This window comes from Dendrobates tinctorius, unplaced genomic scaffold (genome assembly GCF_039654945.1).
Source record: "Dendrobates tinctorius isolate UK_male_01 unplaced genomic scaffold, ASM3965494v1 ptg000028l, whole genome shotgun sequence".
Taxonomy (NCBI): Eukaryota; Metazoa; Chordata; class Amphibia; order Anura; family Dendrobatidae; genus Dendrobates; species Dendrobates tinctorius.
The window spans coordinates 7,904,468-8,048,646 of NW_027361696.1; the positions used below are offsets into that span (position 1 = coordinate 7,904,468).

A 144,179-nucleotide genomic window follows, 5' to 3' on the forward strand; every position below is an offset into this window, starting at 1 on the left:
CCCTCCATCATGTGCAGCTGCCCCCTCACCCACTATATTCATTTAAAAAAAAAAAAAAAAAAACAGTTTCCCACACTTACCTCACAACCGCTCCCCAGCAGCTCCTCTCTGCAGCCAGCATCCAGGTACATGTCGGCGTCTGTGCGATGACATCATTGCGCAGGCCCGACACCTGACCCGGAAGTAGAGGGAGCGGGAGCTGTGCAGCTGTCAGCTGTGTGACGGCCATGCACAGCTCCCTGCCCGATACGCGGGCGGCTGTATTTGCTGCCGGCCGCGTCACAGACAAGAGGGCACGGCCGCACACAGTTCCGGATCGCGGCTGTGAATCTCCCCGGTTCGGAGAACCGGCTGCTTTTTTAACAACCGGTTCCACCGAATCGGGGAGAACCGGCTGAATCCCACCCCTGCTTCTCTGTCCTCATCTACATCCATAGACCTTAATATGGAGAAAAGAATGTGCCCAGAATACCAGACTGCAAAGTTTAGATATTTCTGTAAGTTTCTCCCTTTATTTTTATAACTATTTTGCATATTTGTATGTCACTTGCTATTTTAATATTTTTTAGATCCTTTTATTGTAAGCACTGTACCGTTTCTATTAAAGCTTAAAATGTTAATAAGTTTGAAAATTGTATGCTCTAAAACAATCCATAGCCTCAAGGGGGTTTTACACATAGCGATATTGCTAGCAATATCACTAAAGCATCACCGATTTGGTGACGCAGCAGCGATATCGCTATGTGCGATACCTCCGACCGGCTCCCCCGCTGGTTATCGCTGATCGCACAGCTCCATTTCACGTCGGGTGCTTCCTGCTGGGCCTCCTGCTGGCGCCGACGAGCAACGCGTGGACGCGGACGGGAGGACGTCAGGATCGCCGCGTCTGAAAGGTAAGTAACAACCACTGTATTGCTGCTGCATCGCTGTGAGATCTTCATGTGTGGAAGCTCACTAGCGACCATTTAGCGATGCACCAGCGTTCTTGACCAGGTCGTATCGTTGTCGAGATCGCTGGTGCATCGCTAAATGTAAAGGGGCCTTAAGAGTGTGTGACCCTGCTGCTTGGCAGACAGTAGTAGTACTACCGGGACTCATCGCCCGTGTGTTCGGTGAGTGGTGGCAGCATGTATAAAGCAGGGTGCGTGGTCTGTGTGATTTATGCTCCCATTGCAGCATAGGACAGAGGTTGAATGCTGGATTGAGTGAGAGGAGATAGATTAACCCTTGCAGGCGTAACCCCAAGTAACGTGCTAAGTGGGTGCGTGACGGGGCACATATTTTTCCCCATATTAATGTTTATGGATGTAGTTGAGGACAGAGAAGTCCCCGGAGGTGGATGTGGGGGGGGGGGGGCACATACTTTCTCCATATTAATTGCTATGGATGTAGAGGAGGTTGGAGAAGCCCCCGGAGGTGGATGGGGGTGTGTGAAGACACAGAATTTAACCTTAATTATCCAGATGTAAATTCAGTAGACATAGTAGGCCAGGAGACATACGCTATTACCTTTATGTTGACTTTTGAGTTTTTTTTCTTTCGCTGGTCCAGAGTCTATGGTTACAAGAGCCTTTAACATTGACTTTTAAACTTATGGCCTATTACCTAGGATGACAGTGACGCAGGGTAATTGAAAAATGCAGCCTCAATGGATTGAATACCAGGCTGACACTTGAGCAAATTTAATCCAGGAACCATGGGGTTTGGAGGAAGCCATGTGTGAATGTAATGGATACAAGTTGGTTTTTCGTCAATTACGTGTGGACTTTATTCACAAGGAAGATATGGAATATGCTCTGAGGAAACTGTATGATACAAAGTTTAGTTGTCAAGAAGGTGAGTGTCATGTCCTCACTAAATGAACGGGATTCATATAGCTTTACAAACAGCTAAACCGCTATACCGGGGTCCAATAAGTAGTTGAATCTGTGGATTATTGAATGTAGGTATATAGATGTATGGTAAAACTACAACAGAAACAGATACATAGGATCAGTACTGGGTTCATGGAAATATACATAACATACAATCTGCACTACTAGCTGAGCAGGGGGTGTAACTAAGCTAGCTAATATAAGACAGAAATCATATACAGAGAGGGTGATTACATACCACCGATGCTGACACAAGGGGAGTAAAGCGATGAGGAGCTTCCAATATGCAGACTTAAAAGAAATGGCCGACTGAAGAGAGAAATGGGGCTGGGATAGACCATGATACCTTGCAAAGTTACCCACAATACGTTAGGAGTTGGAGGGAAATAATACAGGAAATACAATGCATAATATCATGCAGTTATAACTTTTGGCCACTAGATGGAGCTGGAAACAAACATTAAAACGTGTGGTAAACTGAGCATTATACTGAATTTATGTTATGAAATGAACAGTTAAGAGTCATTAATTGTGTCAGAGACAGAACAGTGAGATTTCTTACATTCGTGTCTGAGCTTAAAGACATGCTGTGGACTGTCCCCGGTAAGTGGAAAAGGATGATTGAAAGCCTCTAACATCTGACTAATTAAGATGGGGAGCAATGTAACGACAAAGCATTTAATCTTAATTATCCAGATGTAAATTCAGTAGGCCCAGAGGCTTACGCTATTATCAGCATGTTGACTTTTGAGTTTGTGTTTTTCTTGCCTTGGTCAAGAAACAGACTATTGTTACAAGCAGGGCTGTGGAGTCGGAGTCGGAGCTCATTTTGGTGGAGTCGGAGTCGGTATAAAATGGACCGACTCCTAAAATATATAATAAATTGGGTACAGTAATTCAATGCAGGATGTGCTGAATATTTTTTTATAGGAGTTTGGGAAAGTTATGAAATGTCCTATAAATGGCTGTTCTATTCCTGATCTAAGGCTACATTCACGCACAGCGTTTTTCCTGTGTTTTTTGAGGATACGTTTTTCAGCTGCAAAAGCTGATCATCTTTTTAAAAAACTGCATCACCTGAAAGGTTTTTGAGCTCATAGATAATGTTTTCAATAGCAAAAGCAGATTAGAAATCTGCTCTATATATCCATTTATCCATATCTGTCTATCCATATCGTATCTGTACCAAAAAGAATGAAAACCGGGTAGTACACCAATATATATTCTGTTCTATCTAAATATCTTGATTATTGGATCATAAAAATGATTAAATGTCTGAGGTTCACATTGTACTACAATAAATTTTTCACTTAAATATAAGCAATATGTGTGGGAGTCGGAGTCTGAGTCGTGGAGTCGGAGTTGGAGCCGGAGTAAGGGAAATTCAGGAGTCGGAGTCGCAGGTTTGGCTTACCGACTCCACAGCCCTGGTTACAAGACCCTTTAACACTGACTTTTGAGTTGATGCTTGTTGTAACTTATTGTCTTATCTTGGATGACAGGGACATAGGATAATTAGATGTTTCTTAATATGTTGATTACACATTATGCCAGGAAAGCTAGTTGGATGACCTGCAAAACAGAGGACAAATTATGCAGATTGATTAAATACTCAAACAATGAAAGTTAGACTCATCCCACCTTCCCCCTGACCTGAGCCACAGAAGTGGGTATAAAAGGGATTTTTTTATCCTTCTGAAATAATCAGAGACTCTTTACAAAACCACAGCCAGGAAGACTGCAGAACAGCAGCAAAGATATGATCGCACCATCACAAGGGACACACATTTGATATTCTACAGGATGCCTTCATAGGGGACAAAGGCCCTGGCTGAAAAAATACAGATCTAACATATAGTTTCATACCATTGCTGAACCATGGATACATTTGGGAAACCCAGGATTTGGACCCACCGGTCACCTGGCTCCATGGAGATGTTTGGCGAAGTCAGGTTGTGACCCTCTGGTCACCTGGCCTTGTACCTGGAATGGACTGTCATCTTCCTAAGCTTGGCGTTACCTCCTCTCTGTGTGCATGCCACAGGTGGAGTAGTCAACCCTGGAATCTCAGAAGTAACAGCTGCCATTTATCCCGGCAAGTCATCGAAAGGGTGAGACTATGTAATATGCAACATCTTGGGGTATTTTGCTGGGACTGTTCCAAGTGTTATTGTGCTTTGTGGTTCAATAAAGCATTGACACATTGTTTTACCCTCACCCTGTGTTGTCTGAGTAGTATTACACCCATGGTGAAAGGAAAGCAAACGTTTGGTGGGATGAGCCCTGGAACATGCAGTTTTGAGCCAGGAGAAGAGAGCATCCACTGACCCACGTGTCTCCACAGGAGGCACATACTTTTCTCCATATTAATGTCCATGGATGTACATGGAGGACAGAAAAGCCCCCGAAGGTGGATGTGGGGGGCACATAGTTTATCCATAAATTTGTCTATGGATGCAGATGGAGGACCGAAAAGGCCCCGGAGGTGGATGTGGGGGGCACATACTTTTCTCCATATGTCTATGGATGTAGATGAGGACAGCGAAGCCCCCAGAGGAGGATGTGTGGGGCTTCTATGTTCGGTATGTATAGAGTCGACAGGAAGTGAGGTCACTGCTCTTAGGAACCAATCACCTCACTACTTTATGCCACAGCCAGCTTACCTTCTTGGTGCTTGGGGTAACCGCTCTGTATACTAGATCGCCAAGGTACAGTCATACACACTTAGGGAACCGGCCCTGACAGTTTGTAGAGGCGTGCGTGGGGAATAATTACTGACAGATGGGAGAAAACTTTACAGTGTTTCCAAGAATTAGAGAAAAGTCACAAACCCTTTATAAACTCAGCGTCTTGAAACACCAAGCATGTGTCCAAGACCAAAGCTGGCTGATTAGATCACCCCCCCAGTTATATAATCCCCCTCCCCCACATCAGTCTGGGCTGGCAGTCATATAATCTCCCCCCTCCACCTCAGTCCGGGCCGACAGTTTTATAATCCTGCAGTTATAGGGTATGTGCACACGCTGCGGAATGCTCTGCAGATTTGGCCGCGCGGATTTTGTAAAATCCGCAGGTAAATCTGCAGGTCAAAAGCTTTTTGCTTCATTCTCTTTTGTTTTTTCATTTAAGACAAATTAAATGAAGATAATAATACCAAAGAATTTGTGTTTGCAATCATTTTCAGGAAGAAACTGAGTATTATCTGACAGAATTGCAGGGGTGTCAATACTTTTGGCCACAACTATAATATCCCCCCCTCCACCTCAGTCCAGGCCGGCAGTATATAATCCTGCAGTTATATAATCCCCCCTCAGTCTGGTCCGGCAGTTATATAATCCCCTACTCCACCTCATTCCGGCTGGCAGTTATATAATCCCCCCACCTCAGTATGGGCCGGCAGTATATAATCCTGCATTTATATAATCCCCCCTCAGTCTGGTCCGGCAGTTATATAATCCCCCCCTCCACCTCAGTCCGGGCCAGCAGTATATAATCCTGCAGTTATATAATCTTTCCTCAGTCTGGTCCAGCAGTTCTATAATTCCCCCTCCACCTCAGTCCGGGCCGACAGTTCTATAATCCCCCCCCACCCCTCAGTCCGGGCGGCAGTTATATAATCTTCCCCATCCACCTTAGCCCGGGCCTGCAGTTATATAATCCCCCCACCTCAGTCCAGGCCGGCAGTTATACAATCCCCCACACACACATCAGTTAGGGCCGGCAGTTATATAATCCTCCCCTCCACCTCAGTTCAGATTAGCAGTTTTATAATCCCCCCACATCAGTCCAGGCCGGCAGTTATATAATCCCCCCCCTCCACCTCAGTCCGGCGGCAGTTATATAATTCCCCTCTCCTCAGTCCGGCAGTTATATAATCCCCCCCCTCCACCTCAGTCCGGCGGCAGTTATATAATTCCCCTCTCCTCAGTCCAGGCCGGCAGTTGTATAACCCCCCCCACCACCACCTAGGCCGGCAGTTGTATAATCTCTCCCCTCCACTGCAGTCCGGGCCGGCAGTTATATAATCCCCTTGTGGCCCTCGGTTCCCCACCTGCAGCCTGTGACGATCTCTATGACGGGCAGACCTGCGCTACTGTAAATGCGGGGACCTCAAATATTTGATATAAAGAATAAGAGGAAGTGCTACTGAACAGGAAAATAATCCGCTGACTCCAATGTAGAGGAATCGGGGTCCCGGGAGAAGCGGATTTATACCGCTATTGAGCTATGGCAGGAAGACCCCTGCGGCCTGGACTTGAGCTCACTTTGCTGGAGAGGTGGCTTGTTGCCCAGACATGAAAGCCTAAATCAGAAGGGGCAGATATCCTGTTAGCATTACTGTATATGGGACCGCTGACCTAGTACAGCAGAGGCCAGAGGTGGTGGAGGTGTAGGAGGGCAGCAGCAGAGGCCAGAGGTGGTGGAGGTGTAGGAGGGCAGCAGCAGAGGCCAGAGGTGGTGGAGGTGTAGGAGGGCAGCAGCAGAGGCCAGAGGTGGTGGAGGTGTAGGAGGGCAGCAGCAGAGGCCAGAGGTGGTGGAGGTGTAGGAGGGCAGCAGCAGAGGCCAGAGGTGGTGGAGGTGTAGGAGGGCAGCAGCAGAGGCCAGAGGTGGTGGAGGTGTAGGAGGGCAGCAGCAGAGGCCAGAGGTGGTGGAGGTGTAGGAGGGCAGCAGCAGAGGCCAGAGGTGGTGGAGGTGTAGGAGGGCAGCAGCAGAGGCCAGAGGTGGTGGAGGTGTAGGAGGGCAGCAGCAGAGGCCAGATGTGGTGGTGGTGTAGGAGGGCAGCAGCAGAGGCCAGGGGTGGTGGTGGTGTAGGAGGGCAGCAGCAGAGGCCAGGGGTGGTGGTGTAGGAGGGCAGCAGCAGAGGCCAGCGGTAGAGGAGGTGTAGGAGGGCAGCAGCAGAGGCCAGCAGTGGTGGAGGTGTAGGAGGGCAGCAGCAGAGGCCTGTGGTGGTGAAGGAGGGCAAGATCAGAGGCCAGTGGTGGTGATAGGAGGAGGGTATGAGCAAAGACCAGTGGTGGTGGAGGAGGGCTGGAGGAGGAGGGCCAGAGCAGAGACCAGCAGTGTTGAAGGAGGAAAGCAGCAGCAGAGACCAGTGGTGGTGGAGAAGGGCAATAGCAGAGGCTAGCAGTGGTGGAGGAGGGCAGCAGGGGCCAGCTGTGGTGGAGGGTAGGAGCAGATGCCAGCGGTGGTGGTGAAGGAGGGTAGGAGCAGAGGCCAGCAGTGGTGGAGGAGGGCAGCAGGGGCCAGCTGTGGAGGAGGGTAGGAGCAGATGCCAGCGGTGGTGGTGGTGAAGGAGGGTAGGAGCAGATGCCAGCGGTGGTGGTGGTGAAGGAGGGTAGGAGCAGATGCCAGCAGTGGTGGTGGTGGTGAAGGAGACTAGGAGCAGATGCCAGCTGTGGTGGTGGTGGTGAAGGAGACTAGGAGCAGATGCCAGCTGTGGTGGAGGGTAGGAGCAGAGGCCAGCGGTGGTGGTGGTGGAGGGTAGTAGCAGAGGCCAGCTGTGGTGATGGAGGGTAGGAGCAGATGCCAGCTGTGGTGGTGGTGGAGGGTAGGAGCAGAGGCCAGCGGTGGTGGTGGTGGTGGGTAGTAGCAGAGGCCAGCTGTGGTGATGGAGGGTAGGAGCAGATGCCAGCAGTGGTGGTGGTGAAGGAGGGTAGGAGCAGATGCCAGCTGTGGTGGTGAAGGAGGGTAGGAGCAGATGCCAGCTGTGGTTGAGAGGTGCAAGGGCAGACAAATGATAAACGTTTAGCTTGTTCCATGTGTAATGGACTACTGTGATGTGCCAGCCTCCCTCCCACAACATTTATAATGAGTTTTGTGTAAATACCTGAAGCAGTCAGGCATCGCCTCTACATGAGCAGAATCCTTGTGCCTGGAGCTATGATCGGGGCCTACGAGAGCCGGACTGATCAGTCTGACATTCTACAACCAGGAATCATCACTTCTCAGCACATATCAAATGTAGAAACTTTCCGAAAACCCCTCGAAGTCCTGATGCAGGGGTGGTAACCGGTCCCTTAGGGTCATGCGTGTGTTCCAGGGCAGAACTCAAGAGTGCAGCTCTCTGAAGTGGTCAGCGACTATATACCGCAATACGAGCCGGTGTGGACCCGTGACAGTTGTGGTCTCCACACGTAATGTATGGATCAGGAGCACCACCTGCTGGTCACATCCCACCTCAGATTCCTGCCATTCTTGGCAATGATGTGAATGCACTGCCCCCCCCCGTGCACCATTTGGTGCTCAGACACGGCCTTGACAGTCACACACACGAGGCGCTGGCTTTATGGAAGTTAGTTTTTATTGACGTGTTTTCTCCAATTTTTACATTCCCACAGAACACACAAGGGATCTTGCAGGTAAAGTAGAATCTGTGCATAGTGCGATCGAAATAAAAACTCAAAGGAAAAAGATACAAAAAAATAAAAATCACAATAAAAGAGAACGAGAAAAAGACACAACCAGAGGTTACCAGAACCTTAGACTGAGATGATGCGCTGATTACAAGCCAAACAGACACGGAATGAGGAGAGCGGTAGCACGCCGGGCAAGAGGCGGCACGCCAAGCAAGAGGCGGCACATGCTAGGATGCACAGTGAATTATCCACTCTCGACCAAAACCATATGGCGGGATCAGGCGCCACATGCAAAACCTCCGCTGCCATCTTGTTCTCACTACCAATAAAGCTTTTACATAGAAAGGGGCGGAGTCAGTAAAGTGCAGCGGTTCCATGGTCGTGAGTGATCCCAAACAGATCCCCGCGCCCCGGGGAATGAAACAATCCACTTTACTGGTAAGTAGAACAAGAGCGAACACCGCAGCGGCCGCGCACCGGCCCGGAGTGCACATCAGTAGTATAAAGTCATCATGGCGGAGGGGTCGGTACAGGCCCCCCTCCCTTTAATTTACCTCCATAGCAGAGTGGTCGGTAGCCTTTGGCGTTACATCACAGACTGCACATAGCTTTCCAGCACCAACTGGGACTCGTAGTCCCACCGCTGCCGTCAATCCTACAGTAAAGTCCGCAGCGACATCCACGACTCCCGTCCTGATGATTTTTTGCAGTTTTTGTATATTTTTTTTTTTTTTTACATTTTTACATCTTTTAAATAAGCGAATAGAAAGAGGCGACAGAGTGGTGGCGAGAGCAGAGACCACCGGCCCGGCCGTATATATATATATATCTCTATCTATGTATATCGTATGCAGGAGACTCACAGCGATGGCGTCTGATTCATAAAAAAACAACACGACAAAGAAAAGATTCGGTGAAGACGCTGATTAACCCTATCCTGTCACCCGGCTAAAAACACACAAAAATAAAATATTGGAAGTGATCAGAGTCCAATCTATCAGCATTGGTCAGCAGTGACACCCAAATCAATGCCCCCCAGTATCTTTGGCCCCATCTCCAACTACATACCCCACCCCAGGCTTACATAGACCCCCCACCCCGTCCCATCCCCGGCTCTTAGATCTGCATCTGCTCCAGGTATTTGTAGGTGGGGTTCTCGTAGCCGTGATTCTGCATCTTGTTCAGGTGGCGCTCCTCAGGGGTTAACATGGGATCCACCTATGAGGAATGAGAGCAGATCAGTGCCGACATCACCACAGAGAGATCACACACCGGTAGTCCGACCGCCACAGGCTGGGCCATATAAACAATACAGATCCCACCATGGCCACCAGCTCAGAGCCCACTGTACATCACTAGCATGGTTGGCCCCTTTAACCCCTCGGGCATTCTTCATAGTCTTCTCCTTGGGCTCATCACTACTCCCCTCCTCAGACGTACGGGGGGGGGCTGGTCCTGTGTAGGACGGGTTGTACTTGATTTGTTTTACTGTATAATGTGCTGAAAAAGATAAGAATCCCCCACAGTTCAGCCAAGCTGGGTTTGTTGTCGCCACTTTCTGAGACGCCGATTTCTCCCTCTGATAATAGAAAAAAAATTGGAGTCCGGCTCATCAGGACTGGATTTTCCTTTTCTTTTTCAAAACAAATTATAGTGCATACAAAAGAAAAATGTACATGTTCGACATGACCCAGCCGACGCGTTTCGACTGCACTAAGCAGTCTTACTCATGACTACCATGTCATAAGTAAGACTGCTTAAGGAAGTCGAAACGCGTCGGCTGGGTCATGTCGACCATGTACATTCTTTTGTATGCACTATAATTTGTTTTGAAAAATAAAAAGAAAAGGAAAATCCAGGTCTGATGAGCCGGACTCCAATTTTTTTCTATTTTCCTTGATGTGAGGCCAGGGCGAGGCCGGTGTCTGAGCCCCAGGTGGATGAGCATAGAGCAACTCGGGGAGCTGGAATCAATACTCCCTCCGTGACCCTGATCTCTGAGGTGACAGCCGGTGACAACATTGTGACTGTGGCAAGAGAAAACAACCCCATAACTGTGGACTTCTGTGACGTCCCCTGCCCACGCCGGCGTTCAATGGCTCACACAAATACGCGTTTTGGTGGACGGGGATTTATTTTCCAAATATCAATATTTACAATTTGTAAAAAGTGTTTTTAAATGTTATTTTATTAATTCTCTTCTGGGACCTGACTGCGCCCCATGGATCTGCTGCACTGCGCTGCCACATCACACAATGCTCAGCCGCATAGGAGACGACCCATGGCCGACGCGCTCAGAATACCCCCGACTGCCAATGCAACCAACCGCCCCCGCGTCTATCAGTGGATCATCAGGGAACTCTTCATATAGGAACCCGGAAAGAGGATCCCATTAAACAGCGCTCACCTCCACAATGCCATGACTGATGGTGCCATACTGTCTCTTCCGCAGCAGGACCAGGCTGATGACAATGATGGTGGCAATGGCCACAGCGATGACCAAGAGGCCGATCAATGTACCGCTGCTGAAGCTGAAATCACTGCGGAGAGATCCGTCCGTGTCCTGGGGGAGATAAGAAGGCGGCAAGGTGAGGACCCCAGCAGCAAAGCACGAATGTACCATGCCGAGAGACGAGGAGCTGCCGCTGCCAGGGGAGGAGGAATGGCCGCCCGAAGAAGGAGGAGCCGCTGGGAGAAGTGGTGCCACCGCTGCCGGGAGACGAGGAGCCGCGAGTGTGACCCCCAAACTTGTACTGCCCTAAGAAAACTATCATCCAGTGATCGAGGTAATGGCCACCGTCACCAATAACAAATATATACATTCAAATCCATACTCCAGTCACAACCAGAGCTCCACTCACTATTCTGCATCTTGTTATCCTCCAGTCACCTCCAGAGCTGCAGTGACTATTCTGCTGTTACATCATAGCTTATCCTCCAAAGCTGCAGTCAGTATTCTGCTGTTACATCGTGTCTTATCCTCTAGTCCCCTCCAGAACTACAGTCACTATTCTGCTGTTACATCGTGTCTTATCCTCCAGTCACCTCCAGAGCTGCAGACACTATTCTGCGGTTACATCCTGTTTTATTTTCCAGTCACCTCCAGAGCTGCAGTCACTATTCTGCGGTTACATCCTGTTTTATTTTCCAGTCACCTCCAGGGCTGCAGTCACTATTCTGCTTTTACATCATGTTATCCTCCAGAGCTGCAGTCACTATTCTGCTGTTACATCGTGTCTTATCCTCCAGTCACCTCCAGAGCTGCAGTCACTATTCTGCGGATACATCCTGTTTTATTTTCCAGTCACCTCCAGGGCTGCAGTCACTATTCTGCTGTTACATCATGTTATCCTCCAGTCACCTCCAGAGCTGCAGTCACTATTCTGCTGTTACATTGTGACTTATCCTCCAGTCACCTCCAGAGCTGCCATGACTTCAGGATGTGTACGGATCTCAGCTGTATAGTGTGGACATTCTCCCGCAGGGTCAGCAGCAGCCATAAGCTCACACGCCTTGATCAGACACATTGTACGACACCGCTAAAAAGCCCTCACCTCTCTGGACATGTAACGGTTTCCTTGTTCTTATGGGAATGTGCACATTGTGGATTCAAAACCAGAAAGGAAAGAAAAAACAGATATGGAAACAAAAAGGGACACATTAATAAACCTAGATGTGGGGAACACAGGACACCACAGAACGAAACCTAATGGAGGGAGAGTGGGCGAGTGCCCAGCTAACGCTGTGTCGGGCACAACCATGAAGAAAAACCAGGATAAAGCCTACAGGAAATATTGGATCCAGAAACATGAAACGCGTTTAGTGTCTGTGCTGCTGGAGTACACAGATTCTTCTGCAATGTTAACAAGGGTTTTTGATTCACACCGCCTTACAACACCATACCAGCATCTATATCAAGTCCCCATCATTGTCCGACATTTGCTTCTTTTCACTTCATATAGATGTTGAAAGGCGTTGTGAAAAAAATAAAACATTGCCATCATTGTTGAATTATCGGTTTACTCCAGCAGCGTAGCCACCTAAATCCACAACGCAGAACGTGCGTTACCCCTCAGACTCCTCTTGGTGCCCCTGTTACTCTGACGGCTATACACCCCATTGTCTATCCATAGCTTCATCAAGTCGTCTCCTGGAGTGGCTCCAGTGATCAGGTCGCCTCATCCGGAGGTCATGTGTGGAATTACCTACATTCACAAAGTGCTTCACCGTCAGGAATGGGAAAATTGCTAGAATCTTAAATGGTATCTTGAAAATAATCAATTCTTATCATGAAACTGTCTCTCATGAAGTCCATCGCAAAAGAAAAATGACAAATGACATCTAGTGCAGAGGATAAGTTCATAAGCGTTACCAGCTTCAAAAACTGCAAAGTGGTAGCAACTCAGATCACAGTCCTCAAATGGTGCACAAGCAACAGACACATCTCAACATCAGCTGTCCAGAGAAGAGATAGTGGAGCTATTCAACCAAAATGACCCGATTCTCGAAAGAGCCGGCCACCGAGGGGGGCGCAAGCTAGGAGAAGCCGGCCACCGAGGGGGGCGCAAGCTAGGAGAAGCCGGCCACCGAGGGGGGCGCAAGCTAGGAGAAGCCGGCCACCGAGGGGGGCGCAAGCTAGGAGAAGCCGGCCACCGAGGGGGGCGCAAGCTAGGAGAAGCCGGCCACCGAGGGGGGCGCAAGCTAGGAGAAGCCGGCCACCGAGGGGGGCGCAAGCTAGGAGAAGCCGGCCACCGAGGGGGGCGCAAGCTAGGAGAAGCCGGCCACCGAGGGGGGCGCAAGCTAGGAGAAGCCGGCCACCGAGGGGGGCGCAAGCTAGGAGAAGCCGGCCACCGAGGGGGGCGCAAGCTAGGAGAAGCCGGCCACCGAGGGGGGCGCAAGCTAGGAGAAGCCGGCCACCGAGGGGGGCGCAAGCTAGGAGAAGCCGGCCACCGAGGGGGGCGCAAGCTAGGAGAAGCCGGCCACCGAGGGGGGCGCAAGCTAGGAGAAGCCGGCCACCGAGGGGGGCGCAAGCTAGGAGAAGCCGGCCACCGAGGGGGGCGCAAGCTACATAGTGATTTCCTGGATGTTGGCACAGATGAGTAGTATTATGTCCAATCATCAACTGTTAGATTTGTCCCATAAATGTGATTTACCCTCTAACACTGAGAACTGGATTTGATTCAAAGCTAAAAATCTCAAAAAAAAACAGCAAATTCTTCTGTAGAACGAGAGTTCGAACATTTTCTAGGTTGTAAAGGGCTGAGATTGATGATTTGCGGGATCTGCAGTGTTGAACGTCACCGACATCAGAAGCTTTTCCACCAGAAACCTCCTCAGGCAGAGTTCTCGTAACACCGGAGCTTCTGCGAGGAGAGTAAAGCCGCCATCAGGGTAACGGGACACATGAGGAATCTGAGCAGTAACACATGGGTGGTGTCACACATTTCTTTCCTTTCTTACTTCGTGGTTTTGCGGCCTTCAGTCTGAATCTATAACGTGCACACTCCAATAAGAACAAATACATTGCATGAACATGGGTCCGGACTTTTCAGCGACGCTGCATCACAGCGGATAATCTGCATATCACACATCATTCTGCGGGTACAACACTGAGCGGAGCGGATGAACGATGGGGACTTGGGATTTTTCATTAACAATGGGGGACGACATGGGATGACACATGAAGCCGCGGTGTCGTCTTGCAGACATACATACCGGCTCATCCACAAGTCCACTGACTCTTTCTGCATTGAAAATCATTTCCTTCACATCCAGGGTCTCATCAATGACCTGAAACAGTGGTGAGATTAACAGAAAATAGAAATGCAAAGAAAAAAAAAAAACACTAAGTATGAAGCGGTAATGAGGGTGCGGTGATGGTGCGGTGGGGGGAGTCAGGGTTGGCGGAGGGGCACACAGACAAGGCCAGGGACACACAACTCGTTCTCACCACTTTCTTGTCCGCTTTGCTGTTCAGGATTTCCTCCTCAGCGCCAATCAGCAGTTTGTTGTCGGCGATACCGGATCCTGAACGGAGAAGAAATCGTTATCAGAGAAGAGACGAACATAGCCGATATGGAGCTGCCGCCACCAGAAGCTTGAGAACAGAGCGTGACCGCAGCCAGGATGAGCAGGACCGCCACCAGGAGCTAGGACTAGCAGGACAGCCGCCACTAGGAGAAGCGGGACAGGAGCCGAGACGAGTGAGACACCCCCCAGGCCCAGCGAGATCCCCATCAAAGCCAGTGAGACCGCCTCCCCCCAGGTCAAGCGAGAGTGTCCCCACACCCAGGGCCAGTGAGAACCCCCCCACCCAGGACCAGCTAGACCGCACACCACCCCAAGGCCAGCAAGATCAGCACCCCAGTGAGACTGCTCACCCAGGAAAAGCGAAAGTGACCCCACATCCAGGGCCAGTGAGACCACCCCCACCCTAGCGAGACCGGTCCCCAAGACATGCCAGATAACGGACCAGCGAGACCGGCCCTCAGGACATGCCAGACCCCTTCCCCCCACCCAGGACCCGCGAGACCACACCCCACCCATGAACTGCGAGAGCACACCCGACCCCAGGGCCCGTGAGACCAGCACCCCACCCAGGGCCCATGAAACCGCAGGACAAGCAAGAGTGCCCCCACACCCAGCGAGACCGCCCCCACTTCAGGGCCAGCGAGACCACCCCCCAGGACAAGCGAGACCTCCACCACCCAGGGCCAGCAAGACCACCCCCCAGGACAAGCAAGACCTCCACCACCCAGGGCCAGCGAGACCAGCACCCCAACCCAGGGCCAGCGAGACCAGCACTCCCACCCAGGACCCGCGAGACCAGCACTCCCACCCAGGACCCGCGAGACCAGCACCCCCACCCAGGACCCGCGAGACCAGCACCCCCACCCAGGACCCGCGAGACCAGCACCCCCACCCAGGACCCGCGAGACCAGCACCCCCACCCAGGACCCGCGAGACCAGCACCCCCACCCAGGACCTGCGAGACCAGCACCCCCACCCAGGACCTGCGAGACCAGCACCCCCACCCAGGACCTGCGAGACCAGCACCCCCACCCACGACCTGCGAGGACAGCACCCCCACCCAGGACCTGCGAGACAGCACCCCCACCCAGGACCTGCGAGACAGCACCCCCACCCAGGACCTGCGAGACAGCACCCCCACCCAGGACCTGCGAGACAGCACCCCCACCCAGGACCTGCGAGACAGCACCCCCACCCAGGACCTGCGAGACAGCACCCCCACCCAGGACCTGCGAGACAGCACCCCCACCCAGGACCTGCGAGACAGCACCCCCACCCAGGACCTGCGAGACAGCCGCCACCCCCCCCCCCCCCCAACATGTGAGACCGACACCCCCCAGGACCCGCAAGACAGCACCCCACCCAGGGCTAGTCAGACCGCACCCCACCCAGGACAGGCGAGATCGCTCCCTAGGACCCACAAAACCCACTTTTCACCAGGAGGCAGGACGAGTGGCCCCTCACCTCACAGGAGCAGCTTAGATACACCACGTATTCAGCATGCCCCCAGATACATGTACCGTACAGATACATGACCGTATAGCACTGTGTATGATAAGCTGCCAAAGAGATGACATGTAGGGACTGTACTGGGGGGTCCAGTGTGACCGCAAACTAAGGGCATGCTCTGTACAAGAAGCTTCATAATGACAAGTTCTACAACTTTCCCTGACTGCTTCAAGCCTACATTTTAAAATCTCTGCTTGCTGTCAGTGATGGGACCTTTATCACAATCCTGGCAGCCCAGTAGCCACTGCTGTCTCTTTTGTGCTAAGGATTTGTTACAATGGATCATTTCTAGAAGGAATGGATGAAATGACCACTTGGAGCGATGCCATCATCTACGGCGATCACAGGTCAGGATGGGTTTACAGGAAGCAGAGATCGCAATGAGGAACGACAGACAGGCTCCGGGTGGCGGGGGCGCAGGGCACGCTCGTTCTAACCCACTGTGTGGTGACAGCACTGACCACCACGACAGCCTCCACCTATCTCTGCTACCCTCCACCAATTACACTGGATGAACACCAAGAGGTTAGGAGTAGTAGTGATTCCCATTCATCCGGATACACCAGCAGAGAAGCGTTTAGGATTCCAGCACCAGATGGATTTGCAGTCTTCAGCAAGCGACAGCACAGAATAATGTGAAGAGACAGATGGGAGTGGTGAGAGCAGAACCAACCTTTTCTCACTGGTGGGTAGGAGTCCCGTGACGATTCTACGCAGCAGATTGGGGGAGGTGTGGGGCAGGGGAGGAAAAACAAAAAGATAGAAAAAGCAGAAGACATTAAAAATAACTGAAAGGAATGTGAAGCGCCAGGACTGACGGGTGACATCACATGATCCAGCACAAGTCACATGACTCGTCCACGTAGGCTTGCAGGTGACAGCAGGCAATGCCACAACCTCACAGGTGCATTCTTGGAAGAAGGACAGTGCGACATACTGATGAGCGCCAACCCTGCACAGACCCCAAGTGGTGAGCACAACACTGCCACCGGGTACAGCCACAACATAGTACCAAATCCACTCCAGAGCTGCACTCACTATTCTGCTGGTGCAGTCACTGTGTGCATACATTACATTACTGATCCTGAGTTACATCCTGTATTATACCCCAGAGCTGCACTCACTATTCTGCTGGTGCAGTCACTGTGTGCATACATTACATTACTGATCCTGAGTTACCTCCTGTATTATACTCCAGAGCTGCTCTCTCTATTCTGCTGGTGCAGTCACTGTGTACATTACTGATCCTGAGTTACATCCTGTATTATACTCCAGAGCTGTTCTCTCTATTCTGCTGGTGCAGTGACTGTGTACATACATTACTGATCCTGAGTTATATCCTGTATTATACTCCAGAGCTGCACTCACTATTCTGCTGGTGCAGTCACTGTGTACATACATTACTGATCCTGAGTTACATCCTGTATTATACTCCAGAGCTGCTCTCTCTATTCTGCTGGTGAAGTGACTGTGTACATACATTACTGATCCGGAGTTACCTCCTGTATTATACCCCAGAGCTGCACTCACTATTCTGCTGGTGCGGTCACTGCGTACATACATTACTGATCCTGAGTTACATCCTGTATTATACTCCAGAGCTGCACTCACTATTCTGCTGGTGCAATCACTGTGTACATACATGACTGATCCTGAGTTACATCCTGTATTATACTCCAGAGCTACACTCACTATTCTGCTGGTGCAGTCACTGTGCACATACATTACATTACTGAACCTGAGTTACATCCTGTATTATACTCCAGAGCTGCTCTCTCTATTCTGCTGGTGAAGTGACTGTGTACATACATTACTGATCTGGAGTTACCTCCTGTATTATACCCCAGAGCTGCACTCACTATTCTGCTGGTGCAGTCACTGCGTACATACATGACTGATCCTGAGTTACATCCTGTATTATACTCCAGAGCTACACTCACTATTCTGCTGGTGCAGTCACTGTGCACATACATTACATTACTGATCCTGAGTTACATCCTGTATTATACCCAGAGCTGCACTCAGCATACCACAAAAAACATATGACCATAAGTCCTGCTGTAAAATTGTATATTTTGTTAATAATTTAATAAAAACAGTTTTTTTAAAAAAAGCAAAGCAGCAATGTCAACATCATGTTAGGCTAGTTTCACACTAGCGTTTATGAGCGCAGCGACGGCCTGCGCACGGCCGCCGCTAAGCCCCGCCCCCTGCCGCGCCCCGCCGGTAGCTCCGCCCACCGGCGCATGACGCTGCATGCGCCCTGCGTCCCCTATCTTTATCACAGGGGGCGCAGGCCGTGCGCAGTATGCGTTTGGCGGCGCAATGCGTCCTATTGACGGTGCGCCGACCTGCGCCAAACGCAACCTGCTGCAGTTTGGTTGCGTCGGCGCACCGTCAAAAAGGCGCATGCGCCGCCAAACGCATACTGCGCACGGCCTGCGCCCCCTGTGATAAAGATAGGGGACGCAGGGCGCATGCAGCGTCATGCGCCGGTGGGCGGAGCTACCGGCGGGGCGGGGCTTAGCGGCGGCCGTGCGCAGGCCGTCGCTGCGCTCATAAACGCTAGTGTGAAACTAGCCTTATAAATCACTAAATAAACCGAGGGGACAGTGCTGTCCACTTTTATGGGACCATACCTAATACAATGAACACTTTGCTGGAAATAAAGTGCACCACAAGTGTATAAAATATTAAGTGTAGAAAAAAATCAAATAATTATTGCCACAAAAAATATATATTTACCACCTATATATGCGAAGAAAACAGATTATTTACTTATAAAAAAGTGATAAAAATAGGTATTAGACCTACCGGTAATGATGTTTCCAGGAGTCCATCCTGACAGCACTATGGAGGACGTCCTCCTCCTCCTTACAGGGACAGGAAAGCACACGAGAGGTTAAAAGGCCATGTCCCACCCCCTTTCCCTCAGTGATTTGACAAGTACCACAAGGTGGATGATGCTAGTAACGGTTTAATGAAACAATCATATTACAGCATATGACATAACATAAAACAACATAGTATAACATAACAGGGAGGGAACTACCCGTGCTGTCAGGATGGTCTCCTGGAAACATCATTACCGGTAGGTCTAATACCTATTTTCCAGGACGTCCACCTGACAGCACTATGGAGAGTACCAAAGCACCTCCTCAGGGTGGGATTACTGCTTGGAGAACTTTTCTCCCGAATGCGGTTTGTTGGCCAGCTAACACATCTAGTTTGTAGTGTTTGCAGAATGTATTAAGACTAGCCCAGGTTGCCACTCGACAAATTTGATCAACTGACGCCCCCGCCCGCTCGGCCCATGAGGCCGATACCGCCCTTGTAGAGTGGGCTTTTAAGGAATCAGGCGGGCTGGCGCCTTCAGCCTGGTAAGCGTCCGAGATTACTGAGGTAATCCAACGCGCTATGGACGCCTTAGAGGCCTTTTTCCCTTTATTCCTACCACCAAAGAGAACGAACAGGTTCGGGTCGATACGCCAACTATTGGTGGCCTCTAGGTATTCTATAACTGCGTGCCTCACGTCTAGCGAGTGGAGCCGCCGCTCCTTCTCATTTCGGGGATTATCGCAGAAAGAAGGTAACACTACCTCCTGGTTCAGATTTCTTGTAGAGGCTACCTTCGGGGTAAATGCCGGGTCTAACCTTAGGATTATACTATCCTCTCTTATCTGGAGGTATGGCTCCTTAGTGGATAGGGCCTGGATCTCCCCTATTCTTTTGGCCGTGGTAATGGCTACTAGAAAGGCCGTTTTACGAGTGAGAGCAGGGATGGCTATCTTCTCACTAAGGGCGAAAGTGTCCGAGCAGAGGAACCGAAGTACCAGGCCCAGGTCCCATGGCGGGGTGAGCTGCCTAATCGTGGGGCGCAGGCGCTGCGTGGCTTTTATAAACCTTATCACCCAGGGATGTGCAGCTAACTGATAATCATAGAAGGCGCTCAAAGCTGAAACCTGGACTTTTAGAGTACTGGGCTTGAGGCCTTTATTAAAACCTGCCTGCAGGAACCCTAGTATGTTAGGGAGATCCGGGGTACCTGCCACGAGCCCGGACCTGCCACCCTCCAAACAGAATCTCTTCCATATCTTCCGATAAATTGCCGACGTCACCGGCTTCCTGCTGGCCTGTAGGGTGGATATGACCTGCTCCGACAATCCTTTTGCCTTCAGGATGTCCCTCTCAGGATCCAAGCCGATAGATGGAGTCTTGCTGGGTCCGGGTGGTGGATCGGGCCCTGGTGGATGATGTTCTCCCACAAGGGCAGCTCGACTGGATCTTCTACTGCCATGGCTCCCAGAAGGGAAAACCAGCTTCTCCTCGGCCAGTATGGCACTATCAATATCACTCTTGCGTGGTCCTCGAGTATCTTTCTGAGCACTGCCGGTATGAGGGCCAGTGGTGGGAACGCATAAGAGAGGGATTCTCCCCAAGTCTGACTCAGGGCGTCTACGCCCTCTGGATGGTCCATCGGATTTAGGGAGTAGAATCTGGGAACTTTCGAGTTCTTGCGGCTTGCGAAGAGATCTATACTGGGGTTCCCCCAGCGCTGACAAAGCTGGTTGAAGATCTCTATGTTCAATTCCCACTCTGTCGGGTGGATCTGTTGTCTGCTCAGGTAGTCCGCCACTTCGTTTTGGGAACCCTCTAGATGTACCGCGGTCACGGATCGAACTGTCCGTTCTGCCCACGTGAATATCTTTTCCGCCAGTGCCTGTAGTGGTTGATGCCTGGTTCCTCCTTGGTGTTTCAGGAATGCCACTGTCGTTGTATTGTCGGATAAAATGCGAACATGACGACTCTTTAGTACCGACCGGTTTCTCCGCAACGCTTCCCAGACCGCGAAGAGTTCCTTGAAATTGGAGGATCTGGCCTTGATGCTTGCTGGCCACTTCCCCTGGAAGATCTTCCCTTCTATGTGGGCTCCCCATCCCCACGCACTTGCGTCCGTGGTGACTACCACGTATGGAGAGGTTGTCCAATGCACGCCCACCTGAAGGTTCCTGGCCTGTAACCACCAGCGAAGGGACTCCTTTACTCGTCCTGAGAGTCTTAGGGGTTTGTCTAGCGACGCCTGACTCCTGTCCCACCTCGCGAGAATTTCTCTTTGTAACAACCGCGAGTGGAATTGGGCCCAACGGACACACTGGATGCAGGCCGTCATGAGGCCCAGGACCTCCATTGCTTCCCTTATGGAGCATTGACGCTTCAACAGACCTCTGGTTCTGGCCTGAATGGACTTCTGCTTCTGCTCGGGTAGCCAGGATATTCTGTCGGCTGAGTCTAGGAGGACTCCCAGGAATACCTTTCTGGTGTTTGGTGTGAGGTCTGACTTCTCCCAGTTGATCACCCAGCCCAGGAACTCCATCACAGTAGTTGTTCGGATCCTGTCTCGGATGAGCGCTTCTTTGGATCTTGCCACCAGTAAGAAGTCGTCCAGGTACGGCACAATCACAATACCCTGATCTCTCAGGTAGGCCACCACCTCTACCACCAGCTTTGTAAAGATCCTGGGAGCTGAGGCCAGCCCGAATGGAAGACCCTGGAACTGGAAATGGCAGGTCCGGGCTAGTGAACTGATCGCGAACCTTAGTAGGCTTTGGGATGAGGGATGAATAGGAACCTGATAATATGCCTTTTTTAGGTCTAGGGTGCACATAACTGCGTCCCTGTCTATCAGAGGAATTGCGGATCGGATTGATTCCATCCGGAACCTCCTGTATCTGACCCAAGCATTTAGTGGCTTCAGGTTTATGATGGTGCGGGCCTCGCCGGATTTCTTTGTAATTGCAAACAGGGAAGAGTAGTGACCTTTTCCTCTTTCTGATGGTGAAACTGGTATTATGACCCCTGAGTCTAACATGTCCTGAAGATCCGACCACATTGCGGAGTCCTCCTGGACGACAGTGGGGGCAATATATCTGTCGGGGGGAGGAGAATAGAGCTCTATCCTGTAACCTTCGCTGATGGTTCTGAGGACCCACTGATTGTTGGTGACTCGCGACCAGTTTGCTGCAAAGTGGCGAAGTCTCCCCCCAATGCCTATGGCGTCATTGTCTCCTCGACCTAGATGTCGATGCAAATGGGGGACCTCTGTTCTTCCCACTTTGGCTGAAGGAGCCTCTGTAGGAGCTTCTATTAGACCTCGCCCGGCCCCTAAACTCTGACTGTCCTCTGAAGAAGGAGCCTCTCCGAAAGGACTGGGACCGCCTGGGCTTTTCTTCCGGAAATCCCTTATTCTTATCAGACACCAGCTCAAGGATATTATCCAGGGCTGGACCAAACACCCTCAGACCCGAGAAAGGGATGGCACATAACTTGGCCTTAGAAGGGTTATCCCCCGACCAGGATCTAAGCCAGACTGCTCTCCGGGCCGCATTAGAGAGGGAGCTGTTTCTGGCCGCAAACCTAACTGATTCCGCCGACGTATCCGACAGGAACGCCGTGGCTGATTTCAAAAGAGGAAGAGATGCTAGTATCTCTGACCTCGGGGTCTTGTTGGTTAGGTTTTCCTCCAACTGCCCCAACCACAGGAACATAGACCTGGCCACCGAGGTGGCTGCTATGTTGGCTCTAATCAGGGCCGCCGACGTCTCCCATGTTCTTTTTAACAAGACGTCCGCCTTTCTATCCATTGGGTCTCGAAGACCGGATGAGTCCTCGGCTGGGATAGCCGATTTCTTCGTAACCTTGGCAACCGGGACGTCGATCTTAGGGACTTCTTCCCACGCCCGAGTTTCCTCGGGATCGAAGGGCAGTCTATTTTTAAAGCTTCGGGAGAGTGTCAACCGACGCTCTGCTTCCTTCCACTCCTCCTGGATCATTGCTTTGATGTGCTCGCTCACAGGGAACACCACCTGTTTGCGGGACACCAGTCCTCCAAACATTAAGTCCTGTCTGGACTGTGGCTTAGGGACTTCTTCCATCTGCATGGTATTTCTGACCGCGTGTACCAGCTCGTCCGTCTCCTCCAGTCTGAATAGGTACTTTCTGTTCTGTTCCTGACTATCCCCCAGGATCTCGCCTTCTTCCTCCTGATCTGAGTTCCGGAAATCGGATTCCTCGCTAGGGCTCGCCTCTGATACTGGGACTGGTTCCCACCTCGGACGCTTGCGACCTGGCCCAGGGCTGGGGGATCGACGCCGGGACGTAGAGGCCTGAATCTCTTCCCTTATCAGCTACCTCATTTCGGAAAGCAGAGATGGCTGTTCCTCGCCTATGACTCTGGAGGTACAGGGACCGCATAGGGTCTTGCTATAGGTGTCTGGCAGCTTTACTCTGCACACCGGACATCTGACTGATTTGGCGGTGGCTTTCGCCGGGTCCTTCCCCGAGGGGGACTCAGCTGGGATTCCCTTTTCCTGATAATATAAGGGGCACCTCATCAGATCTGGGCTGTGGGGACGGGTGGGGAGGGTGGTCTGCGCTATGCGCACTTACCCCTCCACCAGATGCAGTGTTGCCTTCCATTCCCTGGCGTCCGATGCAGTCACACAGCCTGGAACCACCTGTGACGACTCTGGAGAACGCTTTGGTCCAGGAGCGCGCGCGCCCTGGATTTGAAACCGGCATCTGACGTCACCGGATGTGACGCTGGTAAGCCGCGCCTCCACTTCCTGCCGGGCATCTGCGCGCGACCGCGCTCGGCGCGTGCAGGGAGCCGTTCCTGCTATGGTGCTCCGGCCTCCACTGCCCAGCGTCGGCGACGTCCTGCGGGTACTCGGCCCGCCGCCCCACTTCTGTCGGTGCCCGCATGGCCAGCCGCCTGCGGGGAGCCGACCCGTCCTGGAGCCGAGAGCCCCCCCACCGGGAGGAACGGCTCCCTCCAGGAGCGCCGTCCTGCTCCTGGCCTTTGGAGCCGAGGGACTCCCCACCGGGAAGTTTCGGCCCCGGGACCTCTTGACAGGGGAAGGATTGGACCGGCCGCACGATCCCCTGGGTCCCTCCGGTAAGCTCTCGCGTGTCCCTCCGTGCAGGGACAGGAAAAAACACTGAGGGAAAGGGGGTGGGACATGGCCTTTTAACCTCTCGTGTGCTTTCCTGTCCCTGTAAGGAGGAGGAGGACGTCCTCCATAGTGCTGTCAGGTGGACGTCCTGGAAAATGTGAGCTGATAAGGTGAAATTATAAGTGCAGTTATCTTCAAAAACCAGCAGGTGTCTCAGTATAGGGTATATCAAACAAACTACCCTCAAACAGCAATCCGTATAAATGTATAGGCAGTATTCTGCTGGTGCAGTCACTCTGTACATATATTACATTACTGATCCTGAGTTACATCCTGTATTATACCCCAGAGCTGCACTCACTATTCTGCTGGTGCAGTCACTGTGTACATACATTACTGATCCTGAGTTACACCCTATATTATACTCCAGAGCTGCACTCACTATTCTGCTGGTGCAGTCACTGTGTACATACATTACATTAGTGATCCTGAGTTACACCCTATATTATACACCAGAGCTGCACTCACTATTCTGCTGGTGCAGTCACTGTGTACATACATTACATTACTGATCCTGAGTTACATCCTGTATTCTACTCCAGAGCTGCACTCACTATTCTGCTGGTGCAGTCACTGTGTACATACATTACTGATCCTGAGTTACACCCTATATTATACTCCAGAGCTGCACTCACTATTCTGCTGGTGCAGTCACTGTGTACATACATTACTGATCCTGAGTTACCTCCTGTATTATACTCCAGAGCTGCACTCACTATTCTGCTGGTGCAGTAACTGTGTACATACATTACTGATCCTGAGTTACATCCTGTATTATACGCCAGAGCTGCACTCACTATTCTGCTGGTGCAGTCACTGTGTACATTACATTACTGATCCTGAGTTACATCCTGTAGATCTTTTATTATAAAAATGAAAAAAAATAACAGAATTAACAAGAATATCAGCCAGAAAATAATTTGTATACTGAACACTGGTCCAGCCGCTCATTCCCTCCTGTCACACATATTACATATACACAGAATAATAACTTACACCTTCCGGTCCGGTCACCAACATATTAATAACAAACAATAAAATAGACAAAGGCCGACAAATATATACATAAACATCTCTTTTTTTTTTTTTAACTATATATATGAAATAACCAAACTATACAAATATATACAAGACTAAACTAAAACACACCACACTCAAGCCCACCCTTCCCAACCCCCGCACTGACCTGAGAGCTGGTCCTGCGTCTCATGCCTCAGTCCATGTCCAACGTCCATAGGCCAGATCAGGCAGTGCCAGTGTTTCCCCCAAACACCCCAGTGTCCCATAGTCCCATGAGATAAACCCACCTCCCCCCTTTTCCCACCACCCAACCTAACACCTACACCCAAATCTATATCCCTATATACAAAATATACAGAAACAAACACTACAATACCACAAATCACAAAGCCCAAGTTCGGCGCCTGCAGCCCTACATCACTGTATACCGATCACAAAACAAAAATCTACACAGTGTCAGCGGCAGCCCACCACCAGAAAAGGGGATGACCAGACTAGGTCACACTAAAAGAAAAGCCTCTCCAGAGGAGAGCGGCCCTACGTGTGCCCAGTCTCTCATACTCCAGAGAGCGCACCTTCACCAGGTCACTGAGTATGGTCCCAAACACGTTGTCCACTGGGAGGATTTTCCGTTGCGTCGATACTAAGCACCGTGCGTTCCACGTGCGATACCTAACCACTGCGCTGACTAGAAATAAGGTGCAGCAGTCCCAACCACCAAGGTCTCTGAATGTTCCATAAGCCCACTCCGCATAGGAGAGACCGGCCAGCCGAGACCAGCCAATGGAGGCGCCCACCCTATTGTACACCTCTGTGTTGAAGGGACAATGAAGCAGGAAATGGTCCATGCTTTCCAGTACGGTACCACAATGCTCTCGAGGACAGTTCCTGTCCTCAGAGCTCCTACACTTCAGATTGTCCCTCACACACAGTTTCCCATGGAAGCAGCACCAAGCCAAGTCCCAAAACTTCGAGGGGATCCTGATAGAATTCAAAAGATGCAAACCCACCCCAAGATCCCGACTTGGGTAATGCCTGAGCACCAGAGGCCTCTAGAAATGGGTCAACAGAACCCTATTGTCAAGGAGTTTCCTTGGCAGAGTCCTAATCTCCCACATTCCCAGACCCCACCGGCGAATTACCTTCAGAACCAAGGTAGCATAAGCCGGAAGATGTCCATGTGGTGTGCGAAGATCCTTCACTTGCCCTCCTGTCTCCCATTCCTGGAAGAAAGGCTGAAACCATCCCCTACAGAAGAATACCCACAGAGGAGCCCTCTCTTTCCAGAGGTTTGCAATATTGATCTTAATGAAGGTATCCACAAGGAATACCACAGGGTTGACCATACCCAACCCTCCTAGTCTCATCGTACGGTAAGTAACCTCCCTCTTGACCAGGTTCAGTCTATTCCCCCATAATAGTTGGAAGAACAAACTGTAGACCCGAATCCAGAGAGACTCCGGCAAGAAGAACATACTGCCCAGATAAATCAGTAAAGGGAGCAGGTAAGTTTTGATCAGGTTTACCCTTTCCCTGAGAGTCAAAGACCAACCCTTCCATTGGTTCACCTTCTGAGTGGCGATCTCTAGCCTGCTGTCCCAATTTTGTTTGGGGTAATCCCCCTGGCCAAATTCGATGCCAAGGACTTTTGCAGAGACTTTGGGTCCTGGAAGGGTGTCCGGGAGATCAAAACCAGGATCTCCTCCTCCCAGCCAGAGACTCTCACACTTATCCCGGTTGATCTTGGACCCGGATGCCTCCAAGTAGCTATTTACCTCTGACATCAGCCACTCTGCCTCCTCGTGAGAGGAAACAAAAACATCGGCAGATGCCACCACCCTCAGAGTGGCTTCCGGTGCTGCCCGGTCCATCCCGATCCCGGCCAACGGTCCACGCGCCACCCTCCTAAGAAGTGGGTCAATCGCAAACACGTAGAGCAGCGGCCTCAATGGACAACCCTGGCAAACACCAGATCCAACCTCAAAGGAGCTGCCAATCCAATCGTTCACAAGCGGGAAACACTCTGCCCCACCGTACAAGGTTTTAAGCCAAACAAACCCCCCCCCCTTGGCAGGCCATATCTCAGAAGGACAGACCAGAGGTACTCATGATTAACCCGATCAAACGCTTTTGCCTGGTCCAGTGACAGCATGTACCCCTTCCAGTGACCAGCCCTACCCTGCTCCACCTCCTCCCGGACACAGAGCACAGCACTAAATGTGCTGCGACCTGGAACAGAGCAATGCTGGGCCTCCGAAAGGAGTCGGGGTGCAAATTTCACCAGCCGATTAAACAGCACCTTTGCCAGAACCTTCCTGTCTGCATTGAGAAGCGCTATGGGACGCCAATTCTCAATGCATGATGGGTCCTTACTCTTTGACAAGATGATCAGGGCAGACCTCCTCTGACTTTGGCAGAGTGCCCGAGGAAAGACACTCATTGAATACCTCAGAGGGGAACCAAAGCGTCCTTAAAGGTCTTATAGAACTCAGATGTTAAGCCATCTGGACAGGGTTATTTTTTTGGGGCAAGCCCTTCAATCGCCAACTTAACTTATTCCCTGATCATCTCTGTCTAAACGTCGAGAGGGGACTACCCCTGGTTCGGGAACGGCTTCAGCCAGAAAAGTCGACATCTCATCCCAATCAAGATCCCTCTTCCCCAAGAGGTGCGAGTAGAAGGATCAGACAACCTCCAGGATCCCGGACCTGTATCACCTCAGGGACCCCGTAGTGTCGACCAGTCCTGTAACCACTTTACTATTCACTGACATCTTGCAGTTTCTGTAAGGGTCGGATGAGCGGTACTTCCCGTAATCCCTCTCAAAAACCAAACATGCGTGTCTATCGTACTGACACCCCATGAGCAAAGATTTAACTCTGGAGATCTCCTCGCGGCTACCTCCAGTTGAGACAAGATGCTCGAGTTTCCTCCTCAGACCCTGATACAGGCGGTACCTGTTCAGACTCCTGAGCATCGAGAGCTGGCGGAAGAATCTCGCCACCCTTTTCTTGAACATCTCCCACCACTCTGACTTACTACTACAAAGATCCAGTAAGGGTACCTGGCTCTGAAGAAAATCCTCAAAGGACTGTCTTATAGCCGCTTCTTCCAAGAGAGATGAATTGAGCCTCCAAAAGCCTCTTCCCATCCAGAGGGTCTCTGAAACCTTCAGAGAAAACAAAATTAAACAGTGGTCGGAGAACTCCACCTCAACAACAGACACTGCTGAAGAGACAGCCTCCTCCTCTAAATAAAACCTAACTATTCTGGACCTACAGTTACCTCTATGATAGGTGAACCCCTCGTGGCCTGGGCTGTGCCGAATGTGGACATCCACCAGGCAAGCATCACTAGCTATACAATTATGATAGCGTCGCCCTTAAGTCAGCTTGTCTAAGGAACCTCCTCTATCTCGGGGCCTCGTGACAGTATTGAAGTCCCCTCCAAAGACAACCTGCCGACTTGTAAAAAGGTAGGGCTTGATCCTCATAAAGAGACACTTCCGGTCCCACTTAGATTGGGGACCATAAGTGTTAATGAGCCTGAGCTCTTGTCCCTTCATGAGGACATCTAAGATCAGGCACCTCCTCATTTCTAACTCAATAACCTGTCGGCATTCCACCGATGCGGTAAAAAGGACCGCCACTCCGCTATACGGCTCGGCCGCAAGAGACCAATAGAAGGGCCCGAGTCTCCACTCCCTTTTGGCTTTGCCATGTTTGGCAGTCTGGTCTCTTGCAAAAACAAAATGTCAGCTTCAACACGGCTGAGAAAATCAAAGGCCGCAAATCTGGCTGTATTTGACTTTATGCTGGTGACATTAATGGACGCCAGCGTCAACGGAGTGGGTACCGCCATCATTGGTGATTGAGTTAGATGGCTTTCTTCTTCCCACTCCCCTTATCCTCTGCCTCAGAGGAGGAATCCTTCCCCCCTCTTTAATGACACAGAGGTGACCATTCCCACGTGATTTTTGTTTTTGTCGTCCTCGTCTCCGGACCAGTCCCTCCCTCCAGGGACCTTACATTCCCATAAGAAGGAGACCCGGCACCCCCTGTAGGCTCCGCCGAAGCCTCACCCTCAGCTTCCTCCTCAGAGGAAGAGATGTTCTCAAGGGCTTGGAACCGGTTAGAAAGACCAACCAGAGGGGAGTCAGTTTTTCCTTCCTTAGGTACCTTGGTCAGAGTGGGAGAAGATGTTTTATCTCCCTTCTTTCTCTTTTTGGTGCCGAGGTTACACTTGTCCTCTAGCCACTGCCTATTATCCTCATCCATACTTTCATAATGGGAGGATTCGGAGGCAGTGGCAGTTTCCTCCCTGTGGATCCTCCTGACCTCCTCATCCAACTCAACATCCCTCGAGGCCTCAGCAACAAGACTGACATCAATGACAGGGGTCACCGCAGTAGCCCGGGGCTCGCCCAGCTCCCTCTCCTGTCTGCGCTTGTCTAGATGCCTCAGCTGGGCAGGCGTCTTTTTATTGCTTTTCCTCCTTGGCCCCAGGGCTGTGGAGTCGGTAAGCCAAACCTGCGACTCCGACTCCTCAATTTCCCTTACACCGACTCCAACTCCGACTCCGACTCCCACACATATTGCTTATATTTAAGTGAAAAATTTATTGTAGTACAATGTGAACCTCAGACATTTAATCATTTTTATGATCCAATAATCAAGATATTTAGATAGAACAGAATATATATTGGTGTACTACCCGGTTTTCATTCTTTTTGGTACAGATACGATATGGATAGACAGATATGGATATATAGATAGAGCAGATTTCTAATCTGCTTTTGCTATTGAAAACATTATCTATGAGCTCAAAAACCTTTCAGGTGATGCAGTTTTTTTAAAAAGATGATCAGCTTTTGCAGCTGAAAAACGTATCCTCAAAAAACACAGGAAAAATGCTGTGTGTGAATGTAGCCTTAGATCAGGAATATAACAGCCATTTATAGGACATTTCATAACTTTCCCAAACTCCTATGAAAAAATATTCAGCACATCCTGCATTGAACTACTGTACCCAATTTATTATATATTTTAGGAGTCGGAGTCGGTCCATTTTATACCGACTCCAACTCCACCAAAATGAGCACCGACTCCGACTCCGACTCCACGACTCCGACTCCACAGCCCTGCTTGGCCCCTCAGCTCCCTCACCCCTGCTAGTCCCTTCCCCAGCAGAATCAGCCTCACGGCTTTCTCCTACCAGGGTCACGACTGCATTAGCAAAGGAGCAAGGACAACGGCTGAATGGGTGACCTAAGTCACCACACAGGTGGCACCTAATCTCCACACAAGATGGCCGATATCCCCACACAATGCACATTTCTGCACAGTGCAGTTTGCACTGAAGTGTGTGGGGTCGCCGCACCTGTTACAGAGCTTCGGTTGCCCCTGGTAGAAGACCTGGATACGATCTCTACCCAGGAAGGCAGATGATGGAATGTGGGCAACCGTACCGCCTGAACGCTTAAGTTTTACCATAAACGTCCAGGCCCCTGACAAGATACCATAGTCATCGCAATTTTTCTTTGGCATTTCCACCATTTCTCCATATCTGCCAAGTCACGTCTTGATGTCATAACAAGACTCGTTACAAGTCATCACGGTCACTTTCTTGACTTGATTTTGGCGAGACACCGCCTGGATGGCAAAGTCTCGCCAGCCGGGCTCATTTTTTCCCCAACTCATAATTCGATCAGAAGAGCTCAAACCCCCCTTTGGCCGAACAAAGCTGACATCAAACTCAGGCGTGGAATAGGGATGTATCAAGGCGTAGATGTCAATAGCCTTGAAGCCCATCTTCAGCAGGCGCTCCACAACCTTAGACCTTGGAGGACACGCATCACTGCCCCTCCACCGAAGACGGACCACATTCCTACGCACACTACCTGGCCCGGCTGTCGGAAGAGACCATACTGTGTGTTTCCCCCATTTTGCTCTCGGAAGGCCCCGAGGCCATGCCTCTCTATCCAGAAGGATAGATCAACCTCTCGACCCTCTACCATTAGTGATCTCTCCCCCTTCTTTAGAGCCTCCAGGAGACACCGCTGCAACATGCCGTCCCCAAAGCCCGGAGACGAGGAGGACGTCCTATTTCCGCCAGAGGTGACAGCGGCATAACTACTAACGGGTACTGCTACCACCGGGGGGGCAACCGGACCAGTGACCACATCAACACCAACAGTATCATTATTACCCACCTCCATAACACCCTCACTCTCCACCAAACCAGCAACCACATCACTAGACAAAGAAATTTCCTCATTCACACCTCCCACCACATTCTCTCCTGCTGGACCAGTGACAACAGGGGGGTGACATTTTGACCTCTGCATCATCAGGCACAAGGGGCTCAGTCTCCTCCACAGAACTGGAGGTGACCTCACCCCTGGACTTACGGGTGCCCTCCGCATCATCAGTTGGTAATTTCCGTTGCTTCACTAGGCGCCGCTGATCTTTTGCCGCTGTGAGGCGCCGCTGATTCTTCACATCAAGATCTTGCTGACCAGCGGCGCCAACGCAGAACAGGATCTTGGGAGGATCGTAACCGCCCAGCCACGACAGCCCCCTCACACCGCAGCCGCTTCTCAACTAAGTGATCAGCGGCAACAGCATTCAGGGGGCACTCCCCCCTCCCACTGAGGAGCGCACCACAGTATCGTGGCCTGACCGTACACCCGCCGCCGGGCCGCCCTCACTGTCCAGCCTCTTGGCTGATGCACCTGCTGCTACGTCCCCACTACTACAAGCAGAGACGGAGCTCTGCGCCTCACTACCGTGCTCTGTACTCTCCCCGCTCCTTTGCACCGGATCCACAGCAGAACTCGGGCTGGGCTGGGCAACGGGGCTTATACAGCGAGCTGACCCTGCAGCTGACTCAGGGGGTACAGGGAGGGGGGCATATACAAAACTCACCGCTTCCTGGAGCTTTGGCTTTTTTCTTCTTTATCTTTTTCTTCGGGCCCCCAGGTGCCTCCTCTGGTAAATCACCACCAAGATTGAAGTTCTGAAGGCACACTGGGGACTCCAGGAGCTTTATCTCCGCCATTAGTGCCCCTCCCTGGCCACTGTCCTCCACAGAGCCAGCAGAACTGCGACCAGATGCCAATGTCGCTTGTCCAGCAGGGAGCTCGCTGCACGTGGCCTGCGGGTGACTTTGCAGGCTGCCAGGAGGTGCTTTCTGCTGGTCATCATCATCGTCGTCATCATCATCATCCACCTGGCTTTCAGGCTGCAGCCCCATATGCCTTTGCTCTATGTTAACAGCCATTTCTCTAAATCTGTCCTCATTCATTAGTTTTTCTTTAAATGGTCCACTTTTTTCTCTTATGAACGCTTTCCTCACCTCCAGCTCATTAATTTCAAGCTTCAGTTGCTTTACCTCCACCTGGAGTTGGGTCTTCCTGGGTCTGGAGGAACCTGCAGCTTTGGTGCTTGTTCAGCATAGCTCCTCCTGATGGTCTTACTTGCCTCTTCATACTCACGGAGGTGGCTCATGACCCGGGAGGCATAGGTGGACACAGGCTCCTTTGGTCTCTGCAGCCCCCAACTTTCCTCAGCGAGGTCGGCCTGTGAGCACTCCGCTTTCCTCCTGAAGGACCGCCATCTTGCACGCTGCTAGCAGGCTTCTCCTCCATGTTGGAAGCCTTACGGCTTCTCTGGGTCTCTACAGGCCTGGGGGGAGTAGGAGCCACATTGCTGCGACTCCTGCTGGAGCGTCTCACCCCCAAGTCCTCTGATGTGCAGGCCGGTTGCTGGTTTCTTCTGTTCCCCGCCGGCCTGGACTGGGAAACAGAAGCCTGGGACTTGGCTCCTTCACTCATCCAAGGAAACCCACTCCTCCCCGGGTAGGAGAGAGAGCAGGTCCCTGGGTGGAGGGGTGTTGGTTCTCTGGAGCTCAGGAGCACACAGCAGGATTAGCAGCAAACACAACCACAATCACCAATGAGCAGCAGCTGAACAGAGCTGCACTCACTGTTCTGCTGGTGCTGTCACTGTGTACATACATTATATTACTGATCCTGAGTTACATCCTGTATTATACCACAGAGCTGCACTCACTATTCTGCTGGTGGAGTCACTGTGTACACACATTACTGATCTTGAGTTACCTCCTGTATTATACCCCAGAGCTGCACTCACTATTTTTAAGCCTTCAACCTGATATCTCCCTGGTAAGCTCTTGGGAGAAAAGTCTGGCAATAAACTTGCTTACAGTTTCCATTAAGATCCAGTAGAATTCTATATAAGCACCATCAGAATGGTGATTGCAGCTCTGGAGTAATGTAATGTGTTGCTCAGGACCAGCTGCAGTTTATAATCTGACTTTCTGTTGCTTGGGGTCCTGTGCTCCATGGAAGTCTACAGTTATTCCCAAAAATAGCATTTTCGGACAGCAAGTAAAAGCAGAGTCTGTTTTAATGGAGCATTTTTAAGCCCCGCTCCACGGGGTGATCGGACCCTCACCATTCAGATGGCCCTTTAAATGCAGCATGGTGAAACATGCCTTTCATGGGCTGATAGGGGTACTGGGGTCCCGGGACCTCACATCTCGTAGAAGGGGATGTTTGTCTTGAGGGCTAAACTTTAAAATGATACATCTGACAAGATAAAGTTTTCAGTTTAGGAGTATAATAATCAGATCGAGGACCGGTCACCTGTGACCTGCAGACGACATGGACCCTCTAACACAGTGACCGGTTGGGGCCATCCCTGCCTGAGACCTGTAGCATGCAGCCACTGTGGGAACAGACTGGGCACTAGAGGGCAGGGCCTGCTCACAGACGGGGGAATTACCTTCAGAGTCCGTGATAGCCGGGAAGGAATTGGGCTGCAGTGGTCTTTTTGGGGTCTCATCACTCTCCTCAGAGCTGACCTGTACGTCCCCCTGGGACTCGGAGAAGGAAGAGGTGAACTGGTCCATGTCCCAGCGCTGCTCCTGGAATAACTCATCTGTACAGGAGGAAGGGAACGGGCGTGAGACCCCCGACCATACTGGACAACCCTGGGCAGAAGCGACTGCGGACTTACCAATTTCATCCTGAATTTGATCGGCTACGTATGGCACCTTGTAGAGGAGAGACAGGCTCTGGTTCATGCGCTCCTCGATCACACGGAGATGGGTCATCACCTGCAGAGAGGATAGACATGGTCAGCCGGAGGACAAGCAGGGGGAAAATAGCTAGAGTACAAGAAAAGGGGGGGCACAGATGGAGGAAGAGAAGGGGTGCAGACGACATTGGTAGGCATTGGTAGACATTGGAAGGCAGCCGGAGGACAAGCTGGGGGAGGGGGGCACAGCTGGAGGAAGAGAAGAGGGTCAGAAGGAGGACGAGCAGGGGCAGGGGGGGGGGGGTTTCAGGCAGCCAGAGGACCAGTGAGGGGGGGTTGGGGGGGGCAGCCGGAGGACGAGCAGGGGTAGGGTGGGCAGCCGGAGGATGAGTGAGGGGAGGCGGAGGACCAGCGAGAGGGGGTGGGGGTGGGGGGGGGGGGGGGGGGAGAGGAGCTGGACGTTTTAGCCGGAGAGCGAGCAGCATGGTCATGGTGGGCAGACGGAGGCCGAGCTGGGGGGGCAGTTGGAAGATAAACATGTTGGCTGCTCGTCATCAGGCCTGCAGAGTGCACTCAGTGCAACATTTCCCAGCACCCCAGATTGCAACGTCCTATCCCGAAGTTTTATTTGTCTCTGGAGAAGAGGCGCTGTTTCTAATATTTGGCCAGGTTGGGCCCTGGCACGAAAGAGGCCTGCTTAACTGGTTCACGTTGACAAATGGAGACCCCCCTGGTAAAGCACAATTTCCCATGAGCAAAAAATTTTCTTCAGAATTAGCCGCTTCTCAGACATTGACCACCAGGGGGCGGTGCTGATCTATGAAGCCTGAGCACAAAGCCAACATGGCCACTTACCCTGCGGCTCATCCTCCTCTGTTCTGTTACAGAAGGAAAGATCAATGAAGCTGAGAGGCCAACATCTTATCTGCATTCTGGGGGAACGGAGAAGGTGCGGCTGGGGAATAAGAGCAGGAGGACATAGCACTGACCCCCTCCCATAAGGTGACCTTGAATGGTAGAGGAGCAGGAGAAAAAGGGCCCCTGGGAGGACACGTACAGCTGTCCAATCACAGCTCAGTTTATCTGTGACGAAGGGGATGAGGATACATAACATGAATACAGCAAATGAGCCCCAGCCTGAGGAGGCGGCTGCAGCAGCAACTGATGCAACAGTCTGTAAGAGCGTACAGGACTGCAGTAATTATCGGGGATCGGACACGTCCCTACAGTCACCGACCAAGTCACACCATGTGATAAGATCTAGAAATACTGCACCTGCCATGCTGCCGTCCACTCCAAGAGCCCGGGCAGAGGCCGTGACACCGGCTGAACTCACCTGGGATTTCATCTGCGCAGCTTTCTCGGGGTCCACAGTCAGCACATGCTGGTAGTGGCGGATGGTGTGCAGCCGGTCCTTGTTTTCCGCCCGCACGTATCGCTTCAAGGCCTGAAGAATGCGATGAGGCTGGAAGACAACGAGATGGTAAACCCAGAGCCAAGGCCACACACGGTACAAAGATGGCAGCCGGCCTACAAAGAGACACTGCTCGGGGACAGCTGCATCACACGTGGAGGACGGGCAGATCTACAACAGCACGTACACGAGGGGAGTCGGCCTGCAGGGCGGACAGGTAGTTCTCCAGAGCGATGCGCCGTTTGTCGTTCAGCATGGCCTCCACTCGCTCCAGGTGAGTCTCCACCAACTGCTGCTTCTCGTGGGCAGCCTCCTTCTCCAGAGCCTTGACCGTGGCCTGATAATGCTGCAAGACAAGGGACGACTGATGAAACGGGAGACACCATAGGCCGGAGCCACGAGCCAAAACGGGAGTCGTAACCCCACCCTTTACGTAACATTCTAGGAGTTCAAGGGGTTTCACCACAAAGTTAAATTTAACGTTTATTTTAATCAGCAGATCTTGGAATAATAATAATTTCCACAGTTGCATGGCAAATAAAATGTTCCTGAGCCGAGATAACATTATATCTGTGAACCTGATGTGTACTGTGTAATGGTCATGTCTGACCGTGCAGGGACATGGTCTGATCATACCACAGTTCCTGGCAAGGGGAGGACGCAGGAGAGTACGCAGACAATACAGCACGGAAACAGAAATTATTCTTTGGGGAAAAACATTGATTATAAACAGGCAGTGAAATGCTTTATCTCACAAAAATAGCTGTGATCCATGGTGTAATGTCAGTTCTCTTTTGCTTCCCCCGCTGCCCAGTAGCTGTGCTATGATCAGACCATGTCCCTGCATGGTCAGACACGACCATTACACGGTACACAGCAGGGGCACATTATAAGATTATCTCAGCACAAGGACATATTTATTATCCAGTTGTGTAAATTATTATTCCAAGATCTATTCATTAAAATTAACTTTAAGATTACGCTTGTTTGTGGTAAAACCACTTTAAGCTTTAATTGAATTACCCTCTGAGCGATTCTCGCCTCCATTTGTGAGGATCACATAGTACGTTACCTGCATTAGCGTCTGTTTCTCAGTCTTGGGCAGGTTCTTCGCCTGGCGCTCAGCATCCTCCCATTCACTCTTGGCCTGAATGACAAATACAGAGCTGTGAAGTGTCAGCTCCGGAGCCAGCAGTGTGTGAGGACCTCACAGGAGCAGCTGGGAAGTGTCAGCTCCAGAGCCAGAAGAGTGCGAGGACCTCACAGGATCAGTTGGGAAGTGTTAGCTCCAGAGCCGGCAGTGTGTGAGGACCTCACAGGAGCAGCTGGGAAGTGTCAGCTCCAGAGCCAGCAGAGTGCAAGGACCTCACAGGATCAGTTGGGAAGTGTTAGCTCCAGAGCCAGTGTGTGAGGACCTCACAGGAGCAGCTGGGAAGTGTCAGCTCCAGAGCCAGCAGAGTGCGAGGACCTCACAGGAGGAGTTGGGAAGTGTCGGCTCCGGAGGCGGCAGTGTGTGAGGAGATCACAGGAGCAGCTGGGAAGAGTCAGCTCCGGAGCCAGCAGAATGTGAAGACCTCACAGGAACAGCTGGGAAAAGTCAGCTCCAGAGCCAGCAAAGTGCGAGAACCTCACAGGAGCAGCTGGGAAGTGTCAGCTCCAGAGGCGGCAGCGTGTGAGGACCTTACAGAAGTGGCTGTGAAGTGTCAGCTCCAGAGCCACCAGCGAGCAAGGACCTCACAGGTGCAGCTGGGAAGTGTCAGCTCCAGAGCCAGCAGAGTGCTAGGACCTCACAGGAAAAGCTATTAAGTGTCATATGCTGAGCAGGCAGTGTGCGAGGACCTCAGAGGAGCAGCTGGGAGGTGTCAGCTCTAGAGCCAGCAGTGTGCGAGGACCTCACAGGAGCAGCTGGGAAGTGTCAGCTCTGGAGTCAGCAGCACATGAAGAACTCACAGGAGCGGCTGCTAAGCGTCAGCTTCTGAGCAGGCAGCGTGCAAGGACCTCACAGGAGCAGCTGTGAAGTGTCAGCTCTAGAGGTGGCAGTGTGCGAGAACCTCACAGGAGCACTCACCCGATCCATGCGGTTACGATGTCGCACTTCCAGCTGTTCCTTCGCTTTCTGGAAGCGTGCATGCTCATTGTCATCTGCCGGGGTCTCCAGGTAAATGTCCACATCATCCACCGGGGCTGGGGTTGTAGGGACTGAAAACAGGGACAGAGTCAAACCTCACCATTAATACAGTCTGGATCCACCATCAAACGGAGGCTGGGAAAGGAGGCAATGAATGCAGGAAAGTGGCAGATGAGTACACAGCGCAGTGAAAGAGCAAGGAGTCCCCCTGCCCACAGCGTATAGCAAAACTCACTGTATGTACTGACCTAGAGCTACATCACAACCTGCAACTCCCAGTCACTTTCAGAGCCGCAGTCACTACTGTTACATAATGTCTTATCCTCCAGTCACCTCCAAAGCTGCAGTCACTATTCTGTTACATTGTGTCTTATCCTCCAGCCACCTAATAAAAACTGACAGGACTGCCCCCTGGACTCTTAGGTCCAGAACACAGGTATTATGAGCACATTGCTGTACGTCACACTCAACTAATGCCACAGGGTCACTTCATAAAGAAGAAACACAGAGAAACATCAGAAGCCTCAGAAACATGAAAAATCAGGTACAGAATCCTCCGTGTGCAGTGCAACTACCCCTGTGCTCCAGAAGAGGAATGTCACAGTGCAGTACCAGAGAGGAACGCAGAGACCGAGAGAGGGAAGCAGGGAAACGCAGAGACCGAGAGAGGGAAGCAGGGAAACGCAGAGACCGAGAGAGGGAAGCAGGGAAACGCAGAGACCGAGAGAGGGGAGCAGGGAAACGCAGAGACCGAGAGAGGGGAGCAGGGAAACGCAGAGACCGAGAGAGGGGAGCAGGGAAACGCAGAGACCGAGAGAGGGGAGCAGGGAAACGCAGAGACCGAGAGAGGGGAGCAGGGAAACGCAGAGACCGAGAGAGGGGAGCAGGGAAACGCAGAGACCGAGAGAGGGGAGCAGGGAAACGCAGAGACCGAGAGAGGGGAGCAGGGAAACGCAGAGACCGAGAGAGGGGAGCAGGGAAACGCAGAGACCGAGAGAGGGGAGCAGGGAAACGCAGAGACCGAGAGAGGGGAGCAGGGAAACGCAGAGACCGAGAGAGGGGAGCAGGGAAACGCAGAGACCGAGAGAGGGGAGCAGGGAAACGCAGAGACCGAGAGAGGGGAGCAGGGAAACGCAGAGACCGAGAGAGGGGAGCAGGGAAACGCAGAGACCGAGAGAGGGGAGCAGGGAAACGCAGAGACCGAGAGAGGGGAGCAGGGAAACGCAGAGACCGAGAGAGGGGAGCAGGGAAACGCAGAGACCGAGAGAGGGGAGCAGGGAAACGCAGAGACCGAGAGAGGGGAGCAGGGAAACGCAGAGACCGAGAGAGGGGAGCAGGGAAACGCAGAGACCGAGAGAGGGGAGCAGGGAAACGCAGAGACCGAGAGAGGGGAGCAGGGAAACGCAGAGACCGAGAGAGGGGAGCAGGGAAACGCAGAGACCGAGAGAGGGGAGCAGGGAAACGCAGAGACCGAGAGAGGGGAGCAGGGAAACGCAGAGACCGAGAGAGGGGAGCAGGGAAACGCAGAGACCGAGAGAGGGGAGCAGGGAAACGCAGAGACCGAGAGAGGGGAGCAGGGAAACGCAGAGACCGAGAGAGGGGAGCAGGGAAACGCAGAGACCGAGAGAGGGGAGCAGGGAAACGCAGAGACCGAGAGAGGGGAGCAGGGAAACGCAGAGACCGAGAGAGGGGAGCAGGGAAACGCAGAGACCGAGAGAGGGGAGCAGGGAAACGCAGAGACCGAGAGAGGGGAGCAGGGAAACGCAGAGACCGAGAGAGGGGAGCAGGGAAACGCAGAGACCGAGAGAGGGGAGCAGGGAAACGCAGAGACCGAGAGAGGGGAGCAGGGAAACGCAGAGACCGAGAGAGGGGAGCAGGGAAACGCAGAGACCGAGAGAGGGGAGCAGGGAAACGCAGAGACCGAGAGAGGGGAGCAGGGAAACGCAGAGACCGAGAGAGGGGAGCAGGGAAACGCAGAGACCGAGAGAGGGGAGCAGGGAAACGCAGAGACCGAGAGAGGGGAGCAGGGAAACGCAGAGACCGAGAGAGGGGAGCAGGGAAACGCAGAGACCGAGAGAGGGGAGCAGGGAAACGCAGAGACCGAGAGAGGGGAGCAGGGAAACGCAGAGACCGAGAGAGGGGAGCAGGGAAACGCAGAGACCGAGAGAGGGGAGCAGGGAAACGCAGAGACCGAGAGAGGGGAGCAGGGAAACGCAGAGACCGAGAGAGGGGAGCAGGGAAACGCAGAGACCGAGAGAGGGGAGCAGGGAAACGCAGAGACCGAGAGAGGGGAGCAGGGAAACGCAGAGACCGAGAGAGGGGAGCAGGGAAACGCAGAGACCGAGAGAGGGGAGCAGGGAAACGCAGAGACCGAGAGAGGGGAGCAGGGAAACGCAGAGACCGAGAGAGGGGAGCAGGGAAACGCAGAGACCGAGAGAGGGGAGCAGGGAAACGCAGAGACCGAGAGAGGGGAGCAGGGAAACGCAGAGACCGAGAGAGGGGAGCAGGGAAACGCAGAGACCGAGAGAGGGGAGCAGGGAAACGCAGAGACCGAGAGAGGGGAGCAGGGAAACGCAGAGACCGAGAGAGGGGAGCAGGGAAACGCAGAGACCGAGAGAGGGGAGCAGGGAAACGCAGAGACCGAGAGAGGGGAGCAGGGAAACGCAGAGACCGAGAGAGGGGAGCAGGGAAACGCAGAGACCGAGAGAGGGGAGCAGGGAAACGCAGAGACCGAGAGAGGGGAGCAGGGAAACGCAGAGACCGAGAGAGGGGAGCAGGGAAACGCAGAGACCGAGAGAGGGGAGCAGGGAAACGCAGAGACCGAGAGAGGGGAGCAGGGAAACGCAGAGACCGAGAGAGGGGAGCAGGGAAACGCAGAGACCGAGAGAGGGGAGCAGGGAAACGCAGAGACCGAGAGAGGGGAGCAGGGAAACGCAGAGACCGAGAGAGGGGAGCAGGGAAACGCAGAGACCGAGAGAGGGGAGCAGGGAAACGCAGAGACCGAGAGAGGGGAGCAGGGAAACGCAGAGACCGAGAGAGGGGAGCAGGGAAACGCAGAGACCGAGAGAGGGGAGCAGGGAAACGCAGAGACCGAGAGAGGGGAGCAGGGAAACGCAGAGACCGAGAGAGGGGAGCAGGGAAACGCAGAGACCGAGAGAGGGGAGCAGGGAAACGCAGAGACCGAGAGAGGGGAGCAGGGAAACGCAGAGACCGAGAGAGGGGAGCAGGGAAACATTACTCATCCTGCACTGATCCTGAGTTTACATCCGGAATTATATTCCAAAGCTGTACTCACTATTCTGCTGGTGCAATCACTGTGTACATAAATAACATTACTGATCCTGAGTACTGTATTATACTTCAGAGCTGCACTCACTATTCTGCTGGAGCAGTCACTGTGTACATACATTACTGATCCTGAGTTACCTCCTGTATTATACCCTAGACCTGCACTCACTATTCTGCTTGTGCAGTCACTGCGTACATACATTACATTACTGATCCCGAGTTACATCCTGTATTATCCCCCTGAGCTGCATTCACTATTCTGCTGGTGCAGTCACTGTGTACATACATTACTGATCCTGAGTTACCTCCTGTATTATACTCCAGAGCTGCACTCACTATTCGGCACTGATGTCGGGGTGCACATCACCCTCCAACACTGATGCAGAGGTCAGCAGATACAGGATTATGTGCAGACACCACAAGATAAATCTGAGTCCAGGGTGAAGATCGGTGTTACATGTGATTGGTGCAGGGATTAGTAAAGGTCTTGATAATAATGTGACAGACAAGAGGCGGCGTCACCACAATCGTCCTGGTGGGCCGGAGGGAGCAGAGTGTGGCCCCACTTACTAGTCATTTTACAGACTGCCATACAAAAGTCCTCAGACTGAAAATTGTTCCTGTTGCCGTAACAGCCGCCAAATATAAAACGAACGCACTTTCTCTGGCGGATGTCGAAGTACCAGCGAGGAAACATGCCGCGGCAGGGACCGGTGACGGCATCCTGGGAGCAGACCGCTGTGAGAAGACGGGTGACAGTGAGCAGAGCGGTCCCGTCTCCGTTCCTCCCAGATCACAGCTGCATGAACAGGGGAGCGGCGATATCCCAGATAGCCCAGACCATTGGCCAGAAAGTGGTGCCCCACACAACGGACATCGCACCCCTCCACCCCCAAAACATTTTCACTCTATTATGAGCGACATTGGCCGGATCTGGAAGAAAAAGCAGCAGTTATAAGGTAATAGTGCTGCCCCTAGGGAACCCCCAAAAATCTGCAGCAAAGCACTGTGGCCACCTGCCTCCCACCTCCCAATAATCCCTCTCAATTTCTCACCATTTTTCCTATCTCTGCTTTCTGCCAGTGAATGATTTAGAGCGAGAGACTGAAAGTTTCCCCACACCTGGATTCCCACACAAATCTTCAGGCCTGACACTATAACAAGTCCTGCAGCAGTGGCAGACACAATCACGTTTTCCATTCCTTGAAGGTATCTGGTCCTGCTTTCATAGCTGTAGATGTGTCACAATGCATCATGTGTTTCAGAGTCCGCGTAGTCAGATACATTGTGACAAAACCTCAGCTGTGTGAGCAAGACTAGGTTGGGCCTTACCTTTCACATCGGTGATGATCTCCCTGTCGGAGAGCGTCCTGCCATTGCTCGGCTGTGCGGTCGTCTCGTCATTGTAGTCCTCGTCCTTGTAGTTGTCATAGTAATAATCGCGGTCCTCCACTACATCATCTTCGTCCTCCACCTCTTCTTCCTCCTCGTCCTCCACTGCGGCAGTGAAGTCCTCCACGTCAGCCTCAGTCGGGAACTCGCTGGAGAGCAGAGGCTTGTCACAAAACAAAGGCACAACCATGACGAGGGCGATAGCGGCGAGATACCAACCTTTTGTAGGAGTCGTAGTCATCTTCATCTTCCTCCTCCTCTTCTTCGTCGTCCTCCACCTTAGATGGCTGCTCCTCCATCTTTTTCACCTGAGGGCAGCAGACGTATTCTGTGCCGCGGAACTGATCAACGGCGCAGGGCAGCAGCATCCCGTAACTGTGCAGCACCATCACCTCCATCATACAAGCCTGCGGGAAGAACGCTGTGAGCGCACCGGGCGCACCACCACACATGCCACCTAGACATCTAGTCTGCACCGTCAACCTACACTCTGCTTGCTGTTAGTGACTGTGATAATCAATCACACATATTACAAGAAGAAAGCGCCTCCCGATTTCACTCAAGATGAACTCTCTCCAAGAACGCAGTGATACACTAACACCCGAGCAAGTGCGGCAAATATGACCAGCGCTCAGTCACTGACAGCAAGCGGAGATCTGGAAAAAGGGGAAGAATCATAACGCAAATCCTAAAATCTATCAAGTTGTGTTAATTTTCCATGACAGTTTTTTCAACAGCGTCTGTGGCCCCATGTGGAGCGGTCACTCACCTCCCGGGCCACATTCTGCCAGTGCTGGTGGCTCTCACACATGTCCATGCGCTCCTTGTGGAAAAACTTGCATTGCTCAGGAACCAGGAGAACATCGCTGACAAAATCACCCACTGAGGAGAGAAGAAAGCAAAGGTCAAAAGGGTGGCCACGGAGAGTGATCTGTAGGCTCCCAGATTCCAGGATACCACAAGGGCCACATCAGCAATGCGGCTGCCCACTTCTGTGGCCGGCGTCCGTCCCCCCCGGAGCAGCAGTCCCCTCACGTGACCGGCGTCCGTCCCCCCCGGAGCAGCAGTCCCCTCACGTGACCGGCGTCCGTCCCCCCCGGAGCAGCAGTCCCCCCACGTGACCGGCGTCCGTCCCCCCCGGAGCAGCAGTCCCCCCAGTACCAGACACAAATGATCATTTGATCGGCTGAGCCGAGTTACAGAGGAGCGCAGCTCCTGATCTGCAGCACTCATCACCCGTTAAAGGGCCAATGAGCGTCAGTCTGATCATGTGACCCGGCGGCCGCAATCCTCGCTCGCTCACCCAGACACTTGTAGGGCAGGACGATATGGCTGTGGCCCTTGCAGTTCTTCTTGCCCGGCTTGCACCAGTTGTCTATGCTCACAGGCTGATTGGCCTCCACTACGTTGGTGATCTGGAAGTCGGGGTAAACCTGGATGAGGAGACAGAAGAGATCACCATGAAGGGCCGACACTATGCGCCTGCATGTGAGGGGCCCAGGCCGAGACCGTGCACCTGCGTGTGAGGGCCCCGGGCTGAGATCATGTGCGTGGCCCCACTCACCTCCTGGCAGTACTGCAGGACCTCCTCCTTGGTTGTGAAGCAGCTCTTGCTTCCCACAGGATCAGGCTCCCATTTTCCAGTCTGAACGTTCACGTGCATGTTTAATTTTCCACAGAACATTGCGACCTGCGGTTCCGACACAGCAAACCCAGCAGCGGCATTAGCAGCCAGAGCCTAAAGGGAAGAAACAAGAGATTCACCGTGAGGGGTTACAGGCACTGCAACACCCAGCGTCACCCCAAGACCGCACACAGAGCCACAGCTGCAGAGCTGAGATCTCCCAGCATGCCCTGCTGCTGTTCAGCTGACATGCAGACTGGCATCTACACACACACCACATCATGCTTACAGAATAACGACCGCAGCTCTGGAGGTGACTGGAGGATAAGACACAATATAACAGGAGGATAGTGAGCGCAGCTCTGAAGGTGACTGGAAGATAAGACATGATGTAACAGCAGAATAGTGACTGCAGCTCTGGAGGGGACCGGAGGAAAAGACATGATGTAACAGCAGAATAGTGAGCGCAGCTCTGGAGGTGACAGACATTTGCATTCCACACATGGAGGACGGGGGGCACGGAGCATTCTATCTTCCCTTTCTGCTTTCAGTCAGTTTCAGATGAGCAGCTTTCTCTCTTTCGGCTCATGACCCATATTGTAATCGTCCCTTCATGTCAGCAAATGCTTTGTAAGCTGCTCAGACGGGCAGCCGCAGGGACGGATCCCTAATCCCCGGCGGGCAGGGAGCCCGGCACACGGACGAAACAATACATGGCATGTAGCAGAGGATGTGACCCTAGAGTCACCGCAATGCTGTCAGTCACTGACTGCTCCCAGCTCATGGAGAGCGACGGCCCGGAGGAGGGAGAGCGACGGCCCGGAGGAGGGAGAGCGACGGCCCGGAGGAGGGAGAGCGACGGCCCGGAGGAGGGAGAGCGACGGCCCGGAGGAGGGAGAGCGACGGCCCGGAGGAGGGAGAGCGACGGCCCGGAGGAGGGAGAGCGACGGCCCGGAGGAGGGAGAGCGACGGCCCGGAGGAGGGAGAGCGACGGCCCGGAGGAGGGAGAGCGACGGCCCGGAGGAGGGAGAGCGACGGCCCGGAGGAGGGAGAGCGACGGCGGGAAAATCTGCACCATTTTACACGACCATCCGGGCTTTGTTCATCAGAGCTGCCAAGTGCTGCCAATCAGAACACAGCTTTCATTTTACCACAGCAATTTAAGATTTCAAAGCAGAGATCTGATTGGTTGCCATGGACAACAAAGGCGGCGTTACATACAGTCGGATCCTCCACTGACAAGATTGAGGCCGCGCTACAAAACATCCAACCTATAGGATCCCCGCTTGTATTGTCTGCATGCTGGGGCCACTCATCAGAATAGTGAGTGGAGAATAAGACATGATGCAATACGCATTGAGGGGCACGGGGGAGTAGATTTTACACACACACAGAAACACACACACACACACACACACACGGGCCCGGGTGCAGAGGGGGACTACACACAGAGGAGCCCGGGCGGACACACAGAAGAGCGCAGGGGGGAGGCCCTCTGTGAACCCCCCTATTCTTCATGATCCCAGCAGCAGAGACAGTCCCCAGTTCTAGCCCCTCACGCCGTGGTGAGAGGAAGGCATTAATGTTCTGCAAGATTGCGGTGGAACCGGTCGGGTGAGTTCAGCTTCCAATACGTGACATCAGCACCGCCATGATGGATGAAATACGAGAATTCACAGTGATCCTAGTATGTGCGGCTTCATTACTCACCCAGGACCGTGCACACACTGAATGCTGCAGTCTACACTGCACACCTAGAATTCCATTCATTAGCCAGGAGGCCCTGGTTGTAGAGAACTATTGGCCCCCTGTACGAGGCACTGCAGAGCAGGGGACTCTGGAGGAGAATGTCCGGGATGAGAAGGTCTGGCCCCAGAGGTCAACCTGGCATCACAGAATGCCACCGAATTAATCAAAGCACGGAGAGCATATCCTCCGCAATCACAACTAACCTCATGTCTCAGCCCCAGCGCTGCAAGGTTAGCACAGCCGCCATCAGGGAGACATCATGGCGTGAAGCTGACGCCAGGTCCGAGGGATGGACGATAACAAGAGCCATGGCCACTACCCATGTACCGCCATCAGCCCTGGGGACCGCCACTGCAACGAGCTACATGACGACAATCCTATATTTACCATACACCTCGGACCCCCCCCCCCCCCCGATATATAACAGACCCCTCTGGCATCACTGCCCTCCGGACTTGTCATTCACCCAGACTTCATCTATTGAGGGACGGTCAGGCCCCCCATTCACATCAGAAGGTGGCAGTGCGGGGTCACCAGCAGCTGCGGCAGGCGATGGCACAGACAGAACATTGTTTACATGGACTGACAGGCACATACAGGCAGCAGGTGTGAGGAGGGGCCCGAGGCAGCATGAAACCAGGGGCCGCACCTGAGCCAACACCGAGGCGCCAAGTACAGGGAGACCGAGACAGCAGTGAGTGTTTACATCACACCCCGTATATACCCGCATCACATACCCCAGCACTATACGCAGTGTGTACACCTATGTTACACACATACCCCCTATATATAGCCATATACACCCCAACCCCACTACACAGCGAATATACACATTACACACCTCAACCCCACTACACACGGACTATATGCACATTACACACCACATATATAGCCGTATACACTCTACCTCCACTACACGCCATAAAAATTATATATTACTATATATATATATACATATATATATATATATATATATACATATATACATATATACATATATATATATATATATATATATATATACATATACACACACACACACACACATACACACACACTAGCTGAAGAGCCCGGATAGTTATAGCAAATTATAATTATCCTCCATCCCATAGTCCCGTGCCCATATACCCGTCATACATATCCTCCATCTCATAGTCCCATGCCCACATGGGTATATGGGCACTGGACTATGAGATGAAGGATGTGTGATGGGTATGTGGGCATGGGACTATGGGATGGAGGATATGTATGATGGGTATATGGGCATGGGACTATGGGATGGAGGATATGTATGATGGGTATATGGGCACGGGACTATGAGATGGCGGATATGTATGATGGGTATATGGGCATGGGACTATGAGATGAAGGATGTGTGATGGGTATATGGGCATGGGACTATGAGATGAAGGATGTGTGATGGGTATGTGGGCACTCGACTATGGGATGGAGGATATGCATGATGGGTATATGGGCACGGGACTATGGGATGGAGAATATGTATGATGGGTATATGGGCACAGGACTATGGGATGGAGGATATGTATGATGGGTATATGGGCACGGGACTATGAGATGAAGGATGTGTGATGGGTATATGGGCATGGGACTATGAGATGAAGGATGTGTGATGGGTATATGGGCATGGGACTATGAGATGAAGGATGTGTGATGGGCATTTGGGCACGGGACTATGGGATGGAGGATAATTATAATTTGCTATAACTAACCCCAGTTAGTTACTATGCCCGGGCAGTGCCGGGCTCTTCAATATATATATATATATATATATATATATATATATATATATATATATATATATATATATATATATATATTTTGAGTCCTGCTACACTGCTCCAAGTACTCAGCAGTGAGGGACACTCACATCTCTTCCCGGATTTCACCACCATGAAGGAGGAAGAGAAAACATACATCCTGTTGGGGGAAGAAGAGAGAGCAGTGGAGATAGCAGCGCAATATGTGAGCGAATGCCATAGACTGCGAGAAAGAGAACTATGATATGCCATGGGCTTCAATGGCCCCCACCCTGGATATGCCCCAATCCCCCTTCCCTATGCCATGGACTTCTATAGCCTCATCCTGGATCTGCCCACATCCACCTTCACTATGCCAAGGACTTTTATAGCCCCATCCTGGATCTGCCCCATCCACCTTTCCTACAGCCCCTACCCGACATTATTATATATATATATATATATATATATATATATATATATATATATATACACACACACACACACACACACACACACACACACACACACACACCACCCAACCCCACTACACAGCGAGTATACACATTACATACCTCATATACAGCCATATACACCCCGACCCCACTACACAGACTATATGCACATTACACACCACATATATAGCTTTATACACTCTACCTCCACTACACACTGCATATACACACATTACACACCTCATATATAGCTATATACACCCCTCTACCTACACAAGGCATAAATACACATTACACACCTCATATAGCCGTATACACCCCATCCCCACTACTCACGGACTATATACACATTAACACCACATATATAGCCGTATGCACCCCACTACACACTGCACAAATACATATTACACACCTCATATATAGCCGTACACACCCCAACCCCACTACACAGCGAATATACACATTACACACCTCATACAGCCATATACACCCCATCCCCACTACACAGGAACTATATACACATTACACACCTCATACAGCCATATACACCCCATCCCCACTACACAGGAACTATATACACATTACACACCACATATACAGCCATATACACCCCATCCCCACTACACAGGGACTATATACACATTACACACCACATATATAGCCGTATACACTACCTCCACTACACACGGACTATTTACACATTACACACTCCATATATAGCCGTACACACTCTACCTCCACTACACATGGCGTATATACACATATATATATATATACATACATACACACACACACACACACACACACACACATACATATACACACACACACACACACACACACACACACACACACCAACCCCACTACACAGCATACATACACATTACACACCTCATATAGCCGTATACACCCCACCACCACTACACGGCTTACATACACATTACACACCTCATATATAGCCGTATACACCCCACTACCACTACACGGCTTACATACACATTACACACCTCATATATAGCCGTACACACCCCTCTACCACTACACACGGCATTGTATATACCGACTCCAGTACACAATCACATATGTGTAACAGGGAGCTAGCACTCCAGCCGCGACTACCAGGACGGATCCCAGGAGCTGCATCACAAGGATTGGGTGTATGACAGAATCAGCAGTTTTATGTCAATTTCTCACCTGCATATGGTCCCAGAACATCTGGGTGACAATATGGTGACCATTAAATTGTCGATTAGGATATATTTGTGAATGCGCCGTTTACCAGTATGGTCGCGAATATGGTGGCTGCTAATATGGCTCCAGCTAATTAAACAGTTAAAAGCATCCCTTCAGCTGGAAAAAGCTGATAACAGAAAGCAACAGAGTTTTCTCCTGTGCTCCCTGCTGCCCTGAGGTGCACGCACACAGCTGACACTGCCGGATAAGAGACTGTCTCATTACAAGTTATTCCAGGAGAACGACGGCAGCGTCACCCATGGCAACCAACCTAATTCCATCATCTGTTTCCCAGCCTGTGGCCCACCAGGACCAATCGCGCCTCACAGCAGTGTTATCATTGAAGAGCTGCGCGGGCCGAGAGAAAATTTAATTAGTGCAGTAATTAGTCATCTATAAAAGCTGTCGAGCGCGGCGGGAAGGTTAAATCTCATGTAATCTGAATGATCCCCTCACATCTCACCGCGACATGTACTGGGGCGATTCTACATCGCAAGGAGAAAGCGAGCAACAGGCATCAGCACAGCCAGGCCCTAATCCGAGAGGAGCCAACAGCACACAGAGCCATCAGAGGGAGCGTCAGCACAGCCAGGCCCTAATCCGAGAGGAGCCAACAGCACACAGAGCCATCAGAGGGAGCGTCAGCACAGCCAGGCCCTAATCCGAGAGGAGCCAACAGCACACAGAGCCATCAGAGGGAGCGTCAGCACAGCCAGGCCCTAATCCGAGAGGAGCCAACAGCACACAGAGCCATCAGAGGGAGCGTCAGCACAGCCAGGCCCTAATCCAAAGGAGCCTACAGCACACGGAGCCATCAGAGAGCGTCAGCACAGCCGGGCCCTAATCCAAGGAGCCTACAGCACACGGAGCGTCAGCACAGCCAGGCCCTAATCCAAGGAGCCTACAGCACACAGAGCCATCAGTGGGAGCATCAGCACAGCCAGGCACTAATCCGAGAGGAGGCAACACACGGAGCCATCAGAGGGAGCGTCAGCACAGCCAGGCCCTAATCCGAGAGGAGCCAACAGCACACGGAGCCATCAGAGGGAGCGTCAGCACAGCCAGGCCCTAATCCGAGAGGAGCCAACAGCACACGGAGCCATCAGAGGGAGCGTCAGCACAGCCAGGCCCTAATCCGAGAGGAGCCAACAGCACACGGAGCCATCAGAGGGAGCGTCAGCACAGCCAGGCCCTAATCCAAGGAGCCTACAGCACACGGAGCCATAAGTGGGAGCGTCAGCACAGCCAGGCACTAATCCGAGAGGAGCCAACACACGGAGCCATCAGAGGAAGCTTCACCACACCCAGGCCCTAATCTGAGAGAAGTCTCCAGCACACGGAACCATCAGAGGAAGCATCAGCACAGCCAGGCCTTAATCTGAGAAGACCTGACAGCACACGGTGCCATCAGAGGGAGTGTCAGCACAGCCAGGCCCTAATCCAAGGAGCAGACAGCACATGGAGCCAGAGGGAAAGTCAGCACAGCCAGGCTCTAATCTGAGAGAAGCTGTTGGTACATGAAGCATCAGCACAACGCCGCACTTTGTACCAGGGGAAGAAAGATGGTAGTTTTCCAAGTCACTATGAGATCCTGTAGTTTTCCTTCTGACCACAGAGCCTCAAAGGATGAAACTTCTGTAAAGTCTCCACAGTTTTCTCGTTATCACAAGCAGGACTACACTGGAATCACTTCTACACAGACCTTACAACACAGCTCGCCCCCACCTCATCCCTACTCAAGTCATGCAGCAAGACCATAACACTGCCCTAAAAAAATCAACAAATGGACACCGTTACCCGCCTCCAACACTTGTGACTGATATCAGCCCCTCTCATAATGCTCAAATATTGATATTACGCTCAAGCACTGAGATTATGCTCCAGACATTACATCATATGTGACTGATATCAGCCCGTCTTATAACGCTCCAGCAGTGATACAAACTCCAGACATTACATCACATCAAATTGACTGATAACAGCCTCTTATAACGCTCCGGCACTGATATTACGCTCCGGTATGACCTGGGGTCCCCGGCCCTCCGTGTGGCAGGTTCGGGGGTGGCAGCGGCATTGGCAGCGACATTAGTGACAATGTGCAGCTCAGAATTAATCAAACACCAGAACAGGAGGATTTGGGCCAATTCCTTAGTCTTAGAATTCCTCTGTCGCCATGGAAACCAGTTATGCGAGCGATGTGACTACAGCGGGACAATGGCCGATCAACGGCAGACGGAAGCACAATCATTATCTGCGCGCCTGCAGGAACAGCATCCCGAGATATACTGCTCACAGCTGAGGGGTCGTTACAATAGTCTGTACCAGGACAGATAAGGGAGGCATTGTGTCAGCAGAACCGTGAGCGCAGCGCAGAACACAGAGAAGCCAGGTCAGACAACAGCGCCAGCTGGAGCCACCATGGACCCACCGCAGCGCTGTCCACATAATGGCTTCCAAGACCCAGGGAGGATGAGTCACCATCACGTCAGAGCGAGTACACAGCCCGGCTGCATATCCCTCCGCAGGTGTCCTGTGTGCCCTCCATAGATTGAGGAGCTCTGAGTCCTGGAGAAAAATCACCACCTCGATCTCCCACCATAGTCTCCTGACAGAAGCTCCACAGGGAAGGGAGCGCGCTGTGTGGTTAGGGAGGAGGAATGCGTCACAAGCTCGCAGACAGTCGCCCCGCCACACTGCCTGCAAGTCTCTTCCCATCCTCTGGCATCCCGACACCGGCCGCGCACATGATGGAGACCACGCCACCTCCGTCCATGGCTCCGGTCCTAATGCCCATTATAGGAGTAGTCAGCCAACCCCCAGACCAGGCGAATACCGGGGGAACGCACCACAACACCCGCCATTCTGCTGACACCCTGTCCACTGGACATACAGTACAGACCAAAAGTTTGGACACACCTTCTCATTCAAAGAGTTTTCTTTATTTTCATGACTATGAAAATTGTAGATTCACTCTGAAGGCATCAAAACCATGAATTAACACATGTGGAATTATACAATTAACAAAAAAGTGTGAAACAACTGAAAATATGTCTTATATTCTAGGTTCTTCAAAGTAGCCACCTTTTGCTTTGATTACTGCTTTGCACACTGGGCATTCTCCTGATGAGCTTCAAGAGGTAGTCACAGGAAATGGTTTTCACTTCACAGGTGTGCCCTGTCAGGTTTAATAAGTGGGATTTCTTGCCTTATAAATGGGGTTGGGACCACCAGTTGTGTTGTGCAGAAGTCTGGTGGATACACAGCTGATAGTCCTACTGAATAGACTGTTAGAATTTGTATTATGGCAAGAAAAAAGCAGCTAAGTAATGAAAATTGAGAGGCCATCATTACTTTAAGAAATGAAGGTCAGTCAGTCCGAAAAATTGGGAAAACTTTGAAAGTGTCCCCAAGTGCAGTGGCAAAAACCATCAAGTGCTACAAAGAAACTGGCTCACATGAGGACCGCCCCAGGAAAGGTAGACCAAGAGTCACCTCTGCTGCAGAGGATAAGTTCATCCGAGTCACCAGCCTCAGAAACTGCAGGTTAACAGCAGCTCAGATTAGAGACCAGGTCAATGCCACACAGAGTTCTAGCAGCAGACACATCTATACAACAACTGTTAAGAGGAGACTTTGTGCAGCAGGCCTTCATGGTAAAATAGCTGCTAGGAAACCACTGCTAAGGACAGGCAACAAGCAGAAGAGACTTGTTTAGGCTAAAGAACACAAGGAATGGACATTAGACCAGTGGAAATCTGTGCTTTGGTCTGATGAGTCCAAATTGGAGATCTTTGGTTCCAACCGCCGTGTCTTTGTGCGACGCAGAAAAGGTGAACGGATGGACTCTACATGCCTGGTTCTCACCGTGAAGCATGGAGGAGGTTGTGAGATGGTGCTTTGCTGGTGACACTGTTGGGGAAAATTGAAGGCATACTGAAGCAGCATGGCTACCACAGCATCTTGCAGCGCCATGCTATTCCATCCGGTTTGCGTTTAGATGGACCATCATTTATTTTTCAACAGGACAATGACCCCAAACACACCTCCAGGCTGTGTAAGGGCTATTAGACCAAGGAGGAGAGTGATGGGGTGCTATGCCAGATGACCTGGCCTCCACAGTCACCAGACCTGAACCCAATCGAGATGGTTTGGGGTGAGCTGGACCGCAGAGTGAAGGCAAAAGGGCCAACAAGTGCTAAGCATCTCTGGGAACTCCTTCAAGACTGTTGGAAGACCATTTACGGTGACTACCTCTTGAAGCTCATCAAGAGAATGCCAAGAGTGTGCAAAGCAGTAATTAAAGCAAAAGGTGGCTACTTTGAAGAACCTAGAATATAAGACATATTTTCAGTTGTTTCACACTTTTTTAATTACATAATTCCACATGTGTAAATTCATAGTTTTGATGCCTTCAGAGTAAATCTACAATTTTCATAGTCACGAAAACTCTTTGAATGAGAAGGCGTGTCCAAACTTTTGGTCTGTACTGGGAGTCCCCGCTGCTATTACTTTGATCTGGAGATGCTGATTGACCGACTAGGACGCAGTGACACAGCAGCACTACACAGGGAGGACTGGCGGGAGACCGTTATGGCAGCCATGATGGAGCTCACCCAGTGACAGACTGAATCAGAAGATTGCGTTGTGATGGCTGGCCTCGGGAATATGCAGCTGGACGTCTCCAGGGCTCGCGCTGCCATGGTCCCCCAAATCAGACAAGATGTCCTGCGACTCCTCCCTCGTCACCACACCTAGCTGGTGACCTATGACCCTGCGCCATTCTGTGTCGCGCAACGGTAACAATATGGCTCCACATGGAGCTTTACCCCAATTACCTAATGTGAATGGAAGGGGAATGGCAGTTATGGGACAAGGCCACTTTAAGAAACCCTCGTAACAATGAGAAGCCTCACAATGGAGCGAACACCAATGATGACGATTAACCACTAGGATCCCGTCCGCTATGTCTTTATTACAGGTTATTAACTACTGAGCAGTGACGAGCGAGCACGCCTGGGTGTTAAGATCATGGCCGTGCTCAGTTAATGTGCTCATGTCCGCCCGGTTGCGAGTGCAGTGAATGTTAGACGACCTATGCATGTGTGCCGGCAGGGTAACCGGCTGCGGGGGGGGGGGGGGGGGGGGGGCTGGCTCGAAAATATTACCCAAACACACTCGCTTGTCACCACTTGCATCTCCACCTGGCCGCCAAACCATTGGTCGCCCAGCTTTCCCAAATGCTGCTCCCACCACTCCAGAGGCAGGATAGCAGAATGTAGTGCAGAGGGAGAGAAATCAGTGCGACTACAACGAGGGAAGAACTATTAGCAGTACATATCTCTGTTGATCATGGTATTACTGATCGCCCAGAGGGTGAATAAATCCAAATATAAGAAGTCACAGCACGGTTCTGTCTCCGGAGACTTTATTTGTACAGAAATATTGGCGACTAATGAGAAACGGGAATTTTCCATCATTTGTTTCTTTCCATCTATTACAGCGATAAGAAGGAAACCAACATACGAAATCCATTTCTAATATTCCCACAGATCTCAATATAAACTGTGTTCCAAATTATTATGCAAAAAGAGTTTAGGAGTGATAAGGTTAGAATTTTTTTGTTAGTCATTTAAACTCATTGATGGTGATTGTGTGTCAGGGCTCTTTATATCACTGAAAGCAATTGCAGATACCTGTGCAAATTAGTTTGGCAGGTGTGTCCAAATAAAGGCAAGACTACTTAAGAAGGCTGTTCCACATTATTAAGCAGCCTACATTTTTTGCCAAAATGGGAAAGAAAAAGGATGTGTCTGCTGCTGAGAAGCAACAAATTGTGGAGTATTTAGGTCAAGGCATGACTACAATCAACATTGCCAAGACACTTCATCGTGATCATCGCACAATCAAGAAGTATGTAGCGGATTCCCAGCACACACACGTGTGCGTGCTGATAAGGAAAAATTGAGGACTCTTTCCAACAGGCAATTGCGTCAGGTTAAAAGAGCAGCTGCAAAAATGCCTTGTCATAGCAGCAGACAAGTTTTTGAAGCTGCTGGTGCCTCCAACGTCCCCCGAACAACAAGATGCAGGGTCCTTCAGAGGTTTGCAGCTGTGCGTAAGCCATCCTGTCGACCACCTCTATCCACTGCACACAAGCAGAAACGGCTCCAGTGGGCCAAACGATACATGCGGACTGACTTCCAAACTGTTTTGTTCACCGATGAGTGCCATGCAACGCTCGATGGTCCAGATGGATGGAGTGGAGGATGGCTGGTTGATGGACACCCCATACCCCTTGAAAACACGGCTAAGGCGCCAACGAGGAGGTGGAGTAATGTTTTGGGCTGGAATCATGGGGAGAGAGATTGTCGGCCTCTTTAGGATCCCTGAAGGGGTAAAGATGAACTCCATAATCTATGTGGAGTTTCTAAAACAGCATTTCCTGCCATGGTTCAAGAGGAAGAACCGTGCTTTCCACAGCAAGATCATTTTCATGCATGATAATGCACCGTCTCATGCTGCAAATAACACATCTGCATCTCTGGCTGCTATGGGCATAAAAGAGGACAAACTTATGGTGTGGCCACCATCTTCCCCTGACCTCAACCCCATTGAGAACCTCTGGAGCATCATCAAAAGGAGTGTCTATGATGGCGGGAGGCAGTTCACATCTAAGCAACAGCTCTGGGAGGGTATTCTGGCCACATGCAAAACAATTGAAGCACAAACCATCCAAAAACTGACAAATTCAATGGACGAGAGAGTTCAGAAACTTCTTTCCAACAAGGGGTCCTATGTGCAAATGTAACATCACCTAAAAGAAAGTTTTGACTTGAAAACTGATTTCATTTTGTAATAAGCTGATAATGCTAATAATTTCACAATTCACCATTTTTTTGTTCAAAATAAAAAAGGTTGAAAACTCTGCTGTGCATAATAATTTGGAACATGCATTTTGAGTGTTTCTTATTTCTAAAGATATACTGTTTTCATAGGCAGTTTGTTCAAAAACATTGCAATTATACTAGAATATTAGATGACTGGAAAATAACAATGACTGCAATTCATATAGGTAATTTAGAGAAAATATGAGGAATAATTTTTTGCATAATAATTTGGAACACAGTGGCCGACCTTCCCTCAGTGTGATATAGCTATATCTAATATATAAAGCTCAAATGTATGTATGTATCAGGGCTGTGGAGTCGGAGTCGGAGTCGTGGAGTCGGAGTCGGTGCTCATTTTGGTGGAGTCGGAGTCGGAGTCGGTATAAAATGGACCGACTCCGACTCCTAAAATATATAATAAATTGGGTACAGTAATTCAATGCAGAATGTGCTGAATATTTTTTCATAGGAGTTTGGGAAAGTTATGAAATGTTCTATAAATGGCTGTTCTATTCCTGATCTAAGGCTACATTCACGCACAGCGTTTTTCCTGTGTTTTTTGAGGATACGTTTTTCAGCTGCAAAAGCTGATCATCTTTTTAAAAAACTGCATCACCTGAAAGGTTTTTGAGCTCATAGATAATGTTACTCAATAGAGCAGATTTCTAATCTGCTTTTGCTATCTATCCATTTATCCATATCTGTCTATCCATATCGTATCTGTACCAAAAAGAATGAAAACCGGGTAGTACACCAATATATATTCTGTTCTAAATATCTTGATTATTGGATCATAAAAATGATTAAATGTCTGAGGTTCACATTGTACTACAATAAATTTTTCACTTAAATATAAGCAATATGTGTGGGAGTCTGAGTCGGAGTCGTGGAGTCGGAGTTGGAGTCGGTGTAAGGGAAATTGAGGAGTCGGAGTCGCAGGTTTGGCTTACCGACTCCACAGCCCAGGTATGTATGTATGTATGTATGTATGTCCGGGATTGGCATCCGCACCGTTGCAGCTACAGCCACACGTCTGGACCCCGAGAGTGTCCTAGGCTATGTTGTGAGGCGAAATTTTAACCCCGCGCGTTCCAATTCACCAAACAATTTTGCCCCTATCTACATAATGGGGAAAAAGTGTGTGTATCAAGCCCCGCCCCTCATTACGATGTCATAATGGTTGCCATGGCGACACTGATGTCATCATAGGTTGCAAGCCCCGCCGCTTATTATGATGTCATAATGGTTCACTATGGGATGGAGGCTGTGTGATGGGTATATGGGCACTGGAGTATGGGATGGAGGATGTGATGGGTATATGGGCATGGGACTATGGGATGGAGGATGTGATGGTATATGGGCACTGGACTATGGGATGGAGGATATGTATGACGGTATATGGGTACGGGACTATGGGATGGCGGATATGTATGATGGGTATATGGGCACGGGACTATGGGATGGCGGATATGTATGATGGGTATATGGGCAAGGGACTATGGGATGGAGGATATGTATGATGGGTATATGGGCACGGGACTATGGGATGGAGGATATGTATGATGGGCATGGGACTATGAGATGGAGGATAATTATAATTTGTTATAACTATCCACAGTTAGTTACTATGCCCGGGCAGCGCCAGGCTCTTCAGCTAGTATAAATATATATAGTAATATGGCCGACCTGCCCTCAGTGTGATATAGATATATACACTGTGTTCCAAATTATTATGCAAATTGGATTTAAGTGTCATAAAGATGTTATTTTTTGTTTTTCAAATAAACTCAGATGGTATTGTGTATCAGGGCTCTTTGGATCACTGAAATCAATCTCAAATGCCTGTGATAATTAGTTTACCAGGTGAGCTCAATTAAAGGAAAACTACTTAAGAATGATGTTCGACATTATTAAGCAGGGCACAGGTTTCAAGGAATTTAGGAAATAAAAAGGATCTCTCTGCTGCTGAAAAGCATCAAATAGTGCAATGCCTTGGTCAAGAGATGAAAACATTAGATATTTCCCAAAAATTTAAAAGTGATCATTGTACTGTTAAGAGATTTGTGGTTGATTCTGAGCACAGACATGTTTGTGCTGATAAAGGCAGAATGAGGAAGGTTTCTGCCAGGCAAGTTCATTGGATTAAGAGAGTGGCTGCTAAAAAGCCATTACAAACCAGCAAACAGATATTTAAAGCTGCTGGTGCCTCTGGAGTCCCTCAAACCTCAAGGTGTAGGATCCTTCAAAGGATTGCTGTGGTGCATAAATCTACTATTCGGCCACCCCTATACAGTGTTCACAAGCAGAAATGGTTGCAGTGGGCCCAGACATACATGAAGACTAATTTTCAAACAGTCTTGTTTACTGATGAGTGTCGAGCAACCCTGGATGGTCCAGATGGATGGAGTAGTGGATGGTTGGTGGATGGCCACTGTGTCCCAACAAAGCTGCAACGTCAGCAAGGAGGTGGAGTCATGTTTTGGGCCGGAATCATGGGGAAACAGCTGGTAGGGCTCTTTAAGGTTCCTGAAGGTGTGAAAATGACCTCTGCAAAGTATATAGAGTTTCTGACTGACAGCTGTCTTCCATGGTATAAAAAGCAGAAACGTGCCTTCAGGAGCAAAATCATCTTCATGCATGACAATGCACCATCTCATGCTGCAAAGAATACCTCTGAGTCATTGACTGCTATAGGCATAAAAGGAGATAAACTCATGAAGTGGCCACCATCTTCCCCTGACCTCAACCCTATAGAGAACCTTTGGAGTATCATCAAGCAAAAGATCGATGAGGGTGGGAGGCAGTTCACATCAAGACAGCAGCTCTGGGAGGCTATTCTGACTTCATGCAAAGAAATACAAGCAGAAACTCTCCAAAAACTCTCAATTTCAATGGATGCAAGAATTGTGAAGGTGATATCAAAGAATGGTTCCTATGTTAACATGTAACTTGGCCTGTTAAGCTATTTAACTCCAAAATATCCTTTTTGCTCAGTGAATGTGACCTCCTAATGCTGCAAATTCCATAAATGAGCATTTTCAGTTCTTTAAAACATATCAAATGTTTAGAAATTCTACTGTGCCTAATAATTTTGAACAGTGCAATTTGAGTTTTTATTCATTTTGGAGATTATACTGTTATTATTGGGAGGTTTCTTCAATAAAATTTGATGTATACTCTAACCGGTGATGACTTTTATTAGACTGACTCATTTGTACCGACTATTTAGGAAAATCAGAGAAAAATATCATTTGCATAATAATTTGGAACACAGTGTAGATATAGATATAGTAAAATGGCCGACCTTCCCTCAGTGTGATATAGATACTAGCTGAAGAGCCCGGCGCTGCCCGGGCATAGTAACTAACTGCGGATAGTTATACCAAGTTATAATTATCCTCCATCCCATAGTCCCGTGCCCATATACCCATCACACATCCTTCATCTCATAGTCCCATGCCCATATACCCATCATACATATCCACGATCCCATAGGCCCGTGCCCATATACCCATCATACATATCCTCCATTCCATAGTCCCATGCCCATAAACCCATCATACATATTCTCCATCCCATAGTCCCATGCCCATAAACCCATCATACATATTCGCCACACATCCTTCATCTCATAGTTCCATGCCCATATACCCATCATACATATCCTCCATCCCATAGTCCCAAGCCCATATACCCATCATACATATCCGCCATCCCATAGTCCCGTGCCCATATACCAGTCATACATATCCTCCATCCCATAGTCCAGTGCCCATATACCCATCACACATCCTCCATCCCATAGTGCCGTGCCCATATACCCGTCATACATATCCTCAATCCCATAGTCCAGTGCCCATATACCCGTCACACATCCTCCATCCCATAGTCCAGTGCCCATATACCCGTCACACATCCTCCATCCCATAGTCCCGTGCCCATATACCCATCACACATCCTCCATCCCATAGTCCCGTGCCCATATACCCGTCATACATATCCTCCATCCCATAGTCCCGTGCCCATATACCCGTCATACATATCCTCCATCCCATAGTCCAGTGCCCATATACCCATCACACATCCTCCATCCCATAGTCAACCATTATGACATCATAATGAGCGGCGGGGCTTGCAACCTATGACGACATCAGCGTCGCCATGGCAACCATTATGACATCATAATGAGCAGCGGGACTTGATACACACACTTTTTCCCCATTATGTAGATAGGGGCAAAATTGTTTGGTGAATTGGAACGCGCGGGGTTAAAATTTCGCCTCACAACATAGCCTAGGACGCTCTCGGGGTCCAGACGTGTCACTGTGCCAAATTTTGTGGCTGTAGCTGCGACGGTGCGGATGCCAATCCCGGACATACATACACACTTGTGCTTTATATATTAGATATCTATATCTATCTAATTGCCTTAAATTGTCTGACATCCACTTTCGTCTGGATGTCCCCAAATCCCACAATCCACCGCGCAGACCGGAAGTACACCGACCGCCATATTGAAACACCCCAGTGATGGGTGTTCCAATATGGCGCCTGCTGGTGATACCAGGACCACCAGCGGGACACCGACAGGACCCCCCGCCGATGGACCCCCCCACCTCCGTCACAGCCGCCAGGAAAGACCGAGGCATGCGGCCTGTGCACAGGTCGCAAGCCGCTGTCATTCCTGCCGGCTGCCGCCAGGACCCCCTGCCGCCCTCCCACCCACCTCCGTCATAGCCGGCAGGAAAGACCGAAGGCCGCAAGCCGTGGTCTTTCCTGCCGGCTGGCCGTTGCCAGGACCCCCCCCACCGCTGGACCTGCGGCCGCTGAACCCCCCCACCGTACTCTCACACACGTATTCATACACACACTTCCCTCCTGATGCGATAGCATCGGGCACACCTCTAGTCTAATATATAAAGCTCAGTGTGTGTGTGTGTGTGTGTGTCTCCGGGATTGGCATCTGCACCGTCGCAGCTACAGCCACAAAATTTTGCACAAGTCACACGTCTGGACCCTGAGAGTGTCATAGGCTATGTTGTGAGGTAAAATTTTAATCCCGCGCATTCTAATTCACCAAATAATTTGGCCTATTCTTATTATTTCTACGGTGTTATCATCCTTCTGTAAAGCTGGAAAGAACACAATTTATTACCGTGCCAACACAGAGCACCCTCTGACAGACTGCAGGGGGAGCCCAGTATCACACAGGATAGGATTAGATACACGGCTCAGCAGTCAGTATCACACAGGAGAGGATTAGATACATAGCTCAGCAGTAACAGCAGTAACACAGGATAGGGTTAGATACATGGCTCAGCAGAAAGTTTTACACAGGATAGGGTTAGTGTAATGTAAAATGTCTATATAGTATGATGTTTTCTGTAATCTTCTAGAATCCTCCATTCTATGAGAAAATCTCCTTGTAGACTGTCAGCTTGCAATCCCCCCCCCCCCCCCCCAGCAGCTCTGTGTGTGCAATTGGTAATAGGACACTTCCTCTACAAGCATTTGACTCTCTGCTCAGAAAAGAATGTTAATGACTTAAGGGAAAGGATTCCTTTGTTCTGAAACCACGAGGCTTGAATACAGGTATAGGAAATATTAAAAGAAGCAGATCACAAGAACCATACACCTCAGAGATATAATAACCATATCCCTGTGTAGGCAACGAAACCAGCTTACCAATCTCTAATTTTCATGATCCTAATCCCTCCAGAAACTGAGATATGGATTGCTCCCAAATGGAGTGTCTTAATTATGGCATGCTTGGTGTTGTTGGATTCTATTCGATAAATCACAAACAATGATGCCCTATGTGTGTTGGTACGGGCTTTTCTCATTTAGAGAAAGGGGGATTGGACCTCACCAGACCGCCCATTTCGTGAGGTCACAGACCCTAGGCTATAAGGTATTCCCTACCAAATTCCAGTCAGTTGGAGCTACAGAGTCCGTGCTGACAAGAACCCCAGATGAGTGGAGACGTGTGGCTCCGCCTTCTTTCCCCAGCCACATGGTCTCCCTAATACCACCTAACCACATGTAAGTGTTACCTTCTGTTCTTTCATCCATGTTATTTTCATACTTGAATTGTACATATTTACCATCTCAACTTTGTAACAACTTTTTTCTGTAACCACTGCCCACATTTTGGGAATAAATGATATAATTATCAGTTTGCCTCCATGCTCTAAGAAACGAACTATGCGCCTTTTTTAGATAATCGCTACTAATTTGGGGGTTTGCCACGGACCCTCTTAATTAACTCTTTGATTAAGTAAAACGTGGCTTGTGGCAGCGTGGTGTGTGCGGTTGGTTAGGCTGGTTGGCAGTCCGGAAGGGTCTTGTATTGCTGGATGAGTGGTTGAGGCCACAGCATTGATAATTCCCTTACTGCAGTAGTCTAATTGGCCGTGCACAACAAGCAGCCCGTCCGGCGACTAATTATCCTAGGTGCAGTTCCCTGACTGACCTGAGGGTAAGGGGGGCGCCGGAGAGCTGCGAGTTCCAAAGTGGAACTGAGAAAGTGAGATATACATAAATCCCCGCAGTTCTTGGAAGGTTGTTAGCAGTGGTGGGGCATCCATAATAACCCCTGCGATAAATTGTTAGAGCGAGATTAGCTTGCTGTATATTTTTGTCACATGGTACCAGTGGCGGGATAACTAAGATAAGCCCCCACTGTGCCTGTGATAGCCGTGTGTCGGCAGTGCATCGCGTCCCTCCGCTCACAATTTGGTGGCAGCTGTGGGATCGTGACGTATTGGTGGCACAGGGTGCAGGGTGCTGTCGTCACATATTGGTGGCAGCGGCGTGCCTCCTGCGTTCATTCTTCACAGTTAGATACACTGCTCAGCAGTCAGTATCACACAGGATAGGATTAGATACACGGCTGAGCATTCAGTAACATGATAGGATTAGATACACAGCTCAGCAGAAAGCATCACACAGGAGAGGATTAGGTACACAGCTCAGCAGACATTACACAGGATAGGATTAGATACACAGATACACATGTTTATCAAAAGGCTCTTGAATGAGTTGAAAATAAAATACTATCAATACTTGGGTAATCGTTTAGTTAATTTGTGTTGCAAATCTGTACTGTTGAATATATGATGTGAAATGTTTTTATGTGCAATATAATCATAATTTGTTATAACTAACCACAGTTAGTTACTATGCCCAGGCAACGCCAGGCTCTTCAGCTAGTAGTAATATACAGTGGGTACGGAAAGTATTCAGACTCCTTTAAATTTTTCACTCTGTTTCACTGCAGCCATTTGGTAAATTCAAAAAAGATCATTTTTCTTATTATTGTACACTCTGCACCCCACCTTGGCAGAAAAAAAAAAAAAAAAGTAGAAATTTTTGCAAATTTATTAAAAAAAAAAAAACGAAATATCACATGGTCATAAGTATTCATAGCCTTTGCTCAGCATTGAGTAGAAGCACCCATTTGAGCTAGTACAGCCATGAGCCTTCTTGGGAATGATGCAGCATGTTTTTCACACCTGGATTTGGAGATCCTCTGCCATTCTTCCTTGCAGATTCTCTCCAGTTCTGTCAGGTTGGGTGGTGAATGTTGGTGGACAGCCATTTTCAGGTCTCTCCAGAGATGCTCAATTGGGTTTAGGTCAGGGCCAGTCAAGAATGGTCACAGTTGTTCTGAAGCCAATCCTGCTATTTTAGCTGTGTACTTAGGGTCATTGTCTTGTTGGAAGGTGAACCTTCGGCCAAGTCGGAGGTCCAGAGCCCTCTGGAAGAGGTTTTCATCCTGGATATATCAGTACTTGGCCGCATTAATGTTTCCTTCAATTGCAACCAGTCATCCTGTCCCTGCAGCTGAAAAACACCCACATAACATGATGCTGCCACCACCATGTTTCACTGTTGGGATTGTATTGGGCAGGTGACTAGCATTGCCTGGTTTTCTCCACCCATACCGCTTAGAACTTTTTGGTGATAATTCTATCTTCGTTTCATCAGACAAGAGAATCTTATTTCTCATAGTCTGGGAGTCCTTCATGCGGGCTTTCATATGCCTGGCACTGAGCAGAGGCTTCCATCAGATCATTCTGCCATAAAAGCCAGACTGGTGGAGGGCTGCAGTGATAGTTGACTTTGTGGAACCTTCTCCCATCTCCCTACAGCATCTGTGGAGCTCAGCCATAGTGATCTAGGGGTTCTTCTTTAACTCTCTCACCAAGGCTCTTCTGCCGTTTGGCTGGACAGCCAGGTCTAGGAAGACTTCTGGCGGTCCCAAACGTCTTCCATTTAAGGATCATGGAGGATCATTTGACGGAAACGGATGTCAACGGATCCGTTTTTAAAAAAACGGATCCGTTTTTTTGACGGATCCGCGGTAACCGTAATGGAAGTCTATGGGACAAAAAAAACGGATCCTGCAAAAAATGGCGGATCCGTTTTTTTACGGAAAACAACGGATTTTGACAGATTTGAAAAAACGGAAGTGTGAAACAGGCCTTAGATAGTAATATACAGCTTTAGCAAAAATTGAGACCACTGCAAAATTTTCATTTTGTCCGATTTTTGTCTTTATAGGTATGTTTTTGAGTAAAATGTAAATTTCTCTTTTATTCTATAAGCTACTGACAATGTCTTCGAATTTCCAAGCACTAAATTTTGTATTTATTTTCAGAAAATGAGAAATAGCCAAAATAACAAAAAAATGCAGTGCTTGCAGACCTCAAATAATGCTAAGAAAACAAGTTAATTTAGAAACAATACTAATGTTTTAACTCAGGAAGAGTTCAGAAATCAATATTGTGGAATAACCATGATTTTTAATCACAGCTTTCATGCGTCTTGGCATGCTTTCCACCAGTCTTGCACACTGCTTTTGGGTAACCTTATGCCACTCTTAGTACAAAGATGTAAGCAGTTCTTTGATGGCTTGTGACTATCCATCTTCCTCCTGATTACATTCCAGAGGTTTTCAATGGGGTTCAGGTCTGGAGATTGGGCTAGCCATGACAGGGATTTGATATGGTGGTCCTTCATCCACACATTGATTGACCTAGCTGTGTGGCATGGCACATTGTCCTGCTGAAAAAAAAAAAAAAAAAAAAACAGTCCTCAGAGTTGGGGAACATTGCCTGAGCACAAGGAGTCTTCGGTATTTCCAGGATAACCTTGTATGCGGCTTGATTCATACGTCATTTGTAAAGATTAACCTGCCCAATTCCAGCCTTGCTGAAGCATCCTCAGATCATTGCCGATCCTCCACCAAATTTCACAGTGGTGCAAGACACGGAGGCTTGTACACCTCTCCAGGTCTCCGTCTAACCATTAGTCGACCAGGTGTTGGGCAAAGCTGAAAATTAGACTCATCAGAGAAGATTACCTTACTCCAGTCCCCTATGGTCCAATCCTTATGGTCTTTGGCAAACTTCAGCCTGGCTCTCCTTTGCTTCTCATTGATAAATGGCTTTTTTCTACCTTTAAATGACTTGAGCCCTGCCTCTAGGAAACTGTTTTTGCAGTGCACCTCACCCCAGCTGCTATTTACCATTCCTTTTGTAGGTCACTTGATGTCATCCTGCGGTTGCTGAGTGACATTCAAATAAGATGATGGTCTTCCCGGTCAGTGGAGAGTCGTTTTCGCCCTCTCCTGGTCTGTAGCTTTGTTGTGCCCAAGCATGCTGCTTGACCTTGTTGTAATGGACTGCAGTCTTAGAAATTTTAAGGATGGAGGCAACATGACGCTCACTGTATCCTTCTGCTAGTAAAGCCAGAATTGAGACCTTCTTTTCCTCACTCAAGACTTTCTTTTTAACTCATTTGACATGGTTAAAAGTTATTTTTTAATTTCTATTACTTTTGGAATATAACTAGCACTTGTTTTTCCATCCAGATTGTCCTATTGCAAAAGGATTGTGAATACCACAGCAGGGTTTTTTTTTTTTATACTTTCCTTTGTTAAATAAGCTTTGATTCAGGTGATCACCTAATCAGAAGCAAAGTAGAATGAGGTGTACTCTGGTTGTGCAATCATATAATCCCTTTAAAAATATGAAACTTTAATAAATTGAGGTAAAAAAAAAAACCCTAGTGCAATAACACAATTAACAAACCCTACACAATAACCTACGATAGCCCTACACTAGCCTGCTATCCCTTCCTGACAGTGGAGGTTGGCACCCTAAAAGATACGATTTGGCGCCTCCACTCCGCGGCGGCTGTCCCAGACTCGCCCCTAAATGACCCTTATAAACTACAGGTGGGAAAACAATAAGCAAATAAAAGATGAAAGATAGTGCTTAATATAATACACAGGCTATTAATTTTCATATATTGTACGACAGGCTATTACATGTAAACATAGAGAAACCTCTTGTATAACCAATAGATAGTAGCAAGTCTTGTCTTTTTGGGTATTAACAGCTTATGGAATCTATATTTTCTGTGGTCTGTTAATACATAAAAAGACAAGACTTGCTACTATTCGTTATACAAGAGGTTTCTCTATGTTTACATGTAATAGCCTGTCTTTCATATATTGTACATTAATAGCCTGTGTATTATATACCAGGAGACGTGGAAAGGGCCGTAGGAGGGCAACAACCCAGCAGCAGGACCGCTACCTCCGCCTTTGTGCAAGGAGGAACAGGAGGAGCACTGCCAGAGCCCTGCAAAATGACCTCCAGCAGGCCCTGCAAAACGACCTCCTGGTAGCACATCCAGCCTCTGGACACTACGCTGACAGACACAGCAAACCTTCTTGCCACAGCTCGCATTGATGTGCCATCCTGGATGAGCTGCACTACCTGAGCCACTTGTGTGGGTTGTAGAGTCCGTCTCATGCTACCACGAGTGTGAAAGCACAACCAACATTCAAAAGTGATCAAAACATCAGCCAGAAAGCATTTTTTACTGAGATATGGTCTGTGGTCCCCACCTGCAGAACCACTCCTTTATTGATGGTGTCTTGATAATTGCCAATAATTTCCATCTGTTGTCTATTCCATTTGCACAACAGCATGTGAAATTGATTGTCAAGCAGTGTTGCTTGTTAAGTGGACAGTTTGATTTCAAAGAAGTTTGATTTACTTGGAGTTATATTCTGTTTAAGTGTTCCCTTTATAGATGTGCTTCGGCTCATTTTTTTTGGTTTTGGTTTAGTTTTTTCTACTTAGTACATACAGGGTGCAGCTCCCTCTTGGGCTGTGCATTTACCGTAGTTTATACAGGCAGGTGTCTGCACAGTCGGGCCCCAGTCCTGCTCTGCCCCGTCTATTGTTACTGGCTTTCACATTTTCATCATAGCAGTGTCACCGAAGTCCCCGTGTTATTACATGCACGATTACTATTACTGAAGAGGAATCTGGGCATTTTGGGTTCATCTTCAGTCTTGCCTGTGAAATGGCCACAGTGTGAATGTGCACCTACATATATTCCGGCTCAAATAAAAGAAGTTGCCGGAACATTTCTCCGCCCCGCATCACCAAAAGAAGGAAAGGGCACGTTACTCCTGCGTCATGGCGGCCACTGGAGGATGTAAAAGGAAGAAGTCACCATGCACAGTTACACCGGAGACAGCTGCGGCCTCAGCAGGAATCACACGGCCATTTCATGCTTGGTTTCTCACCATATTGCAGCTAAGTGCAATGCACGAGTTTGTAGAGACGGGCCGGCCCCGTCACCTGGCAAAAGGGGAAGGGCGTGGGCGTAAATCGCTGCTGCAGCTGCCCATCACCCCCACAGCTGCAGGTAAAGGAAACAATGCTATATACATGTAGAAAGACGCAGACCGGGCATCCATCCTTACTCCAGGATGCATGCTCCGTACAGACACGGAATGCGAGGGGGACAGCGGGCAGAGCTCAGTTTCTGCAGCCTGCATGGTCGCCCTCAGATTGTACATATGCGGGGGGGGGGGGGGGGATTTCATACAAGGTCCATCCCGGGTGATCACCGCAGATTACACCCAGTCACCAATGTGACTCCTCAGCCGCTGCCATTACCAGCAATGAATCCCGAGATGGAAAAAGAATTAAATCCACCCAATGCTATCGTTTCCTACCAGGACCGCTCCTCATCTACTAGGACATCCGCTCATCTCTATCACCGCTGATCAATACCGAAAGGTTCACCAATGGCAGAAGTCAGAAGAAATGCATTGAGGCAGCATCCTGTAAGAGCACGGATATCCACTGCGACCGGCGAGAGCTCCTGCGCCGCTGAGTAATGGCCGCTACTACCGTATCCACGGTGTCCAAATAGCCAAGTTTATACTTGTAGTGATGGACGCTGTGCGGTTCCACTGTGCCGCACGGCGCCACTGACACACGGGACTAAAGTCGCAAGGTGACGATGGCAGATACCAGACAGGATCCTCACGGGACATCGCCCTCCACCATGTGCCACCTCAAAAAGGGTGCAATAATAATGGCCACAATCATAGCACCAGGTTGTGTTAAAAAAGAACCCGCGGGCGAGAGCCCTGACATAATGAGTATTGTCCAGAGCGTCCAACTCCCCCATGAAAAGAAATCATGAACGGCTCATTATGGTGCACGAGAGTCCCATAAACTGAGCAAAAACAGCTGCAAACCAGGTAAAGCGCGGCCGAGACCGGAGCAAGCCCTGGCCGGTCAGCACTGTACCCACAACGTAACCCTGATGGGAACAGGCGCCACGCTCGCTGCCCGTGGCACACCTAAGCGGTGGTGACGTGGAGCAGAGCCATGTCTGCCGTCACCCAGAAGTGACCTTTAAAAACCTTGCCTATGAGCACGACATCCACACCGCAAGGACGCAGGATAAGGCTGTGTGCACACGCTGCGGATTTTGCTGCGGTTCCGCAGCGGTTTTGGCCGCTGCGGACCCGCAGCAGCTTTTGCTGCGGTGTACAGTACCATGATTCCCTATGGGAATCAAAAACCGCAGTGCAGACGGTGCGGAATTTTCCGCGCGGATTATCTGCGGTTTTCAATCCGCAGAAAGAATTGACATGTCAATTCTTTCTGCGGATTCCCCTGCGGTTTGCCATCTCCTCCATTGAGGAGATGAAAAACCGCAGAGCAAAACCGCAGAGCAATCCGCAGGTATTTTGACCTGCGGTTACACCTGCGGATTTTACAAAATCCGCGCGGATGAATCCGCACCTAATCCGCAGCGTGTGCACACAGCCTAATTGGAGAGCAAAACCGCAGCGACATAATACTGCACCCAGGTGAACGCCCATAACCAGGGTCAGAGGAGACGACGGCAGCGCCAGGAAGGACAAAGATCACATTCCTGCAGGAATAACCCTGACTCAGGGCCACCGCAGAACGCCATCAGCGAGGTCTGAGGAATCGACACCGCCCTGGAGCCCGACCAGCTTCAATAAATGAGCTGAACACAGCACCAGGCTTGTAGTTTGTTACAGTGTATCAGGGAAGACGATCTGTGAGCTGCCATCAGGAGAGACACTGGAGCGGCTCCGAAAAACCTTCCACAGGCCTGTCAGGCAGAATGTTAGTCCAGGGGCATCATATGAAGATGAAGACGATGGTTTGCGCTCAGAAATTCCCCATGCGGTCCACGGTCTGCCGCACGCAACCCTAATGTGACTCTGCTTCCTGTTTTCCAAAAATACCAGTGTAAAGCTCCCAAAGTCCTTGTCTGAGGATTGTGTCACCCGCGGATCAGACTCCACCATGTAAAACCAAGCATCAGCCCTCTGACCGATGGACCCCCAAGAAGACGGCTGCATGGGATGGGGCTACAGCCGCCATCCTCCGTCACCATCAGAGCTCTGGGGAGCTGGGCCAGTCATGGGGCAGAAAACGGACGAGGATACCGATTATTACGGATGAAGATTCCCATCATCAGAACCACAGTGTCCAGTCTAGATTATCACTGTCGTGCTGGGAACGGTGCACGGTCCCATGCAATCACCTGCTCAGCGGTCAGGTGAGGGATCAGCGGCACCCAGGAAGACGTACCCTAATGAGATCAGCGTCTACTCAAGGGAAAAATCCCTGAAACGTAAGGGATCCGGTCACCTGAGAATCACGTCTCCACACTGCCCCAGTATAATCCCAGCAAGTACCAGTAACCAGACACACACGTCTCCGATCAATGTGACCACACGGAGCCGAGAACAGAAAATCCCTCTGTGCTGCTGCGGCATCAGCTCGTCCCATCCCAAGGAGACCTTAATAAACCATAGTAACCTGTTGGTCACCGGAGGGTTAATTCCACTGCTGGACCCTCCACCCATTAGAACACGACGTTCCTCTCCGCCCGGAGACAACATGATGGATCCGCTTCCTCCCCGGATATTTCCGAATGTCGAGGAAACAATTATAAATAATAACCGGCCAGCAGGAGACGACATGCTTAAGTCACCGACGCTCAGACCGCAGCCTCTTCGTTGGGTATCTCACATCTTAGATACACAGCCGTATCCAATCCTCAGGAGCCACACGTGCCTCTCCTGCAGCAGATGAAGGATATCATCTCCGGACGCAGGTGGAGGGTTATACAGTGTCACTGACAGTACAAGAGCGGATGAGCTGTATCCAGTGTGGATCTTACTGCAGATAGAAAAAAAAGTGACGAGTCCTCAGGGGTGGAGACGTTCAATCCCTGTCTGTGCCTGATGGAGATCTGACAAGTCTTGGAAGCTGCAATTTGGCACCATCTTTTCAGTTATCCATTAAGGCTCAGTTCACACTAGGCATATTTGCAGAGTTTTTTTCTGCAGCAGCACCTACACTCTTGGCAGAAAAGAGGCAGAGTCAAAAACGCATGTTTTGGAGCGTTTTTTCAGAATCCTCAAGTTCAGTTTTGCTTCCATCACATAGGCATCGTGCAATCCCACACCTTGGTCAGCCGCAGGCATCGTGCAATCCCACACCTTGGTCAGCCGCAGGCATCGTGCAATCCCACACCTTGGTCAGCCGCAGGCATCGTGCAATCCCACACCTTGGTCAGCCGCAGGCATCGTGCAATCCCACACCTTGGTCAGCCGCAGGCATCGTGCAATCCCACACCTTGGTCAGCCGCAGGCATCGTGCAATCCCACACCTTGGTCAGCCGCAGGCATCGTGCATGTCATGCCGTTTCGTCTGTACCTGGTTGTCGGCATGACAATGCAGTTCTTTGTTTTAACCCTTTGCTCCTTTCCCCCTAATTGAGCTGGGATACTGTTGGCTGTTACCTGTATGGAGCCTTCTCAGTTGCCTGCTCTGCTGCGTAGCCATACATGTGTTAGGTCTTTGCTCTGCTGCATGACCATCCACATGTGCGGTTCCTGGTTGCTGCTGTGTAAGCGGTCCACGGGTTGCGAGGTCATTTGCAGCTGGTGCATGACTTACCACGTGTGTCTGGGGATGCAGCCGCTGCCAGGTGCCCTGAGCCTCAGTTCCTGCACTGATTGTGCTGTAATGGATTCTGTTTGTGCTTAGGGCGTGCACAGCCACACCTCCCCTGCTTTTATCAGGGTTAGTTTGTATACTTGAAATGCTGTCCCCAGTCAATTGCTGAGGGGCAGCTCCTATAATAAAACTTCCCTTCCCTCACTGGGCATTGCCAGAGCTACTCTCAAAGTTCCTGAACCTTGCTGCGTTTTATGTCTGTGTTCCTGGACTTCTCCTGTCTATGTTTTTGTCCCTGCCTTGATTCCTGCACCCTGCCCTGGAGGCGGTATATCTAGGCCTGAATCCTTGATCTTGCTCCTGTCCTGTACCTGACTGTCTGAACAGTGTCTGCTGTGTTGTGTTCTTGGAATCCCTCTGTGTCTGGAGCCTCGCACCCAATGACTGAGTCTCTTGTAACCGATGTTCCTGCTGAGCATCTACTACTCTATGCTCTGACTACCATGCAGTGCTAGCTCCATGCAGACCCAGCAATCCTGAGGTTCCAGCACCATCACGCTTGAGTTTCTTCCTAGGTCCGATGCCCGGAGCCTGACGACTGCAGTCTGGAACCTGACGACTGCAGTCTGGAACCTGATGACCGCTACCTGGAGCTTGGAGCCTGATGACAGCAGTGGTGCCTGTAGGTCGTGTCAGATGTCCAGAAACAAACAACTCCTGTCTCTCTGCCGGTGACTCTGATGTCCTGCCTGCGTCCTGATGACCTTGTGACCCTGATGTCCTGCCTGTCTCCTGATGTCCTCGTGTACCCCAATGTCCTGCCTGTATCCTGATGTCCCTCCTATGCGTGCCTCGGTGATCTGTTGGTGCCTTGGGGTCCAGTGGGTGATACCCTTCTTGGAGGTGTGGAATCGGGAGCCTGGCATAGTCATATTTGGTTTATGTACTGTGCGACTTTACGTTAGTAAACTTTACGTTATCTATACTTGAAGCTGTGCGGTGTAATCAAGTTCTACGTGTATTCTCCTTGTCCACATGCTCAGCTGCCACAGAATCCCGGTCGCTGCACTTCCTTATTTCAGGTAGGCCCGATTCCTCCTCTGCGGTATAGAGGGTCCATATTGCGTCCCCAGGGGATGCCAGCTCCTCGCCATCATGGAGGCGCATGCTGAGCAGCAGTCGTGTGCAATCCCACACCTTGGTCAGCCGCAGGCATTGTGCAATCCCACACCTTGGTCAGCCGCAGGCATTGTGCAATTTCCAGCCTCTGAGGAGGAGGTATATAGTGCCATGCACAAATCACTCTGTTGCTTTGCACTCCCAGTACACAGGAGGTCACTGAGGAATTATTGAGAGTTTCTCATTTTTCCAGTTTTAGGGATCCCCCCCAAGTGGCCGCCCATCTCCCAGATTAGATCACAGACAAGCCACAAAGGTCATCCACAGCTCACACCTGGAAAACCTAGCAGGAATCCCAGCAATGGGCGTCCCATGGGCAGGGGGTGGGGGGTCAGCTGTCCTGACCAATGATTCAAGTACACAGAGGTCAGCGCTTCAACAGGGAAAAACAAGCAATGAGGAGCAAACACCAGGCCGGGCAGAGCAGCCACACAGACACTCCCTGCCAAGCCTGACTGGGGGTGTCTGGCAGACATAGCGGCGTGAGGGGACCCTCTAATGGGCCACTCGCTGCAGACAGACAACCTTGGGCAAATTTCAACAGGAGAAAATTATTAATTATTATTATTAATATAAATTAAAAGATTTCAATAGGATGAGGGGGAAGAAGCCACGAGGATGAAAAGCTCCACACACTGAAGGGTCAAACACCAAGCATCACCAGCACCCTGCAGACTGTGACTTGTGGTCCCACTGGTTGCCGACATAAATGAGTCTTTATGTGCAACTGAAATCGCCTGACAGAGGATGAGAGTTGCAGTACCCGGCAGATCCACAAGAAAGGTCTTCCCGGCTGTACAGGAGGCACCTGTATCGTCCCATCCCTCAGCGCCCACCCAGCGCATCCCCCTGCATCCCCTCCATCAGTCACCGCTGGGTGGAGCACAGAAGCATCCGAAGGATATCCTGCCAGGAGGGAGGGGGCCGCCACATTAACCCCTACCAGCCTCTGAAATGTCAGCAGAGCGGCCAAAACCGGAGAACCCCGGGGCTAGGGAACCTGTGCCCGATTGAGAGCGACCAGAAGGGAACAGGCCGGAGCACGACATCAGAGCCGCAATATAACAGCTGGAAAGTATCTACAGTGCTGGGGAGCACCCGCCCCATACATCAGTATATACCTATAGTACTGGGGAGCACCTGCCTTATACACACCAGTATATAACTAATGCTGGGGAGCACCCGTACCATACACCCTAGTATATACCTGTACTGCTGGGGAGCACCTGCCTTCTACACACCAGTATATACTTGTACTGCTGGGAAGCAACCACCTTATACCACACCAGTATATACCTGTAATACTGGGGAGCACCTGCCTTATACACACACACACACACACACCAGTACACAACTGTACTGCTGGGGAGCACCTGCCTTCTACACACACCAGTATATACCTGTACTGCTGGGGAGCACCTGCCTTCTACACACCAGTATACACCTGTACTGCTGGGGAGCACCTGCCTTATACACACACCAGTACATACCTGTACTGCTGGGGAGCACCTGCCTTATACACACACCAGTACATACCTGTACTGCTGGGGAGCACCTGCCTTATACACACCAGTATATAACTAATGCTGGGGAGCAGCTGCCTTATACACACCAGTATATACCTGTAATGCTGGGGAGCGGCTGATATATATATATATATATATACACATACATACACACACACCAGTATATACATGTACTGCTGGGGAGCAGCTGCCTTATACACACCAGTATATACCTGTACTGCTGGGGAGCACATGCCTTATACACACACCAAAATATACCTGTACGGCTGAGGAGCACCTGCCTTATACACACACCAGTGTATGGCTGTACTGCTGGGGAGCACCTGCCTTATACACACCCCCATATAAACCTGTAATGCTGGGGAGCACCTGCCTTATACACACACCCGTATATACCTGTACTGGTGGGGAGCACCTGCTTTATACACACACCAGTATATACCTGTACTGCTGGGGAGCAGCTACCTTATACACACACCAGTATATACCGGCAGTGCTGGGGAGGCACCTACCTTATACACATACACCAGTATATACCTGCATTGCTGGGGAGCACCTGCCTTCTACACACACCAGCATATACCTGTATGGCTGGGGAGCACCTGCCTTATACACACCAGTATATAACTAATGCTGGGGAGCAGCTGCCTTATACACACACCAGTATATACCTGTAATGCTGGGGAGCAGCTGCCATATATTATATATATATATATACATACACACACACACACACCCCCCCCAGTATACACCTGTACTGCTGGGGAGCACCTGCCTTCTACACACACCAGTATATACTTGTACAGCTGGGGAGCACCTGCCTTATACACACCAGTATATACCTGTAATGCTGGGGGAGCAGCTGCCTTATACACACACACACACACACACCAGTATATACCTGTACTGCTGGGGAGCACCTGCCTTATACACACCAGTATATACTTGTACAGCTGGGGAGCACCTGCCTTATACACCTGTAATGCTGGGGAGCACCTGCCTTACACACCAGTATATACCTGTACTGCTGGGGAGCACATGCCTTATACACACCAAAATATACCTGTATGGCTGAGGAGCACCTGCCTTATACACACACACACACACACACACCAGTGTATGGCTGTACTGCTGGGGAGCACCTACCTTATACATACCAATATATACCTGTAATGCTGGGGAGCACCTGCCTTGTACACACATCAGTATAAACCTGTAATGCTGGGGAGCATCTGCCTTGTACACACACCCGTATATACCTGCACTGGTGGGGAGCACCTGCTTTATACACACACACACACACACACTAGTATATACCTGTACTGCTGGGGAGCACCTACCTTATACACACACACCAGTATATACCTGTACCGCTGGGGAGCAACTTCCTTATATACACACCAGTATATACCTGTACTGCTGGGGAGCACCTGCCTTATATACACACACACACCAGTATATATCTGCACTGCTGGGGAGCACCTGCCTTATACACACACACCAGTATATATCCGCACTGCTGGGGAGCAAGCACCTGCCTTATACACCCCAGTATATACCTGTACTGCTGGGGAGCACCTGCCTTATACACCCCAGTATATACCTGTACTGCTGGGGAGCACCTGTCTTATACACACCAGAACATACCTGTACTGCTGGGGAGCACCTGCCTTATACACCCCAGTATATACCTGCACTGCTGGGGAGCACCTGCCTTATACACACCCCAGTATATACCTGTAAAGCTGGGGAGCAGCTGCCTTATACACACACCAGTATATATCTGTAATGCAGAGGAGCAGGTGTCTTATACACACACCAGTATATACCTGTGCTGCAGGGGAGCACCTGTCTTATACACACCAGTATATACCTGTACTGCTGGGTAGCACCTGCCTTATACAACCCAGCATATACAGTGAGGCAAAAAAGTATTTAGTCAGTCAGCAATAGTGCAAGTTCCACCACTTAAAAAGATGAGAGGCGTCTGTAATTTACATCATAGGTAGACCTCAACTATGGGAGACAAACTGAGAAAAAAAAAAAAATCCAGAAAATCACATTATTTTTTTTTCATTTTATTTGCATATTATGGTGGAAAATAAGTATTCGGTCAGAAACAAGCAATCAAGATTTCTGGCTCTCACAGACCTGTAACTTCTTCTTTAAGAGTCTCCTCTTTCCTCCACTCATTACCTGTAGTAATGGCACCTGTTTAAACTTGTTATCAGTATAAAAAGACACCTGTGCACACCTTCAAACAGTCTGACTCCAAACTCCACTATGGTGAAGACCAAAGAGCTGTCAAAGGACACCAGAAACAAAATTGTAGCCCTGCACCAGGCTGGGAAGACTGGCTATTGCAGATTCAATCAGCTTGAAGTGAAGAAAAAAACTGTGGGAGCAATAATTAGAAAATGGAAGACATACAAGACCACTGATAATCTCCCTCGATCTGGTGCTCCACGCAAAATCCCACCCCGTGGGGTCAGAATGATCACAAGAACGGTGAGCAAAAATCCCAGAACCACGCGGGGGGACCTAGTGAATGAACTGCAGAGAGCTGGGACCAATGTAACAAGGCCTACCATAAGTAACACACTACGCCACCATGGACTCGGATCCTGCAGTGCCAGACGTGTCCCACTGCTTAAGCCTGTACATGTCCGGGCCCGTCTGAAGTTTGCTAGAGAGCATTTGGATGATCCAGAGGAGTTTTGGGAGAATGTCCTATGGTCTGATGAAACCAAACTGGAACTGTTTGGTAGAAACACAACTTGTCGTGTTTGGAGGAAAAAGAATACTGAGTTGCATCCATCAAACACCATACCTACTGTAAAGCATGGTGGTGAAAACATCATGCTTTAGGGCTGTTTCTCTGCAAAGGGGCCAGGACGACTGATCCGGGTACATGAAAGAATGAATGGGGCCATGTATTGTGAGATTTTGAGCGCAAACCTCCTTCCATCAGCAAGGGCACTGAAGATGAAACGTGGCTGGGTCTTTCAACATGACAATGATCCAAAGCACACCGCCAGGGCAACGAAGGAGTGGCTTCGTAAGAAGCATTTCAAGGTCCTGGAGTGGCCTAGCCAGTCTCCAGATCTCAACCCTATAGAAAACCTTTGGAGGGAGTTGAAAGTCCGTGTTGCCAAGCGAAAAGCCAAAAACATCACTGCTCTAGAGGAGATCTGCATGGAGGAATGGGCCAACATACCAACAACAGTGTGTGGCAACCTTGTGAAGACTTACAGAAAACGTTTGACCTCTGTCATTGCCAACAAAGGATATATCACAAAGTATTGAGATGAAATTTTGTTTCTGACCAAATACTTATTTTCCACCATAATATGCAAATAAAATGAAAAAAAACAGAATGTGATTTTCTGGATTTTTTTTTCTCAGTTTGTCTCCCATAGTTGAGGTCTGCCTATGATCTAAATTACAGACGCCTCTCATCTTTTTAAGTGGTGGAACTTGCACTATTGCTGACTGACTAAATACTTTTTTGCCCCACTGTACTTGTAAAGCTGGGGAGCACCTGCCTTACACACCAGTATATACCTGTACTGCTAGAGAGCACCTGCCTTATACACACCAGTATATACCTGTACTGCTGGGGAGCACCTGCCTTATACACACACCCCAGTATATACCTGTACTGCTGGGGAGCACCTGCCTTATACCCACCAGTATATACTTGTACTGCTGGGGAGCATCTGGCTTATACACACCCCAGTATATACCTGTACTGCTGGGGAGCACATGCCTTATACACACACCCTAGTATATACCTGTACTGCTGTGGAGCACATGCCTTATACACACACCAGTATATACCTGTAATGCTGGGGAGCACCTGCCTTATACACACACACCAGTATATACCTGTGCTGCAGGGGAGCAGCTGTCTTATACACACACCAGTATATACCTGTACTGCTGTGGAGCACCTGCCTTATACACCCCAGTATATACCTGTACTGCTGTGGAGCACCTGCCTTATACACCCCAGTATATACCTGTACTGCTGTGGAGCACCTGCCTTATACACCCCAGTATATACCTGTACTGCTGGGGAGCACCTGCCTTATACACCCCAGTATATACCTGTTCTGCTGGGGAGCACCTGCCTTATACACCCCAGTATATACCTGTACTGCTGGGGAGCACCTGCCTTACACACACCAGTATATACCTGTAATGCTGTGGAGCACCTGCCTTACACACAGTATATACCTGTAATGCTGGTGAGCACCTGCCTTATACACACCCCAGTATATACCTGTAAAGCTGGGGAGCAGCTGCCTTATACACACACACACACCAGTATATACCTGTGCTGCAGGGGAGCAGCTGCCTTATACACACCCCAGTATATACCTGTGCTGCAGGGGAGCAGCTGTCTTATACACACACCAGTATATACCTGTACTGCTGGGGAGCACCTGCCTTATACACCCCAGTATATACCTGTACTGCTGTGGAGCACCTGCCTTATACACCCCAGTATATACCTGTACTGCTGGGGAGCACCTGCCTTATACACCCCAGTATATACCTGTAATGCTGTGGAGCACCTGCCTTACACACAGTATATACCTGTAATGCTGGTGAGCACCTGCCTTATACACACCCCAGTATATACCTGTAAAGTTGGGGAGCAGCTGCCTTATACACACACACACACCAGTATATACCTGTACTGCTGTGGAGCACCTGCCTTATACACCCCAGTATATACCTGTACTGCTGGGGAGCACCTGCCTTATACACCCCAGTATATACCTGTACTGCTGGGGAGCACCTGCCTTACACACACCAGTATATACCTGTAATGCTGTGGAGCACCTGCCTTATACACACACTAGTATATACCTGTACTGCTGGGGAGCACCTGCCTTATACACACACCAGTATATACCTGTACTGCTGGGGAGCACCTGCCTTATACACACACCAGTATATACCTGTACTGCTGGGGAGCACCTGCCTTATACACACACCAGTATATACCTGTACTGCTGGGGAGCACCTGCCTTATACACACACCAGTATATACCTGTACTGCTGGGGAGCACCTGCCTTATACACACACCAGTATATACCTGTACTGCTGGGGAGCACCTGCCTTATACACACACCAGTATATACCTGTACTGCTGGGGAGCACCTGCCTTATACACACACCAGTATATACCTGTACTGCTGGGGAGCACCTGCCTTATACACACACTAGTATATACCTGTACTGCTGGGGAGCACCTGCCTTATACACCCCAGTATATACCTGTACTGCTGGGGAGCACCTGCCTTATACACACACCAGTATATACCTGTACTGCTGGGGAGCACCTGCCTTATACACACCCCAGTATATACCTGTACTGCTGGGGAGCACCTGCCTTATACACACACCAGTATATACCTGTACTGCTGGTGAGCACCTGCCTTATACACACCCCAGTATATACCTGTAAAGTTGGGGAGCACCTGCCTTACACACACACACACCAGTATATACCTGTAATGCTGGTGAGCACCTGCCTTATACACACCAGTATATACCTGTACTGCTGGGGAGCACCTGCCTTATACACACACTAGTATATACCTGTACTGCTGGGGAGCACCTGCCTTATACACACACTAGTATATACCTGTACTGCTGGGGAGCACCTGCCTTATACACACACTAGTATATACCTGTACTGCTGGGGAGCACCTGCCTTATACACACACTAGTATATACCTGTACTGCTGGGGAGCACCTGCCTTATACACACACTAGTATATACCTGTACTGCTGGGGAGCACCTGCCTTATACACACACTAGTATATACCTGTACTGCTGGGGAGCACCTGCCTTATACACACACTAGTATATACCTGTACTGCTGGGGAGCACCTGCCTTATACACACACTAGTATATACCTGTACTGCTGGGGAGCACCTGCCTTATACACACACCAGTATATACCTGTAAAGTTGGGGAGCACCTGCCTTACACACACACACACCAGTATATACCTGTAATGCTGGTGAGCACCTGCCTTATACACACCAGTATATACCTGTACTGCTGGGGAGCACCTGCCTTATACACACCCCCATATAAACCTGTAATGCTGGGGAGCACCTGCCTTATACACACACCAGTATATACCTGTAAAGTTGGGGAGCACCTGCCTTACACACACACCAGTATATACCTGTAATGCTGGTGAGCACCTGCCTTATACACACACCAGTATATACCTGTAATGCTGGTGAGCACCTGCCTTATACACACACCAGTATATACCTGTAATGCTGGTGAGCACCTGCCTTATACACACACCAGTATATACCTGTACTGCTGGGGAGCACCTGCCTTATACACACACTAGTATATACCTGTACTGCTGGGGAGCACCTGCCTTATACACACACCAGTATATACCTGTACTGCTGGGGAGCACCTGCCTTATACACACACTAGTATATACCTGTACTGCTGGGGAGCACCTGCCTTATACACACACTAGTATATACCTGTACTGCTGGGGAGCACCTGCCTTATACACACCCCCATATAAACCTGTACTGCTGGGGAGCACCTGCCTTATACACCCCAGTATATACCTGTACTGCTGGGGAGCACCTGCCTTATACACACACCAGTATATACCTGTACTGCTGGGGAGCACCTGCCTTATACACACACTAGTATATACCTGTACTGCTGGGGAGCACCTGCCTTATACACACCCCAGTATATACCTGTACTGCTGGGGAGCACCTGCCTTATACACACACTAGTATATACCTGTACTGCTGGGGAGCACCTGCCTTATACACACACCAGTATATACCTGTACTGCTGGGGAGCACCTGCCTTATACACACACTAGTATATACCTGTACTGCTGGGGAGCACCTGCCTTATACACACACTAGTATATACCTGTACTGCTGGGGAGCACCTGCCTTATACACACCCCCATATAAACCTGTACTGCTGGGGAGCACCTGCCTTATACACCCCAGTATATACCTGTACTGCTGGGGAGCACCTGCCTTATACACACACCAGTATATACCTGTACTGCTGGGGAGCACCTGCCTTATACACACACTAGTATATACCTGTACTGCTGGGGAGCACCTGCCTTATACACACACCAGTATATACCTGTACTGCTGGGGAGCACCTGCCTTATACACACACTAGTATATACCTGTACTGCTGGGGAGCACCTGCCTTATACACACACTAGTATATACCTGTACTGCTGGGGAGCACCTGCCTTATACACACACTAGTATATACCTGTACTGCTGGGGAGCACCTGCCTTATACACACACTAGTATATACCTGTACTGCTGGGGAGCACCTGCCTTATACACACGTACTAGGCAGAGGCGCAAATAACAGTCGCCTCCATCGCTCACAAAACTACTACTCCCATTTTCCACCCTCTGCGAGGAGCCTCCCGTTCCCAGGTGCCTCCGTCCCCGCATTACATAACAGCAGCCGCGGGTGCAGAGTGAGAACAGAGCGGGGCGGGGAGGAGGACCCACGGCCACAATGTACCAGCAGCCCCGCGAGGAGGGGCAGACCGGGCGTTCGCCGGGAACCTCCCCCGCCCGGCAGGCAGCTCTTACCTCTATGTATCCGGAAAGACCAGGCACGACGACAGTAGCCAGGACCGCACACAGCGCAGGGAACACGGCCATGATGGAAGCTCCTCTCTGCTTAACCTCCAGCGCCGAACTGAGGAGGAGACCGCCCAGCAGACCAGGAGCCAGCCCAACCGGATCTGACGTCACAACACCCCGCCCTCAACTTCTCCGTCTACCAGCCGTTTATTCCTATCATAGCGCAGGGAACTTAGAAAGCCACACCCACATTCCGCCCAGCACAGGTAAACATCGTTCTGTAACCCCGCCTCTTCAGTTGCGGTTGTCTATTAGACCTAAGAGAACCACGCCCCTCGAAGAGCAATAACCACGCCCAGCAAGGATGCAGAGACGATGCTGCGGCCGAGGACACAGGACTAAAAGCTGTGTGTGACGTCACCACCATTAACGCCATCATCATCCATCACCTCCATCATCATTCACCTTTAAAACCATCATCACCATCATCTCCATCACCTCTATCATCAGCATAATCATCCATTACCACCATCATCATCCATCAGCACCATCATCATCCATCACCACCATCATCATCCATCACCACCATCATCATCATCACCAACATTATCTTCATCCATCTCCATCATCACCAACATTCATAACCAACGTCATCATTCTTCACTATTATCACCATCATGGGCAGCACAGTGGCTCAATAGTTAGCATGATATTGAGTCTGAGTGATTAGCACGGTACAGTGGCTCAGTGATTTGCACGGTACGGTGGCTCAATGATTAGCACGGTACGGTGGCTCAGTGATTAGCACGGTACGGTGGCTCAATGATTAGCACGGTACGGTGGCTCAGTGGTTAGCACTGCAGAGTTCAGAGTTCAAAACCCACCAAGGCCAACATCTACACGGAGTTTGTATGTTCTCCCCGTGTTTGCGTGGGTTTCCTCCCACATTCCAAAGACATACTGATAGGAAATGAAGATTGTGAGCCCTATCGAGGACAGTGATGATCATGCCTGTAAAAGCGCTGTGGAATTAAAAAAAATCATTTTCAATGATCTTCCGTGTGTGACATCAACCTGCAATGCCATCTTCAGGAGCTCATTAGGTGAAGGGGACTGAGCATGTGTGTCCTCCAGCACTCGGCTCATTAGGTGGAGGTGACTGAGCGTGTGTCCTCCAGCACTCGGCCCATTAGGTGGAGGTGACTGAGCGTGTGTGGGTCGCCCTCCCAGGGCTGTGGGGTACTCGGTACCAGGCCGGTGTCAGGGGGATGTGTCACAGCAGCGGTGACCCGGTCCGTGGCCCTGGGCGCCTAAATCAATGGTGGTTTGTGATATAGATTATGTGATAGTTCGTGACGCCACCCGTGGTGTTTGGCAAGCAAGATGTTAAGCCAACGCTGCATGCAGATACTCTGGGGCTGATGGTGTGTTGCAGCATAGATGGTGTAGCTCCCCACAGGTGAAGCTGTAACCCCAGGGCAGTGTAATTGCGATAGATGAGGATAGGCGCAGGCGGTGTGAGGAATGCTGGTACCCAGATGTAGCGGTGCTGACAGTATTAGCGCACAAATGAATGGAGGACACCAGGGCTTGCAGTTCCAAAGCTTTACTCACAGTTCGTGGTACACACTGGTGCCTGCCTCTGTGCCGTGCCCTCCGGGGCAGAGACTCAATCAACCTCCCGGGCAAGTCAGGGTTCTCCTCTCCAACACTCCGCCAACATGTACCTTTCCTGAACGACTCCTCTATTGCGCCTTTAGGTGTGAAGATCTCCAGTACCGTGGTAGTCTGGAGTTCCTCCTGTCAGATGTTCCTAACAACTCTACTCGTATGGCAGACAGCTGTAGCCTCTCTCGTGGACTCCCTTTTCCGGAGTCTGGCTCTCTATTCAGTTGCTGTTGTGCCCCAAGTCTTGGATGGGAGTAGTGCATTTACAGCCAACTACTCCACCGGTGTCTGCTGCAGAACCATAAGTGTCCGTACAACCTCGGGGACCGGGCCCCGGCCTTGCGCTGAGAACCTATAGGCAGGGTTCCACATCCAACCCACAACTCCTCTCTGTTCTCTCTACTCCTCTCTCTTATGGAAGCTTAGGTTGCAGGTCTACGTATTTCTCCTTCTGTTCCTTTCCCATGCCAGCTGGCTCAGATCACTGAGGCAGCTGCAGCACTCCTTCTTCCATCCCTTCTTCCAGGGATCCCCACTCCTCCCGAGTGGCTTCCTTCCTCACTGACCTTCTGTCAGACTGATCTGTAATTCTAAACCTTACAAACATTTTATATGGATCTCCACTCCACCCACCTCCCAGCACATCCAGTGTTCCATGCAGGGAACCACCAAGGCACTCCTAATGTCTAGGAGGAGAGAGACACCTCACTGTGGATGTGCAGAACTACCCTGTTGTGTGGGATGCAGGTGTTGGAGTGTGGAAAGGAGCTCCCAACTTACCTAGGTGGTGGGGCACTACACCTTAGGAGAAGATGCAGTACCTCTGTGGCAACTGAGCCTCAGGGGCGCCACATGTGTCCTCCAGCACTCGGCTCATTAGGTGGAGGTGACTGAGCGTGTGTGTCCTCCAGCACTTGGCTCATTAGGTGGAGGGGACTGAGCATGTGTGTCCTCCAGCACTCGGCTCATTAGGTGGAGGGGACTGAGCGTGTGTGCTCCAGCACTCAGACCATTAGGTGGAGGTGACTGAGCGTCTGTGCTACAGCACTTGGCTCATTAGGTGGAGGGGACTGAGCATGTGTGTCCTCCAGCACTCGGCCCATTAGGTGGAGGGGACTGAGCATGTCCTCCAGCACATGGCTCATTAGGTGGAGGGGACTGAGCGTGTGTGTCCTCCAGCACATGGCTCAATAGGTGAAGGGGACTGAGCGTGTGTCCTCCAGCACTCGGCCCATTAGGTGGAGGGGACTGAGCGTGTGTGCTCCAGCACTTGGCTCAATAGGTGGAGGGGACTGAGCATGTGTGTCCTCCAGCACTCGGCCCATTAGGTGGAGGTGACTGAGCGTGTGTGTCCTCCAGCTCATGGCTCATTAGGTGGAGGGGACTGAGCGTGTGTCCTCCAGCACTCGGCCCATTAGGTGGAGGGGACTGAGCGTGTGTGCTCCAGCACTTGGCTCAATAGGTGGAGGGGACTGAGCATGTGTGTCCTCCAGCACTCGGCCCATTAGGTGGAGGTGACTGAGCGTGTGTGTCCTCCAGCTCATGGCTCATTAGGTGGAGGGGACTGAGCGCGTGTCCTCCAGCACTCGGCCCATTAGGTGCAGGGGACTAAGCGTGTGTGTCCTCCAGCACATGGCTCATTAGGTGGAGGGGACTGAGCGTGTGTGTCCTCCAGCACTTGGCTTACTAGGTGAAGGGGACTGAGCGTGTGTCTGTAAGGAGGAAGATCGCTCTGCGGGTACCTTTGCTGCGTGGGTCCACATCTCAGGTTGTCTGGGGGAAAAAATAGTGAGCGACACAGACCCGGTGACCTAGATGCAGGGGGCGCGAGTGCGGCAGCGGACAGTTTTGGCGCGAACAAGCTGCGCACAGCAGGCTGAGCAGCGTGATTCATCCCTCGAACACCGGCGCTGCAAAATATTGTGCTACCAGCGGGACCGTGAGAGAGCGAGGTGCCGTGTGCCCAGTGACTGCCAGAGAACGAGGTGCCGTGCACTCCGTGACGAGTACAGCACATGTGCAGAATAGAGAGGGCCGTGTACTGGACATATACCTGCGGGCTTCCTTGCCAGTTTGCTTCGGCCACCTTAGTTCATGGACTAGGGGTTCAGCGGAAGGTAAGGAAGACCGGCCGCTACTGCCGGAAGACGGACCCTCGTGCAAAGGACCCCCTCTGTGGAAATCTTTCTGGCCGCTGCTGGTGTTGAAACCCCTGCAGGATCATCTGCTGTGGAGGAGCTTAAAGGACATGATACGTTTTTATAAAGAGACTGTTATTATTCTGCATTTATTGTTCTTATCCTCCGCCCTTTAACCATTCATCTCCCTGCAAGGAGTTAACCCCCTGTTTAAAACTGTTGAAATTGTTAACCCTTGCTCTGGTTTCTGTCTGTCACTGCATCCTGCAACCTGGTAACACTTGGCGTAGTCGTCAGGATGCAGTCCACAAGCACAGAGGTGGCAGACCAAGCGGCAATGGGGTCCCAAGGGCCAGCTTACCGCTGAGGGCCATGCTCAGCAATCTGCCAAAGTTTACAGGGGCAATTCACTGCTAAGGGACTGGTCCAAGCAGGTTAAAGGCACAATAATGATGCACCCCATGACCCCCGCTATGCAGGCGGAGATTGCTGTGATGGCCCTAGATGGGGAAGCCAGATGTTTTGTCATGTTCCGGCCCCATGAGCAGAACACTTTCACCAAAGTGTTACAGATCTTGGAGGAGACGAATGGGAACCCAATAGATATCAGTGAATTGCAAATGCGCTCAAATGCGCTTGTTTAGCCGCGTCCAAAGGGAGGGGGAGGAGGAGATCTACGCTGCAATTGCTATGCGGGATGATGTAGGCGTAGGGCCTCCTGATGTAATTTTGAGACACCAGCTAGTGCCAGGACTCAGGGATGCGCTGCTTAAGCAGGCCTTGCGGGTCAATCCGCGCATGTCTTTCCTGGAAGTTGGGGCAGAAGCACATGCGTGCGAGCAAGAGCAGGGGATGGCAGCCTCGACAGGGAAGGTCCAGAGCGGGGAGGTATCCACTATGCTCACAGCAGAACCAGGTTGGGTGAGAAAAATCTAGAAAAAAATTCAGGACATGCAGGAAGAGTGGTCTGACTTAAGAAAGAAACCCCTAGTGATCCCGAGCCCCAGCCCGGTCAGGAAACGGGACAATCTTGCACAGAGAGACAGCCGTTATGTTTTAGGTGCGGAGACACTGGACATTTTGCTCGAGGATGCGTACGACGGGGGAGACCACTTGCCCGTCGGCCGTTAACCTAGAGGGCTTCATGGCTGGGGGTCGCTGCCCGGAGCCTGAGCGCCGAGAAGGAAGTCCCGCAAGTTTAGATTCCTTGTGCCCCCTTGTATGGGCTGAAATGGATGGCCAAGCCCTCCGTTGTTAAGATGATACCTGTTCCAAAGTGACAACGATGCCAGAAACTTATTTCAAACGGCACTTTTCTGGGGCAATGTGGCCTGAATGGGGCCCAGTGATCAAGTTGACAGCGGCCAACCAATCCCGGTCGCAGGGATGGTCTGGATGCAAATTACCATGTGTGGCAAAGATGTTTGCCAAAAAAGGAGTAGTGTTGACCGCCGGAGGCCATGGCAATGGCCCTACAGTGACCCTATGTCATGGTCCAGTCCGGAGTTCATTTTCTGCTGTCTTCACTCCGGACTGGTCATGCGGGAGTTAAATTCCTCAGCCTCGTTCTGGAGCTAGCTGGGCTATTTCAGTCTCTCACAGCCTGCTGACCAGTGTTAGTGATAGCTCAAGCTGCCAGTTTAGAGCCTCTGACCCTGGTACCTTGGTGTTCCTCCTGCCTTTGACTGATATTCACGTGTATGACCCGGACTGATTTCTGACCCCGTCTCTTGGTATTCGTCTCTGCTGTTACGTCCCTCTCTGGCATCTGATTCCCCGGATTGTGCTCCGACCACGTATTTCATCTCACGTTTTGGACCCCGTGCTCATGTTCTGGCTTTCTGACTCTCGGCTCGGTATTTTGACTACGTGTATTGCTGCTCCTTCTGGTACGTCTGCTCCTGCTAGTTTCTGACTAGGCTTCACTACATTATCACTAACCTATACATTTAAACGGGATTTTGCACTTTTTTTTCTTTGGTCATGGATCTGCTGCATAACATGGCAGATCAAGTGTCCAGTTTGACGCAGATGGCACAGGACTTTTCTGTGAATCATCAGTCCCTTGTCATGTCTCATACCCACTTACAGAAAGAACTGACTGAGACTATTAAGACCATGCAGGGAAACACCTCTCATATTGTTTGTCCACCAGGTGACTCTGTAGATGTTATTTTGCACTCTCCTGAACCCTCAGTTAAACTTCCTGACACATAAAATTTCACATATTCACATATTCAAGGAGAGTTGTAAATTATGGCTTTCTCTTAGACCCCGATCATCTGGGGATGAGACTCAGCGGGTGGGGATTGTTATCTCCTAACTTAGGGAGGGTCCCCAATCCTGGGCTTTTTCGTTGCCCCCTACTGCCCCTGAACGGATGTCGGTAGATAGGTTCTTTGAGGCCCTAGGACTTATCTTTGACGAACCGGACCGTGTTAGGGTGGCAGAGGACACTATTTTGGGTCTGGGGCAAGGGAAGCACTCAGCCGAATGGTACAGCTCCGAATTCCGTCGATGGTCCACTGAGGTGTCCTGGGACGACTCCGCACTGAGATGTCTGTTCAGGAAGGGACTGTCGGATTGCTTGAAGGACGCTCTGGCTCTCCATCCACCTCCCAGCTCATTGGAAGAGGCTATGACTCAGGCTATCCGTATGGATCGGAGACTGCGGGATAGTGGTGTTACTCAGCGAGGGTTTCCGTTTTTCCCTGCTAACCCTGATGTTTTGCTTCCATCTGAACCTATGGAAGTGGGAGCCACCAACCCCCAGGAGAAAGAGAGGAAACGGCGATGTGATGGAAAATTGTGTTTATACTGCGGAGATCCCGGACATTGGAAAATAGACTGCCCCTCCTGTCCTCCGACTAACAAACGGCTGAGTCTGGGTGATAATCGTGGAGGTCACCCAGACTCTCAGGTACCTTTTTCTTCTTTTTCAAAGATACTGGTTAAGGTGGAACTTGGTGTTGAGAACGGCTTTTTCCATACTTCAGCTTTTGTAGACTGTGGGTCATCCCTGAACCTGATTGCCTCTAAGCTGGTGGCTCACTGTAGATTAGGGACAGTTAGTTTGGAGACTCCCTTAAAAATTGTGGCTATTGACTCTACACCTCTCACTAAGGATGGACTACATTTCATTTCTAAAGAATTCACCCTCAGGGTGGGGGCCCTACACCAGGAGCGCATGTCATGCTATGTTTTGGATAACCTCCCTGCTGGCCTGGTGTTAGGGTTTCCCTGGTTGCAACGGCATAACCCGGTAATTGACTGGGGGTCCCGGGATATTGTTAAATGGGGACCTGGTTGTTCTGAAAATTGTCTTGCTACTGTGTCTATATCATCCGTCAGTCTGGAGGGTATTCCGGAGTACCTGAAGGATTTTGAGGATGTGTTCTCCGCAAAGGAGGCTGAGGTCCTACCACCACACTGCCCATTCAATTGTGCAGTGGATCTTGTTCCCGATGCCAAATTGCCCAAAGCCCGGCTGTACAATCTCTCCGGCCCTGAGCGGGCTGCTATGAAGGAGTATATCTCTGAGAGCCTCCGTAAAGGGCATATACGGCCATCTGTCTCTCCCGTGGCAGCGGGGTTCTTTTTTGTGAAAAAAAAGGATGGTGGTTTACGCCCATGCCTCGATTTTCGAGAACTGAATAAAATAACCATAAGAAATGCTTACCCTCTCCCACTGACACCTGATTTGTACAATCAATTGTTGGGGGCCAGGTGATTCTCTAAGTTGGACCTCAGGGGAGCATTCAATCTCATCCGTATGCGGGAGGGGGATGAATGGAAAACTGCGTTTCTCACCTCTGAGGGTCTGTTTGAAAATTTGGTTATGCTCTTCGGTTTGACTAACGCACCAGAATTTCATTAACCATGGTTTTTCTGATTTTATTGGATGCTTTGTAGTTGTTTATCTTGACGATATACTCATATATTCTTCTGATAGACAAAGTCATATGGGTCATCTTCATGCGGTTCTCCAGAGGCTCAGGGAGAACTCACTCTTTGCCAAATTGGAGAAATGTTCATTTTTTACTCAAGAATTGTCCTTTCTAGGGGTTATCCTGTCTGCTGAGGGGTTTCGTATGGACCCTAGGAAGGTACAGGCCATTGTGGATTGGGTGCAACCCAGAGATCTCAAGGGTCTTCAGCGATTTCTGGGTTTCGCCAATTATTATAGAAAATTCATTAAGGGGTTCTCTCAAGTGGTCAAACCCCTCACTGATCTCACCCAAAAGGGGGCGGATCTCAAAAACTGGTCAGCTCCAGCTGTGGCAGCATTTTCTTTGTTAAAAGAACGTTTCATGACTGCTCCCGTTCTGGTGCAACCTGACTTGTCTAAACCATTCATCATAGAAATGGATGCCTCTGAGGTGGGAGTGGGGGCTGTGTTGTCCCAGGGGCCTACCATATTAACTAACTTAAGACCCTGTGCCTTCTTTTCTAAAAAATTTTCCTCTGCTGAAAGGAATTATGATGTGGGTAACCGAGAGTTGTTGGCCATTAAATTGGCTTTTGAAGAATGGAGGCATTTTTTTGAGGGGGCTGTCCATCGTATCACTGTCATTACAGATCACAAGAACCTGTCTTACATCGAATCTGCCAAATGTCGGACTCCGAGACAGGCAAGGTGGTCACTTTTTTTTCCCGATTTCAGTTTTCCATCACTTTCAGACTTTGTTCCAAGAATGTGAAGGCGGATGAGTTGTCTCGCAGCCTAGATCCGGTATCACCTCCTGAGCCTCCTTCCTCCATACTTCAGCGCGGGGTGGTGGTGGCTGTGGTGTCCCCGAGATTGGAGCAGGAGATTCGTGAGGCCCAATCTCTTGCTCCTCCGTCCTTACCTGAAAATAAGGTCTTTGTGCCTGTCCAGTATCGGTTAAGGGTGCTTCGGGAGTTCCACGACTCAGCTCTGAGTGGGCATCCTGGAATCTCGGCCACTCGTAAAGCCATCACTAGGCTGTTCTGGTGGCCCTCGTTGTCTTCTGACGTCACTGGTTTTGTGTCCTCCTGTGAAACTTGTGCCCGCCCTAAAGCCTCCCACAACTGGCCGGCCGGGGAATTGGTGCCACTGCCAATTCCGGATAGACCGTGGACTCACCTGTCCATGGATTTTATCACAGATCTCCCACCCTCTAATGGCAAAACCGTGATCTGGGTAGTTGTGGATAGGTTCAGTAAACAAGCACATTTTGTACCCTTAACGGGCCTTCCTAATGCTGAGACTCTATCTAAGCTATTCATTGAGCATGTGATTCGGTTGCATGGTGTGCCTGTCAGTGTGGTGTCTGATAGAGGGGTGCAATTCGTGGCAAAATTCTGGAGAGCTTTTTGTAAAAGACTGGGCATCAGTCTGACCATTTCATCAACCTACCGTCCCGAGACCAATGGTCAGACTGAAAGGACCAATCAGTCTTTGGAGCAGATCCTGCGGTGTCTTGTCACATCCAGACAGGATGATTGGTGCTCTGTGATACCTATAGCGGAATTCGCCTTCAATAATCGTGTCAATCAGTCTACTGGTACTTCTTCTTTCTTCTGCAACTATGGGTTTCACCCTAATTTTGGTGAATTCTCCAGACTAGATTCGGAGTGTCCAGGGGCTGATTCGGCCTTTTTGCCATTGGAGGAGGATTGGAGGGAGGTTCAGAGAAACATTGGGGAGGCTCAGGGCAAATATAAATTTTTTGCGGATAAACGACGCTCGGTGGGGCCGACTTATCAGGTGGGGAATAAGGTATGGTTATCCACCAAAAACATAAGGCTGAGAATTCCCTCTGCTAAGTTGGGTCCCAAGTTTATTGGTCCGTATGAGATTTTAGAGGTGCTTAATGCTGTGGCCTTTCGCCTGCATCTGCCTCCGTCATTACGGATTCCTAATGTGTTCCATAAAGTGCTTCTGAAGCCGTCGGTGCCTTCCTCTGATGAGTCTCCCTCGCACCCGCCGCCTGTTATGGTAGATGGTCAGACCGAGTATGAGGTGGAACAGGTGGTGGATTCTCGTATGCTCCGTCGTTCACTTCAGTACTTGGTCCACTGGAAAGGATACGGTCCTGAGGATCAGTCATGGGTGCCGGCGCATTCGGTCCATGCAGATCGGTTGGTCCAGGCCTTTCACGCTCGTCATCCAGGGAAGCCTGGGGGTCCAGTGGCCCCCTATTGAGAGGGGGTACTGTCATGGTCCAGTCCGGAGTTTATTTTCTGCTGTCTTCACTCCGGACTGGTCATGCGGGAGTTAATCTCCTCAGCCTCGTTCTGGAGCTAGCTGGGCTATTTCAGTCTCTCACAGCCTGCTGACCAGTGTTAGTGATAGCTCAAGCTGCCAGTTTAGAGCCTCTGACCCTTGTACCTTGGTGTTCCTCCTGCCTTTGACTGATATTCACGTGTATGACCCGGACTGATTTCTGACCCCGTCTCTTGGTATTCGTCTCTGCTGTTACGTTCCCTCTCTGGCATCTGATTCCCCGGCTTGTACCCCGACCACGTATTTCATCTCACGTTTTGGACCCCGTGCTCATGTTCTGGCTTTCTGACTCTCGGCTTGGTATTTTGACTACGTGTATTGCTGCTCCTTCTGGTACATCTGCTCCTGCTAGTTTCTGACTCGGTTCGTCTGACTATTCTCTCTCGTTACCTGTGGCACCTGTGCTGTTGCTCAGGGTTGCTGCTCTTAGTGTGTAACCTCTCTTCCCTCACCAGCTCCCCCTGGTGGAGGTTTCACTACACCCTAGGGATGAATGTGTTGAAGGAACTCGGGAACATCCTAGTCAATGAGTCACCAGATGCTTTTCTCAATCGCACCCCCCAAAGAAAGGTGTTCCTGAAACTGATACGGGTAGCCCAGGCTCAATAAACGTCGAGAGAAGGAAAAGGCCTGGGGAAGGTGGTCGTTCTGGCCGCTGCCAAGCTCCTTTTACTTCCTTGCCAGACTGTGCTCACGCTGCCCGTGTGAGCCTGTACACCCATCGAAGGAGTGGAAGTCCAGATAGAGCGCACCCTGCTAGATCAATTGCCTTCAGGACTCCTCATTGCTCAGACATTAGCCACCATCCACAACAGTAATGTAGTGGTGCGGTGTGTTAACGTAGGGGATGAGGATCTTACGCTCTCACCCAAGAGTGAAGTGGCCCAAGTATAGGATATGCCGGAGGAACTGACACCACCAGAGGCCGTTCAGTTAGCAGTGAAACAAGGAGATCCTTGGACTGTAGCTATCACCAGGTCCTCAGAGCCTTCATCCAGTATCATGAGAGAAGGACGCGGATCCTTGAACAGATGCGGACTCAACTGACGAGACTCTCGTTGCAACAGATGCAACAAGTGAAAGCTATGCTGGGGCGGTACCAAGATGTCTTTGCCCATCATGATGATGATTTCAGGTGCACCATAGCCATAACTCACGAGATCCCCACAGGAAATGCTGCACCAGTTCGGGAGCGTTATTGACAGATCTCGCCGCAAATGAGGGGAAAGGAATGTTTGTACATGTGACAAACGGTGCGGCCGGTGCCACCACTACGTGACGATCCCACCACTCACGGGTATGTCAGCGGACGGAGGGACGCGACGCATTGCCGGCGCACGGCTATCACAGGCACATTGGGGGCTTATCTTAGTTTTCCCGCCACTGGCACCATGTGACAAAAATATACAGCAATCTAATCTTGCTCTAACAATTTACCACAGGGGGGTATTTTGGATGCCCCACCACTGCTAACAACCTTCCAAGAACTGCAGGAATTTATGTATATCCCACTTCCTCAGTTCCACTTTGGAACTCTCTGCTCTCCGGCACCCCCCTTACCCTCAGGTCAGTCAGGGAACTGCACCTAGGATAATTAGTCGCCGGACGGGCTGCTTGTTGTGCACAGCCAATTAGACTACTGCAGTAAGGGAATTATCAATGCTGTGGCCTCATCCACTCATCCAGCAATACAAGACCCTTCCGGACTGCCAACCAGCCTAACCAACCGCACACACCATGCTGCCACCAGCCACGCTTTACTTAATCAAAGAGTTAATTAAGAGGGTCCGTGGCAAACCCCCAAATTAGTAGCGATTATCTAAAACAGGTGCATAGTTCGTTTCTTAGAGCATGGAGGCAAACTGATAATTATATCATTTATTCCCAAAATGCGGGCAGCGGTTACAGATAAAAGTTGTTACAAAGTTGAGACGGTAAATATGTACAATGCAAGTATGAAAATAACATGGATGAAAGAGCAGAAGATAACACTTACATGTGCTTAGGTGGTATTAGGGAGACCATGTGGCTGGGGAAAGAAGGCGGAGCCACACGTCTCCACTCATCTGGGGTTCTTGTCAGCACGGACTCTGTAGCTCCAACTGACTGGAATTTGGTAGGGAATACCTTATAGCCTAGGGTCTGTGACCTCACGAAATGGGCGGTCTGTGGAGGTCCAACCCCCATTTCTCTAAGTTATTATTTGGCTCCAAAACTTAGAATAACGATATCTAAACGAGAAAAGCCCGTGCCAACACACATAGGGCATCATTGTTTGTGATTTATCAAATAGAATCCAACAACACCAGGCATGCCATAATTAAGACACTCCATTTGAGAGCAATCCATATCTCAGTTTCTGGAGGGATTAGGATCATGAAAATTAGAGATTGGTAAGCTGGTTTTGTTGCCTACGCAGGGATATGGTTATTATATCTCTGAGGTGTATGGTTCTTGTGATTTGCTTCTTTTAATATTTCCTATACCTGTATTCAAGCCTCGTGGTTTCAGAACAAAGGAATCCTTTCCCTTAACTCATTAACATTCTTTTCTGAGCAGAGAGTCAAATGCTTGTAGAGGAAGTGTCCTATTACCAACTGCACACACAGAGCTGCTGCGGAGGGGGGAAGGGGGGATTGCAAGCTGACAGTCTACAAGGAGATTTTCTCATAGAATGGAGGATTCTAGAAGATTACAGAAAACATCAGACTTTATAGACATTTTACATTACAGTACACATGCTGCAAAGTGGGGTCATATGGGAGAGTCAGAGTCCGTGAGCAGCCCCTATTGTTCTAATTCAGAAAAAGGACGGAACGCTGCGTTTTTGTGTTGACTACCTGTGTTCTGCCCATTTTGTGCAGCTAGATATTTTTAAGTGCTGTTCCAGCTATCGCCAGTAGGTGTCATAAGTTGCCTTTCTCCTTTTATTCCTGTGTTTGGAATTTTCTGTTTCCCGAAAGTTTAATTGTTCAGAACCGCCCCTTCTTCTAGCCTTGGTCAACAACATGTAACCATTCTCCAGCATCTCCTGAGCAGCCCACATGTGTTTAGCTCAGCTTTTTGCAAAACCATTGCTGTAACAAGTGGATTCCGGTAAGGATAATGCAATTATGAGTTATGCATCTGTGTTAGAAGCCATAATGCAGCCCCCCATGATGTTTGCAATGCATGCTCAGCTCCTGTTATGTTATTTCACTGCATGTTTGTTATAAGCATTCTCTAGTTATGCATCCTCAGTGAGAGTAAAGCTGGCAGCCACTAGTTGTGTTAGATATTTCTTTCTCCTTTGCTGCTGTGTATGTTATATTGCTCAGCTCTTATATAATGCATTATAGCAGCATCCTGTATCATTGCTACTGTTGTGATAATACCCTGCATTGCTATTACCTGCCAGTATTCGTGTATTGTATACTGTCTACTAGTACTGTTATGCTGTATTATCTGTCTTTTGTAGATTTTACCTGAATCTTTCACATTTTGTAGAACAATCTGCTGAATGATACCATCTGATATCTCCCATCGTTGTCTATATCATCCCAATAAATAGTAGACTTAAACACCTATGCAGTCTTGTTTCTGGGAGTGGATGAAAGGTTAAGCCGTATGCTGGAATCCACACAGCATCATACGTGGAAGAAAGCAGAACAGTAAAAATGGAATCGCTGGTCGCAGGCGGTGGTTACCCAGGCTATACGGCTCCGCTACCACCCGAACTGCTCCGCATACGGGTACTACAGCAGCCACCACACAGCCGCAGAGACAAGAGCACAGGGCTCAGTAAAAACGTATCGCTGGTTGCAAGCGGTGGTTGCTCAGGCTATACGGCACCGCTGCCACCCAAACTGCTCTGCATACGGGTACTACAGCAGCTGCCACACAGCCGCAGAGACAAGAGCACAGAGCTCAGTAAAAACGGAACCGCCGGTCGCAGGCGTTGGTTACCCAGGCTATACGGCACCGCTACCACCCAAACTGCTCCACATACGGGTACTACAGCAGCCGCCACACAGCCGCAGAGACAAGAGCACAGGGCTCAGTAAAAACGGACCGCTGGTCGCACGCGGTGGTTACACAGACAGTAAGGGACCACTATCACCCAGACTGCTCCGCATATGGGTATTACAGCAGCTGCCATACAGCCGCAGGGAATAAGAGCCCAGGGCTCATTAAAGGACCACCTGTTGCAAGTGGTGATTGCATAGACTGTGCGGGACCACTGACACCCACACTGCTCCGCATACGGGTATCACAGCAGCCGCCATACAGCCGCAGAACGCTACTGCAGCCCGCCAAGAAGTGCTACATCTTTCCCACTACGCGGAAGCCCGCCATGCATATACTCAGTTTCGCTCCAATATACTCATCAGTACTCAGCCAAACACACAAAGTCTCGAAATAGCACATCCTCACTCAAAACGAGGTCACGAGCAAGCTCCAGCAGATCGTCATTAGCAGAGCTAGCTGCTGTCGCTCTCGCCGAGGCCAAAGCAGCCAAAGCAAGATCCTCCTTCGCCGAACGAGAGATGCATCTAAAGCTGAGACAAGCAGATCAAGATGCCGAAACCGCACGTTTGCAGGCAGTGAGACAGACGGAAGCCGCACATCTGCAAGCAGAGAGAGAGGCCGAAACCGCACGCCTGCAGGCAGAACTAGAAAGACTTGCTGCAGACAAAGAGACAGCAGCTGCAATAGCTAAAGCAGAGTATTTGGAAGCTATGAAAGATCCTGAATATGAGAGCCGCAGCAACATTCTCTGACCAGATCTAGAGCAGCAGGATCCAGCGCAGTGCGTCGCAGAGTACGTCCGTCAACATTTCGGCGTGGATGACAGCCCTGAAGCATCATATCGATCAGCCCATGCCGATTACCAGCGATCCAACCCCGAGCTTCACTACCATAGGCGAGGAGACGTCCAGCACAGAGATGTCGACCACAGCTACCGTTCCACTGAGAAGAAGGTACAGCTCCCATCCCGCCTTAAAGAGACACCTTCTTCACCGACAAGGTACCGCACAGACTATCCGGAGTCAGAAGCGTCTTACAGGTATGGTGATGCACCACACACTAGACATGACTATTACACACCGGCTCGTGCCAGCACTGACGGAGCCACGATGGACCTTGCAAAGTTCCTTGCTTGCCGAGATCTGGTTACAAAGAGACTTGTAAAGTTCACTGATAAACCCGAGAACAATCAGTCATGGCGAGCCTCATTCCGGAACGTCATTCATGGTCTGGACCTTTCTTGTAGTGAGGCGTTAGATCTCCTGGTAAAGTGGCTCGTAAGTGAGTCAGTCGAGCATGCCAAAAGACTGAGGGACATTAATGTAAAGCATCCTCGCACAGCCCTACATAAAGTGCGGGAAAGACTTGATGAATGCTATGGGACAGTAGAAGTCATGATTTTCCTAAGATAGGACCTAAAGGTTATCTAAAGCTTAGAAAACAGAGATTTATTGATTGAGTTGCTGATTGCCCAGCAGGAAGGAGACTTACCCGGATTGGCATTCTAAAGGCCCTTTTACATTTAGCGATGCACCAGCGATCCAACCAGCGATCCGACCCGGTCAGGATCGCTGGTGCATCGCTAAATGATCGCTAGTGAGCTTTCATACAGAAAGATCTCACAGTGATGCAGCAGCGACGCAGCGCACGATACTTACCATTCACACACAGCGATCCTGCGTCCTCCCGCCCGCCTCCACGCGTCGCTGGACGTCACAGCAGGAAGTCTCAGCAGGAAGCGCCCGACGAGAAATGGAGCCGGGCATTCTCGCGCGATCAGCGATGAGCAGCGGGGGAGCCGGTCGGAGGTAAGTATCACACATAGCGATATCGCTAGCAATATCGCTATAACGTCACAAAACCAGTGACGATTTAGCGATATTGCTAGCGATATCGCTTAGTGTAAAACCCCCTTTAGACACCGCTAAGGGTGTCAATCCGATAGCACAGAAACTTCCTTACAAGAAAAGTGGATTACACGTGGTTCAAAGTATAAACAAAATCATAATGTATCGTTCCCTCCTTTCACTGTATTTGTTGGTTTTGTCACCAAACAATCTAGGATTAGAAATGACCCTAGTTTTGACTTTACTCTGTCATGTTCCACTGCCTCTGGTGCCAAATCCAGTAGGATACCCGTGGCAGTCCACAAAACTAACATTGATTCCACAGGTCCTCCTCACAAAGTGAATAAACCCCCTCCAGATGAGAGTAAGCCTCAGGATGTCAGTAAATATTGTCCTCTACACGAGAAACCACATCCTCTACTAAAATGCAGAGCCTTCAGGGAGAAGACTGTGGAGGATCACAAAGGTTTCCTCAAGGAGAACAACATCTGCTTCAAATGTTGAGCCACAATCTCTCACTTCGCCAAGAACAGACTGTGAAGCTAGAGTGAAATGTGCAGAATGCAGCAGCACGGATCAAAATACAGCCTTGCACCCTGGATCGCCTCCACTAGTTTTGTCGCAGGCAGAGGAGCATGATGAGAAGCAGAAGGACACTGACGAAGACACCCCTGTGGTCAGCTCTCAATGTTCAGAGATCTGAAAGGGACTCGCAGGAGGAAGGTCCTGTTCAAAAATCTGCCTTGTCCGAGTCTATCCTGCAGGCCGCAAGGACAAAGCCTTCAAGATTTATGCAATCCTGAATGACCAAAGTAACAGGTCTCTAGCCAGGTCCATCTTCTTTTCTTCTTTGACAACTTCAGAATTGTAGGCCCTGGTTCTCCCTACACACTGAGGATGTGTTCAGGTACCGTTGAGACGGCGGGTAGAAAAGCAACCAGATACAAAGTGGAGTCCATAGATGGCCAGACCTGCCTATCATTACCGACCATCCTGGAGTGCAATCAGATTCCTGACAACAGGTCAGAAATACCTTCACGGGAGGTGGCGAGACATCACCCCCATCTAAAGCATATAGCCCACTTGATACCTGAGATGGATCCAGGAACCCCAATAGCTCTACAACTGCGAAGAGTTACACTATGAGTCCACAAGACTAGAGAATGTATAAACGGCTCCGGGAACGCTCCGTACTCACAGAGGCTCCACCTTGGATGGGTCATCATAGGAGACGTCTGTCTAGGAGGAGCACACAAGCCATCCTCAGTCAACAGAATGCTTACCAGCACACTAGAAAGTGGACGTCCATCTCTCTTCCGGCCATGTCACAATAGTCTGCTGGTAAAGAATTGCCAAACAGCACTCCACTACCTTGCCCTTTCTCAGCACCTACCAATGAAGACCACGCCTGTGAAGGTGAACAAGACCACATGGGATGTACGGTCTTCCACAGGACAAAGGAGGACGACAAGGTAGCGATGTCCATAGAAGATAGGATGTTCCTGGACATCATGGATACACAAATAGTCAAAGACAACCTCAACAAGGGTCAACCTATTCCTGGAGACAGCGTGCTAAAGAAGCTCGATCCAATTGTTGACCAAGACGGGCTGCTGAGAGTAGGTGGCTGTTTTCAAGAAGCCGAGGTAGAAGTTTCAGAGAAACACCCAGTAATAATCCCTGGATGTCATCATGTCACAACCCTGATCATTCAGCATCATCATGACTTCGTGAGACACCAAGGCCGTTTGTTCACCGAAGGGAATCTGCGGGCAACTGGTCTATGGATAGTCATCGCAAAGAGAAGCGTGAGCAAACTCATCTTCAACTGTGTTACGTGTCGCAAACTCCGTGGCTCGTTTCAAAATCCAAAGATGGCCAATCTTCCATCTGACAGACTCAGTACCAAACCCCCATTCACCAATGTTGGATTAGACGTATTCGGTCCTTGGTCCATGGCTACTCGATGCACTAGGAAAGCCAATACTGAAGCGAAGTGTTGGGCAGTTCTATTCACTTGTCTGTCCATCAGAGCTGTTCATATTGAAGTAATCGAGTCTATGGACACTTCAAGTTTCATAAATGCGTTTCGACGCTTCACTGCAATCAGAGGCCTTATGAAGCATATTCGCTCTGACAGAGGTACGAATTTCATTGGAGTGGCAAGAGAACTCCAAATCCCTTCCAATTTGGACATCGCTAATGTTGAAAGGTACCTAGGCGAGCAAGGATGCACCTGGACTTTCAATCCACCACACTCTTCGCACATGGGAGGTGCTTGGGAGAGAATGATAGGCATAGCACGCAAGATACTGGACTCTATCTTCTTACAAACGAACACCAGACTCACACTTGAGAGTTCAACTACGTTCTTGGCCGAGGTATCGGCTATCATGAACTCCAGGCCACTGTCAGCACTCTCCAGCGATTCTGGAGACACGATTGTCCTTACTCTGGCAATGCTACTCATGCAGAAAACCTGTGTCCAGAGAGCTCCACTTGGAGATTTCAACAATAAAGATCTCTTCAGACACCAGTGGAGGCAAGTGCAAAGCGTGTCCAATGTCTTCTGGGATGGATGGAATAAGCAATATCCTCCACTCTATAAACCAGGACAGTGGCAAAAAGACCGCCCAAACATCCAACCAGGCAATGTGGTACTTGTCAAAGACACTCAGTCACATCGTAATGAGTGGCCACTCGGCCTAGTCACCAAGCCTCTTCCCAGAAAGGATGGGAAAGTACGCAAGGTAGAGGTCAAAGTGAGCAAAGTTGGGGAGAACAAACTGTTCCTCAGGCCAGTTACTGAACTTGTACTGTTATTATCCCCAAAAGAGCCAAATAGTGGCATCCGTTGATGCCAAGCGGGGAGTGTTCTGCCCATTTTGTGCAGCTAGATATTTTTAAGTGCTGTTCCAGCTATCATCAGTAAGTGTCATAAGTTGCCCTTCTCCTTTTATTCCTGTGTTTGGAATTTTCTGTTCCCCGAATGGTTAATTGTTCAGAAACACCCTTTCTTCTAGCCTTGGTCAACAACATGTAACCATTCTCCACCGTTTCCTGAGCAGCCCACATGTGTTTAGCTCAGCTCTTTGCAAAACCATTGCTATAACAAGCGGATTCCGGTAAGGATAATGCAATTATGAGTTATGCATCTTTGTTAGAAGCCATAATGCAGCCTTACAATGCATGCTCAGGTCCTGTGATGTTATTTCACTGCATGTTTGTTATAAGCATTCTCTAGTTATGCATCCTCAGTGAGAGTAAAGCTGGCAGCCACTAGTTTTGTTAGATATTTCTTTCTCCTTTGCTGCTGTGTATGTTATATTGCTCAGCTCTTATATAATGCATTATAGCAGCATCCTGTATCATTGCTACTGTTGTGATAATACCCTGCATTGCTATTACCTGCCAGTATTCGTGTATTGTATATTGTCTACTAGTACTGATATGCTGTATTATCTGTCTTTTGTAGTTTTTACCTGAATCACCCACATTTTGTACATCTGCTGAACTATACCATCTGATATCATCTCCCATCGTTGTCCATATCATCCCAATAAATAACAGACTTAAGCACCTATACAGTCTTGTTTCTGGGAGTGGATGAAAGGTTAAGCAGGATGCTGGAATCCACACAGTGTCATACAAGGAAGAAGGCAGAACAACCGGCTACTAAACGCCTGTACAGTTAGGATCTCTTATCCTCTACGAGAATTGAAGAGTTGTTGTCGGCCCTGGGAAAAGCGAAGTACTTCTCGTCATTAGATCTGGCCAGTGGATATTGGCAAGTGCCTATGGCTGAGCAAGACTGGCCAAAGACAGTGCTCATACTGCCTATGGGGTTGTTCGAATTCAACTGGATGCCCTTCAGTCTTATCAACGCTCCTGGAACCTTTCAGCAGCTGATGGAGCAGTGTTTGGGAGACCTGAACTTTGACACTACCCTCATTTATCTGGATGACATAATTGTCTATGCAGCCACTTTTGAGGAACATCTCTGGAGGCTGGAGCAGGTGTTGAGTTGGCTGCAGAAGCACGGCCTGAAAGTGAAGCCTCAGAAGTGCCATCTTTTCTGCAAGCAAATTGAATACCTCGGACATTTTGTATCTTCTGAGGGAGTAAGACCTGTGCGTGAGAAGATAGTGGCAGTGCAGGATTGGCCCACAACAAAACAGCGAAGGATGTGCAGGACTTTCTGGGGCTTACGGGGTACTATCGACAGTTTGTGAAAGACTTCACTCACATTGTCAATCCACTGCTGGCGTTATTGAAAGGAGTGCCGCCTGGTGCGAAGAATCGCACCATCCTATGGGGGAATAGCCAGGAAGAAGCTTTTTGAGCCTGAACATGGCCCTGACTGAAGCACCCATACTGGTTTATGCAGACTTTTCTTAGCCTTTCATCCTTCACACAGATGGAAGTCTCCAGGGATTAGGGGCTGTATTTTCCCAGGTACAGGATGGAAAGGATCGAGTAATTGACTACACGAGCCAATCTCTTCACGACTCAGAACGAAACCCAGACAACTGTAGTTACTTTAAGCTGAAGTTACTGGCGTTAGTGTGGGCGATGACCGAGAAGTTTGCAGAGTACCTGTCGGGGATACGAAGTCTTGGTACGCACTGACAACAATCCTTTAGCCCACCTAGAAAATCCAAAACTGGGCACCTTGGAACAAAGATGGGTGTCCCGTACGGCAAAATATCGATACAAAATCGCATACAGAAAAGGGTCTGAGAATGCACATGCCGACTCCCTGTCCAGTGTGACTCACGAGCGACCTGGCCGGGACCGAGATGAAGAGTTGGAGGAAGAAGAGATCCCAGGGTTCCAGAACCTCACCAGGACGTTGACAACGACGCCGGAACAGGTTGAAGAAGCGTCGGAAAAACACCTGTTGGGATGACCTCGAGATGACTGGGTGCGGCGTCAGCAGGAAGACAGGGAACTAGCTCAGTTGAGACAATGGGTGGTCCTAAGAAAATTCCCTAGCCAGAGTGAGTGAGACCCCTTGTCCTCGAGGATGCTGCAGATTCTTCGACAATGGGAGAGGCATCAACTGGAAGGCCATGTGCACACGATGCAGATATCCAGCGGATCAGCAGCGGATTTTACTGCGCAGAAACACTGCATATCCGCATTTTGATGTTCTGTAGCATGTTAGTCAATAGAAAAAAAAAAACGCTGTGCAGACGCTGTGGATTTTTCCCGCGCGTTTTTTTTGTGGTTCAAAATATGCAGCATGTCACTTCTTTTGTGCTGTTTTCCACCTGCTCCATTCTCCAAATCCGCAGGGGAAAACCGCACAAAAACCGCAAGAAAACAGGAAGAAATCCGCAGGAAAAATGCAGGTAATTTGACCTGCGGATTTCTTCAATTCTGCGCGGAAAAATCCGCAGGGCTAAAAAGTACGTCTGCACTTAGCCGAAGACGGTTTGCTGTACAGAAGGTGCAGTTGGTACAAGAGTTGGGTGTCACCTGGCAAGTGGTGCTCCCTGAAAAAAGTGATCAATGAGGTGGCCAAGGAAGCTCATGTAACAGGTGCTCACTTCGGTCCAGAGAAGACGTTTCAGTGGTTGCAAAAGCTGGTCTATCATCCCCAGTTGAAGACTGCAGTAGAAGAGGCCTGTTGACAATATCGAACCTGTGAATTGGCTAAACCCAAGAACAGAGAGCTCCTACGCAGACCATTGTGACCTCTGCTCCCTTGGAACTCCTAATGATCAACTACCTAATGATCAACTACCTGCTCATCTCGGATATGAACATTGTCTTGTGATGACCAATTATTTCACTAACTTCGCTGTGGTGACTCCGACCCGGGATCAGACGGCTGAGTCAGCTGCACAGGCCATCTGTTGAGATTTCATCCGGGTGTATGGATGCCCGAAAAGGATCCATTCTGATCAAGGCGCCTGCTTTCAGAGTCGAGTGATGGAGGAGCTTCACCGTCTGTATCGGATTGAAAAGTCCAAGATGACACCTTAACATCCGCAGGGGAATGGAGCCTGTGAACATTTCAACCGGGCATTCACTCAGATGTTGAGAACGTTGGAGGAAGACAGAAAAGTCCGTTGGCCCAAGTATGTAGCTGAGTTGGTCTGGGTGTACAACAACCGAGTGCACAGTACAACAGGATACATGCCATACACCCTGCTGTTCGGCAGAAAATGTTGAGAGATTACTGAGCTGGAGTTGGACCCAGAGGAGGACTACCCACAGATGGGTGTGTCCACCTGAGCATTTTCACATCAACATCACTTGCACATTCCGCATCGACTAGTACAGACCTGGTTTCAGGAACTTGAGCACAATGAGATGACGCCCCTGCAAGGGACAGCTCTCAAGACTGGGGACCGAGTATTGGTCTAAGACAAGGGACCTCGAGGCAAGTTAGAGCATCGATGGGAGCAAACTCTGCGAAACGCCAAATTTAATCTGATGGACCTGTCTATGAGGTCCAGCCTGAGGGAGAAGAAGTGTCCACTCCGGTGGCCTTCGATTGTGATGAAGTAGATGAACCTGCCTTACCCTCTGATCTGGACGGTCTGCTACCCACTGGCACAGGGGTAGTGCGAGAACCTGAAACTCCTGATTTGGCTGCTCCACTGAACCTGGACCCATCCGTCCTCAACTGCCCAACCTGACTCGACTACCCAACCTGACTTATGCCGCACAGAACGAACGATAGCTGGAATACCTCCCAATCGTTATGAGCAAGACCAATTTATTTGGCAGTGGATCATTCAAGAGATGGAGGAGTGTCAACGCTAATTGCAAGAACTCTCGCCCGTGGATTGGCGAGCTAAAGGAGAAGGGAGTGTAAGGAGGAAGACCGGGCTGCGGGTACCTGTGCTGCGCCGGGTCCAGAACTGTCGAGGTTGTGTCTCAGATTGTCCGGGGGAAAGGATAATGAGCGACACAGACCCGGTGACCTAGAGGCAGGAGGCGCGGCTAAGAAAAAGCACGTGCGGCAGAAGGCAGTTTTGGCGGGGACAAGCAGTGCGCAGCAGGCTGAGCTGCATGCTCCGTCCCTTGAGCACGGGTGCTGCGAAGTATTGTGCCTATCGGCTCCCGCCGCTACCAGCGGGACCGTGAGGGAGTGAGGTGCCGTGCACCCAGTGACAGCTAGAGAGCGAGGTGCCGTGTGCCCAGTGACTGCCAGAGAGCGAGTACAGCGCACGTTCAGAATAGAGAAGGCCTTCCTTGCCAGTTAATATTGATCAATCCATGTTTGACTTAGAAAGTGCTGCGGACTTGTTTGCTTCGGCCGCCTCAGTTCATGGACTAGGGCTCAGCGGAGGGTACCAGAGACCGACCGCTGCCGCCAGAAGATGGATCATCGTGCAAAGGACCCCCTCTGTGGACATCTTTCTGGCCGTTGCAGGTGTTGCAACTGCTGCAGGATCATCTGCCGTGGAGGAGTATAAAGGACACGATAAGTTTTCGTAAAGAGACTGTTACTATTCTGCATTTATTGTTCTTATCCTCCGCCCTTTAACCATTCATCTCCTTGCGAGGAGTTAACCCCCTGTTTCATTAAAACTGTTGAAATTGTTAACCCTTGCTCTGCCTTCTGTCTGTCACTGCATCCCACACCCTGCTAACATGTCCTCCTGCACTCTGCTCATTAGGTGGAGGGGACTGAGCGTGTGTCCTCCAGCACATGGTTCATTAGGTGGATAGGACTGAGCGTGTGTGTCCTCCAGCACTCGGTTCATTAGGTGGCATTGACTGAGTGTGTGTGTCCTCCAGCACTCTGCTCATTAGGTGGAGGGAACTGAGCGTGTGTGTTCCAGCACTCGGCTAATTATGTGGCATTGACTGAGCGTGTGTGTGCTCCAGCAGGCTGCTCATTAGGTGGAGGGGACTGAGCGAGTATGTCCTCTAGTACTCGGCTCATTAGGTGGCGTTGACTGAGCGTGTGTGTCCTCCAGCACTTTGCTCATTAGCTGGAAGTGACTGAGCGTGTGTGTCCTCCAGCACTCTGCTCAATAGGTGGCGGGGACTGAGCGAGTGTGTCCTCCAGCTCTCGGCTCATTAGGAGGCAGTGAGTGAGCGTGTGTCCTCCAGCACTCCACTCATTAGGTAGCGTTGACTGAGCATGTGTGTACTCCAGCACTCGGCTCATTAGGTGGCGTTGACTGAGCGTGTATGTACTCCAGCACTCGGCTCATTAGGTGGCGTTGACTGAGAGTGTGTGTCCACCAGCACTCTGCTCATTAGGTGGAGGGGACTGAGCATGTGTCCTCCAGCACTCTGCTCATTAGGTGGCGTTGACTGAGCGTGTGTGTCCTCCAGCACTTTGCACATTGTTACGACTCCTGGATTGGACCCTCTGGGCCGCGATACCAACCCACCCTGAGCAAGCTGACCTAATGGAACCACCCCACTATACAGGGAGCGTCAGGCGCAGGCCCAGGGGGGTAAAGTACCACAACTGCTAGTACCCAGAGGCTGGCTCAAAGGAGGCAAAAAGGGCTATGACAAACTGGGGTGCACGCGGAGTCTAGGAGAATGCCGAGTGCACACTGGGGACACGCTGAATACAGGAAAGCGCAGAGCACGCACTGGGAAGCACGCAGAGATACAGGAGAGGGCAGAGCACGCACTGGGAAGCACACTGAGATACAGAGACCACAGAGTGCGCACTGAGAAGCACGCTGAGATACAGAGAGTGCAGATCGCACACTGGGGAGCACGCTGAGATACAGAGAGTGCAGAGCATGCACTGGGAAGCACGCTGAGATACAGAGAGTGCAGAGTGCACACTGAGGAGCATGCTAAGATATGGAGAGTGCAGAGAATGCACTGGGATGCACACTATGGGACCTGAGCATAGAAAAGCACCCGCACTGAGACCAGCACAGATGCTGAAGCGTATGTGCTTGCTGCATTATACTGTGTTTGGGGGGCTGCACTATAGTTTGTGTGAGGGGACTGCACTATACTGTGTATGGGGTCTGCACTATACTGTGTGGGGGGCTGCATTATACTGTGTGTGTGGGGTTGTATTATACTGTGTGTGGGGGCTGCACTATACTGTGTGTGAGGGGACTGCACTATACTGTGTGGAGGGCTGCATTATACTGTGTGTGTAGGGGGAGCTGAACTATACTGTGTGTGAGGGGAATGCACTATACTGTGTGTGGTGACTGCATTATACTGTGTGTGGTGGGCTGCATTATACTGTGTGGGGGGATGCACCTTATTGTATGTGAGGGGAGTGCACTATACTGTGTGTGGGACACTGCATTATACTGTGTGTGGGGGGTCTGCATTATACTGTGAGTGGGGGGCTGCATTATACTGTGTGTGGGGGCTGCACTACACTGTGTGTGGTGGCTGCAATATACTGTGTGTGAGGGGACTGCACTATACTGTGTATACTGTGTGTGTGACTGCATTATACTGTGTGTGGGGGGCTGCATTATAGTGTATGTGGGGCTACATTATACTGTGTGTGGGTCTGCATTTTACTCTGAGGGAGCTGCATTCTGCTCTGTGAGGGGACTACATTATACTCTACGAGGGGGTTACATTATACTGTGTGAGTGGGGGGGCTACATTATACTGTGTATGTGGGGAGCTGCATTATAGTGTGTGGGGGGCTGCACTATACTGTGTGTGGAAGGGGCTGCATCATACTGTGTGCAGGGGGCTGCATTATACTGTGTGAGGGGGTGCACTATACTGTGTGTTTGTTGGGGGGTTGAATTATACTGTGTGTGGGGGGGTTATATTATACTGTGTGCATGGGGCTGCATTGTACGCTGAGGGAGCTGCATTATAATCTATGAGGGGGCTACATTATACTGTGTGTGGGGCTGCATTATACTCTAAGAGGGGGCTGCATTATACTCTATGAGGGGAGCTGCATTATAATCCATGAGGGGGGCTGCATTACACTCTGAGAGGGCTGCAGTATGCTCTGAGGGGGACTGCAGTATACTCTGAAGAGGGCTGCAGTATACTCTGAGGAGGGCTGCATTTTACTTTGAGGGGCTACATTATATTGTGTGTGAGGCTGCATTATACTCTGAGGGGACTGCATTCTGCTCTGAGTGGACTACATTATACTTTATGAGGGGGCTACATTATATATTGTGTGTGGGGCTGCATTATACTCTGAGTGGGGCTGCATTATACTAGTTTAATGCCCTGCACTCCTTGCATATGCCCCTGGTAAAAGCGGTATATTCCATATGTCGTGTAATGTTGATATATTGTGTATTGCATGGTAACTATGTTTATGTGTTGCGAAGATATAGGGATAGTGTAGGACTTAGACCAGTAGGGGGAGCACAGTAGAATAGGATAGGGATTAGTTAGACCACTAGGATTTGTATGGCTAGGAGGGGCTAAGGAAGAGTAGTTGGGGAGCTTCCTGAAGTTTGTCAGTATGAGCCGGGAGCAAGGATAGTACGGCTGTGTCTGGGGGAACGTATAAGCAGAGGAGCACAGCGGTCCAGGGCCTAAGAGCTGACTGTCACACGGTGGTGGAGGAATATCAGGGCAGCATAAGAATGGTAGCAGCTAACTTTGTGGGAACAACCCTTAACATCCGAGGCCTACGGCCTGGAAAGGAATGGAAGAGCCATCCTTCAACTTCATCTTTGGAGAGGGAAGTGGGCGGGGAACTCCTGAAGCGAGTTAGTCTGACCAGACAAGAAGCTGCGATACCGGCAGATACAGTACGGAAATGTGATATTCCTGGAGGAGTGAAAGACAGTACAGGGAATGGAATGGTTATATTCTTCGAAGAATTTTGTGCTGTTTTTGTGTCTAAACTGGACGAACTGAGTAAAGTTGTTTTGCTGAAAATGAACTTGGACTCTGACTATCACTGTATGGTGCTAAAAGAAAAGTACCCTGGCAGTTTGGAACAGACCCTGACTTACAAGTGACTGGAATACAACGTGTGAATGTGGCGGGGAGCCAGGGTGTGCCAGTATTGCCAGCGTCAGCCATGACCACCCCCCTGACCTCCGTTTCACTGGGATTAGGACTAAGGTTAAGGATAGGACTGGGTTATGGTCAGGGATATTGCTGGGTTAGAACTAAGGTGTTTCGATTCATTATGGGATTCATGGCAGCTCTGGTTCTGCTGTAATCTAATTTTTTTTCCTTTTGGTCGAGCAAGGGTTAATGTCAGTCTCTTGCTGGCAGCTGCTTTTAGCCTGGTCAGCTGATGTTGGTTGGAAACTACTCTCTCCTTGCTTTAAATAGTCACATGACCCATCAGCTGATCTTCGGTAATAGAGTTATTCTATGCAGACCAGCCTGGAGTGTGGAGCTCTCCTGTGTCGGTGGTTTTGCTGCAGCTGTGGGTGTGTAGATTCCTGGTGCTGTTTTCTCTGCTGCTGTGGAGCTTAGCAACAGAGCCTGAAGCTGAGTATTTTGTCCCTTTTTTTCTTTGTCCAAACTTTTTCTCTTCCCGTGTGTTTTACCATCTGCATTGGTGAGACTAATGTCCATGTCGGCCAGAGCACTAGCCAGGGAATATTGAAGTGACAATCAGGGTATAGGCACCTGATGGCATCCGGGGGAAGGACCCGCATAGGGCATTAGGGGAGCTTAGGGACAAGCACAGGTTTGTGTCAGGAGGTGTTCCATCCCCCGCTCCCTACCTTTAAGACCTTCCTCTCACTCTTTCCATCTCTTCGTCATTGTATGCTGTATTGTCCGTCGGACTTACCAATGTCTGAGCATGAGATAAGGTTAAGGATAGCACTAGGGTTATGCTGAGGGATAGTGCTGGGGCTAGGACATAGGTTATGGTCAGGGACAATTCTGGGGTTAGGACTAAGGTTAAGGATAACACTAGGGCTATGGTCAGGGATAGTGCTGGGGTTAGGACTAAGGATAAGGATAGGACTAGGGTTATGGTCAGGGATAGTGCTGGGGTTAGGACTAAGGTTAAGGATAGGACTAGGGTTATGGTGAGGGATAGTGCTGGGGTTAGGACTAAGGTTAAGCATAGGACTAGGTTTATGGTCAGGAATAGTGCTGAGGTTAGGAGTAAGGTTAAGGATAGGACTATGGTTATGATGAGGGAATGTACTAGGGTTAGGACAAAGGTTAAGGATAGGACTAGGGTTATGGTCAGGGATAGTGCTGAGGTTAGGACTAAGGTTAAGGATAGGACTATGGTAATGATCCAGGATAGTGTCGGGCGAGGCTAGGACTAAGGTTAATGATAGGACTAGGGTTCTGATCAGGGATAGTGCTTGGGTTAGGACTATGGTTAAGGATAGGACTATGGGTATGATCTGGAATAGTGTCGGGGTTAGGGCTAATGTTAAGGATAGGACTATGGTTATGGTCAGGGATAGTGCTGGGGTTAGGACTAAGATTAAAGATAGGACTAGGGTTCTGATCAGGGAAAGTGCTGAGGTTAGGACTAAGGTTAAGGATAGGACTATGCTTATGATCAGGGATAGTGTCAGGGTTAGGACTAAGGTTAAGGATAGGACTATGGGTATGATCCGGAATAGTGTCGGGGTTAGGGCTAATGTTAAGGATAGGACTATGGTTATGGTCAGGGATAGTGCTGCGGTTAGGACTAAGATTAAAGTTAGGACTAGGGTTCTGATCAGGGAAAGTGCTGAGGTTAGGACTAAGGTTATGATCAGGGATAGTGTCGGGGTTAGGACTAAGGTTAAGGATACTACTAAGATTATGATCAGGGATAGTACTGGGGTTAGGACTAAGGTTAGTGCATCTGGAGGAGGAACCGTGGAGTCTGGAGGAGGAACAGAGGGGTCTGGAGCAGACAAAGGGGTGTTTCATGCTGCAAAAAAAGATAATTTCTGGATAGTCATGAAACGAACATTTGTAACAAGACTCATTCACGATTATCTTGAGTGTAAATGACCCATAAATTCTTGATGCAACTGGAGAGAAGTCTAACCTTGGACATTTAACCCTCTGGATGCCAACGTCTATAACTACCACAATATCTACATGTAACGTCCGTCTGCAAGTCTGGGCTGCAGAAAGACAGCACCCCGAGTAACCCTGATACCCTTTACCCCTATACAGGGATCTGGATTTACAGCAGAGCCCAGGAGGCGCTGTCAAAATAGGGGCAGTGTACCAGAGCAGAACAGTCGCCAATAGAAAAGCAGGAAGGAGCCAAAAATGTGGTCAGAACCAGGCAAGCAGTGGAGGTATAGAAACGGCAGGCAGAGGCAGAGTCGAGAGTCCAGGCCAAGGTCACAAAACAGGAGGGCGGTAGAGGTGCAAAAACGGCAGGCGGTAGCAGAGTCGAATATCCAGGCCAAGGTCACAAACCGGGAGAATAGCAGTACAGAATCAGCAGGCAGAAGAGAGGTCAGGGATCCAAGCCAAGGTCAGCGTCAGGAGTCGGGAGAAAGGTAACGGTACAAAAACGGTAGGCAATAGAATAGTCAGAAATCCAGGCTGAGGTCAGAGTAAACTATAGTAAATCACAAAGTAGCACGCAGGGGAACCAAGAATATATCCGGCGGCTTGCAAGCCCAGTCCCAAGGTATTTGAGAGATAAGGTCATCCCTCACAGGCTCCCGGGCTGATTATGTCATCAGGACCGCCCCCAGGACCAGACCTGATGATGATGCACCAACCCCTTCATGACTGACAGAGGAGCGGAGTCTGCGTCCACTAGACGCCTGCGCAGAAGCCCTTTCACTGTTGCCGCCATCACTCGGACGCGAGCCACGGCACCTCCCAGTGGCCGAGGCAGGAACAGCAGGCCCCGAGTTCGACGGCGATGTGTCAGTCCGGCGCCTCCTGGTGGCCGAGGCCTGGACAGCAGGCCCCGAGCCCGAGGGTGGTGTGACAGTCCGTCGCCTCCTACTGGCTGAGGGCGGAACAGCAGGCCCCTAGTCTGACGGCGACGTGACACTACGTAGTTAGACAAAGTGAAAGAGATCAATGCAAAGTTGTGATGGATTATCATGGCAGCTGGGGTCCCAGTGAAGACTCATGTTAGTACTGTAAGGAGGAAGACAAGTGAGTGGACGCATACAGTTAATGCCTAACAGAATGGCTGCATGTGAACATCGCCATCTGCTGGTCAAAGATGATAGAGAAAGAGAAGGCAGAAAGAATTGCATTAGTATAAACTCTCTGATAAAAGGTTAGGAAAGAAAGAAAGCGCACCAATCTAAATGTAAATGTATAATTAGATCGTAGGTGAATATAGGTGTCACTCACCTTTTATAAATCTTGATATCTTGCATATAGGTCACTTTGGACCATTAGGTGTTCAAAGGTGGATTTCTTCTGTGGTCGGTATGCTGGAAATCCCTGGTAGCTAGTAAGTCAGTCAGACCAAGTAACCATAGGAATGTTATCCAATAAATTTTATACCAGGCTATTTGCGCTCCCGTAGGTGTAGGATCCAAGGCTTCTTATTTTCCAAAAATGTTTTTAATATTTCTCAAGAAAAAGCACATACAATGCGTTTCGACAGTATAAAATGTCTCCCTCCGGTATATACTCATCACAGTATACCTGAGGAAGACATTTTATACTGTCGAAACGCGTTGTATGTACTTTTTCTTGAGAAATATTAAAAACCGTTTTTGGATAATAAGAAGCCTTGGATCCTACACCTACGGGAGCGCAAATAGCCTGATATAAAATTTATTGGATTAGTATAAACTCAAGAGTGACCTGCATGTTCCCTCAGGGAAGAGATTGGAGAAGACACCAGGTCAGGTGATAGCTGTGGCACAATTAGTAATTATAAAAGTCCCAGGAGGGCAGTGAAGGGGAAGATTGGTACCCGAACCTGTAGTAGGACAGACATGCAGTACAAGGAACTGGCTTATTGCCGCCATTACAAGAGACCAGATCAGAGTAAAGGAGTAGAGAGACCAGACCCAAGTGAATACCTGAGAGAGACCAGACCAGACCTTAGAGAGACCAGGCCTTAGAGAGACCAGACCCTAGAGAGACCAGACCCTAGAGAGACCAGACCCTAGAGAGACCAGACCCTAGAGAGACCAAACCCGAGAGAGACCAGACCCGACAGATACCAGAACCGAGAGAGGCCTGACGCAAGAGAGACCAGACCCCAAAGAGACCAGACCGGAGAGAGACCAGACCGGAGAGAGACCAGAACCGAGAGAGACCAGAACCGAGAGAGACCAGACCCAAGAGAGACCAGACCTGAGAAAGACCAGACCCAAGATAGACCAGACCCGAGAGAGACCAAACCCGAGAGAGACCAGACCCGAGAGAGACCAAACCTGAGAGAGACCAGACCCAAGAGAGACCAAACCTGAGAGAGACCAGACCCGAGAGAGACCAGACCCGAGAGAGACCAGACCCGAGAGAGACCAGACCCGAGAGAAACCAGACCCGAGAGAGATCAAAACCGAGAGAGACCAGATCCGAGAGAGACCAGAACCGAGAGAGACCAGAACCGAGAGAGACCAGAACCGAGAGAGACCAGAACCGAGAGAGACCAGACCCAAGAGAGACCAGACCTGAGAAAGACCAGACCCGAGAGAGACCAAACCCGAGAGAGACCAGACCCGAGAGAGACCAAACCTGAGAGAGACCAAACCTGAGAGAGACCAAACCTGAGAGAGACCAGACCCGAGAGAGGCCAGACCCGAGAGAGACCAGACCCGAGAGAGACCAGACCCGAGAGAGAACAGACCCGAGAGAAACCAGACCCAAGAGAGATCAAAACCGAGAGAGACCAGACCCGAGAGAGACCAGACCCGAGAGAGACCAGACCCGAGAGAAGACTGCCGATAGGGCCTGCGTGACGTGTTGCATTTCGTAGAGTGATGAGGAGCCCAGTGGTGACAGTAATGCCCTTTAGGTCGAGGTATTAGGACTAAGATCTCACTGATGAAGTTATTTAATGGTAATAATAGCAGGTGTGAGGCAGCGACTGGTGTTGTTTGCGAGGGTCGCTATGTGTCCCCCAGGATGCACTCAGAAGCGTATTAGATCCGCTGGAGTGCCTTGTGGTCACAGCAGGACTAAAAGTAAGCATGAACCTGGTCAAGTTATGTGGCCAAGGAAATATTCAGGAAAACCCAGTTTGGGCTTTTATTTTTGAAACAGCCTGCAGGAAGGTAGTGGGGCCGGTCCGTTTCCTCCAGGCCGGATCTTACAAGTGGCCCATGGCCACAGATTCCAGTTTAGAGAAAAAATCCTGTAGAAACAGTTTGGGTGTGTCAGTTTGGAGTTTGAATATATAGCATATGAACTTGGCACACACAAGTGAATTCCGATGCAAAAGTATTTAATAAGGTTCAGTGCATATACTGTATTAGACGTTTCGGTCAAAGTGACCTTCATCATTGTACTGAAAAAATAAATGAGATCACATAATAAGTATACAACAGAAGTATTTACAAATTGTATATTGTCTGGGAATACGAATACAGTATTAATAATATCAGGAGACATGATTAACATATCAGGAGACATGATTAACATTATTAGCACAGTGCATCCTATCAGAATCGAGAGTCACAACTGTGGAGATCAGGATATATATGTTGTACTGTGAGCTCGCGGAGATTTGAAAGTAAATAGGACCTAAAGGAGAAGGTGGGCTCAATAAAAAGGCAATGAGCGTGATATGTGCTGGGTGTTTATTCCGCTAGGTACAGGGACTACATACCAAAGACTTAGTGAGGAGGCGTCTGGAGCCGTCTCTCTGCTAGAGGTAATGGCAAAGTATGTCTAAGTCAAAACGCGCTTATGAATCATATCACTAAGGAAGAGGAGGTATGTAGTCCCTGTACCTAGTGGAATAAACACCCAGCACATATCACGCTCATTGCCTTTTTATTGAGCCCACCTTCTCATTTAGGTCCTATTTACTTTCAAATCTCCACAAGCTCACAGTACAACATAGGGGTATGTGCCTCCTTTCTTATATATCCTGATCTCCACTGTTGTGACTCTCGATTCTGATAGGATGCACTGTGCTAATAATGTTAATCATGTCTCCTGATATTATTAATACTGTATTCGTATTCCCAGACAATATACAATTTGTAAATACTTCTGTTGTATACTTATTATGTAATCTCATTTATTTTTTCAGTACGTTGATGAAGGTCACTTTGACCGAAACGTCTAATGTATGTACTGTACCTTATTAAATACTTTTGCATCGGAATTCACTTGTGTTGTGCCAAGTTCATATGCTATATATTCACGGAGTGGGATCCTACTTGTGCACCACTACTCGGGGTTGTGCCAACGGTTTTGTTTGTCATAAGTTTGGAGTTTGAAACCTGTGGAGCAGTCGGCACTGCAGAACCTCCAACTGTGTGAGGTAGCACAGAACCAGCAGAGCGAACTCCTGGAACCTAGCATGATACGGTGGTGCAGTTGCCCTCGGGACCAGAACACATTTATGAACTGTCTTATTTACCCTCTGCGATCTGGAGGATACCGTGTGTTGTACACTGCATGAGTTTGGGACAATTAAACACATTTTGCTGTGAACTTTTCCTGTGGTCCCTGTCTGTCACACGGACCCGACCCCGCTGCACTACACAGGATAGAGTGTAACATTGTATCACTATGCTGCTCGTCTGAATTACTGTATTCTTCTTGTAAGATAAATTGTTACATTTTCACCGTTATATCCCCAGATATTGTGCTGCGGGCCCCCTGTAATTGTGTTAATCAAATGTATTTTTATTTATTTATTTTGCTCACCTATATATTGCCATTAATTTCCCAGCTTTACAGACATTATCGAGTAAAGAGTTGTTGGTTAGCACTGTAGCACTCTCTGCTCATTGTCTGCGCAGTTACATCGCGTACCTGTTCACACTGCTCTCATTAGCTATGCTAGAAGCCTAAAGCGAAAACGCTGATGAGCCAACGCGACATGCCGGTGCCCACAATATGGAGTGGCAGACGGTTTGGACGCAGCGCATGTTCACTGCCGGCTATTGAGTGCAGGTGACTCCTCGGTAATCACTGAACTGCGCGGATGCACTGCATCCAATACATTATATTGGTGTAATTTCTGTAGCACAGACTTGCGTCTCTGGAAGAGAAATAGACATGCGGCGGTCTGGAGAGACGCCCAGTGAGTGTCAGCGGTGATCCGCCGGCGTCTCTGGCTGCAGAGTGGACATGGCATGGGATTTCTAGAAATCCCTCCTGTGCTGTAACATCCGGCCGCTGCGGGTTTGATCTGACATAAATACGTAGAGTAAAACCTGCAGCAGTTACTGATCGTGGGCATGCAGTCTCACAGAAATGCACAGAAGAATAGAACCAAAGTCAGAAGGTTCTTGCATCAGCTCCCATTCCTTTCCGTGGTTCATTACATGGAGGCATTGAAGAAACCTCCCATCCGGCAGCAGACAAGTCTGGAGTGATGGCTGAAGAAAGGACAAACACTACACTGACCCCCTGTCTGCTGCATGAAAGGGGACGGTGCAACAACCTGACAATACAGGAGATATATCGGGGTACTGGACCCCAACACTTCGCAGCTGAGGTGTCACTGCACTGGTTCGTACAATGGCGCAGCGTCTCTTGGTTTTGAGACAACGCTTTTGTTTTCTTGCAGCAAGATCTCTTCATACTGTGCTCAGCGATGGGGAAAATGGGAAATCATTGCAGAACATCACAGAGCCGGGGAGGCGCATCCTGTGCTGCGGGCGGAATCCATCACAGTGGGGCCCCGCGCCTCCCTGTATACAGCACAAAGCGGCACCCCGTATACAGTGCAAAGCGGCACCACATATACTGCACAAAGATATCCAGACTCATTTTATATACCATGTAGCGGTGAGAAAAATTCTTGTTAATTCCGTTTTTTATTCTTCAACTTCCCTGCTGTGAGACCTTTGGGTAAAAGCGTATATATGTTCTACTTCGGGCAGCATCCGAAATAATGACCGTGGCTGCTGGACCATATTATAAGGAAGACTACCGTCATGTTATATATCTACTATATAAATATTTTGGTCATTTTTCGGACTGCAATTTTGGTGACAGATATGTATATTCATACACTGTATTTACTGTTGTCATGTGTGATTCAATCACTGTGCCCGTGCTGTGGTGCGTATGCGCCCGTTGGCTGCTTGTTCCCTCCCCCCATGATCCGGCAAAGTTCTTCCGAAGCACAGCTGATGCCACTCTGGGCCTCTGCTGGTGTGGTAGGCTGACACGTCCGGCTCACGTGGGGTGAGCGTGGCGACGATTCGCGCATGCGCCGCCTCAACGCAGCAGAAGCTAGGTGGTGTAACATGATACTCACGTGACTTATATCCATGAATACTTCAGGTCCTACTCCACAGCAATTGCACACATCCCCTTGAGAAAGCGAGACTGACAGCGGCGAAACGCGCGTTGGGGAGCGTCCAGTGTGGCACCACAGCATATCGGTGAGGTTCAAGTCTCCCTCTCTGCCTTCCCTTACCGTTTGCCTTTTCGATCACTTTCTCAGCGTGTTTCTGACATGGGGCGGGCTCACGTGATAATAGTCACAAACTTTACTGTGTGGGCTGACTCTTATTAAAGTAGTCTCCTATGGACACGTGACTGTTACAGGCTATCACTTTAACCTATGTATTTGGAGGCCCTGTCCCCTCATTATTGCACGCGCTGACACTTCATAGGAATTTTTTTTGTGTTCCTTTTTGATATATGACCGATATAAGGTATCTTTTTAATCTGTGTATTTGGAAGCTCTCTCTCACCAATAATGGCACTTGCTGTTATTTGATATATATTATTGATTTATGCTGTTTTGTGCCTCAATTTCTGGTGTCTTTGTCATAAACACATCTTTTAACCATTTTTGTGTCTTTGTACTTGTTATATGGTGTCAATAAAATGTATATTTTTTCTAAAAGCTCCTATGTTTCTCTGATTTATGATATACTGCACAAAGCAGCACCCCATATACAGCGCAAAGCGGCACCCCATATACAGAGCAGAGCACCACCCCATATACAGCTCGCAAAGCTGCACCGTGTATACTGCACAAAGCGGCACCCTGTATACAGCGCAAAGTGGCACTCCGTTGTGAGGCAGTGACTGGTGTTACATGTGAGGGTCACTGTATGTTCCCCCTAGGATGCGCACGGAGGCATATTGAGGCCATGAGAGGGCACTGCAGTCACAGGCGTATCTGTGGTTGCAATGCAGACCAAAGTGAGTATAGGTCTTGGACATGATTGCTGGCCAAGGCAGATTTAGGGAAAACATGCTCTGGGTTTTTGTGTTTTGAAACAGACTACAAGATAGTAGTGTTGCAGTCTGTTTCATTCCTGTCCGGGTTTTCCATGTGGCTGAAGGCCACAGGTTGCTAGTTAAAAACCCTGAAGCACAAAGAAAAAACACAGTATGACAAACGTGCAAAAATACTCTGCTGTAAAAAATATCTAACAGTAGACAGCAAGTGCTAGTAAAAAGATGATAATAAAAACAGGGTATTTAGTTGATACGTTTTTTGCACAAAATGTATACTAAGCCACTCCACCAACGTCACGGTATACCCATCTCGGAGCAGTCCTTTCTAATGTATTTTAAACCTGATCATGTGAACAGTACCTATATGAGCAGGATTCAGAAAGACGCTTACTGATGTGGGCACGCTGTGCAAGACGGCTCTTTATGTGCATGTCACACAAGAGAGGGGCGGGAATCTCCCAAACCTTGCATAAGTAAGAAACTAATAGATAAAAACACATGTGACATACACAAAAGTGAACAGGTCGGTTGGACAGTGTTCACACCACCCAAAGACTGAAACAAAAAGAAAAAACACAGTATGACAAACGTGCAAAAATTCTCTGCTGTAAAAAATATATAACAGCAGACAGCAAGTGCTAGTAAAAGGATGATAACAAAAACAGGGTATTTAGTTGATAATTTTTTGCAAAAAATGTATACTAAGCCACTCCACCAATGTCACGGTATACCCATCTCGGAGCAGTCCTATCTAATGTATTTAAAATCTGATCATGTGAACAGTACCTACAGTATATGAGCAGGATTCAGAAAGACGCTTCCTGATGTGGGCACGCTGTGCAAGACGGCTCTTTATGTGCATGTCACACAACAGAGGGGCGGGAATCTCCCAAACCTTTTATAAGCAATAAACTAATAGATTAAAAACACGGCGGTGCAGTCACCCACGGCAACTAGTCTCAGGAGGACTGGCTTGTATAGTGACTGTAAACTGAAGGATATCATGTACTGTATAAAGCTGTGGTAGCACATTAACATGGCAGTGCAGTCGCCCACAGCATCCGGTCAAAGGAGGGCTGACGTGTTTAGTGACTGTAAGGCTGGTTTGACCTGCGCTGCGCACTTTTGACGGTGCGCCGTGCGCGCCAAAATCCGAAAAGTTTGATTTTGGTGCGCACGGCGCACCGTCAAAAGTGCGCAGCGCAGGTCAAAGCGCAACTAGCGCACGGCCTGCGCACGATCTGCGCACCCTATGCTAAAGATAGGGTGCGCCGATCGCAGGCGCCGCTGTGCGCTAGGAGGCGGCGCTACAAGCAAGGGGCGGGCACGCCGGGCAGAGAGCCGGCTCGGGGGCGGAGCTACCCCCGGCCGTGCGTGCGCTTAAAAAGTGCTAATGTGAAACCAGCCTAAGCCAGAGGATATGTTTCACAGCTGCGATCCGGAGGATATTGTGTGCTGTGTGTTGCTGAGTTGAACATTAATGAGATGGTTTACTTTGAACTTTGCTGGGTCACTGCCTCATAACTGCATAAGTGTGCTACTGCTGCATTACACCGGATACAGCACAAAGCAGCACCCCATACACTGCACAAAGCAGCACCCCATATACAATACAAAGCGGCACCCCATATACAGAGCAAAGCACCAACCTGTATACAGCTCAAAGCTGCACCCTGTATACAGCGCAAAGCAGCACCCCATATACTGCACAAAGCGGCACCTGTATACAGCACAAAACGGCATCCCGTATACTGTGCAAAGCAGCACCCCGTATACAGCACAAAGCGTCACCCCGTATACAGCACAAAGCAGCACACCTGTATACTGCACAAAGCAGCACCCCATATACAATACAAAGCGGCACCCCATATCCAGAACAAAGCACCAACCTGTATACAGCTCAAAGCTGCACCCTGTATACAGCGCAAAGCAGCACCCCATATACTGCACAAAGTGGCGCCCGTATACAGCACAAAACGGCACCCTGTATACTGCGCAAAGCAGCACCCCGTATACAGGACAAAACGGAACCCCGTATACTGTACAAAGCAGCACCCCGTATATAGCACAGAGTGGCACCCCATATACTGCACAAAGTGACACCCCGTATACAGTGCAAAGCGGCACGCCGTATACAGCGCAAAGCGGCACCCCCGTATACAGAGCTCAGCACCACTCCATATACAGAGCACAGCACCACTCCGTATACAGAGCAAAGCACCACTCCGTATACAGAGCACAGCGCAACTCCATATACAGAACACAGCGCAACCCCGTATACAGAGCACAGCGCCACCCTGTAGTCTGAAAAACTAAAACTGCCAGGATGGAAACCAGACATTGACCAAAGTGACTGCAGGAGCCTCATAATAGTGAATGGACTTTTGGGGCTATTTTGGAGGGATTATAATGGAAACCTGAATGCAGTCCCTGGTATAGAGTGCTGTATGTGTGAACATAACCTTACTACCGCTGGTGTTGGCACTTTAGGCGCTAACCAGGTCCCTAAAACTAGGGGCGCTCTAGTCTCTCTTTGTCCCCCCCGATTACTCCTGAAGATGCAGATGCCGGGTTCTTGTGCCTTGTTTTGTTCATATATCAACCCCTATCTGTCCCCTCCTCCACTATAGTAGGAAGCTAGGATAACACTAACCAGACAAACAACGGAAAATGGACAGGAATAAATAAAAATACCAACCATATAAAAAACACTCACAAAACAACAGAGTGATACACAGGGGAGTTAAAGGAAGGAGAAACCAAATAGGAAAGGATGAAGATGGGCACACAGCCAAAACTCCATACAACAATCTCCTAAACAATCTCCAAACGAAATCCTTGATTCACAAACTACAGCTCAAACTCCAGAACCAGGCAATAAGAACTACCACTGGCAATTTCTATGTTAAAGCAGTGAGCATATACAGTATAGCAGATGGAAGTGTCCAACACTGAACTGCTGAGAATTCAGGTAGGCAAGCTCCAGGAACTTCAACTGCACAGAATAACCCTTACACTGCTAGCAAGGAAAAATCCTGCACTGTTTAATAAGATGGTGATGTACTTCCAACTAGTGCAGGAGTTTATGAAACCAGACGCTGTTGTCTTCTGGTCCCTCTCTGTTGTGGTGTCCCTGTGACAGTATCCCCTTCTTCTAAAGGGATGTTCGGAACCTCAGGGCTGCATCTATCAAGGTGTGTTGCATGAAAAGACCGGACCAACCTGATTGCTTATTTCTCACTGCAAAATGCAAATAAATTTATATAATTAATAAAATGTGATTTTCTGGATTTTATTTTTGATATTCTATCTCTCAATGATAAAATTAACCTACCCTTAAAATTATAGACTGTTCATGTCATTGTCAGTGGGCAAACTTACTAAATCAGCAAGGGATCAAATACTTATTTCCCCCACTGTAGATCCCGGATCGTGTGTCAAGCTGTGACGGTTTTCGGTAAGGAAGGGTGGCCTCAAACTGTCCCTGCAACTGGAACCCTAACTATCCCTGTCCTGGAGGGTAACCTTGAAGGTAGAGAGGTCTGAGTCTTCCACGCTACTGTGCACCTGTTAACCCTTGATCTGTCCTTTCCCCCACCCTATGGGGCTTGTAACATAAATATAAGGTAAACAAGACACAAAGACAGAACAGGGATAACAGAAAGCAACAAACATACAAACACTCAGAGATATACAGTCATGGCCAAAAGTATTGACACCCCTGCAATTCTGTCAGATAATATTCAGTTTCTTCCTGAAAATGATTGCAAACACAAATTCTTTGGTATTATTATCTTCATTTAATTTGTCTTAAATGAAAAAACACAAAATAGAATGAAGCAAAAAGCAAAACATTGATCATTTCACACAAAACTCCAAAAATGGGCCGGACAAAAGTATTGGCACCTTCAGCCTAATACTTGATTGCACAACCTTTAGCCAAAATAACTGCGACCAACCACTTCCGGTAACCATCAATGAGTTTCTTACAATGCTCTGCTGGAATTTTAGACCATTCTTCTTTGGCAAACTACTCCAGGTCCCTGATATTTGAAGGGTGCCTTCTCCAAACTGCCATTTTTAGATCTCTCCACAGGTGTTCTATGGGATTCAGGTCTGGACTCATTGCTGGCCACCTTAGAAGTCTCCAGTGCTTTCTCTCAAACCATTTTCTAGTGCTTTTTGAAGTGTGTTTTGGGTTATTGTCCTGCTGGAAGACCCATGACCTCTGAGGTAGACCCAGCTTTCTCACACTGGGCTCTAAATTATGCTGCAAAATTTGTTGGTAGTCTTCTGACTTCATAATGCCATGCACACGGTCAAGCAGTCCAGTGCCAGAGGCAGCAAAGCAACCCCAAAACATCAGGGAACCTCCTCCATGTTTGACTGTAGGGACCGTGTACTTTTCTTTGAATGCCTCTTTTTTCTCCTGTAAACTCTATGTTGATGCTTTTGCCCTAAAAGCTCTACTTTTGTCTCATCTGACCAGAGAACATTCTTCCAAAATGTTTTAGGCTTTTTCAGGTAAGTTTTGGCAAACTCCAGCCTGGCTTTTTTATGTCTCGGGGTAAGAAGTGGAGTCTTCCTGGGTCTCCTACCATACAGTCCCTTTTCATTCAGATGCCGACGGATAGTACGGGTTGACACCGTTGTACCCTCGGACTGCAGGGCAGCTTGAACTTGTTTGGATGTTAGTGGAGGTTCTTTATCCAACATCCGCACAATCTTGCGTTGAAATCTCTTGTCAATTTTTCTTTTCCGGCCACATCTAGAGAGGTTAGCCACAGTGCCATGGGCTTTAAACTTCTTGATGACACTGCGCACGGTAGACACAGGAACATTCAGGTCTTTGGAGATGGACTTGTAGCCTTGAGATTGCTCATGCTTCCTCACAATTTGGTTTCTCAAGTCCTCAGACAGTTCTTTGGTCTTCTTTCTTTTCTCCATGCTCAATGTGGTACACACAAGGACACAGGACAGAGGTTGAGTCAACTTTAATCCATGTTAACTGGCTGCAAGTGTGATTTAGTTATTGCCAACACCTGTTAGGGGCCACAGGTAAGTTACAGGTGCTGTTAAATACACAAATTAGAGAAGCATCACATGATTTTTCGAACAGTGCCAATACTTTTGTCCACCCTCTTTGTTAAGTTTGGTGTGGAATTATATCCAATTTGGTTTTAGGACAATTCTTTTTGTGTTTTTTCATTTAAGACAAATTAAATGAAGATAATAATACCAAAGAATTTGTGTTTGCAATCATTTTCAGGAAGAAACTGAGTATTATCTGACAGAATTGCAGGGGTGTCAATACTTTTGGCCATGACTGTATAGGGAAGGATAGGATTGTACCAATCAAATGGGAATCGAACAATGAAGAAATCATACACCCAAAAACAGCACACAACTATCTCCAGTAGCAACAACGATCTCCTATTTAGCACAGAATCTCCAAGGAGCTAGGAAACAAATCTTTCACTGGCAAGGAAGAGAAGGTCTGGCCAGGTTTTATAGTGAAAGGTAATGACAATTGTTTCTTATCGACCATATGTTTGTATTTGTCCCCGTGATCTTTAACTTATTCTGAACCCCTTCCCATACAGATAAAAGCAAATAAGAAAATTGTTCCTCCCCAGGAACCGTCAAAGTCTCATCTTTACTGAAGGTCCAGAATTGTGGATGGAAGCCATATGTGACAAAAAATGTCAACTTACCAGTGGACTCACTACGACGATTATTTAACGCAAACTCAGCCAGTGGTAGAAAAGGAGACAAATTCTCCTGGTTATCTGACACAAAATATCTGAGGAAAGTCTCACAAATTTGGTTTAGGCATTCAGTCTGGCCATTAGTTTGAGGATAGAATGCCGAACAAAAGGATAGATGCATCCTAATATGTAGATACAAACTGGGCCCCCGATCTGACACCACATCAGTTGGAACCCCATGAAGCTTCACGATCTCAGTGACAAACACCTGAGCCAGTGTCTTGTTGTTAGGGAGAGAAGGTAAAGCAATGAAATGTGCCATTTTACTAAACCTATCCACCACAAATAAGATAACGATTTATTTATCTTCTTTTACAGAGCTGAGAATGATGGAAAGTCAAGAAACTTGCCCCTTATGCAGCCATGAAGTAGAAGATGACGGAGAAAGAGTGGTGATTGGTGCGAAAGGAGCTGAAGGGATCCAAAAAGTCAGTATTGAGAGGGGCATTAACACTGTGGTAGCTGCTGGAGCAGTGGTGCACAAGAGATGTCACATGAACTACATAAACAAGAAGCAAATAGACTTGCATAAGAAAGCTACTTCCGTTCATCATTCACCTGCCAAGAGAGGTACACGGGTGTCTACTGGATCCTATGATAGCACGACGCAGTGTTTGTTCTGTGGACGTGAAGACAAGATCTAGTAGTGATTTCGATGACTATAGCTTTGTTAAAACAGATGGATTTGTAAGGTCCATCTTGTAACATTGCAAACAGCGTAATGATGACTGGCAATCACCATTCAAGGGAGAATCGCGTACTTTGTGAAGGTCTTACATGCTGCAGACTGTCTGTATCATCGTTCATGTGACATTAACTTTCGGACAAATTACGGAATTCCTATGCGTCATGGTGGTGGATCTACTACAAAGAAACCACGGAAGGTTGGGAGGCCGATGAACATGGACCAAGAGCAAGCGTTCTTGAGAATGTGTGCATTTCTCGAGGACAACGATGAAGAGCAACTGACTCACAGATCTTGCAAAGAAAATGACGGAGTGTCTTGTAGAAGGAGACAGTGCTGCCTGTAGTAATAAATGGCTGAGGTATAGGCTGGAGGAGAGGTATGGCGATTTGCTATTCATAGCAGAGTGTGAAGGGTTGCCTAACATTGTAACGTTCCGTGAAAAGACCAGAATAATCCTGAGGGACTATTTCCGTAGTCAGGAAACGGATGAAGAAGCCCAGAAGAGAGCCATCATAGAGACTGCGGCCAAACTAATCAAGAGCGATATCAAGTCTAAGATCCCATCTTCAACCGATGAAAATCCGAAGACTTCTTCGCTTGAATGTCAGTCTGCCTTAGATTATCTCCCCTGAGTTTTCTTTGCTTGCTTGAAACCCTCTTCGTTGCAAAGGACATTCACAGGAAGGTCACAAGCATTGGACAATCAGTTGTTCAGGCTGTACGTCTCAGGGCTGTAGTAGCTCCATTGCAGCTTGGGTTAGCAGTCCAGCTCCATCATCATTTCAGGTCTCGATTTCTTGGCGACAGTCTCTCAGCCATGGGATATTGTTCAACATATTCGGAAATTCAGCGATTCGAGGAAAACGCTGCCGCTTCTGTTGGCCAGGATGTACACGGTGGTACCATAGACAGACTGGATACGGCACTGCTGTTCGCTGAGGACAACGCCGATCATAATATGATCATGTTAGATGGGAAGGGGACTTTCCACGGCATGGGGATGGTAGCTACTGTGACTCCAGGAAGGAAGGTCAGTCGCACTGTTCTCAGACGGAAGACTGCGGACCTGGAGATAGTTGAACAAAGCAGAGTTGATGTAAGGGAATACAGTTTCGCAAAACACACTCGCCGAAACATAAAATTCAAGCCCTTGCCATTTCTCAACGCCATTGACCATCGTGTTGATGTATTGTGGGAGATGTCTTTACGCTTCAAACAGCCTGCACCGAGCTGGAATGGAATGATGCACATGCTACATAAAGACTATGATCATCCGGGGTCGTCATCGGTAATCTTCCTGCCCATCATTGACATGTATTCCGGAGACAAGTCATGCATCTTCTCTACTCTTGAGTATCTGTGCAACCTTGCTGATAAACACCGAACCGCTGCAGCTGTTACATTCGATCAGCCACTCTACTGGAAAGCGTCAGAAATCAAACACGAGGTGCCTGAAGACAGCCCGGTTCGAGATGTTGTCCTGATGCTTGGGAGCTTCCACACATTGATGAATCTTATGGGTGCCATAGGAACGTTGATGGATGGGAGTGGAATCAAAGAGATCTTGGGAACAATTTACGGTGACAATGCTGTGCAACACATCATGACTGGAAAGGCAGTTCAGCATGCAGTTCGTGGCCATCTCCTCCTTGATCAGTGTCTTACTCAGCAAGTTGCAGACAAAGTACTTTGCGAAGATCCCGGTTTTGCCTACCTGTTGCAAGAACTTGAGCAGTTGTATGCTCGGACACTGACAGGGGAGAGTGACTTGAATTCGGTCATCACTTCTACCTGCCTTAGTGAAATTATCCACCTCTTGTCCACCAAAAGAAACGGATTATCCGCTCACTCTCGCACCAGTAAACTATGGCTGAATTACCAACAGATGGTTGGAATTGCAAGGGAGCTTATTGAGGCCGATCGTACAGGATCCTGGCTGATGCACCTTCATGCTGTAGCCGAATGTTTGCCCATTCTTGCAGCTGCTGGGCATGGGAACTATGTGAAGGCCGCCTACCTTTACCTCCAGTCTATGACCACTCTGGAAGATGATATACCATCAGTCTTCCATAGATTTATGAATGGCTTGCATGTTGTAAGGCGGACTGATCAGTACTGGGCAGGCCTGGGTTGCGACCTAGTCATTGAGCAAGCTCTGATGCGCTCCCTAAAAACTGCAGGAGGACTCACCAGAGGAAGTGGAATGTCTGAACATCAGAGGGCCTTGTGGACTCTGTCTGAGCCAGTGTCCTCTTCCTACAGTGATGCAATCCAGGGTTTCACTCGCCAGAGCTTTGTCACCAGTGAACAACACAAGGAGGCAAGAACGTCAAGGACGAGAAGAGATTGTGAAGACCTGGAGAAAATTTCAGATAAACTCGAGACCTTTTCACCTTTCTCTGATGAAGTGTTTCTTCGCAACATTATCACCGGTGTCAATGCAAATAAGGATGTGAATGTCCATAACCTGTTCATCATTGGCAGAGAAATAGTGGCAACAATGGAGGGTCAATCACTGTTTTCAGTTAAGTACAAGCGGTCAATGAAAGCCAAGACTCTGGCATCCAGTGAGGCTATTGACGTTGCTAAGGACAAAACAATAGACCCCGCTCTTTTGTTCCAAAGGTTTCTTGTGGTGTCTCAAACTGCTGATCTTTCCCTTGATGAGGTGAATGCCTATGAACTTTCACCATACCCACCATCCCTCTTTGAGGCAAAACATCTCTTACGCAAACCAAACAAAGCACAACTGATGGCTGCTATAAAAGAACAGAGTTCAGATGACGCAGTACTCAAGGATGTACCAGAAGTGGAACATTATGTTCTTGACGGAGGTTCTATTCCCAATCAACTGAAGTGGCCAGAAGGAAAGACATATTGTTCAATCGCTGAAGACTATGCATCTTTCACAGTAAAGCACTATGGTAAGGCTACGATAGTATTTGATGGTTACATTGGAGGACCAAACACTAAGGACATTACCCATCAGCGACGGCACAAAAAACGAACAAGTAACAAAGTGAACATTGCTGAAGGAACAAAATTTGTCGGGAAAAAGGAGGACTTCCTTTCGAATGTGGAGAACAAACAGTCTCTTATCAATCTCGTTTCACAGCGCATGAATGGCAGAGGTTGCCAAGTAATACAATCAGAGGGGGATGCAGATGTGGAGATTGTTAAGGCAGCAGTGTCAATGTCATCCAACAAAAGTACTAGTCTCATTGGCGAAGATACAGATCTTTTGGTGTTGTTACTTCATCACGCGTCAACCAGCGATGGCAACAAGCTTTATTTCTACTTGGATAAAGGGAGTCCTGCAACAGTATACGACATTAAGGTTATGAAGAAGTTCCTGGGAAACCATGTCTGCAGCAGTCTTCTGTTCCTTCATGCATTCACGGGTTGCGATACTACTTCCGCGGTTTTTGGAATCGGAAAAAAACTCGGTCTACACAAGGTTTTGAAGGGAGACTTGGTCTTAAATAGCTGTGCTAAAATCTTTTCCACACCTAATAAAAACAGAGCTGAGATTGAAGACGCTGGGTGTAAAGCGATGGTGGCATTGTTCGGGGCAAACCTGGAGACAATCTGTCTGCAATGAGGTATTCTACTCTCTGCAAAAAAATTGGTTCAGCCAAAATCTTTGTTACACCTGAACGACTGCCACCGACCTCCTCTGCAACAAAGTATCATGCCCTTTGGAGTTACCTCCAAGTGATGCTTTGGATGGACAATGGTGAGGTCATGGACACTACTGAATGGGGATGGCAATTGCAGAACAACAGTCTAGTTCCAGTGATGATGGATACTTCACCCGCGCCAGAAACACTTCTGAAAATAATTCACTGCAATTGTTCTCGTGGTTGTAGTACACTTCGGTGCACTTGCAAAAGACACAGACTTACCTGTTCACGGGTATGCAGACCATGTCAAGAAGGGCATTGTGACAATATGAGTGAGGAAGCAGTGTCTGATGATGAAAATAGTGACTATTGACCAGACATGCTTATTCAGTGATGAAGTAGGTCTTAAAATGCACTGTGTATTAATTCTATAATTTCTAGAAATGTACATATATGTCATGACGTCATTGATGATGTCATGACCTCGCCTGTTCATGTAGTTAGTATAAAACTTTGTATAAAAATTGTTATATGAAAATATATAGTATACAAGATGCAAACTCTTCTGTAACCTAAAGCTACAGCTTTGAAATAGGGAAATATTCGTTATTTTTAGTGCGATGGCTGTCATCGTCTTATGACGTCATAGTTAGGACCTTTGTGGTGATCAATTTTTGGAAAACTTTTAATATGTTGTTCCCCACATATAATAGTAATAAAAAAATCATAAAATGCTTTCTTGGAATTTGTTCCGGGTCAAACAGTATTTTGACTGGACTATGTACAGTGAATACACACTTCTCCAACTTGGCATACAGTTTTGTCATGATCCAGGCCGGGTTTTGTATCCTGACTCTCTTTACCAGTCTGATCATGTCAAGGGTTAACTTTTCTCTGCCTCCTTCTGGCTTCAGGCCGGCTATTTCTCTACACTGCATCTTGCAGGCTGTGTCAGTTATAGTTTCTGCCTACGGCGTGTGTAGCTGACTCTGCTTGCCCTGATATGTCATGCTGCTTTTGCTGACTGTACCCGTGTCTGTTTGTTCCCCTCTTCCCGTCCTGACTCTGGGTTCCCCTTCTCGTATTTTGACTTGCCTTGGACTCTGACCTGCTGTTTTGTCTCTTGTCTTTGACATATCCGCTCCTGACCGGTACTGACCCTTTTGGCTTGTTTCTGACTCTGTGTTTGCTTATTCCTTTGGTACTGCGCTACAGACTAATATCGACCCGGCTTGTTTGACTATTCTGCTGTCACCTGGTGCTGGCCTCGCTGCTGCGCTGCAGGTCTGCTCTTGCTGTGTGCATGTCATGATCCAGGCTGGATCATGACAGATAAAAAGCACAGGTAACCTTTTTTTTCTGTGTGCTTAAGTTTGAGTTTGCCCCCGGTGGCCATTGGGGTTATTGCACGGTGATGTCTTTAGTTCTAGTTTTGCCCCCGGTGGCCGTTAGGGTCATTGCACTTGATGTTTTCTTTGCTTTGCCTTTTGCCCCCGGTGGTCACTGGGATTATAGCAGCTTTGGCCCCTGATCATTTGACCATTCCCTTTTTCTATATAGGGTCACATGGTCTATGAGCACGTGTTGGTGATAGTGTTCATTTCAACCATCCTTGGTGGAGGAAGGAGCTGGAGAGAGAGTTCCTTGCAGCACAGTCAGAGGGGATTTCCTTGCAGCTCTGACAGAGCTTGGTGGCAGCTATTCAGGAGAAAAGCTGCATTCTGGTGGTGGACTCTGTTGCCGGGAGCAAGAGCAACAGAGTAAAGCTAAGTGGTGTTTCCCTGTTTGTATTTTTCCCTGGTGTGTATTAGTACAGCGGTGGAGCCAGTGCCTGCACCACCCAGCTCCCTAGCAAGGGATAGGTGTAGGGTGTGCTAGGGTGACAGGTATCCTGATTGGCGCCCGGTGCTGAACCGGCATAGGGAACGTCAGGAGTGTTAGGGACACTGACTCAGGGGAGTGTAGGAGGTCTCCACGTCCCCGTTCCCTATCGCAGGGCCCACCGTTGTAACTGTTTCACCTTTCCCCATGTCATGTTGTTTTAGTTACCGGCCTGCGGGTCGTGTCACACAGGACAGTTTCACGTGCCGCATCTTGTTGTCTCAGTTACCGGCCTGCGGGTCGCGTCACACAGGACAGGTCCACGTAACAGTGCAGTCCTCCCTCCACTCCATTGCCATCTAGTGGAGCTTGCTTTGTACCTTCATTTCAGCAGCGTGATAAGTTTATTATCCTGGAGAACCTGTAACACTTGCCGGACATGTACCTGATGAGACATGAGATCGGGCAAATAGATCAAAATATCGTCAAATCCACCCACGAGGTGACAAAAAATGTCATTAAAGAAATATTGGAAAACAGCGGGAGCATTGGTCAAACCAAAAGGCATGTGAAGATTTTCATAATGCCCTTCTGGGGCGTTAAACGCCGTCCCCCACTCATCCCCCCAGAGACATAGCTAGGGTTTTGGTTCAGGGGGGGAAAAACTTCTAAGTGGGCCCCTAACTAGGTAACCTTAATTACAACTGGGTGACATACCCTAATAGTCAATGCAGGAGAACCTCAGCAGATGACCGCTCTGTTACTGAAAATAATCTCTATACAAAGACCAACACTGACATTACCGCCATATGGACAATGGTAGATATCAGTCCTCCAGAACATATAAGAGTTTACAGCATAGTTACAGATGATTGTTGTGAATTCCCTGGCTCAGACTTCTGAGCCGAAGCTCCCCCTGCTCCCTCCGGTGGTTACTGGAGGTAGTGGAGCTGGCCAGATTGACAGAGGTCTGCCACCTGATAATGATGATGACGATTGGAGATCTGGGGTTACTGATTGGAGTATTTAAGTCTGCAGACTTCCTTCAATCCCTGCTGGTGATTGCTTTCCTGTGCATTCTGAGGTCTGATGTCTCCTGCCCTGATCCTGCATTGTTCAGCTAAGTAGTTCATTTGCTAATCCTTTGCATCTGATCTGGTTTTGTCTCTCTCTGATTGTTGTGCGGGTTCAGCTTGCTCCTCTGGGGGCAGTGCCGGACCACTGCTCCATATGTTACAGCCTGTGTCAGTTTGTTCAGTCCCCTGTTATATTGGTCTCGTTTGCTTTGTTTCCAGTGCATACCGGAGTGCTGATGTAGTGGGGGCGAAGTCGTGTGACTTCAGTGTTTTTTTGTGCATCAGACGTGTTGGATTTTTCAGGGTTTTTGTGTGATTGCAGACAGTACCTTTCCTTTCCTATCCTATCTAGTCAGTTTGGGCCCATCATTTGCTCAGTCTATTTTTCTGCCTGTGTTTGTGTTTCATCTTGTCTCACCAACAATATATGTTTGGAGGCAATCTATTCCTTTTGGGGTCTGCTCTTGGGCAGTTTAGATTTCACCTTTCTTGCTTTAGGCTTAGTTAGCTCTCCGGCTGTGCCGAGGTGTCTAGGGCATCGTAGGTACGCACCACAGTTACTGCTAGTTGTGTGGATAGGATCAGGGGTCTGCAATCCGTTAGTTACCAACCTCTCTGGTGTTCTGGTGGCTTAGCCTGTTCCTGCCATCCTCCTCCGTGACCCATTCATAACAGATGATGACTTACAGAGGATGTTCTTTCTGATGGGAATTGTTCACTTTTCCCATCTTTTCCATCTGTCCCAGATCGACATGACGACTTCTTCCAGCCAGGACTCGGCTGTAGAGATTACAACAAAGACACATTTTACTTCTCATATTCCAGCCCCATCACCATTTATTCCAAACTTGCACAAACTCCTTATCCTGCTGATACCCCAATACTGCGCTGCTGCTGCCATGCGTGTCCCTATTGCTGTACCTGCTGTGGGGTTCTGTGTGCCCTCTAAATTATAAAACGACCCTCTAGAATATAGTAATGCTGGGTGCAAGTGCCCTAGAAAATGCTCACATTTTGCCCCCTAGAAACCTAGAACGTAATAATGCTCTGTGTGCTTCTTTGACAGTCACAGTAACCTGAGTTCCCCTATAACAATAAGTGCCCACTTTGCATTTAATAATGTCCCACGTCTCCCCCTGCACAGCTCCCCTATACACAGTATAATGACCCCTCGCTGTATAGTACCACCCACACAGTATACTGACTGCTTAGTAGCCAAACTGTTTAAAGGCCCCAACACTGTATGGTGGTCCCCTCCCTGCAATCTCCACTGTATGATGTCCCCCTTGATAGCCTCCATATAGTATAATGCACTCCCCATAGGCCTCCATATAGTATAATGAACGCATCATAGGCCTCTATAGTATAATGCACCTTCATAGGCAGACTCTATATAGTATAATGTATTCCCCATGGGCAGATTCTATTTAGTATAATGCACTCCCCATAGAATCAAAAATAAATAAAACGGCCAGCAGTCAAAAATGTCACATAAAATCAATACTTTATTAATGATCTATAATTGGACAAAGGTACATGAGAGGGGGGGGGGAAAGGAATCACCAAAGGCTAGACAAAAGGCCTAGTATGTCACCCACATCGAACAGGATAACAACCCCGTATGGTCACAGTAATCAGGAGTTCATGCAAAGTAGCCCCATAATTGGTAAATAAAATATACATTAGCATGATAACCAGGGGCACCAGGAACTCTCTGACAGTAACGAATATATATAGTAGAAAACAACTGTTCAAATAGTATGGACCTACATAGGGTCTATAATATTACCTGGACGAAGTGGAAATGACACATACAGCGGCCAAGACCCCGACGCGCGTTTCGGAGCGTACTGCTCCTTCCTCAGGGGGCGTGGCTGGCATAGTCAATGATTGGAGTTTATAACGTGCCAGCTCTGCAATTATTGGATGCGCCGGCTGCATGTATGACTGAGGTAGCGCCCTCCTCTAGACGAAGCGGAACCACGCGGGCCCCACGTGATCCGGAACGTCAGAGGGAGGAACCACCAGCAGGCCGACCAGTAAGCACATAGACATAACCGGAAGTGCAATATCCGCCATTTTGGAAAAGGGTAAGTGGAAGGGAATGGACAAACAATAAATAAAACAGACACAGTAGAGAAAAACAATTTGAGTAAGCCGGACATCAAGTGACAGTATATAGAGGCATGTATAGTTACAGTGCCAATAACTAAACACGAAGTGGGGAGGAAAATACTTTCCACCTATATCAATGTGTGGAAGTCCTAGTACGAACCGCACATACAACCATGAATGAAATTAAAAACAGACAATGTAAATTGTCGCAGCAGGGTTACCGCATAATAAATTCTACAGAAAATGTCAATAGTTAATGATTGATCATAGTAGTATTCATGGTGGGTAACATGTGCAGTGCACATCTGTCAGATGGACTAATAACAAAAATAGAGATGGCATCATAACATATGGTGACATGTACACATAAAAAACCACAGCCAATGCAATATATGTAAAAAACAATAAAGGCATATGGAAAGCCAATGTGTAACAAGATGTTACCCCAAATGGGCATACATATGTCAGCATGTATATTTGTGCGCTACGTACATCGTTATATGTGCACATATAACACGCACGCAACATGATGGAATCAATGTCCAAAAAGGAACATGCCCATAAAAGGGGGGACCCCAAAAGACCATTGTTATACGTAAAAAGAATTGTACACACGAGCACATAAAATGCAGAGTTGGACCGATAACCACATTAACAAACAAGATCAAATTGTCCATATGGCATACTGAATTAGCCACAAAAAAGAAAGACAGTTATCTTCTTGACAACATCTTCATTGATGATATTCCGGCCAGAACAACAACTTGTTGTTAAAAGACATTCCTCCAACAATTTCCAAATCATCCATACTGCACAGTCCGAAATTTCAAAAGACGTGTCTAGATATTAAAGAGAAGTAAAATAAAATCAATAAAAAGCAACAAAACACCAATAAACAAAACCAAAGAAAGCCGCAGTGATATCGCTAATGTTCAGCAGGCGGGGACTATAAAAACGGAGCATAGGATATGTTCTCATTTAGACCATTTGGATACATAGTACCTAGTCTCCATATCCACCGAGTCTCAAGTTGAGCCAGGCGACCAGACAACTTACCACCCCTTATATTTATTTTAAGGGAATCAATACCCCGAATCCTAAGTAGTGCAGAGTTGCACTGATGGTACTCCTTAAAATGTCTGGGCAACGTTTTTAAAAGGGAATCATCAGTACAGGTCAGAGCGGCCTGTATACCTAGAACATGTTCCCTTGTACGGACTTTAAGCTGCCTTGTGGTCATGCCCACATAAATTAATCCACAGGGACACGTAGCATGGTACACCACATATCGAGTGATGCACGATATCCGACACTTGATCTTAAATGTTTTTGTACCATCATGATTGACAAACGAGTTACAGCGCTCGATGTTCGGACAGGCCACACATTTACCACATGGCGAGCAGCCATGCCCAGCTGGAAACGCATCCAAAAAGGTGGACGCCGGACGGTGGACATAATGACTAGTAACCAGCTTGTCCCGTAAGTTGCTGGCTCGTCTGAATGTAATGGGGGGAGACTTAGGAAGGAATTTAGCTAAAATGGGATCAGCCTTGAGAATAGGCCATGCCTTCCTCATTGCCGTCCGAACCATCTCATGCAACGGGTGAAAGGAGGTAATAAACCTCACGGTGTTAGAATTTTTATGTTTCGTCAATTGGGCATTCCTGTAAAGGAGATCATCACGAGTCGAATATTTAGCACGTTGATAGGCTTTCTTGACACAGCGTTTACTATACCCACGTGACAGGAATCGTGCTTGTAATTCCTTAGCTCTACTGTAAAAATCATTATCTGAAGAGCAAATTCGACATAACCGCAAAAACTGACCCACAGGGATAGCCTTAATGAGATGGTGTGGATGGCAAGAGGAGGCATGGAGGAGAGAATTAGTAGCAGTTTCTTTGCGGTAAATGTCTGTCTGGATATTCCCATCTCCATCCTTCTTAATAATAACATCAAGGAAGTTGATTTTAAATGGATCCCATGTCAGAGTAAGTTTGATGTTATAGTCATTGGAATTCAAAGAGGACACAAATTGCATGAGGTCGACGGAACTACCCTGCCAGACAAACAAGATATCGTCGATATAACGCGCCCAAAATGGAACACGGTCTATCGACCGCAACTCTGCACTACTTAGGATTCGGGGTATTGATTCCCTTAAAATAAATATAAGGGGTGGTAAGTTGTCTGGTCGCCTGGCTCAACTTGAGACTCGGTGGATATGGAGACTAGGTACTATGTATCCAAATGGTCTAAATGAGAACATATCCTATGCTCCGTTTTTATAGTCCCCGCCTGCTGAACATTAGCGATATCACTGCGGCTTTCTTTGGTTTTGTTTATTGGTATTTTGTTGCTTTTTATTGATTTTATTTTACTTCTCTTTAATATCTAGACACGTCTTTTGAAATTTCGGACTGTGCAGTATGGATGATTTGGAAATTGTTGGAGGAATGTCTTTTAACAACAAGTTGTTGTTCTGGCCGGAATATCATCAATGAAGATGTTGTCAAGAAGATAACTGTCTTTCTTTTTTGTGGCTAATTCAGTATGCCATATGGACAATTTGATCTTGTTTGTTAATGTGGTTATCGGTCCAACTCTGCATTTTATGTGCTCGTGTGTACAATTCTTTTTACGTATAACAATGGTCTTTTGGGGTCCCCCCTTTTATGGGCATGTTCCTTTTTGGACATTGATTCCATCATGTTGCGTGCGTGTTATATGTGCACATATAACGATGTACGTAGCGCACAAATATACATGCTGACATATGTATGCCCATTTGGGGTAACATCTTGTTACACATTGGCTTTCCATATGCCTTTATTGTTTTTTACATATATTGCATTGGCTGTGGTTTTTTATGTGTACATGTCACCATATGTTATGATGCCATCTCTATTTTTGTTATTAGTCCATCTGACAGATGTGCACTGCACATGTTACCCACCATGAATACTACTATGATCAATCATTAACTATTGACATTTTCTGTAGAATTTATTATGCGGTAACCCTGCTGCGACAATTTACATTGTCTGTTTTTAATTTCATTCATGGTTGTATGTGCGGTTCGTACTAGGACTTCCACACATTGATATAGGTGGAAAGTATTTTCCTCCCCACTTCGTGTTTAGTTATTGGCACTGTAACTATACATGCCTCTATATACTGTCACTTGATGTCCGGCTTACTCAAATTGTTTTTCTCTACTGTGTCTGTTTTATTTATTGTTTGTCCATTCCCTTCCACTTACCCTTTTCCAAAATGGCGGATATTGCACTTCCGGTTATGTCTATGTGCTGACTGGTCGGCCTGCTGGTGGTTCCTCCCTCTGACGTTCCGGATCACGTGGGGCCCGCGTGGTTCCGCTTCGTCTAGAGGAGGGCGCTACCTCAGTCATGACATGCAGCCGGCGCATCCAATAATTGCAGAGCTGGCACGTTATAAACTCCAATCATTGACTATGCCAGCCATGCCCCCTGAGGAAGGAGCAGTACGCTCCGAAACGCGCGTCGGGGTCTTGGCCGCTGTATGTGTCATTTCCACTTCGTCCAGGTAATATTATAGACCCTATGTAGGTCCATACTATTTGAACAGTTGTTTTCTACTATATATATTCGTTACTGTCAGAGAGTTCCTGGTGCCCCTGGTTATCATGCTAATGTATATTTTATTTACCAATTATGGGGCTACTTTGCATGAACTCCTGATTACTGTGACCATACGGGGTTGTTATCCTGTTCGATGTGGGTGACATACTAGGCCTTTTGTCTAGCCTTTGGTGATTCCTTTTCCCCCCACCTCTCATGTACCTTTGTCCAATTATAGATCATTAATAAAGTATTGATTTTATGTGACATTTTTGACTGCTGGCCGTTTTATTTATTTTTGATTCCTTGTGATTGCAGTTGTCCAGACTATTTGTCCTTCATGTGCATGTGTACTGGTTTTATATACTCTGCCATGTGACTAATTGAGATTCTTTTGGTCCCATGCACATAATGTACTCCACAATTTTCATTTATTGTATTTTTACTGTGTTATGCACAGGTGGCCTAATTGTGGACAATATGGATTTTCGAGCTAAAGAAAAGACTTGGCTCGATCAAGTGGACCAGGTTTTTGGGTCTGGGGGGGGCACTGTTCAGCAGGCGGGTACTTTCAATTGGGACGCTAAATTTCAAAATGTTAAAACACTATTACTTAAGAGATCTAGACTATGGTGGAACAGAGCATTTTTGGAGAAGTATGTAGCGAGTAATATGATCCCAAGAGGATTACGTGTAAAAGTGATCCCCACTTTTCCAATAGAGGATGACAAATTTACCAATAAATGGGAAGAAGCTTGTAATACATGCTCCCTAGTATTTTTACAACTTCTTATTAATTCTAATACGGTGAATATAGAAACACTGGACAAATCCATTGATGTAATTCAGGAAGAGATACGGAGGGATTGCCCTGCTGATAGAGTTAAAGTCTTCGAATCAGAATTGGACAAGGCCATGGACTTATTGGTCAAAAATATTAAAGAAAATCAGCTGTCCAAATTTAACAGAGATTCTAGAGACTATCAAAATAAGAAGGTCTATCTGTGGAGGAGTGTGAACAATTCCAAACTTCATCGTACCACCTCTGATATTTCAGTCTCATCCCTAAGTGGCCTTTCTGATACATCTCAGACTTCAGTCTCTTCTTATGGAATGGATGGGTCTCACAGACTAAGGGATCACTCTTTTCACCCTTATAAAAGACGCCTTGCAAATCAATCGGATACCAACAGGAGAGATAATAAGGTGATTAATCTTAGTAATTACAATCTTACTGAGGTGGACCTATCCTTATTGGGGAGGGGTCTCACTTTTTCACCCACTTCTAATTTTGACACCTTTTCGGCGGTTAAAGATCTAAACTTATTTGCCAGATCCTTATTGTTTAAAAGGCATTTCTTTAATAATGATCTACACCATCTCTTTCCTACAGAGGAAGAACAGGAGGCAATAAGGACTCTTGAGGAACTAGCGGCTGAACATGATGATGACCATGGTAAGATTCCTGCATCCATTCGTCCACGTTCGACAAAGTTTCCCCCCCTTACATCGTGTCCAAGTATAGATCTATTTGTGCGGGTGGTGACTGAGGATTTTAGAAAAATTCCTAAGTTTGGCAGAGGTGATAATTTGACTGGTGATGAAAGGATGAGGTTACATCACCTTAAAAATTTGACAGACGTGGTGTTAAAGCCAGCCGATAAAGGTGGCAATGTGGTGATCTGGCCAATACAAATGTACGAGAGGGAGGCATTTCGGCAGCTGGATAATCCAGTTTGCTACAGGAAGCTTACATATAACCCCCTCTCGGCATTTGTTGCAAAATTGGATAAGATTCTTGAGAAAGCCATAGTCGATGGCATTGTCACAAAACAGCTGGCCTCATCACTCATCGTCAAAGAACCTACTATTTCTACATTCTACCTCTTGCCCAAAATCCATAAGAATATTAACTGTCCACCTGGTAGACCTATAGTTTCGGGGAGGGGGAACTTTCTCGAAAATGTTAATAAATGGATTGACCATCTTCTTCAGCCGCTGGTTACCAGCTTACCCTCCTTCCTCAAGGACACGGGTGATCTATTGCGTAAGGTCGACGGACTATGTCTGGAGAGCGATACTCTTCTGGCTTCTGTGGATGCTGAGTCCCTATATACGAGCATTAGACATCTAGACGGCCTGCGGGCAGTTCAGTTTTTTCTGAATACATCCACGATCCCGCTGGGACTTAGGGACCTCATCCTGGAGCTATTAGAGTTCACTCTCACGCACAACTTTTTTGTGTTCAAGGGGTCCTTTTACCTGCAGCTCCAGGGGACTGCCATGGGGGCGGCCTTCGCGCCTTCCTATGCCAACCTCTTCCTGGGGCTGTGGGAGAGGGACCTCTTCCTGTCTGACGGACAGGGGTCGATAGACCGTGTTCCATTTTGGGCGCGTTATATCGACGATATCTTGTTTGTCTGGCAGGGTAGTTCCGTCGACCTCATGCAATTTGTGTCCTCTTTGAATTCCAATGACTATAACATCAAACTTACTCTGACATGGGATCCATTTAAAATCAACTTCCTTGATGTTATTATTAAGAAGGATGGAGATGGGAATATCCAGACAGACATTTAACGCAAAGAAACTGCTACTAATTCTCTCCTCCATGCCTCCTCTTGCCATCCACACCATCTCATTAAGGCTATCCCTGTGGGTCAGTTTTTGCGGTTACGTCGAATTTGCTCTTCAGATAATGATTTTTACAGTAGAGCTAAGGAATTACAAGCACGATTCCTGTCACGCGGGTATAGTAAACGCTGTGTCAAGAAAGCCTATCAACGTGCTAAATATTCGACTCGTGATGATCTCCTTTACAGGAATGCCCAATTGACGAAACATAAAAATTCTAACACCGTGAGGTTTATTACCTCCTTTCACCCGTTGCATGAGATGGTTCGGACGGCAATGAGGAAGGCATGGCCTATTCTCAAGGCTGATCCCATTTTAGCTAAATTCCTTCCTAAGTCTCCCCCCATTACATTCAGACGAGCCAGCAACTTACGGGACAAGCTGGTTACTAGTCATTATGTCCACCGTCCGGCGTCCACCTTTTTGGATGCGTTTCCAGCTGGGCATGGCTGCTCGCCATGTGGTAAATGTGTGGCCTGTCCGAACATCGAGCGCTGTAACTCGTTTGTCAATCATGATGGTACAAAAACATTTAAGATCAAGTGTCGGATATCGTGCATCACTCGATATGTGGTGTACCATGCTACGTGTCCCTGTGGATTAATTTATGTGGGCATGACCACAAGGCAGCTTAAAGTCCGTACAAGGGAACATGTTCTAGGTATACAGGCCGCTCTGACCTGTACTGATGATTCCCTTTTAAAAACGTTGCCCAGACATTTTAAGGAGTACCATCAGTGCAACTCTGCACTACTTAGGATTCGGGGTATTGATTCCCTTAAAATAAATATAAGGGGTGGTAAGTTGTCTGGTCGCCTGGCTCAACTTGAGACTCGGTGGATATGGAGACTAGGTACTATGTATCCAAATGGTCTAAATGAGAACATATCCTATGCTCCGTTTTTATAGTCCCCGCCTGCTGAACATTAGCGATATCACTGCGGCTTTCTTTGGTTTTGTTTATTGGTGTTTTGTTGCTTTTTATTGATTTTATTTTACTTCTCTTTAATATCTAGACACGTCTTTTGAAATTTCGGACTGTGCAGTATGGATGATTTGGAAATTGTTGGAGGAATGTCTTTTAACAACAAGTTGTTGTTCTGGCCGGAATATCATCAATGAAGATGTTGTCAAGAAGATAACTGTCTTTCTTTTTTGTGGCTAATTCAGTATGCCATATGGACAATTTGATCTTGTTTGTTAATGTGGTTATCGGTCCAACTCTGCATTTTATGTGCTCGTGTGTACAATTCTTTTTACGTATAACAATGGTCTTTTGGGGTCCCCCCTTTTATGGGCATGTTCCTTTTTGGACATTGATTCCATCATGTTGCGTGCGTGTTATATGTGCACATATAACGATGTACGTAGCGCACAAATATACATGCTGACATATGTATGCCCATTTGGGGTAACATCTTGTTACACATTGGCTTTCCATATGCCTTTATTGTCTTTTACATATATTGCATTGGCTGTGGTTTTTTATGTGTACATGTCACCATATGTTATGATGCCATCTCTATTTTTGTTATTAGTCCATCTGACAGATGTGCACTGCACATGTTACCCACCATGAATACTACTATGATCAATCATTAACTATTGACATTTTCTGTAGAATTTATTATGCGGTAACCCTGCTGCGACAATTTACATTGTCTGTTTTTAATTTCATTCATGGTTGTATGTGCGGTTCGTACTAGGACTTCCACACATTGATATAGGTGGAAAGTATTTTCCTCCCCACTTCGTGTTTAGTTATTGGCACTGTAACTATACATGCCTCTATATACTGTCACTTGATGTCCGGCTTACTCAAATTGTTTTTCTCTACTGTGTCTGTTTTATTTATTGTTTGTCCATTCCCTTCCACTTACCCTTTTCCAAAATGGCGGATATTGCACTTCCGGTTATGTCTATGTGCTGACTGGTCGGCCTGCTGGTGGTTCCTCCCTCTGACGTTCCGGATCACGTGGGGCCCGCGTGGTTCCGCTTCGTCTAGAGGAGGGCGCTACCTCAGTCATGACATGCAGCCGGCGCATCCAATAATTGCAGAGCTGGCACGTTATAAACTCCAATCATTGACTATGCCAGCCACGCCCCCTGAGGAAGGAGCAGTACGCTCCGAAACGCGCGTCGGGGTCTTGGCCGCTGTATGTGTCATTTCCACTTCGTCCAGGTAATATTATAGACCCTATGTAGGTCCATACTATTTGAACAGTTGTTTTCTACTATATATATTCGTTACTGTCAGAGAGTTCCTGGTGCCCCTGGTTATCATGCTAATGTATATTTTATTTACCAATTATGGGGCTACTTTGCATGAACTCCTGATTACTGTGACCATACGGGGTTGTTATCCTGTTCGATGTGGGTGACATACTAGGCCTTTTGTCTAGCCTTTGGTGATTCCTTTCCCCCCCCCCCTCTCATGTACCTTTGTCCAATTATAGATCATTAATAAAGTATTGATTTTATGTGACATTTTTGACTGCTGGCCGTTTTATTTATTTTTGATTCCTTGTGATTGCAGTTGTCCAGACTATTTGTCCTTCATGTGCATGTGTACTGGTTTTATATACTCTGCCATGTGACTAATTGAGATTCTTTTGGTCCCATGCACATAATGTACTCCACAATTTTCATTTATTGCACTCCCCATAGGCAGACTCTATATAGTATAATGCAACCCCATAGGCAGACTCTATATAGTATAATGCACCCCTCATAGTCAGTCTCTATATAGTATAATGCATCCCCATAGGCACTCTATTTAGTATAATGCATCCCCATAGGCAGACTCTAGTATAATGCACCCCCCATAGGCAAACTCTATAGTATAATGCAGCCCCCATAGGTACTCTATATTGTATATTGCACCCCCCATAGGCAGACTTTATAGTACAATGCACCCCCCAAAGGCAGACTCTATAGTATACCGCACTCCCCATAGGCAGATTCTACAGTATAATGCACCATCAATAGGCAGACTCTATAGAATACTGCACCTCCATAGGCAAACTCTATAGTATAATGCACCCTCACACACACAGGCAGACACTGTAGTATAATGCACCCCCCAATGGCAGACTCTATAGTATAATGCACCCCCTCAGACACACACAGGAAGACTCTATAGTGTAATGCACCCCCCCCCACACACACACAGACGGACTCTATAGTATACTGCACTCCCCATAGGGAGACTTTATAGTATAATACATTCCCCAAAGGCAGACTCTATAGTAAAATGCACCCCCCCCACAGGCAGACTCTATAGTATACTGCACTCCCTATATGGAGACTCTATAATATAATGCACCCCCATAGGCAGACTCTATAGTATACTACATTCCCCATAGGGAGACTCTATAGTATACTGCACTACCCATAGGGAGACTCTATAGAACATTGCACCCCCCACACACAGCAGACTCTGTAGTATATTGCACCCCCCACACACACAGGCAGACTCTATATAGTATAATGCACCCCCCACACACACACAGCAGACTCTATAGTATAATGCACCCCCCCACACACACACACAGCAAACTCTATAGTATAATTCACCCCCCCACACACACAGCAGATTCTAAAGTATATTGTACCCCCCGCCCCACACACACACAAGCAGACTCTATATAGTATAATGCACCCCCCCCACAGACACACACAGCAGACTCTATAGTTTAATGCACCCCCCCACACACACAGGCAGACTATATAGTATAATGCACTCCCTCCCCCACACACACACACAAAGCAGACTCTATAGTATAATGCTGATGCCCTTAGGTCGGGACCCAGTCCTTTTTGTCTGCCCTTGTTCACACAGTGAGGTCAACTTTGACACATGATAAAGTTTTTAATATTAGACAGTGTAGGACCACCTCAATCAGGGTCACCTTGGCGACGGTGCATAGGTGTACCCACTGAGGGGCAGGGAGGGGCAGCTGCCCCTCCCTAGAAGTGGGGGTGCACAATGAAAGAACACCTCCTGGCTGCTGCCAGGATCGGTCTGGTCTGGCGGGGTACCAGGGATTCCCCCAGTGGGCCCTTGGCTGAGGGAAAGAAAAGAGGAGAAGAAGAAGAAAGAAAAAGTCTGCGGTTTTAAGGGGTGCAGGCCTTTTAAAAGTGCAGGCTGCGTGTGTGCAGGGCGCGAGCATGCAGCGTTCATTCCCTGAACTGCTGCGTCACGCGTCCCGATGTATTCTGGCAAGTGTGCACCCGGCGTATGACGTCAGTGTCATGTGACGGGCACACACATTCACTGCCGGCCTCTGCTATGCTGGCGGCCACTTTACCTTGCACGTGCCGGACCTGCAGAGAGGAGGAGGAGGATGCCACCCAGCGCTGGGAGTGTAGGTAGGTAAGAGGAATGTTTTTCTTGTGTGTGCATGGGGGGGACCAGGCTGGAGTCACATTGGGGGGGACCAGGCTGGAAACACATTGGGGGAACCAGGCTGGAGACACATGGGGGGACCAGGCTGGAGACACATGGGGGGGACGAGGCTGGAGACTCATGGGGGCGGACAAGGCTGGAGACACATGGGGGGACGAGGCTGGAGACACATGGGAGACGAGGCTGGAGACACATGGGGACGAGGCTGGAGACACATGGGGGGACGAGGCTGGAGACACATGTGGGGCGCAAGGCTGAAGACACATGAGGGGACGAGGCTGGAGACACATGGGGCGGATGTGTGTGGAGACACATGGGGGGGACGAGGCTGGAGACACATGGCGGGGATGAGACTGGAGACACATGGGGCGGACGAGGCTGGAGACACATGGGGACGAGGATGGAGACACATGGTGGGACGAGGCTGGAGACACATGGCGTGGATGAGGCTGGAGACACATGAGGGGACGAGGCTGAAGACACATGGGGGGATGAGGCTGAAGACACATGGGGGGACGAGGCTGGAGACACATGGGGGGACCAGGCTGGAGACACATGGGGGGACCAGGCTGGAGACACATGAGGGGACGAGGCTGGAGACACATGGGGAGGATGAGGCTGGAGACACATGGGGGCAGACGAGGCTAGAGACACATGGGGGCGGACGAGGCTGGAGACACATGGGGCGGACGAGGCAGGAGACACATGGGAGCAGACGAGGCTGGAGACACATGGGGCAGACGAGGCTGGAGACACATGGGGGGGACCAGGCTGGAGACACTTGGTGGGGGGGACCAGGCTGGAGACACATGGGGGGGAACCAGACTGGAGACACATGTGGAATTTATGGGGGGGAGCAGCACATGGCA

General features: G+C 49.0%; 2 protein-coding genes across 8 annotated transcripts; both read right to left on the reverse strand.

The window, feature by feature from the left end:
* Positions 1-8,157: 8,157 nt before the first annotated feature.
* APLP2 (amyloid beta precursor like protein 2) lies at positions 8,158-81,634 on the reverse strand. Of its 7 annotated transcripts, XM_073570060.1 has the most exons (18): positions 81,478-81,633; positions 43,650-43,823; positions 43,389-43,518; positions 42,855-42,967; positions 42,305-42,492; positions 42,026-42,234; positions 41,264-41,431; positions 37,346-37,476; positions 36,350-36,424; positions 35,465-35,623; positions 35,200-35,328; positions 33,843-33,942; positions 33,609-33,764; positions 16,443-16,478; positions 14,181-14,257; positions 13,946-14,020; positions 10,638-10,793; positions 8,158-9,448 (listed from the first exon to the last, which is right to left on the reverse strand). In XM_073570060.1, exons 1-18 carry the CDS (start codon positions 81,547-81,549, stop codon positions 9,347-9,349), a joined length of 2,250 nt encoding a protein of 749 aa, XP_073426161.1. In that variant the 5' UTR covers positions 81,550-81,633; the 3' UTR covers positions 8,158-9,346. The 7 variants fall into 7 exon arrangements, with proteins under 7 accessions (XP_073426161.1, XP_073426165.1, XP_073426162.1 ...); XM_073570064.1 differs by lacking the exon at positions 41,264-41,431; XM_073570061.1 differs by lacking the exon at positions 16,443-16,478.
* Positions 18,348-29,934, reverse strand: LOC141085058 (uncharacterized). Its single transcript, XM_073570068.1, has 2 exons — positions 29,924-29,934; positions 18,348-29,383 (listed from the first exon to the last, which is right to left on the reverse strand). The coding sequence occupies exon 2, from the start codon at positions 20,974-20,976 to the stop codon at positions 18,928-18,930; it is 2,049 nt and encodes a 682-aa protein (XP_073426169.1). The 5' UTR covers positions 20,977-29,383; positions 29,924-29,934; the 3' UTR covers positions 18,348-18,927.
* Positions 81,635-144,179: the final 62,545 nt, after the last annotated feature.

Excerpts from the sequence above, each read along its gene's own strand:
- APLP2 (XM_073570060.1), bottom strand. The coding sequence starts at position 81,549 with ATGGCCGTGTTCCCTGCGCTGTGTGCGGTCCTGGCTACTGTCGTCGTG. Across the intron at positions 42,493-42,854 it reads GGCAGAATGTGGCCCGGGAG|GCTTGTATGATGGAGGTGAT; the intron begins GTGAGTGACCGC and ends TTCTTCCCGCAG. Across the intron at positions 37,477-41,263 it reads GGCAGTCTGTAAAATGACTA|TCCCTACAACCCCAGCCCCG; the intron begins GTAAGTGGGGCC and ends CCCTGTTTTCAG.
- LOC141085058 (XM_073570068.1), bottom strand. The coding sequence starts at position 20,976 with ATGCTCCATAAGGGAAGCAATGGAGGTCCTGGGCCTCATGACGGCCTG.